Raw genomic sequence first — 144,179 nt, 5'->3', positions numbered from 1 at the left:
AATGCAGGTATCATTGTGACGACTTCTCTAGTTATTAGCCTATTTGTAGTTATTTGCCTGATCGGCTGATACTTGCATGAGAAATCCTATTTTTAGCTTAACTGATGGTAATGTTATCAGTGTCTACTGAACAATGCAATCACAGATTAGAGACTCAGATCCATCAATACCCCATTGTAGTAATTTAGTTCACAAGCAGACAACTGACTGACTCACCTGTGGCAGCTTTATATCATGTTGCAGGAAAGACAAGACACGTAAGACAAAAAGTTCAAGGGTTAGTGCTTCTTAGTAGACTTTCTTCTTAGTAAACACACAGCCAGGGCAACTAAGGAGTGGCTCCATAAGAAGCATCTCAAGGTCCTAGAGTGGCCTAGCCAGTCTCCAGACCTGAACCCAATAGAACATCACTTATGTTATTTTGAAAACAAAGTTCAATTAAATTTGTTATTGTAAATTTTACCTGGTACAATGCTGGCTGTAGTTAACATAAAAACCACACAGATTATATATGTGTTATTCTCTAGGGTAATCTATGTTGTTCATAATCATTGAATGGTTTGTCGAGGTTGTTATAAAAAACAAATGTGTTTACTTCCTCTGTTGAGTTGCTTCAGCTGCGCTTGGTCTGATTTTGCAAAGCCACATCCCATGACCCTGAAGTATGAGGTACAACTGAAAAATAAAGTAAAAAATTAGTTCATGACTTAGAAAATTGGCCTAACAAAATTGCTGTAATTAATTTACTGCATGGACAACAATGGGAGGACTTCACAAGTCAATTGCAGCCAGATGGTTTATGATCGGACACTGCTTTGCAATGAAGAGTGAAAATAAGGACAATTTATGTGAAAAAAAATATATACAAAGAAGGTCATGAATTTCTAACCAAAGACATGTTGGAAAGTATTCCAAAAAACTATTAATCTGCAATGTACATGTATTAATTAAATCTGAACAGTAACAAATAGATGTTATTTTCAGTGGACAAAAAAAATTATGTAAATGCATATATATGATTATTAAACATCATTGTTATACTATGAAACATTTCGCTAAGTAACATTTTAAAAATTGTCAACCAACCAGGCCAACAATATTTCCAAGAATCTCTACATCATGCTATCCAATCACCTCATTGAATTAGAAATTATTATATTTTATAGATTATTTTGTAGATATAGATTATATATTACCTGGGTAGGTTGCCTCTCCCCTCCACAATAAGGGTTATCCGTCAGTCTTTTAGCGCCTTAGCAGCTGAGAGTTTATTCCCCTGAATGTCTTCTGTTCTGTAAGCCTCAGGAAACTGTTGAAACAAGACCCACAGATGTTTGGAGGATGTTTCAGACATATTTGTTAGAACAGGAGACAGACTCTCAATTGCTTTCATTCAAGAGGCACCTCTCTGTTGGCACACACAAGGCTTCAGCCTTGGTCATACTTCATGTGTAATAGGGATCTAGTCCAGTATATAGGCGGTTTTCTTGGCCAAGCCCCGTGACCACTTAATCAAAACAAGTTTCAAGTGGATTAGGATTATGCCTCACAGTCATTATGGCTAGCCTTTATACAGAACATATGGGTGAACAATCCAATAAAGGGCAACAACTGGCAAGTGACAGATTAATAAACATATGGACTTTATATGGCTCAGTAATCCCCAAAAGGTCGAACTAAGTTTTTGCATATTTTCCTGTTACGTGGGTGTGTCCACAAGTTATTCATGGCTTTGCAATAAGGATTTGACAAAGAGTACATGGAAAAGTAAATGGAAGGTGACCAGATTAGTAAGCAAAATGATCTGAAACAGCAAATACAGTGGCAACTGAGCTTCCACCAAGAAATATAATTTTGAGTATTGAAACACTTTTACATTTGTAATTGGATTCATGTATAAATACTTTTAATTTGTTTTGTTGTTGCTTTGGTACTATTATCAATAGTATGTTGTGTTTTTTTAAAACTCTTAGTAGAAAACACCAGAAAACTGATAACACTTAATCAACCAATAATCAACCACTAAGTTTTGGGTGAAATATAATTAGTACGTTGGCGACATCATCAAAACAGCTATGTCATTTTAACAATTCGTTCGTCTAAGACCAAACAAGGTAAAACACGTGTTTCCCTTGTGCTAAAGTTTTACAAAATGTTTTTGGTTGCTTTAGTTACTATTATCAATTGTTAGGTACAGTGTTTCAAAACTCTTAATACAAAACTCCAAACTGATCATACTTGTAAAACATTAAATCTTGCATGTAAAACAATTGATTTTGCTTTAATTTCCTTTCGAAAAATCTTTCATCACAAACTCATGGATTCAGTCATCATATTGTTGGTGAAAAATAGCAAGTACATTGGTTAAGTCATCAAAACATACAGTTAGGTCTGAAAATGTTTGGACACTGACACAATTTTCATAATTTTGGCTCTGTACGCCACCACAATGGATTTAAAATGAAACAACCGAGATGCAATTGAAGTGCAGACTTTCAGCTTTAATTCAAGGGATTTAATCAAAATATCAGATGAAATGTTTAGGAATTGCAACCATTTTCATACACAATCCCCTTATTTCAGGGGCTCAAATATAATTGGGCAAATTAACACAATCATAAATAAAATAGCCATTTTTAATACTTTGTTGAAATCTGTAATGCATGGACATCACCAGATGCAGGGTTTCCTCCTTTGTGATGTTTTGCCAGGCCTTTACTGCAGCTGTGTTCAGGTGTTGTTTGTTTGTGTCTTTCTGCCTTATGTTTTGTCTTCAGCAAGTGAAATTCATGCTTAAATCGGGTTGAGATCAGGTGATTGACTCGGCCATTGTAGAATATTCCCCTTCTTTGCCTTAAAAAAACTCCTGGGTTGCTTTCACAGTATTGCTTTCACAATCAATCTACGTTCCTACTCTCACCTATGGTCATGAGCTTTGGGTCATGACCGAAAGGACAAGATCCCGGATACAGGCGGCCGAAATGAGTTTTCTCCGCAGGGTGGCTGGGCGATCCCTTAGAGATAGGGTGAGAAGCTCGGTCACCCGGGAGGAGCTCAGAGTAGAGCCGTTGCTCCTCCACATCGAGAGGGGTCAGCTGAGGTGGCTTGGGCATCTTTTTCGGATGCCTCCGGAACGCCTTCCTGGGAAGGTGTTCCGGTCCCATCCCACCGGGAGGAGACCCCGGGGAAGACCTAGGACACGCTGGAGGGACTATGTCTCCCGGCTGGCCTGGGAACGCCTCGGTGTCCCCCCGGAAGAGCTAGAGGAAGTGTCTGGGGAGAGGGAAGTCTGGGCATCCCTGCTTAGACTGCTGCCCCCGCGACCCGGCCCCGGATAAGCGGTAGAAGATGGATGGATGGATGGATGCTTTCACAGTATGTTTTGTGTCATTGTCCATCTGTGAAGTGAAGCACCGTCTAATCAACTTCGCTGAATTTGGCTGAATCTGAGCAGTCAATATAACCATATATACTTCTGTCACATCATCAGTAAACACTAGTGACCCAGTGCAATTGGAAGCCATTCATGCCCATGCCATCACACTGCCTCCACTGTGTTTTACAGATGATGTGATATGCTTCGTATCATGAGCTGTGACAAGCCTTCTCCATACTTTTTTCTTCCCATCATTCTGGTACAGGTTGATCTTAGTTTCATTTGTTCAAAGAATGCTATTCCAGAACTGGGCTGGCTTTTTCAGATGTGTTTTGACAAAGTCTATTCTGGCCTTCCTATTCTTGAGGTTTATCAATGGTGAACCCTCTGTATTTGCTCTTGTGAAGTCTTCTCTTTATGGTACACTTGGAAAATTATATGCCTACGTCCTGGAGAGTGTTCTTAATTCACTTGGCTGGATGTTGTGAAGGGGTTTTTCTTTACCATGGAAAGGATCCTACAATCATCCACCACTTGTTTTTTCCATGGATGTCCATGCCTTTTTGTGTTGCAGAGTTTACCAGTGCGTTATTATTTTTTCTCAGAATGTACCAAACTGTTGATTTGGCCACTCCTAGTATTCCTGCTATCTCTGATGGATTTCATTTTTTTGCAGCCTAAGGATGGTTAGTTTCACTTGTATTGAGAGGTCCTTTGACCACATGTTGTGGGTTCACAGCAACAGCTTCCAAATGTGAATGCCACACCTGGAATCAACTCCAGACCTTTTACCGACTTAACTTGAAACTGCTTTTGAGTCAACTGTCCAATTACTTTTGGTGCCTTGAAAAAGAGGGGCTACATATTAAAGAGCTGTCATTCCTAAATAGCCTAAAATTAAAGCTGAGAGACTGCATTTTAAGAACATGTTCAATAATTAACTGTAGCTTGAATATATTTAGGTTAACAGCCAAAATAAAATGGTGTCAGTGTCCAATTATTTCCAGACCTAACTGTAACATAATGCAATTTTCTCCATTTAATCATTGTAACAATCAGTTAGTCCAAGACCAAACAGTGTATGACCTGTTTCAAAATGACTTTGAAATGCTAAAGGTAATCTGTTACAGTTTATTTCACTGTTTTGACATTAGGCAAAACTCTAGGTGTACTGTATCCATCACAATTGGCTGAAACGAATTTCCATAATTTATATTCCATAATGTGACAACTGCGCCCTCTGCTGCTTCACGTCCCCCTGCAGCAGACAGACTCCAGCATTCGACGTCACCGGCCTTCTGACACCACCGTCCATCTCATTATGCATTTCACCTGTGTCTTGTTTAGCGCACCTGGTTCTCATCCTCATCATTCCCCCCAGTATATATGTTCCCTCTGCTCCCCCTGTCTTTGTGTGTTATTGTCTCACTGTTACAAAGAGCAGTGTTGCGCTTCGCATTTATGTTACTCACTTATTAAAAGATACACCAAAGTATTACGCCATTCTCCTGCTCCTCCTTTTTTCGCCCCGAAGACGTGACACATAACCAGAATTATGATCAATGAAAGCATCTTCTATAATCATTGATGCAAATATTTTACTTTTATTGCAACATGGGTTTTTGGTCTAATCAATTGCAACAAATACTATCAGAAAGAAATAAAATAATCATTACAGTGGGGAGAACAAGTATTTGATACACTGCAAATTTTGCAGGTTTTCCTACTTACAAAGCATGTAGAGGTCTGTAATTTGTATTATAGGTACACTTCAACTGTGAGAGACGGAATCTAAAACAAATATCCAGAAAATCACATTGTACGATTTTTTTAATAATGAATTTGCATTTTATTGCATGACATAAGTATTTGATCACCTACCAACCAGTAAGAATTCCGTCTCTCACAGACCTGTTAGTTTTTCATAAAGAAGCCCTCCTGTTCTCCACTCATTACCGGTATTAACTGCACCTGTTTGAACTTGTTACCTGTATAAAAGACACCTGTCCACAGACTCAATGAAACAGACTCCAACCTCTCCACAATGGCCAAGACCAAAGAGCTGTGTAAGGACATCAGGGATAAAATTGTAGACCTGCACAAGGCTGGGATAATAGGCAAGCAGCTTGGTGAGGAGGCAACAACTGTTGGCACAATTATTAGAAAATGGAAGAAGTTCAAGATGACGGTCAATCTGCGTCGGTCTGGGGCTTCATGCAAGATCTCACCTCGTGGGGCATCAATGATCATGAGGAAGGTGAGGGACCAGCCCAGAACTACATGGCAGGGCCTGGTCAATGACCTCAAAGAAAACCATTAGTAACACACTACGCCATCATGGATTAAAATCCTGCAGCGCACGCAAGGTCCCCCTGCTCAAGCCAGCGCATGTCCAGGCCCGTCTGAAGTAACAAAAATAGAGCTTTTTGGTCTAAACTCCACTTCCCGTGTTTGGAGGAAGAAGAAGGATGAATACAACTCCAAGAACACCATCCCAACCGTGAAGCATGGAGGTGGAAGCATCATTCTTTGGGGATCTCCCCACTGTAGTACACTATCACTACACTATTTTGTGTCAATTCTGTCCCTAGCATTCAGCCATGATATCTTCTCCATGTAACAAAGAATATATTCATTTTTCAACCTCTTTTGGCATAGTGAATCACATCTGAATGGTTGAACCAAACATTATCCCCTCAATGATCAACAGATATTTACTTGAGTTGTCATGGTGCGGTGAGCAGCAGCGCCACCGTGCCATAGTTCCTCAGTTCCCATTCCTCACAAACACATCCCGGACTGTCACATGTTTCCAATCTTCCACACCAGGTCCCAATTTGTATCATTTGTATGTGTATATATGTTTCCCCTCTGCTCCCCACATTGTGGATCATTGTTGCTGTCGCTGTCATTGTTGCTGTTTGTGCATTTAATCGGGGAGTGTTGTTGAATGTACTGTTTGAATGTTAATTGTTAAGACGCATGTTGCGCACTTTTATTTCATTCAGTCATTAGTATTGTTTTTCCGTTCGTGTTTGGTTTGTTTGTTGTTTTAATAAAACCCACGAACAAGAGTACTGCCTGCGCCTGGTTCCCTCCAACACTACACCTTGACAAGTTGTTACAGAATGATCCACCGCAACTGGAGCCAGCAGGCAGCCCCTCCAGAGAGGGTGTATACGTGGAGGGGCGATTGGGGGTCTGACTCCCTCTCATCGGACGATGATGAAGCGGTCTATGAGAGAGTGGAGGAGGATCCCCTTGGGGAGCAGTGCTGGGGGTTGCCCCAAGATGGGTTCGGGGTGCCGCTGTGGGGCATGGACCAGTATGGAGTGGTCAAGCCCCTCACCAAAGAACAAGGGGAGCTGGTGAAGGGTCTCCTGCAGGACATGCAGGAGGCAGGAGGGTCAGGACGTAGGCGAGGCCGGAGGAAGAAGAGGGCGAGGTGCCCAACGCTCGGTCCGAGGTCCCCCCAGGAAAATTTTAGGGGGGGGCTGAGTGGGTGCCCGGGGGAAGTCCCGACGACGCCCCCTCTATGTCCGGTGCCTCCTCGACCCCGTGCAGGCTGGCCAGGCTGTAGGCTGGCAATTAGGCGCACACCGCTTCCTGCTCCGCGGCCTTCCGCTGCCCCTGTCCCTGCGCCACGGCGCCGATTGCCCACTGCTGCATTGGAGCAGCAGCCAGTGCCTCCTTCCTGCCAGCGGCAGCAGCCTGCACCGCCTGAGGCCGAGGAGGAGTGGCCTGCACCGCCTGAGGCCGAGGAGGAGTGGCCTGCACCGCCTGAGGCCGAGGAGGAGTGGCCTGCACCGCCTGAGCTTGCCGGGGTTTGGCCGCCACCGCCCCTTCCTGTCCCGGCCGCCCCGGCGCCCCTTCCTGTCACGGCCGCCCCGGCGCCCCTTCCTGTCCCGGCCGCCCCGGCGCCCTTTCCTGTCCCGGCCGCCCCGGCGCCCCTTCCTGTCCCGGCCGCCCCGGCGCCCCTTCCTGTCCCGGCCGCCCCGGCGCCCCTTCCTGTCCCGGCCGCCCCGGCGCCCCTTCCTGTCCCGGCCGCCCCGGCGCCCCTTCCTGTCCCGGCCGCCCCGGCGCCCCTTCCTGTCCCGGCCGCCCCGGCCCCTCCTTCGGCTCTTCCGGCTACTGACCCTCCTTCGGCTCTTCCGGCTGCCGACCCTCATTCGGCTCTTCCGGCTGCCGACCCTCCTTCGGCTCTTCCGGCTGCCGACCCTCCTTCGGCTCTTCCGGCTGCCGACCCTCCTTCGGCTCTTCCGGCTACCGACCCACCGTCGGCTCTTCCGGCTACCGACCCACCGTCGGCTCTTCCGGCTACCGACCCACCGTCGGCTCTTCCGGCTACCGACCCACCGTCGGCTCTTCCGGCTACCGACCCCCCTTCGGCTCTTCCGGCTACCGACCCCCCTTCGGCTCTTCCGGCTACCGACCCCCCTTCGGCTCTTCCGGCTACCGACCCTCCTTCGGCTCTTCCGGCTACCGACCCTCCGTCGGCTCTCCCGGCCTCTGACCCTCCGCCGGCTTCCGACCCTCCGTCGGCTCTCCCGGCCTCTGACCCTCCGCCGGCTACCGACCCTCCGTCGGCTCTCCCGGCCTCTGACCCTCCGCCGGCTACCGACCCTCCGTCGGCTCTCCCGGCCTCTGACCCTCCGCTGGCTCCTGATCTTCAGCCGGTTCTGCCTCCCCGGCCTGTCCCGACGGCTCCGCCACCCTGGTTAGTCTCGGCTGTTCCGCCCCCTCGGCGGGTTTGTGCCGATGGGGGTACTGCGCTGCCCCGCCCCCCCTCCCTTGGGCTGGGGTTCGTCTTGGCCCGTCCGGTGGCCGGGCCTTTGGGGGGGGTACTGTCATGGTGCGGTGAGCAGCAGCGCCACCGTGCCATAGTTCCTCAGTTCCCATACCTCACAAACACATCCCGGACTGTCACATGTTTCCAATCTTCCACACCAGGTCCCAATTTGTATCATTTGTATGTGTATATATGTTTCCCCTCTGCTCCCCACATTGTGGATCATTGTTGCTGTCGCTGTCATTGTTGCTGTTTGTGCATTTAATCGGGGAGTGTTGTTGAATGTACTGTTTGAATGTTAATTGTTAAGATGCATGTTGCGCACTTTTATTTCATTCAGTCATTAGTATTGTTTTTCCGTTCGTGTTTGGTTTGTTTGTTGTTTTAATAAAACCCACGAACGAGAGTACTGCCTGCGCCTGGTTCCCTCCAACACTACACCTTGACAAGTTGTTACATGAGTTGGATCACAGCATCTCAGTTTGTAGTTTTAACCCTGCCAAGGGGCTCTGATATAATATAGTCCTCTTCCTTGCTGTCTATCCTGTTCCATTTTGAAAGACAGTGCCATAGTTCACTTGGTTTATATGGTCATTTGGTTACCATTTGTTGTTACTACTATGGACCGTAATCATGTGCTGTATTTGATGGCATTGTATTGTGCCTAGGCAATGCAGTGGTCTTTTGTGAATCACATAACCACCAACAAAGTTGTGTGTTTGAATCCCATTGAGGTCACATACAAATCTATGTCCTTAGGATGGTGATTCTGTACTTTTTAATCAGTGCATAGCAGGCAAAAAGATTGTAAAATACATACAGTATACAGTAATCACCAAATGGTTGAGTGATGATCAATTATGAACAATGAGCATAGTGATAGTAAAAGGTATACTAACAATAGAATATCTTAGCATTCATCAAGTTATGCATGTACTTCGTATGAACATAATGTATTTCAATGTGAAACATGTCTATCTAGATGTTTGTTATACTCAGTCGACCGACCGACTGAGAGAGAGCTCCAAACAAGAGCTTCCGTGTTTGAATCTTAGAAGGGTTTGGCTGCAGACGGGTACTGTCAGCAGGGGCCCTGTGGGCTGATGGGTGGGGCTTGGGAACAGAGGGCAGATGGGTGGGACTTGGGCTCTGTGGAGCTTTTGAATGGACTTCAACTGCTGTTGAATCATAGATTGTTTGCTACTGACTAACTTACACCGTTTTCAAGTTATTACTTTTATAAACATTAACCATATTTTGTTTAGCAAACAGTATATCTAAAAGTTATTACAAACTTTTGGTCTCTGACAAAATAACATACACGTGTTTATAAAGCAAAATCAAGAATCGTTTAATATCCATAAATTCTTATTCTATTTGCTTTTTGGTGTTCTGTATGGAAGCCTATTTCCGCCAGTGAAAAATAAAAAATTGGATGAAAACCTTGTCTTGATAATAAAAAGATATCCTTGGTAAGTCATAATAATGAGATAAAAAGTCAAAATTATAAGATTAAAAAGTCATAATAATGAGATAAAAAGTCATAATTATGAGATAAGATTTGCGCATGCGACAGTCTCACTGGCGCTGTCTTCAAACGGAGCCGGTTAGGTTTTTAAACAGGTCACTTCGATCCAGTGCTTCGGTCGTCTGTCCGTGGCTGGTCCCGGGCTTCACCTTTCTGGCCTGACCATTCAAACGACATGCTGCAATCCTAGCCTGTACATATAGTTCTTTAATCAAGAGGTGGTAAGTGTTATTACAGCTACAATATGCTAGCTAACTTAGCTACTAATTGACGATAGGCCAAGCTACATGTAACGTAACGTTAGTGCCGTAGCTAAAGACCTAGCTAACGTTATATTGATTTGAAAAGTTATGCCGACAACGTTAACGTGTCGTGCACTAAGTTGTCCTCTGTCGCTTTCCAGTTTAGCTAGCTTTTCTTAAGCACATGCTAATGCAATAACCTATTTTATACAGTAATGTTATATGTGCCATACATACCGTTATTTTCAGTTACAAGCGCCTCGTATGCGTATGCCAAGGTGGCACAGGTAGCACGGATAGTATTCATTATTGCATTGATATTTCGGCTAACATTAGCTACTTGCCGAGTCTAGAAGGAAGCGTAACGTTAATGTTACGCTGTGTTACCAAAAAACAACAACATAGACTGTGAATCTGTTACGTTAATTGGTCTCAAGACAGTTCGGATCGAACTCAATTAACTTTCAGCAACGTATAACATTTCCCTCTCCTATTCCTCACATTAGCACCAACTTACACTAATGTTACCATGTTTTGTACAGTAAATGACACTTTTTGGTCATGGCATACGTTATGTAAAACGGACAGTTAGACATCTAATCTCACTAATTAACACGCAAATCGCACTTAATAGTTAACTTTTGCCATTTAATTAGCATTGTATTGCTCTTATCATCATTGCAGTATTAATGTTATAAAAAAAATGTAATACTACACTTAAGAATTATAGCTCCTTTACATCTTGGGTGTTTGTTTCAGTCACTAGGTTGAGTTTTTAATAACACCAGTATACAAGTAAAGCTAATAATAGGTACCTACCTATTAACTTTACTTGTATACTGGTGAATGATAATGTGATGACAAAATATCTGATGTGAAAATGCTCAACTGTAAGTAACAACATGTTAAGTGTTGGAGATAAATCAACAAACAACAAATGTATTTCATGTAAAATCTTGAGTCAGTATTATAGCTAATTTTATCATAGAATATCAAAGCCAGGACAAATAACACTTTTGTACAAATCTCTTTTTGCTTCATAGTTCTGAAATAAATCCAGAGTATTTAGTACATAAACGCTTTAATTTCATTCAACATAGGTGCAGAGGATTTTTTAACTGTCACAAGATGGATGAGCTAAGTGACTACTTAAGGTCTCGGCATGTGCCTGAGGGAGACATTCAGCGAATGGAACAAGATAAGGTAGTTAATATAAGAAAAAGTTGACAAATCACACATAAGCATTAAGAATCAAAGTTTGTAAGAGATTTGTAAATAGCTGATGCTGTATATGCAGTTTATTTGTATTATTAATGCATGACCTTAGAATTTAATAAATATTTCTTCATTTTAGATTGATGCCAGTGTCATACACCTCATGACAGATAACCAGCTAAAAGAGTATCTTCCATCCTATGGTGATCGACTGGCTGTTTTTGGATACTGCAGACAGAAGGAAAAAGAACCTTGCAGTCGCAAGTCAAAGATCTTTGAGCGACTCAGAGGAAAGCTCTCGAGAAACGAATGTGATCATATGCCAGAGAGAGCGTACAACCCCTCCAAAGAATGCTCAAAAGAATCAGAGAAAAAATTTGATTTAACAACTAAGAAGAGAGACAATGAAAGTAACATAGATCTGGAGGAAGAGAATAGTGATGCAACGGCACAAGAAGGTAAAAAAGGCACATGACGGACCTGATATCTACCGCCACTTTCCAGACACTTCTGCAACCGACACGTTGGAGATAAATACTTTAGATGTCATTTTTGTTAGAAGCGATAACGTATTTGCAAATGCAGACAGTGAGAGTGTTCCACTTCTTTACACTACAGTCAACCCAACTGATGCATCTTTGCCAGAACATGAAACATAATTTCATGTAAATGCTTTAGAGGATAGTGGCATTGTGACTTTCCACACAGAAAGCATTTCTGGGATGGAGTACTCCAGTCTTGATGATACCTTGCCTTTGTCTCAGGAACTGTCTTTTAAACACCCCATGCCCCCGTGCCTCCTTCCAGGGATTTGTTACAGGAACAAGCCAGGAGTGAAGAAAATTGTTGTTGTTCATCGTGGACAGATTCTTAGAGTACTTATTCAAGTGTTTTCAGAGGAAATCATCATGGAGGACAACATTTACTTTCAAGTTATTCTTCCCGATGGAAAGCTTGAAAAGGCTGTGGATTATGGAGGTGTTTTGAGGGATGTACTGTCAGAATTTTGGAATGACTTTTATGAGCAGTGCACGATGGGAAATAGCTTCAAAGTACCATACCTACATCATGATTTTGGGAAACAAGAATGGGAAAGTGTAGGTCGAATAATCACACTTGGCTGGCAAAAAGAGAAGTACCTTCCTGTAAAACTGGCACCTGTACTTCTGGAGCAAGCTGTTTTGGGCTTTGTTGAGAGTGATCGTGTGGACAGCTTTTTCAAGTATATGTCAGATTCTGAGCGAGTGATCTTTGAATCTTGTCGTTCAGACTTTGAAGTTGTTGACCAAGAAGAATTGTTGGAAATCAAGGATAATCACAACTGCCGGAGGCTTCCAACAGCAAATAACATTGAGCAAATCTTGAAGGAGCTTGCTCACCAAAAACTGATTCAAGAGCCAGCTTTTGTGATTGAACAGTGGAGCAACACGCTTGCAGCAGTCTATGAAGAGCTACAACCAACATCACGAAAGATCATAAGATCAATTACTTACCCCAGTACCCAGAATGCCCAGGAGAAACAAATAGTCAAGTATGTAAGTACATACCTTAGAGAGTCAGACACTCAGCACCTCTCCTCTTTCCTCAGATTTTGCACTGGATCAGACTTGTTTACAGGAAAGAGCATCACTGTCAGCTTCACACAAATTCAGGGATTTCAGAGAAGACCTGTTGCTCATACGTGTGGCTGTTACCTGGAGTTGCCAGTCACTTATGACAACTACCCATTTATGGCTTTTGTGTGCAATCCTTTATCTCATAATGTGACAATTACCTGTATTGTTTGAAGAAAGCAAAACTGGATCAAGGACTTGTCCAAGAAGTTTTCTGAGAAATAGTCATCTTCTCTTAGTTTGTCAAATAGGTCCATCCAAAACTGGACACACTCACTTCGCAAGATCAACCACCATCGTTCAATCTGTTGGTTTCCAGTGCTTGGACCAAAGGTTACACTGTCTGTTTCAGCTTGGTTTTCGGAAAAGTGCAAAAACCTCTGCATTTCAGCCATATGGCCATTTTCTGTTCCTAAATCAAGTCTGAGTCTGGCAGGGCAACCACCAGCATTGATCACAGCATCCATAAATTAGCCAGCGATGATCTTTGGGTCATTGTTTGTTTTGTAAGCTTCAAGCCATATCATCTTTCTGGAAAACCCATCAATGCATCCACTGATTGCAATTCCAAATGGCTTAAGCGTGTCGTAACCGTCAATGTGCCAGACATAGTTTGGACCACAGCTGTGGTAAACACACCTTCGCAGTCAGTTTCTTGACCTCAGATCAACACCTTCACCATCCAATAACTGTAGCAGCATTCGTACTGTTTCTCTGTCAGTCACAATTCCATGTAACCAAAATTTTTGGTGCATCCATCTGTAACCATGACACTGACCAGATGTTTCACAGCAGTTTTATTCTTTCTTTGCCAGAGCTGCTTCTTGCTTAATATCCTTTCAAGACTGCGTTTGCTTTGTAAAATCCCATGTGAATCGGCAAGCAAATGCAGAATCTCATCTGTTGTAAAGCCACGTTTAAAGTAGTCCTCAATGTACTCACAATCCATTTCTGTCCTCTTCCAAATAGCTGTTTCTTCGACTGTTGATTGAGAGTTTCTCATAATTATGACTTTTTATCTCAATTATGACTTTTTTATCTCATAATTATGACTTACCAAGGATATGTTTTTATTATCAAGACAAGGTTTTCATAATTTTTTTTTATTTTTCACTTGTGGAAATAGGCTTCCATAGTTCTGTGTATTAATGAAATCCTACGGTATGAAATTAGCTTTATTCAATAGACTAGCTTAGTTTATAAATCAATGTATATAGATTGTTCATCTGTTGGCGATTGCAAACCTGTATTGACAATGACACTGAGGCCTGGTTTAGACACTGTGAGGTCTGGATGTGCACTGTGAAGCCTGGTTGGGCACTACGAAGTCTGGTTGGGCCCTCTGAAGCCGGTTGGGCACTATGAAGCCTGGTTGTGCTCTATGAAGCCTGATTGGGCCCTGTGAGGCCTGGTTTTAAACAATTTCTGGAAACGAAAAAAATTTGTCATGTCCTTAAGGGGCAATTTACACAACAGACAATCCACTTTTCAGCTTGATCATCATCACAGTATCATAAACAGTCTTGTACTTTTACTTTGAATTGAACAGTTACTAATTACTAAAACAGTTACTAAAACAGTTACATAACTTTGAACAACATGGCGTTTTTCCTGTGGATGTCTATGTGCTTCTGTGTTAGTCTTAATGAGATGGGTTTGACAGAGTGAGCAGTGATACACCTGACAATTGATGAACTGTAGCAGGTCATCTGCAACTAAAATTGACTGGTGCGTTGTGATGGCAATTCCATCGATCAACAACCTTAAAGGAGTAAGAACAGAGACAAAAATCTCTTGCACAATTTAATAGTTTTTTTTCAAATAGAGAGACGCGTCAAACGCTTACAAACATAATCGTCCGAGGAGTCTCTAACTTAATACATGAACAGTTCGTATTTATGGAGGAAAAAGGGTTGTGGTAAGATGCTGTCCTAACTCAACAGAACACATTCCCTTTGTTTTATTACTACCTAGGCTTCACACAAGGGGCAAGCTATCCTCCCCCACATGGGTAATCTCTTCAACTATAGGAGAAGACTCACAGCATCTAGACAAACAACAGAAAGACACTGATGGGTTATACAGATTTACCGATTTACGAGTAACCCTATAATCTGCGGATACCAGTCAATAATGACCCTTAACACCAAATCCCCCTCTCCTACATTCCATTTCTTATCTAAACATGGGGACTCAGTACCTTTAACTAGTAACCCATTCATACATGTATAGGACCAAGTAAAACTGACTGGTTCATTTCCACAATAATCCATCCTCTTGATACCAAATCAACCCTTGGTATCAATTCTTAAACAGGTTACTCATTAGGATGTAGACTGCAACAAAACAGTACTCTGTAACAACATGACCCTGTCGATATCATTACCCTAATAATTAGAGAAAGGAACAAATCTGAAATGTCTGGATCCTCATTCACATGCTTCTAGACCATTACCTTCGTATTAACTCCAAGATCACACATTTTCATTATACAGAATTATAACATAGCACAGCAAAACCTTTTAATGTTAAAATCATTGGTCAAAGGAAGTAATTTCAGGTGAAACATATACTGACAGTATGGGGTATGTAGCATCAAAACGTGGGTGTGTAAACACCTATCACTGAATACATCCTTCAATTTGTCACTGGTACAAAGTCCTCTCATTCCAATTATTAGATTCACTGAAAAGTCCTCTCATGGTTCCAATTAGATGTACTTCCAAAGTCATCACAAATGTTCTGCTCCTCCAAATGTCAGTCAGTCAGTTATAAACCATTTCTTGGCAGACCATTGTAACAGAACGTGAAAGTCAGATGTATATTCCAAGGTGTTGTCCTTCATAGCTCAAATGCAGGTTACCATGACACAACTCTAGTTGTCTCCATTCTAGCTGCTTTATCAGCCAGGTCAGGAGAATCTGTTTGCTCTCCTTTGTAAATGCCAAAATGACCAGTTTTATCTCAGGGCTCTATAGCTGCAGGCCGGGTCAGAAGTGATGGTTACCAGTACCAAAAAGCTCACTTTTCCCTCAGTGACTTCAATTCACTGTGCCTAATCTTTAAACACTGAAGCCCGCCTGTAGCATGTGTCGTCGTCCCCAGGTTCCTCTCTCAGCTACTTGATGAGATGTACCTGGTATGGACCCAACCAGCATGGCATGATGTCATGCAGTTGGTCTTTCCCCACTCCAGTAAACGAGCTTCCCTTCGCCTCCATTCTCAAAAAAGTGCACCCAGATCTTTCTCTATAGGCTTGGGCTGCCTTGGAAAATTCCACTCCCACCATATGACAAGGGACCCAGTCCACTACTTCACAGCACTACCACACACAGGGACCCAAGCTTTCCCATGTACTAAACACAGGTTTAGTGAGGGGGACATGGGGAGCCGACCCCTCCACTTCCAAAAAGCGAGACACCTCTCTCACACTTCGCAAAGACCATGCACAAAAACCCTCCGAAGACCAGTATACATATTCACCCGTCAAAAAATCACCATCTTCAAACCACACTTTCTCAAATCCAACATCCTGACTTTCTGAAACTTTCGACAAGCAACGCAAGTCACCCATATCCATAAACTGGGCCGAACGTGTTTCTACTCTATTCATCGCCTTATTTAACAACTCATGTGAAACAGCTCTAGGTCCTGTTCTTTCTAAATCCCATGAATAACAATAATCAACAGGCTGCCCACTGCTTGTAAAACAGTATGTTTAATTTGCATGCCTTTGTCTGAACATTCTAGCGTGATCCCTAACTGTGTCATCAAATCCCTAGCTAACAAATTAACTGGACAACAATTGGAAAACAGAAATTAATGTCTTGGGTAACGCTGGCCCTCATCGTCTACAACCGACAGAGGGGTAGTAAATCGCTCAGTGGTCTGTCCTCCACTAGCCCATACCTTAATTATGGTTCTACCACTCTCGCTCCAGAATCAACCAAAAATTTTATCTGTTCACCATTAATTGTAAGAAACATTGTGGGTTTAACTTGGTACTCTACGTGTTTTCTAAATGCTTGTACATTAAGTGTCTGCATAACATCAATATATGCGGGGTCATGTAATGGATTGATCTCACCAGTAGATGCTCTCTGGTCCGTCTCTTCTGACCATCAGCACCCCTCCTTCAGGCGGTTCAGCGTTCCTGCGTTTTCCCGTTGGATCGCTCAAGGCGAGGCCAAAGAGGCAGCCGGAACTGTCTCTATGCTTGCGGGACAATACATCTAAACAGCTGGTGTCTTGATTCCCATGGGTGTCTTCCCAAATCCAATGTCCAGTCGAATGTCTAGTGGTAGCTTCATAAATTTAAACGTAGCGGTTAGCATAGTTTCTCTCTCAACCCCGGGTCTGAAGTCATCTTCAGTCTTAGCCGTTGTAAATTCTGGCCGGGCCAAAAGAGTTTACGTATCTGGCGTGTCCTTCTCCCCCCTTATGGACCTCTCAAAAGGTCCAACCTTTGCTGCAGATCTAAAGAGGACCAACATTTTTTCGATAAGGTCCAACCTTAACTGCAGATTTTAAACTTGCAGACTAACTGCAACTGTATTCCGCTCTTACTTCCTCAGTTCTAAATTAAAGCCCGGGTACCTGTACTGATGAATCCCAAAAATCATATAAGCTGGGCGCTCTGACTCTCACCCCTTTCGCAGCCAGTCCACAGCGGGGGAGGATTTTAGGCTCCAGAGACCTAGTCTCCGGCCGTTCATGGTTGACCTGCTAGGATATGATTACGAGACACCAGGTTAAGTAACCAAGGACGAGCTCCCAAGCTAGCTTATATTGTAAGGCATCTGTAACATGTTAACTCATAAATAAAAAGAAACAGCAGCTGGGGGGTATGTGCACGGCGAGGACGGTTCGAAACAGGCTCCTATTGGCAGGACTGAAGTTGTGCAAAGCCAGAAAAAAGCCCTTCATCAATGAGAAGCAAAGAAGAGCCAGGGTGAAGTTTGCAAAAGACCATAAGGATTGGACCGTAGAGGAATGGAGTAAGGTCATCTTCTCTGACGAGTCACATTTTCAGCTTTGCCCAACACCTGGTCGTCTACTGGTTAGACAGAGACCTGGAGAGGCCTACAAGCCACAGTGTCTTGCACCCACTGTGAAATTTGGTGGAGGATCAGTGATGATCTGGGGATGCTTCAGCAAGGCTGGAATCGGGCAGATTTGTCTTTGTAAAGGATGCATGAATCAAGCCATGTACAAGGTTATCCTGGAAGAACACCTGCTTCCTTCTGCTCTGACAATGTTCCCCAACTCTGAGAACTGTTTATTTCTGGCACAACAATGCTCCATGCCACACAGCCAGGTCAGTCAAGGTGTGGATGGAGGACCACCAGAACAAGACCGTGTCATGGCCAGCCCAATCTCTAGACCTGAACCCCATTGAAAACATCTGGAATTTGATCAAGAGGAAGATGGATGGTCACACAAGCCATGAAACAAAGCCGAGCTACTTGAATTTTTGTGCCAGGAGTGGCATAAAGTCACCCAACAGCAAAGTGACAGACTGGTGGAGAGCCTGCCAAGACTCATGAAAGCTGTGATTAAAAATCAGGGTTATTCCACCAAATATTGATTTCTGAACTCTTCCATAAAATAAGTTAAAACATTTGTATTTTCTTTTGTTGAAAAATGTATATGTAATTGTTTTCTTTGCATTACTTGCATCTTTTTTTTGTTATTTTGTTCAGTTGTTTTCTACAAATAAATCTATATGAAAATACTTTTATTTGGAATTTGGGAGTAATGTTGTCAGTAGTTTATAGTGTTTGAGTAAAAAATTATTTTACTCAAACACATACCTATGAATAGTTAAACCCGAGAAACTGATAATTTTGCTGTGGTCTCTTAGTTTTTACCAGAGCGGTATGTACCATTTGTAAAAAAAGAAAATAATGAGTGAGCAGGCAAAACACGTCTTTTATTTCTTATTGGATTCACATTCAACTGTAGGCCATAACAGAGTGTCAGAATCATAAAACAAAACATGGCAACAAAGATTTTTATTTTACTGACCCCTGTTCAAAAGTCTGCATATCCTTAGTTTGTAATACTGTGTATTGCCTCCTTTAGCATTAATGAGTGTGCAGTCTTTTGTAACAGTTGTCTATGAGGCCCTGAATTCTTGCAGGTGGTATAGCTGAACATTTTACTTGGCAAAACCTCCAGGTTCAACTTGGCCTTGTGCTAGAAAGTCAAAGAGTGTCCCATGCGCAGCTTTCGTGAAGAAAAATGCTAATTGTCTTCCAGTATTTTCTGATAACATGCTGCTTTCATCTTGCCATCAATTTTCAAAAGATTCCCCATGCCTTTAGAGCTCACACCCTCAAAAATCAATAAGCCACCACCTTGCTTCAAAGTGGGGATGGTGTTCTGTTCACTATAGGCCTTGTTGACCCCTCTCCAAACATAGCGCTTATAGTTGTGTCCATAAAGCTCAACTTTGGTCTTGTCACTCCAAATGAGTGTGCCAGAAGCTGTGAGGCATGTCAATTTGTGGTCGGGAATATTGTAACCAGGCTTTTTTGTGTCATTGGCGCAGTAATGGCTTCTTTCTGGCAACTTGAACATGCAGCTAATTATTTTCAAATATCATTGTATTGTGCTCCTTGAAACAACCACACAGTGTTTTTCCAAAACCTGTGGTTTTTTCTTTGTATCCCGAACAATTCTTCAGCCAGTTTTGGCTGAAATCTTTCTTGGTCTACCTGACTGTGGCATGTTATCAAGAGATCCCAGAATTTTCCACTTCATAATAGGTGATTGGCATTGGCAAGGCTTTGGATATCTTTTTATATCCTTTTCCATCTTAATAAAGTTCAATTACCTTGTTATGCAGGCCTTTTTAGAGTTCTTCTTCTGCTCCCCATGGCTCAGTATCTAGCCTGCTCAGTGCATCCACGTGAGATCTAACAAACTCATTGACTATTTATACACAAATAATTATTGCAATTTAAAAAGCCACAGGTGTGTGTGCCACCTTAAGTGTCTGTAACAAGGCCAAACATTCAAGGGGAAACTTTTGATCAGGGCCACTTGGGTGATAATTTATAATTTAAAAAGGAGCCAAACAACAGTGATAATAAATGGCTTCATATTATCACTATCCTTAAGTTATGACCAATTTTTTGCATGATCAGTCATATTTTTAGAATCAATGCCAAAATGTCTGCCAGGGTATGCAAACTTACGAGCACAACTCAGTTATTGTATCAATGTCATTCACAAATGAAAGAAAAACAAGCGTTTTTGTGCCATGAAGTTAATCTTCTGTCTCACTAGCAATTGCTCAGTTCTTAAGACTACTCCAATTAGTAAGTTAGTAGATACTAGTAAGCCAATTACTGGCTAATAAGCTGTTAAAACAGCCAGCGACAAAAGCCATACAGTTTATAGGTGCTATTTGTGGTGGAGGTAAATTCGAGAAATTTTAGTGAGTTTAACACAATCCTCAATGGTGTCTAGCAAAATATTCAAACTCGGTGTGCTATTCATGCGTGACAACATAATCTAATGTCGAGATGCTATACCAACCATCAGCAAATGTACAGCTCTGTGGTGTGATGGTTAAAGACACAGCCCCTCATGTAGGAGACCCAGGTTCAAATCCATTGAGGGTAATAACTCTCGTCACTTTTAATTGCAGTCCAGCTAAACAATGCTTTCCAGGTTCCTTTTCTGATTTGATGATCTGTAGTGTTTTTTGTACTAAGAGTAGTGAAATATTACTACATACTTTTGGGAATAGAACAAAGTGTTTAAAATAAATGCAATCTGTGACAGTTTGTTTTCACATTAGGCAATCTTACTGCACTACCCCTCACAACTGGCTGAAAATTAGTCTAATCAATTGTAAGAAATACTATCAGAAATAAATAAAAGAAAGGTAAACGTTTTACACACATTACCTCTGATTTGGAAAAGATTACAATATAATTTTTAAATAAATGAATTGGTGACTCTAGAGCAATTGAAAAGGATGATATAGGAATATTTCCATGAAGACTGCATTTGTTTTTTTAAGCACACTTAATTCTCAACTCACCAGCGGTAACTAAAGGTTCCACAGAACATCCAGCCTCAAGAGTTTGACCCAAACGCAGACTCAGAATCAGGATGAAGCTGTATCAACAATGATTTATTGTTTAGAGGAAAGGCAGGGGAAGATCCTGGGCAGGTACACAACGGTGTAGAATGCAGGACAGGCAGATGGTGGGCAGGCACAATACGGTGTGGAATGCAGGACAGGCAGATGGTGGGCAGGCACAATACGGTGTGGAATGCAGGACAGGCAGATGGTGGGCAGGCACAATACGGTGTGGAATGCAGGACAGGCAGATGGTGGGCAGGCACAATACGGTGTGGAATGCAGGACAGGCAGATGGTGGGCAGGCACAATACGGTGTGGAATGCAGGACAGGCAGATGGTGGGCAGGCTTGTGGTTGTGGGCATGCAGGGGTTCGGTACGTGGCGTTGTGGATTGCAGGACAGGCAGACGATGGGCAAGTTCGTGGTCATGGACAGGCAGGGTTTCGGTACACTGGAGATCTAGGAATAATCACTGGGAGCATCCGCGATACAGGAAACCGCAAAGACCATTGACACCAGACACAAAACGAACTGGCACAGGAACAAGGGAAAGGGACAGGTGAAATACACAAGGAATGGGGAGTTGGGAGACACCTGGTGGGGAGAACCACAAAAACAACAAAGGTGGAAGAAATCAGGGCGTGAAACAGAAAAGCGTTACAGAATACTGAATTTGCCTCCAGTAATTAATTTGTAAACAATGTGGGAAGCACTTGTCTTGTCATTGTACATAATGATTGTTTTGATATTAATTCAATATGATCCATTACACTTCATGTCACAACAAGTTGTTTCCAAACAAGTAGCTTTTTTTCATATATATATATTTGCACTGAGGGGTCAAGCCATCTCATACACAATACTAAAAATCAAACCTCTCTCACAAACTACTGAAAGCCTCACACACACAAACTGCTGAAAAGTTAAACTCACATATACTACTAAGCCAATCTAAATGATCAGGAATTATAATTAATCATAATAAAAACCATTAAGGCATTAATGAAATAATTTACCAAAACATAAAATAAATCCTTTCAAACTTTGTGATTTGACTTTGTCTTTTAGAAAAAACAAGCATGCAAGCCTGGGGTCTGCTGCCAGACTGATCTCCAAATTTCAGTAGTGTGTGGGAGACAGTTTCAGTAGTGCGTGGGAGAGTTAATTTTCAGTAGTGCGTGGGAGACAGTTTCAATAGTTTGTGTGGGAGTACATTTTTAGTAGTGTATGGAGAGAATTTCAGTAGTATGTGTGAGAGGTTTGATTTTTAGTAGTGTGTATGAGGTCAGATTGAATTATGGCCTATACTGTCCCTCATAGTGCAGACTGCCCGCTCGCTCAAATCGCAAATCTCCGGTAGGACCAAACCTGCATAGAAATAAATGAATAAATAAATGTATCAACAAATATATTTACACATAAAAATATAATAATAAATGTATTAATCCCCATTTAATTCCATAATCTTATTTCTGTATATATTTCTGTATTTATCTCCATATTCTTTTATTTCTGTATTCATTTATTTCTGTATTTCCTTTCCTAAGCTAATGAGGGGGCAGGACTAACAGTTAGACTTACCAATCAAGCCCAGAGCAGCAGATAGAATCTGACTGTGAAGACGGTGAGTGCTGTTATAGATCCTTGGCGCATCCCCATGTTGCCAATCACTGACATAAGGTATCATAAAACCGAGAGGAGTTTTTGGAAAAACACATCGCAATTTTCGCGAATAGACTACAAGAGCGGTGTGTCTTTGCAGGTCTGTCCCAGGAGTCTGTGCATTGAAATTGGTTAATTTCAGTGCCAGCGCATAGGACCCGACTCATAATTTAATCATATTTTTCCAAACTCCTTTTGGTTTGGTTGTTTCAGTTTTGTAGCCTATTCACTTTTCAAAAACCCCTCTCGGCTACTCTATAGGCTAACAGGCATACATTTGCACTGGTCATATCCACTCTCAAATATCAACCATCCATCACACAACCTTGGGGAAGGTCTTATTCTACAAAAAAGTTGGGACACTGTACAATTGTGAATAAAAACAGAATGCAATGGTGTGGAAGTTTCAAATTTAATTAATGACACAGCCTTTCACGTGGGCGACCTGGGTTTGATTTTCGAGAGGGCACGATTAACACATTTTATTGCGGACCGGCTGAACTAGGCTTGCCTGGTTTCTGGTTTTTACAGTGTACTATTGTCTGATATTTAGAAAGTTAGATGAACATTTTTGTGATGCCTGTCCTTTCATACATGACATTAAAATATGACTAGATTATATATCAGACCAGAGTTCACTCTGTATGTCTAGGAGTCCTATTATGTTGAAAACAAAGTTGCTTTAATCTAAACCATGCCATGTTTGGATTCAAATAGAACATTATACCCTTATTATACACAATATAATACAAACCCGATTCCAAAAAAGTTGGGACACTGTACAATTGTGAATAAAAACAGAATGCAATGATGTGGAAGTTTCAAATTACAATATTTTATTCAGAATACAACATAGATGACATATCAAATGTTTAAACTGAGAAAATGTATCACTTTAAGGGAAAAATAAGTTGATTTAAAATGTCATGGCATCAACACATCTCAAAAAAGTTGGGACAAGGCCATGTTTACCACTGTGTGGCATCCCCTCTTCTTTTTATAACAGACTGTGAATGTCAGGGGACTGAGGTGACAAGTTTCTCAAGTTAATGAATAGGAATGTTGTCCCATTCTTGTCCAATACAGGCTTCTAGTTGGTCAACTGTCTTAGGTCTTCTTTGTCGCACCTTCCTCTTTATGATGCGCCAAATGTTTTCTATGGGTGAAAGATCTGGACTGCAGGCTGGCCATTTCAGTACCTGGATCCTTCTTCTATGCAGCCATGACATTGTAATTGATGCAGTATGTGGTCTGGCATTGTCATGTTGGAAAATGCAAGGTCTTCCCTGAAAGAGACGACGTCTGGATGGGAGCATATGTTGTTCTAGAACTTGGATATAACTGATTGATGGTGCCTTTCCAGATGTGTAGGCTGTCCATGCCACACGCACTCATGCAACCCCATACCATCAGAGATGCAGGCTTCTGAACTGAGCGCTGATAACAACTTGGGTTGTCCTTGTCCTCTTTAGTCGGGATGACATGGCGTCCCAGTTTTCCAAAATGAACTTAAAATTTTTATTTGTCAGACCACAGAACACTTTTCCACTTTGCCACAGTCCATTTTAAATTATCCTTGACCCAGAGAAAACGCCTGCGCTTCTGTATCCTGTTTAGATACTGCTTCTTTTTTGACCTATAGAGATTTAGATTTAGAATTATTACTACACACGCGTCAACCATCTATCCAAATAACAAGGACTTCTAGACTAATACCGAAGCATTGTACTAAAGAGTGGCCTATATTAGGACTTAACACGTGTCACTTACTACTCAGTCTAGTAACAAGGAAGCTTTAGTATCTTCTGTGGAATCTCTGGACATCTTTCAATGTCAACGTAAGTCTTGTGTGTCCTCACCACAGGTTTCCATTGCCTAAAAAGCATTTCATTTCTATCTCTCCGATAATTACAGAGTTAACACAGTGTTTTATGCCAGGATACATAGGAGGTAATCAGTGGTCATAACCAACCATTACACAGTCCAATACCCACCAATAAAAAAAGGTTTATCCTACAAAAGACCCTTGTTATGTATGTTCCAACCTATGGTCAATGGGCCTATCCATAGAGCCTATGACAGTCACATGGGCAAGTCCTAGCAGGAGGTATGGAAAGAATGTATGGACAGGATGTGTGGGGCCCATCAGTAACAGGCAACACATCCTATCTATGATCCTTTGTTCAGAGTTAGTCAGCACATCTGTGTTGTGTTAAGTTTCTCATGCTCATTTCCTATTAACAGGTAGGCCATAAAGGCCAAATGGATTGTTTAAAACGTTAATGAAACCATGAAAAAGTTTCCACCCAAAAAAACGTGACATGGTCTTCAGACTGTCTGTAGAAAAAGACGTCATGCTTTCAACTTAGCCAATATCCCACGTTAACTGAAGGTTCAGAGTTATTACCCTACACATCTAATATCGCTGCTGTTCGTAAAAAAAATTGCTTATCTTATCAACACAGTAACAGCAGGGAGAAAAAAACTCAAGAAAAGCCAAGTAAACAGAAAACAGATGCCTGATGTCACTAAAATCAAGGAGATATCAGGGAGAGATCCCCAGGATACTCCACCGAGACCTGTAAACACTGTTACAACAAAACCCTACTTGTGCATCAGACAATTTATCATTTCAGAATTTAAACTCCAATGACAAGTATCTGGCATAGGTTTTAATCAATCAATCAATCAATCACATTTATTTATAAAGCCCTTTTTACAACAGCAGTTGTCACAAAGTGCTTTTACAGAGACACCCGGCCTTAAACCCAAAGGAGCAAACAGTAGTGTTGAATTTCAGTGGCTAGGAAAAACTCCCTAAGAAGGCCGCATTTTAGGAAGAAACCTAGAGAGGACCCAGGCTCAGAGGGGTTTTAAAACACAAGTATTATCCCAGTTACCATTTTAAACAAAAACATTGTGAAACCAAATCATTTAACCAAACCCAAATCAACATTTAAAATAGGACACCTAATTTTATGGGCTTAGGCTATTAGGGGAATAAACGGGCTTTGGCTATTTTACCCTCTGTTGCAGGCTATGACAATATCGGATGCAAATCCAGTCTTCATGGCAAACAGCGTGTTTCCTTAACGTTAGAAACTATTGGCATGTGGTTCTGCATTCTCGTATCCAACATTTCCAAAATAGACCAGAGATGTACTGAACTTGCTTCCATCTTCTCTTTACATAAAGATCATGTGATTCAAACAATCTAGGTGGCAATGATGGTTTTCCTTTCAATAGTAGAATAGGGTTGGGAGTAAGTGGCTCAAGATCATGTGGATCATCTGACAGCCTGGTGATAGGCCGATCATTTAAAATGGCCTCAGCCTCACACATAACTGTATGAAGCCCATCATCTTCCAACGTCTGCTGTCGAAGAACGGAACTGAGGATTCTTCTTATCATGCGGATTACATGCTCCCATACACCCCCATGATGTGAGCCTGCAGGAGGATTATAACACCACCTGACTCCACGTTGCTGCAACATTCCTTGAATCTGTGCATGATTCAGAGTTGACAGAGCCTCCCTTAGCACTTTTTCCCCTCCTTTGAAGTTAGTTGCATTGTCAGATTGGATGTGAGCAACTTGACCTCTCCTTGCGATAAAACGATGCAAAGCATTAATACATGCATCTGTATCCAGAGAATTTGCCACTTCCAGATGTACTGGTCTGCTTGCCATACAAGTGAATATCACTCCATAGCGCTTAACTGTGCCTCGTCTTTTCCTCACCTCAATTGGTCCAAAATAGTCGATTCCAACATTAGTAAATGGGGGAAGATCAGGAAGAATCCTCTTCTTTGGCAAATCCGCCATCTTTTGCTCCAACTTTCTGCCATTGTATCTTCTACAGAAGGAACATTCAGTTATGATTTTCCTCACAGCTGAGTTAGCCCTTGTAACCCAGTACTTTCTCCTCAACGTGGACAGCGTATGGTTACGACCACTATGGGCAAGCTGTTGATGTATGTACCTGATGATTAGAGTGGCTATGTGTTGGTCCTTTGAGAGTATGATTGGATGTTTCACTTCCTCTGGTAAGGAGCCTTTTGTTAATCGTCCTCCAACTCTCAGAAGCCCATTATCCAAATATGGGTCCAACCTGTAGATAGCACTGTTAGAATCTGTCCAATGTTGATCCATGAACAAAATAAATGCAACCGGAAGTCAGGGGAGAGACATCTTTATTCTGCATGTGTCTATGATGTTGACCTTCCATTTCTCATTTCAATCTCTCTCCAATGATTACAAAGTGGACACAGTATTTATGCCCCAGCACATCCCCTCCAATATCTGTCTGTCTTCCAATCACATACGTGTATTCTACATCCTAACCTTACATGGCCTAATAGTGTCCCCTCTTAAGTTTCTTGGCTTCACAGCTTATCAGGTTGTGTGAGGCCCCTCAATAGTAGATACCAACTGCTTGTGATACGGTACCTCATATAGCACAAGATAACGAACCACTCCTCTAACAAGAGAATATAACTAAAATACATGCATATCATCAGGTATAGACAGGTTTCCTCACAATGGTATGTGCCAACCTACGGTCCATGGGTCTATTCATAGAGTCTATGACAGTCAGATGGAAAACTCCTATCAGGAGGTATGGACAGGATGTGTGGAAATCATCAGAAATGGGGCATCACATTTCCTACCTAGTGTCCTTCGTACAGAGATCATTAATACTCTCCTACATTGTGTAATTCAGCTACTTTTCATGCCCAATATCTATCAGCACTCTGCCTCATTGTGGGTTTCCCAGATGACAACATAGAAATCTCCTCTGCGAATCGTTGTTGCTGACAATATCGAATAATGGCATGCTCAGCCTCCAAAAGATCACCTATCGACAAAAGCTGCCCGTTTCTTTTGCTGATATTGCGTTATTGGCACACGCTTCCTGTGACTCATCTCCAAAATAGTCTTTTTGATCTTGAGGAACCAGGCCACTGCTACTTTTAGCTTCCTCCAATCTGTCGATTGGTGGCATCAGGTAAGTCGTCCACATTAACAACATTCACTATGGCTTCCTGCTTGACCTCCAAGTCATCTTCTCCTATTGCAGTTTCCACAACATTTGCCGGCCAGTCCTCTTCAAGTCCATGCAAAAACTCTGGTCCACCAACCCATCTATGACTGCATGAAATCTCCAACTCCTCTCGATGCATCATCTGCTGGGTTTTCCTTTGATCCAACATTGGTGGCTTCCCTGATTGTCGTGACCCTGTTAGCTACAAAGGTATGGAAATGTTTGTCCTCATTTTTTATGTACTTAAGCACAGATGTGCTATCAGTCCAAAAAACTGACTCTTGCAACTCAATTCACTTTTCAGCATCAGGTCAACACGAACAGCAAGGACAGCTACAGTCAGCTCTAGACAAGGAATGGTGATAGTCTTCAAAGGTGTTACTCTGGCCTTACCCATCAGGAATGCAAGATGGACGTTCCCTCTGTCATTCTGCATCCTAAGGTAAGTGACTATTCCATATCCTACTTCACTAGCATCCGAGAAATGATGAAACTGGGCCTTTTCGGATTTTCCAAAGCCGCTAGGTTTAATACACCTCTCAACCTTAAACTTGGACAACACATCCAAGTCCTTCAACCATTTACTCCACTGATGCAACATGTCCTGAGGTATGGGTTCATCCCATCCCAAATTTCTTCTGCAAAGCTCCTGCAAAATAATTCTGGCAAGCAACACCACTGGTGCAAGAAATCCGAGGGGATCATATACACAACTTGTCACTGACAAAATTCCACGTGTGGTAGAAAATCATTGAGGAAGCTCCATTTTGAACTTGAAAGAATCCGTCTCCGCACACCATTGCAAACCCAAAGCTCGCTCAACAGGAAGATGGTCTCTGTCAAGATTCAGTTCCCTCAGATCCTTTGCCCTATGTTCCTCAGGTATAGTTTGCAATATTGTGCGACTGTTACTCATCCATTTGGTCAGAATAAATCCTCCTTTCTGGCAAAGAGCAATTCGATTTTTGACCAAAGGAGTGGTTTCTTCGTCAGAGTCCATACTCTTCAAACAATCATCAACGTAGAAGTTCTCCTTAACAGTTTCAACAACTTCAGGTGGAAAGTCTGACTGATTGTCATCTGCTGTTTTCCTTAATGCGAAGCTGGCACAACTTGGAGAGGACATCGCGCCAAACAGATGGACAGTCATGCGGAACTCAGCCACCTCTTTGGCCAAATCTCCCTCTGGCCACAACAAAAACCGAAGGAAATCCCTGTCCTCCTCAACCACTTAAACCTGATGGAACATTGATTGTATATCACCCATGACAGCTACAGTGTCCTGTCTGAATCCGAGTAGGACTCCAAGCAATGTGCTAGTAAGGTTAGGACCTTGCAGGAGTTGATGGTTCAATGATGTTCCCTTTAATGATGCCCCACAGTCGAAAACAACCCTTAGCGTCCTCTTCTTTGGGTGATATACACCATGGTGAGGGATGTACCACATCTTGCCGCTGATATGATCTAGCTGCTGTGTAGGTACTCGCTCTGCGTAGCCTTTGATTATCATATCGTTAAAACATGTTGTGTACTCCTCATAAAACTGCTTGTTGCTCAGGAACTTCCTCTTCAGGCTAAATAGCCTTTGCTTTACTACAGAGAAGTTGTTGGGCAGAGAAACCTTTTCCTTTCTAAAGGGTTATTTCAAGCTGTAGTGACCCTCTACAAGTGTTGCAGAATTTTCCACAATTTCCATGAACCTGATGTCTTCTCTTGATGGACCTCTCTCTTCTGTAGGTCTCTCATTGAACTCATGATTATACTGCTGATTCAGCAATTCCCCCAATCTTGACACAGAAATCCTATTGACAACTGCTGAAGAAATGTTGCAGTTGTTACCTTTTAAAGGTCCATTAACAACCCAACCCAATGCTGTCTTTTAGCATATGGTCCGTCCCCCCGGTTGTTAATGATCTCCCAAGGCTCCAACATCTTGGGTGCATTGCTTCCAATCAACAGGTCCACATTAGCCTTAATGCTGGGGATTTTAACCTTTGACATATACGGCCATTTTGACAAATCTCCTTCGGTAACAGTGTTATCCGTACTGACAGGCATTTTCTCTTGGTTGAGGACTTCTGGTAGGTTATAGAAGAGGTTGCTCTCTAACCCAGACACATCCAAGTCAGAACATTCATATGCCGGCACAACCTTTTCCTGTCCCATGGTACCATACCATACCATCATCTTCCGCTTATCCGGGGCCGGGTCGCGGGGGCAGCAGTCTAAGCAGGGATGCCCAGACTTCCCTCTCCCCAGACACTTCCTCCAGCTCTTCCGGGGGGACACCGAGGCATTCCCAGGCCAGCCGGGAGACATAGTCCCTCCAGCGTGTCCTAGGTCTTCCCCGGGGTCTCCTCCCGGTGGGACGGGACCGGAACACCTTCCCAGGAAGGCGTTCCGGAGGCATCCGGAACAGATGCCCAAGCCACCTCAGCTGACCCCTCCGATGTGGAGGAGCAGCGGCTCTACTCTGAGCTCCTCCCGGGTGACCGAGCTTCTCACCCTATCTCTAAGGGATGGCCCAGCCACCCTGCGGAGAAAGCTCATTTCGGCCGCCTGTATCCGGGATCTTGTCCTTTCGGTCATGACCCAAAGCTCATGACCATAGGTGAGAGTAGGAACGTAGATTGACCGGTAAATCGAGAGCTTCGCCTTGCGGCTCAGCTCTTTCTTCACCACGACAGACCGATACATCGACTGCATTACTGCAGAAGCTGCACCGATCCGTCTGTCAATCTCCCGTTCCATCCTTCCCTCACTCGTGAACAGGACCCCTAGATACTTAAACTCCTCCACTTGAGGCAGGCACTCTCCACCAACCTGAAGTGGGCAAGCCACCCTTTTCCGACTGAGGACCATGGCCTCGGATTTGGAGGTACTGATTCTCATCCCCACCGCTGTCCCATGGTTTGCAGCAAAAAGTGTGTTCTTCTACCAGACAACTTAAGTCTTTTCATGAGATGCTCTGAACAGAAGGTGGCAGTACTGCCAGGGTCCAAAAATGCATAGATGTTAATTGTCCGGTCTCCTTTGATGGATTTGACTTGGACTGGCAAGATGGAAAGAAGGCAGCGACCCCCACCGGCCCCTGTATGACCACAGGTTTTATGAGATGCTGTCATGTTGTATTTGACCTTTTCTATGGGATGTTCTTTGTCTGTGTTGGCTCCATTTCTCCTGTCGATATGAAGCACACTTGGATGATTCTGACCACAACTCCTACAGGTCAGACGCTCACTGCAGTCACAACTCCTATGTCCTGCACATAAGCAACCGAAGCAGAGCTCTTTCTCCCTCAGAAAGTGTACTTTATCTCGATACTTCTTCCTTTCGAACCTTTGACAATCTGCCAAAGAGTGATCTTGAGAACAATACACACAAGTAGACTCAACTGTAGAGACATATGAGACCGCCTTTAAGTCTCTGTGGCTCTCCTTTGATGACACAGAGCTATTTCCTTTAACTCTTTCCCTGGTCTGTGTTTTTAATCTGTTAACAACTTTTAATCCTGAATTTCCTGATGACGTTTCATGTATGTCGCCAAATAAAGGGTCTGAGAGAACTTTGACAGGTTTTTCAATGAATGCAACCAAATCCTTAAACAGAGCTCTGCGGTTGGATTTTTACAGAATGTCATATGCAACAGTTCTCCATCGTTCTCTTAACCTAAATGGCAACTTGGACATCACTGCTCTCATGTTGCTTGTCATATCCAACTCTTCCATGTACTGCAACTTCTCCATGACATTACAACATAATTTTTTGATTCTGGTTTGTTCTGCTGAACCGGCTGGTACTCCTTTGCCATTATATTCAGCTCACTTGCTTCTTTTCTTTGTGCCTTTTTTAGGTAGGAATTCATTGCATTTGATGACGTCCTGGAAACGCTTTGCACATCTGAGGCCTGTAAAACTGCTAATTTAGCAGTGGATGCTTCTAGCAAAGCGTCGAGCTTCAGCTATTCCTTTTGCCTTTTTAGCTTTTGCTGTTGCACTTCCAAAGCCTGTATTTTCTTTAAAGCTTCCACACGAACGAGCAGTGCAGCTCTGTCTACCTCTTCCTTGACTCTGGCAGAAGAAGCAGTGCTTGATTTTCCACAGCACACACTCTTTTTACTTGTGTGTTTGCTTAAAACATTTGAAAGCTGTCCTCTGGATTTACTTCATCATCATCGTCATCATTGTCAACGTTATCTTCATGCTGTTCAGAACCTGATACCCACATTTCCACATTGGAAATAAGATCATTGTTACACAACATTTTTGCTTTGAACCATATGTTATGCTTTTCCCTTTCATAATCAGGTAGCAAACCCATTAAAGAACCATGAATAGCTTTTACTTCAATACACACATTTACCAGATCATCAAGAGCACACTTTAACTCTGTTTTATTATCACCTTTTTGTTTATGCTCATGTATCTTTTTCCTCAAATTACTAGACTAAATTAGCTTAGCTTTCCTGTCACTCTGTAACCTATCTAGCCTTTCAATATGTGCTTTAGCAGTTAATTTCACAACACACTTTTTCCTTTTGTCTTCTTGTGTATCACAGTCACTCTCGTTAATGTTCGTTTCTTCCGATTGCGCAATAGCCTCAGGCCTGTCCACGGTTTCACACGCATCCATTGTTTAGGTCAATTCAGTAGTTCAGTAGTTCACAAAGTCAATTATCATTTGCCTAATGCATTGGATTTCTGACTAGTGTGCACAAACATAAAATGGCCATTGATAGTGTAGCACTACTCATACCTCATGTTGGAGGCCTGCCAAACTCTGTGAACAATTCCGCTGTCCGAAGAAAAGAGCAGCTCCTTTCTTGGCGCAGTTGAATGGAATCTGGATCCGATGGATGTGACGTGGTTAACACAGCTACACCGTACGCCTCCCGCCGCCTGGCCTCTCGCTGATCAGCTGGAAGCTACAGCTGACTCGGTTAAAGATGTCCATTTCCAACAGCTGCCGACATCTTACGCCGCCGTGATCTAACTCCTCTGTTTGTGTAGCATAGTTTTTGACTTGTTATAATGGCTAAGCCTATAGCTTAAAGCCACTGAGGGGCTGCTATACGGACTTAAAACAAAACAATCAAACAACCAAACAAACAAACAGTCTATGGCTAGTAAACTAGCTAACACGCTCTCTTCTACCTAACATTGCTTAGTAACCTCCTGTTGTATTCACAGACTCCAACAGTCATCGTCGTTTATTGATCACAAGGTTCTTCATTTCAAAGCGCAAGAATCCATGTATCCATTAAGCTCCATCAACTAACATTTAATCATTCCCCTGAGCGTTGCGCCACTACGTAGCTTGGATGCGATCAAAAACTATTTGTGCTCCCCAATTAACAGCACCCCTATCACCTGTTGAAAGGTTCTTACCTAAATAGATGTCACTCATATGCACACTAGTGCCACCAGTGGACAATTGATGTCCTTAACACATAAAAAAAATTGCTCCACCAAGGAATACACAATGCAGCCAATTGGAACCCTCGTGCACAGGGAATACCAAAAGGGAAAATGCATTTACTAGGTTGACCATAACCAGATATTCACAAATGCCCGGGACTTGGGCCGCGATCTTATACAGATCAGGCACAATCGATGCACGCGCATATACTGCCTCGTCAACTTTAAGATCTTGAACAAATCGCCAAACCACAGGTTGTCCAACAACTTTGGCTTTCTTTACTGGGAAAATAGGAGTGCGACAGGGGCTGTTTGGACATGAAACAACTATGCCTTTCTCTAACAACGCTTTAAACACGGGAGCTATCTCTTCAATAGCCTCTGCTTACAGTGGGTATTGAGCCTGGAATGGTCTATGGGGTCCTCTAGGTGTAACTACTAGAGGCCGTGCATTGTTTATTAGCCCAACATCATAGTTATGCTGTGACCACAGGGAGAGTGGACTTCCGTTAACCTAGGATCTGTAGCAGCCACCTGGACTGCACAGATCTGACGAACCTAGTCGTCATGTGGCATAAGATGTACTTCCCGTTTACCCAAAACGGTGCACCCAAATCTTTCTCTATAGGCTAGGCAGCTATTGAAAATTCCACACCCACCATATGACAAGGGACCCAGTCCACTACTTAATTGCACCTCCTCTCCCAAGGACCCAAGCTTTCCTACGTACTAAACACAGGTTTAGCGAGGGAGACCTGGGGGTCCGACCGCTCCACTTCGATTTTTAACCTTGCGGTCCAACCGCAACTGTATTGTGCTCTTACCTCCTGAGTTAAACATTTCAGGCCGGGTACTTATACTGATGAATCCCGAAAACCATTTAAGCCGGGCGCCCTGATTCTCACCCCTTATGTAGCTAGTCCACGAGCGGGGAGGATTTTAGGCTCCGGGACCCAGTCTCTGGCCGTGCACGGTTGACCCACTAGGATATGATTTTGAGACACCAGGTTAAGTAACCAAGGGCTCCCAAAGTGTGAGGCTAATTCCATCGATCAGAACTTTTAAAGGATTAAGGACAGAGACAAAATTCTCTTGGCACAATTGATAGTTTATTTTCAAATAGAGAGACATGTCAAACGCTAACAGAATAATAATCTGAGGAGTCTAACTTAATACATGACAATCATCAGTACTTATAGGGGGAAAATATAGGGGTGTGGTAAGATGCTGTCTTATGTCACATAGGTTTTACCCAAAGGGTGGGCTGTCCCCCCACCTTATCCTTCCTACCATAATGTTTAATCAATCAATCAATCAATCAAATGTATTTATAAAGCCCTTTTTACAACAGCAGTTGTCACAAAGTGCTTTTACAGAGACACCCGGCCTTAAACCCCAAGGAGCAAACAACAGTAGTGTTGAATTTCAGTGGCTAGGAAAAACTCCTTAAGAAGGCCGAATTTTATGAAGAAACCTAGAGAGGACCCAGGCTCAGAGTGGTGACCAGTCCTCTTCTGGCTGTGCCAGGTGAGATATTAAGGGTCCAGTTGGAATAATTAATAAATGCATGTGGGCAAAATCCAGAGTCTATTTAAATTTAGACTAGGTCAGAAGTATGACCAGATGGACAGGGACAGGGACAGCAACGGGTCCCCAAACCAGGTACTCCGCAGGTGTGGACCAGGACCTCATGTCCCCCTAAAGTTTAAAACAGGAGGAGACTGGGGAAATTCAGAAAATTCATTCCTCATATCAACAACGATTTATAGTGCAGAAGGAGAACATAGTGGGGAAGGAGAACTGACCCAATCCCCCAGCACAACAGTATAGCAGCGTAAGACCTTGGAACTGAGTGTTTACCCAAAGAGGCCCAATTGACCCTATTTCCCCTCAAGGGCCACATTCCTAAGGAACAAAGGACTGATACCCTTCTTGGTTTAAGCAGATAAACATGTTCAGAGTACCTAATAATCCTCTGATATTATACAGACATGTGTGTCACAATCAAAATAAAGAGTTAGAGACCAGGTAATAGAAAGACAGATATTTCTCAAATGTAACTTAGTTCAACATTTTTCACAACAGTATACATTTAGATTCATTCCAACGTATATTGCTTGGTATTCATTAATATATATATATTTTTTTATCAAGGACAGGATTAGCCTAAATTGTCTTATATTGTTCCACAAACATTATACAAAATGTTTGTGGAAGTTCACATTCTGGATGGAAAAAACAGGTGTTAATAAGAAATATATCTGACCATATCAAGCTAACAAGGGGTAAGATAGGCACTGGCAATTTTGTATAAGGTTAGGCCTTAAAGGGGCCATCATTTATACAATGGGGCCTATATCTAGGGGGAGTCTAGGGCATGCTCCTGCGGGGAAAATGATGATTCCCATTGGCAATTAACCATCATATTTCTGATATTTTTTGTGAAGAAACTGAATATCTCCCGATCCCTGTCTTTTCATCAATGGCTGGGTGTCTCCTACAGTAAGATAACATAATTTGCAAGTGAACTGCTACGCTTTTCCTTAACTTGAAGATGGTTACATATCCATAACCAACATCCAATAGTATAATATCCATGCAGTAGGAGAAATCAAAACAAAATGATAAAATATATAATTAGAATAGAACATGCATATACTGCAACAAAATATAATACTAGTTTGCGTGTTAATGTCCTTCAAATAGTGACTCACTAGATATTTATGTTAGCTAGATAGCCTAGTGAAGGGACCAGCTAGTAGCTACAGTAGCAACCTCTTTATTTACAGACAGTTTAAGGACACAAGTATTTCAAAAAAATTTAAGCTGCCATAAAACACAGAGTTACCGACTTTACAAAAGTATTAGTCACTTTTCAGCCTTGTCAGTGAGCTAGATACAAACTAGATACCGATAGGCAATTAAACTGGTCAATAACATGATGACAACAACTGTTAGAAAACTGTGTTCATGTGTAACTCTAGTGAATTTACACCATTCAGCAAATTATCATAGACCTGATTCACTTACCATTAATTGTGTTTTGTAAATCCGTTGCGGGTCTCTCCAACTGCTAATCTTTTAGTTTGATGTATTTATTCCCCCCGGGGCAGTTTGAACTTCAAAGACAGCGTGCAGAACATAGCAAGCTGAGTTGACCTACGTAGGTTGCACGTCATTTTCAAGTGAGAACTTGGCCTTAAATCCCCAAATACAAAAACAACCCATAAACCCGTCTTTTGTTCTCCGTTGACATCCCAGAATTAGCTCAAAATGAGAATTCAGCAGGCGTAACATGATCCAGATAACAGCCATTAACCTACTAGTGGAGCGACCCAGTAACCCAGCAGCACACGTTGTAGTAGTAGTAGTAGTCTTCGTTTAAAGATGGTTGGCATCCAACCCTATTGGTGCATTACCGCCACCTACTGTAAAAGGAGTGTGAGCCATAGTCAGGGCGGACCTAAATCCTCCCTGCCAATCCAGTTTGGCCAAGGTACACAAACAGACACCTAACCACTGCAACTGAACACCCCCTATCCCAAATAGACACAAAACTCAGTACATGCACCCCCTCTGCCCTCAGACTCAGTTGCAACATATAGTACCTGCACTGCCTCAGGACATGATCTATCGTCTTCGCTTCCCATATCCGTGAATACAAATACAGTCACGCCGGATAAGGTGCGTAGCAACTGGTCGCCCTACCTCTCGTGCTATAAAATACACAGCCAGCTACACTTGCTCTTACTGATTTACCGCCTTTCACATCCTTCCGTGTTTGGCAAATCTGTTGTCTGTTTAATTGGCTTTTCTCTAGTGAGTTATTTCATACCTTTCTTGGGACACCTTGCTATCAGTTACTCTTTGCAATTTAGCAGTCCTTTTTTGTTGGGTCATATCCCCCCAGGTGTTATTGTACTGTAGGTAGTTTGTCACTGCAAGGTCATGTTCCATGGATAGTTGCAGTCAGTAGACTAGGCTATGCTTTTCTCGGCTGTGTGTTGGTGTTCCATCCCTTGTCCTTGTTTGTTCGGCTCTGCATTGAATGATTCCCTCAGGGCCTGCCTTTATGCTGAGCCCAGGTTTTTGCCTCTGTCTCATCCCATTCCTTTGACCTGTGGTCGAGGGATGGGAGTTTTTCCCCAGTGTGGGGCCTCTGTCTCTCAGTTTAGATGTTAGCCTGGTGGCTTTGAAAAAAGGTTGTTGGCATGCATGGTGCCTATGTGGATCCTTGCTCGGTGATGCACGTGTTTGGAGTGTCACATTTCGGTTTGTCTTTTGCGACCCCCACTTCATCCGTGAAGTGTTCTGTTGAGTGCAGTGATCACTTTGCAATGTCTGTGTTTGGAGGATAATGCATCTGTGTGTTGCAGTTTGTCCTCATGCATGACGTGTCTCAGGTTTTTTTTTTTTGTGGTCCTCCATTTTATGCTTTCTCCTTCTAATTGCTCCTTTTCCAGGGTGGTTGTGGGAGCTTAGCTCCACTGGAGCTTAGTGGTATCTGAGTGCTGGATTGTTTTGGCAATTGGTTGGTTGTGGCAGGGTCATGCTTGCAAGTGGCGGTGCTCTCTGCTTTGTTTCTCTCACTCCCAATGGTGGTATGCCTGAACCTGTCACACCACCTTCACCTGTCTTCTCTGGGAATTCCCCTTGCACCTGGGGTGCTGGCCCATGCAGTTCTTACTGCTGTTTTACAAGGGGCGTGTGAAACTGCTCAGTCAGGGTTTTGGCAGCGACAAAGTTCCTGTTGGGCCAGCATGTCTGATCAGGTCCAACGATGGGATAGCAGTCGTTTGTGTTGGCAATCATAGTGAGATGCTCTCCCCCTTTCTGTTGACGGTGGTACGCTCTTTGTGGGTTGGAGCACTTGTTGCCTTTTGTCACTGCATGCTGTTTGTCTCCTCTGGTTTCTTAAACTAGACTCTGATCTCCTCGAGGGGGGGCTCTTCCCCTTGGAATGGTGGCTTCTTGGGAACCACCATTCCAGGGAAATGTTTGGGAGAGGTTTGTCTGGGCCCCCATCAATCTCTTTGCCTCGCAAGGAAATCTCTGTGGGACCTCAACCTTCTACGAGGCCCTACTCCTTTTTTGCTCCCATTTTCAGCATCTCCGGACTGCTTGGGCTCCCTCTAGGTGGTCCCTTTACACGTGTGTGCATGCACGTGTATGTGGGTGTGGCTTGTCTTTGACACTTGGTGCCGGGGCAGGGGTGTTCTTGTGCTATCATAGATGTAGATGTGCTTTTTTTCCTGCAGGGGCTTTGGGGCAGGGTCATTCGCACTGTGTGATCTCAACCCAATCAAGCATGCATTTCACTTGCTGAAGACAAAACCTAAAGCAGAAAGACCGACAAACAACAACTGAAGACAGCTGCAGTAAAGGCCTGGCAAAGCATCACAAAGGAGGAAACCCACCATTTGGTGATGTCCATGCGTATTAAAAACAAACATTATATTTTGGATTGTGTTAATTCATCCAGTTACATTTAATTCATCCAGTTACATATAAGAATACACACACTCCTGATCCATAGTTTAGATCAACTTTTCCAGTTTTAATTTATATTCACATAGTTTAATGTTTTAATTAATTTTACTGCACCTTTTTCTTTCCTTTCCAAAAAAGTTGAAAAAGAAGGTTTTGAGTGAGGAATAGAAGGGTTGAAGAGACAACTGCAAATTAAACACTTCTGTTCCTCACGCAAAACCTTTTTGGAAATGAAAGAAAAAGGAAGCAGTGGTCTCTGAATTTTTTCTGGAGCTGTAGAACATATAAATTATTGGAGAGAACATTTTTATAATGGAATTGTTTTGTTTAACAAAATGTCATCCACATTTTTGACTCAAAGCTGCCACCTTTTGCAGACATAACAGCTGAACACACTTGTAGCTTTCTTTCTACAATTGAAATCAAATATTCTCTGGAAAGTTCTTCCCAACAATTGCTAAAGTTCCCACAAATCTGATGCAATTTTAGGTTACTTTGCTTTCCCCCTTCTGCCCAGTTCATCTCAAATCAGCTTGATGGGGTTTAAGTCTGGAGACTGTGCTGGCCATTCCATTATTTGCATAGTCTTTTCTTCTAATGTACTTCTGACATAGCCTGGAGATATGGTTTTCTTACTGCCACTAAATAATGGGTTTCTTACTGACACTCGACTTGTCAAACCTGCAGTTTGAAGTCTTTGCCAAGCATTTGAAATTGAGACTTACTTTGACCAATGTTAAGCATTGCTGGAAGCTGTTGTCCTGTGAGACACCTATCACGCAAGCTGTTGACTCAGAAACTTGTGTTCTGATTCTGTTGTAGCTTTGGGTCTGCCTGTCAGAGTTTCCTCCAGTTTGCAAGTGCGTTTTGTTGATGTCGGAAACTGTACTCACTGACATCTGCTTTCTTTGCAATTTCTCTAAAGAAAAGACTTACACGTTTGTAGTATTTGTGGAGATATAATAACACAAGCAGACACAGAGCCAAGGTGAGTGCCGTTTACTTCCCACCTCCGTTCCCATGCAGCCCAAACTCCCAAGGCCCAATGGCCCCTCCCATTACCATATTTACTCTAGTACTGATACCATCATGAACGTACCGTATAAACTACTACAACGTTAAGGGTTATAATGATCTGTCTGTCTTCCTTTGTTGATTGCCTTTTTCTCACCATTATGATATCAATATAAAACTTCCATGCAGTACAATACTCGGTTTATAAGTAATCAACAAAGGTTTGGACACCTGTAGGAATTATCAATGTTCAAGGCTTAATTTACTTCCATTGCTGCAGAACAGCTGTAAATTGTTTACCCATTACTTGTTCCCTAAAAAGCAAATTTTTCATAACTCAAAAATATATTACATTTTCACTGGATTTTCACTGCACCTCCGGAACTTGAAATGGGGGTGTTCTCACTTTTGACTGGCGATGTAAATACATGACTATGACCCCCAGACATATCACAATGTAATTGTTTCTCACCTGGATAAACTTATTAAGAATATGGACTGGCTAGGGGTCCCTGAAAGAGGTTTTAGAACCACTTATCTAAAATCAGGACCCTTATCTACCCAGCTTCTCAGAGTACAAAATCTAATCTAGGATAGGTTCCCATCTGTTCAGTCTTATGTTATTTTTTTATTTTAACACAATTTGGGTTTCAAAAGTAATGGCACTCCTAAAGAATATTTAAAATAAAACCCAAAAAAGCATTTCTTAAGACACCACTGTCTTATGAATTGCTTTTTAGTCTCCAAGAAATGTATTGATAACTTTTACCTGTTCCTGTGTTCCTGGGGTAAAACCATGATGTCACACACATGTAAAATCTGTTTGTCATGAATCACCATGGGTAAAATTAAAGAGCTGTCAGCTAAAAGAAGAACAATGATTATTAACTGTTACGAATCCTGTGGCTCTAGCAGTCTAGGGTGGATGGTACAGAGACCCGTAACTTAAAACTCATGCAAATCAGTGTAGTGTAAAGGCACAGTGAGAACAAACGACACAGACAATCAAAGCTACTGTCAAACATTCAATTTTTATTATAAACACACGGTAAAGGGGTTAGGGAAAAGGGGCTGAGCTGGACCCAAGAAATAATATAGTCCAAACACCCCTAAACTGAACTTGCCTGCCTCAAGAACCACTTAGCTGACTAAAAACCAATACAAAACTACAGTGGGTGGTCCGCTCAGTTCTAACTAGTGTTTTTAGACCAAGTTTTCCTACAGGTTGTGTATGCCCAAGGGCGACATGCTAAAAAAAACATGGACACAGGGAAAAACAAAAACACACAGGCTGAACATAGACTAAACAGCAAACAACTGACTAGACAACACCAAACAAATACATACACCACAACAATACATACTCACATTAAACATGACAAAGTGAGATGTATGTGCTAAACTAAATGATGTATGAATAAGCAAACTATGTCTATCAATAAGGGTATGTATTTCAAGACTCTCTATGTCCATGTGGGGTAAAGCAAAATAGTCTCTCTGGGGGGAACCAACTGACTGGGTTTTTAAACCAGGGATTTGTGATGTGAATGGGTAATAGAAAAAGGAACTGGTGGTGCAATTAGGATGGGTGTCCACCCACTGGTCCACCTCAGCAGCCAGGCGATGCACTCATGAATGCCAGGTGGGAAACACCAACGAGGGTCAGGAACATAAGGGACACCTGGGGAACCGGCAGGAGGGGAAAAACACTAACAGGGTACCTGCATGCGTAACATTAACACACACAGATCAGGTAAAGAAAATTATAAAAAAGATAAATAAAAACGATAAATAAACAGTTCAAAATACCACTTATGACACAGTAAGGGGAATGATCAGATCATTTTAGAAGTTGCAAATTTGCCAAGAAGAGGACACTTGCATTGTGCCCTCACATATGGTAAAGATGGTGAGGTAGGCAAAGCCCTGTTTCAGAAAGCAGGTTTAACAAATGTGGAGTTTAAACCTGAACCCTGGGTTAACTGACTCTGAGTTGTTAAACTCTGAGTTTTTAATTTCGGAACAGGGCCCTTTTTTAGAAAGCAGGTTTAGTGACAACTTTAGTTGAAAGAGACTCTGGGTTTTTGGTTTCACAAAGCCAGTTCAGCTTAACTCTGAGTTAGTTACTATGACAACATCCACTGTGAAGCTAACCTGCTCGCTGGCAGGTTTTCTTAAATTAACCCTGAGTTTCTCCTCTTTAGCTGAAGCCTGCAGACTGAAGGAGGTGTCAGACATGGCATGGCCTATTCCTGATGAGCCAGTTGATAATGAAGCAAAAATGCCTAAATCTCTGTGGGGAGAGTGAAATCAGACCCCACTTCGATGGTTACCTGTTTGAGCGTTTATTTTTCTGCACAATCGATAATTCATCTGAACAATATTCTCAGCCCTCATATTGTTCATATGACATCGTGGACACACTCTCATTCAGGAACAAAGTCTTGGTGTTGCAGTGTTTGGTTTTCTATAGAACATCAATGATGCTGAGCATATTTCCAAGGCAACCATCTGTCAGGCTGTCAGGAATTTGACTCTTGCACTGAAATGTTTACTGTACACTTTTGTAGTGTTCCCAAGTCACAGACCTACAAGAAGAATTCCACAGATTTGTAGGTATCAGTCTATGAAACTTTGAAATTTGATGCAAATCAGTTAATATTTTAGGATTTCCAGGTGTGATTGGCTGCATAGATAGCAGTCATATTCCCATCACAGTTCCTTCAGTAAATGGAGATTTGGTGACTAGGAAGTCTTCCACATCATTAATGTGCTGGTAGGCATAAATATCCTTTTAGCATTCCAAATGAAAGATACTTCACAAATACAGCTACTGCAGCTAATTAATGTTCTGCATTGTGAAGATCATATGTGCTGCAGCCCACATCATCAGCAATGGGGAAGCAAAATGGCCTGGGTCTGTGCATGACTAACACATTTTTCATGTGTGTACACAGCACTAGATTTGGCCGTGGGGAGTTTATACACCGATCAGCCATAACAATATGCCTAATATTGTGTAGTCCCCCTTTTGCTGCCAAAACAGCCCTGACCCGTCGAGGCATGAACTCCACTAGACCTCTGAAGGTGTGATATCTGGCAACAAGACCTTAGCAGCAGATCCTTTAAGTCCTATAAGTTGTGAAGGGGGGCCTCCATGGATTGGACCTATTTGTCCAGCACATCCCACAGATGTTCGATTGGATTGAGATCTTGGGAATTTGGAGGCCATGTGTTCTCCAGGTAAGTGACGCACACGCATCCGGCCATACATGTGATGTAAAAGAAAACATGATTCATCAGACCAGGCCACCTTCTTCCATTGCTCTGTGGTCCAGTTCTGATGCTCACATGTCCATTGTAGGCACATATGCCACAAACTGCGATCCACTGTGTGTTCTGACACCTTTTTATCAGTACTAGCATGAACTTTTTCAGCAATTCAAGCTACAGTAGGTTGTATGTTGGATTGGACCACAAGGGCCAGCCTTCGCTCCCCACGTGCATCAATGAGCCTTGGCCACCCATGACCCTGTCACCAGTTTACCGCTTTTCCTTCCTTAGATCCCTTGATAGGACTGACCACTGCAGACTGGGAACACCACAGAAGGGCTGCAGCTTTGGAGATATTCTGAACCAGTTTTCTAGCAATCATAATTTGGCTTTTGACAAAGTTGCTCAGATCCTTACGCTTGCCCATTTTTCCTGTTTCTAACACATCAACTTTGAAGACAGAATGTTCACTTGCTACCTAATATATCCCATCCACTGACAGGTGCAATGATAACGAGATTATCAGTGTTTTTCATTTCACCTGTCAGTGGTCATACTGTTATGGCTGGTTGATGTATATAGCTATATCCTATTATAATCAATATTTTGTTTCCTCTATCCTCGTATTATATGGGAGGGTTTGATGGTTACCTGTTCGGTGATAGGGGGTACCCCTGCCAGCCTTATTTACTGACCCCTTACCCTGATCCTGGCCCACAGTAACATTATAATTTGACTCACTGCAGGACACAAGCCAGGGTAGAGATGACCATTAGGATGCTCAAAGCCTGGTTTCAGTGCCTTCTTGGGCTCAGGGCATCCCAGAAAGGGCATGTGACATTATTGTGGCATTTTGCCACAATTAGAGAACAACATCCAACTCAACCAATGAACGAACCTGACCACCCCGCTGACGCCCAAGATGGAAGAGCAGTCAGAGACACACCTTCCCAGTGACGCTATGCCTTTTTATTAAGTTTTTATTCCCTGCAATAAATGCAGTCTGGTAGTTAAATTTTTTTTACTTCACCCACCTTTAATTGATGTTGTGAAAAGTGTGCATTGTTCCCCACCCTCCCCTGATCAAGAATAAATCATTTTCATAGTCATTGGATACTTTCTGTAAGAGCTATTGAAACTTTGAAGAAGATGTCTGCATTTGTATACAATTTAAACACTCCCACAATGAGCACTGACCTTGAGATTGCTTCCATTTCGGCTCCGATACACAGTTCTCTGTGGCTCGTTAATTTTATGCTCTATTAAAATATGGGTAAATAAGGACTGTGCAACATCATATACACCTTTGTAATCACAATGAAATCAATATTGGATTAAATGAATACTTAATTAAAGCGCTGAATGACTGTCGAATGTCCAATGTTGAACTAGTTTCGGAGTTATAGGCCTCTGGTTTAGATGCTCTAAATCAGGGGTATTCAAACCCTACAAGGTCCGGAGCCTACTGGTTTTCTGTTCTACCTCATCATTAATTGCTCCCACCTGGTGTCCAAGATGAAAATGAGTCCCTCACTGGGTTGCAATGAAAAAATGGAGTGGAGCAGGCTTCAAGGTCCAGATTTGAATACTGCTGCTCTAAATTACATATCTTGATGCTCTTGAACACGGCCTGCGTCTTGGCCAATTGATCAAAAGCAACACCCACTATAAAAACACATCACCTGATTGGGCTTGAACACAACAGCATCTGTTTCATAAGGGTGAGTAAGATGTTGTGTCTGGAGTGCAAACTGTATGCTATTTATTTATGTCAATTCAATGCCATTGCTGGTAAATCCCTAGTGAGAAACTATATCTGAAATTTATTCTGGTTTAATTCATTTTTCAGAAAGGACAACGCTATCTTTGGGAAAATGGTAAGAGATTTTTTCATGTTACTAATGTGTGAAACTTGTTTGGTTGATTGGTTTTCTTTGGTAAGAATTATACCTGCTATTCACTGGGCTAACAGTCCTTCAGTCATCCCTCATTAACCATCACAACTTTCCAACTGATTCTTGCTGAAGTAATGTGTTTCGACAGAGGGAGTGCATTTCCATCCATATTGGCCAAGCAGGAGTCCAAATGGGGAATGCATGCTGGGAGTTGTATTGCCTAGAACATGGTTTTCAGCCGGATGGGACCATTTATGAGTCTGCGTCTTCTTGCTTGACTGACTCATCGTTTGGCACCTTCTTCAGTGAAACTGGGGCTGGGAAATATGTTCCCAGGGCTGCCTTCATAGATCTGGAGCCTACAGTTGTGGGTGAGGATGTGAAAGACACTTGTATAGCCTGGTACTAGATTGGTTTGGTTTATCTTGCCAATACTTATAAGTCACTTAGTTGAAGCTGCTTGTATGGAGTTTTAAATATAATGTTGCCTTTTCTCTAACTTTCAGTTATGTCAATGATTTGTTACAGATGAGATCAGGAATGGCCCCTACCGTCAATTGTATCATCCTGAGCAACTAATCAGTGGCAAGGAGGATGCCGCCAATAACTATGCTCGTGGCCATTACACCATTGGCAAGGAGATTGTGGAGTCTGTCATGGAAAGGTTGCGTAAAATGGTGAGCGGACACAAGTTTAGACTCCCTGATGTTTAGCTATTGACACTTGTAAAGGTACAGACCTGTCATGGGGTGGTAGTAATTACACTTAGATGGCATGTCTTGTTTAACTTTCAGTCTGACCAGTGCTCTGGACTACAAGGATTCCTCATCTTTCGCAGCTTTGGAGGAGGGACTGGCTCTGGCTTTGCTTCCTTGTTGATGGAACGCCTGTCAGTGGATTATGGAAAGAAGTCCAAACTTGAGTTCTCAATCTACCCTGCTCCTCAGGTGTCCACAGCAGTGGTGGAGCCGTACAACTCCATCCTGACCACCCACACCACCTTGGAGCACTCGGACTGTGCTTTTATGGTAGACAACGAGGCCATCTTTGACCTCTGCAAGCGCAACCTGGGAGTGGAGCGACCATCTTATACTAACCTAAACCGCCTCATTGCCCAGGTAGTTTCCTCCATCACTGCTTCCCTGCGCTTTGATGGCGCTCTCAATGTGGACCTGACAGAGTTCCAGACTAACCTGGTACCTTACCCTCGCATTCATTTCCCTTTAGTCACCTATTCCCCCATCATCTCAGTAGAAAAGGCCTATCATGAGCAGCTTTCGGTTCCTGAGATTACAAATTCTTGTTTTGAGCCGGTCAACCAAATGGTAAAGTGTGATCCCAGATGTGGCAAATACATGGCCTGTTGCTTGCTATACCGTGGCGATGTAGTTCCCAAAGATGTCAATGCAGCCATCGCCAGCATCAAGACTCGGCGCAGCATCCAGTTTGTGGACTGGTGTCCCACTGGGTTCAAGGTAGGAATTAACTACCAGCCACCTACAGTTGTTCCTGGAGGAGACCTGGCCAAGGTCCAGAGGGCTGTGTGCATGCTGAGCAACACAACAGCCATTGCTGAGGCTTGGAGTCGTTTGGATCACAAGTTTGACCTGATGTATGCTAAGCGGGCATTTGTGCACTGGTATGTGGGTGAGGGCATGGAGGAAGGAGAGTTCTCTGAGGCCAGAGAGGACATGGCTGCCCTAGAAAAGGACTATGAGGAGGTTGGTGCAGACTCTGGAGATGCTAGTGAGGATGAATATTGAAACTGTTAATGCTTTTGTGTAAATTAGTTTTGTCAACAGCTTCCAATAAAGTCTTGTGTATTGTTCATTGGTATCAGTAACTTTTTTTAACACTTCCACTTTGCTTTGGAATTGAACTCCTGTTTGAGTTGCATGTGCCTGCACTGAGAATCACTCAATTATAAGGGTTATTCAGGACCTTTGAACTCTGTTTATCCATCCTCTGATCTCTTTATAAAGTTATTTTGAAAGCTCTTAGCAATCATAATTAGGGTTGGCCTTCCAATTCTCTGGAGGGAAACTACAGAAATGAAACTTATGGGAATCATGTGAATTGCTACAAATTAACTGCGGTCCTATTAGCTTGTGATTTTGTTGGTAATGTGACACCCAGTGCTTGGACTGCATAGAAGTGTTTCTTCACTGACCATTCCTCTTGTGTGGGTTAATGCTAATAGTGAAATACTTTATATCCCACTGTCCTGTCAAGACTCACTGAAAATCTAATTTTCTTGCTGAGGCCCAACTAATGCTCCAGATGCACAGGTTATATCACAATATCCTTGAAGGTGGAAAAGATTTAATTGTACCACAGCTGACCATCATTGAAGAAAGTCTTCAGAGTTGTGCAACTACTGTGAAGAACTCAACTATACATACCTGAACCTGTCTTCAAATACTTAATTACCATGAAGGTAATTTGGACATGTTCAAACCTAGCAAGCACTACTGTACTGGCTAAAAATGTAAAAGCACATGTCAGAAATTGTCAAATGTACTAGCCAGAGAGACTGCTGGCAAGTTTCAGCACAATGTAGTGATTCAATCCTGGGAAATATTGAGAGGATTTAGAAGCGTGACTCAGTGTATGAGCTTGTTTTTTTGTTGACTACAAAACCAAGTGGGTGGACCTATTCACCTTTCCGTAAGCATTAGCAAATGCTATATGCATTCTTCAAGTCCCAAAATCAAGGTTTTAATGATTTATACATTATCATTGAGGGTTCTCTTTTCCCTCAAATACCCTCAGATATGATGAAACTGTTTAAAGAGACAAATGTAGAAACATTGCTGAGTTGATTATGAAGCTGAAGGTTAACTTCTTTAAAGTTTTATAACATGAATTAGAAAAACAGCCCTTATGAAACAATCACAAAACTGTCTCGTCCTAGTCTTTTAGAAAAAGTATTCCAAAAGAGTTGTAAGTACCCTTTTGGGTTCCATGTAGAATCCTCCATGGACAGGGTGCTGTTATGGAAATTTTGAACTAAGGTACATTTGGGAAATGTTTGTCTTTCTATTGGCTGGTATGTAAATCTTTACTTTGATTGTGACATATGTCTGTATAATATCAGAGGATTATTAGGTACTTTGACCATGTTCTCCTGCCTAGCCCAAGAAGGGTGTCAGTCCTTTTGTTCCTTAGGAATATGGCCCTTGGGGGGGGGGGGGGGGGGGGTAAAAAAACAACAGTAAACATTATGTCAGGAAGGTTGGGGGGGGGGCAGCCCTCCCTTTAGGTAAAACCTATGTGACACAAGACAGATGGCCAGCAACTTACCACACCATTTTTTCCTCTATAAATATGAACTGTTCATGTATTAAGTTAGAAACTCCTTGCACAATTAATAAACTTAATTGTGCAATAGCAATTTGTCTCTGTCCTTGCTCCTTTAAAAGTTCTGATTGATGAAATTGCCATCACAGTTCCAACTGAAAAAAGTAATATTCTTTGGTTCTAGATTTTGTTTTTAGGGGGGAAAAAGGACTAAGTGAATTGTGTAGGCGTATTCTGAATTAACTAAAACTGCTTTCAACTACTATGCCCCCCACTCATGATTCAGATGAGTCTTGCAGATTGAGCCTTAAGTTAGAATCCCTATGGCAGTTCAAATATAGATAAATGCCTGTTTTACTGTCAATTGTGATTGCTTTTCTTGTGTTATTCATACCCATGCATGTTTTTTATTGTTGTAAGACAGGGCTCAACTGTAAAAGAAAAAAAGGTCTCAGTTTGATTCACTGTATAAGGTCAAATATTGTTTTGATTGTATTTTAAATTCATCCTTGTTTTTTGCCTCAACTCATCTATGTAAAATATTTCTATACCTTGCTTGAAATTATTCGGTTGATGGGCGGTTACCTAAGGTTGAAGAAAATTGTGGTCTCAAGGATTGCTAATTTTTGCTAAGCATTTTGTTTATTTTTGTTTCTAGTATTGTATATATCCTAAATTGAAACACAAAGATGTCAGTTTTATGCTCCTTGGAAGTATCAGTGTGAAAATATTGAGGCAAAAGTAAACAACTTCTAAAAATTGGGTTATACAAGTGCAATGAAATACCTTCAGCTAATTCTTCATTAGAAAACAACAGACAGAAATCATTTTTTATGTTGTATATGGCAATCAAAACAGAACAGCTTAATATGTAGAATGGTTTTCGTTTCATAATTTTTCCATAGCTCTACAATTATTCTGATAGTTATGATGATGCATCTTGTTTTCAATTACTTATACAATATAATTGCACCATAGTCTGAGGATACAACCTTCATGTTCTGTAATTAGAGTAATGATGGCCAAACAAGGCTTTATTAGCGTTATTTTAGTAGCAGGATATTATGCTGGCAGCACTCAGATTTTATTTATCACAATAGAAGCCATCATTGAAATGTATAAGCCCATATAGTTAACAATCTAGTCTGTAAAAAAGAACAGACAAGAACAACATTGGAACGGACATTAAACATGAAATGACAGACTAGATTGTTAACTATATTGCCTTATACATTTCAATGATGGCTTTTATTTTGAAAAATAATATCTGAGTTAGCGGTGGTAGCATAATATCCTGCTGCTAGAAGAACGGTAATGAAGCCTCGAATGGCCATCACTAAATTAAAGTACAAATGGTCGATATAGGTATACATGAATGCAAAAGACATTTGAAATGAATTCAAATTTTTCACATAATACATTTTGATAGATTTTCTATTACTAAATAGTATGTGAGTATGTAAATACATAACATTTCAAGAAAAACTAACAAAACAGCTAACAAATTCATGAATATAAGAAAGCAAACATTCTACAATATTTGTTTGGCATATTAGAAAACAATGACAATACTGCAATGTGGATACAATAGTTGAGTGAATTATAATACTTTCAAATTGAATTAATTTGCTTAAAGGCAATAAAATATGATTCAGACTAATATTCATAAATTGTCTCAATCTCAGATCAGTACCGGTATTTACAAATCATCTCAGAGTTAGTATCCCTGTGTCCATGTAGTCTTATTCATTATGTTCTAAATGGCTAATATAATTCGAAATCAGCACTCTTGTTAGCGGCATTGTGGATGCGCACCCAGGTTCCCCCTGCCCATGATTTATAATCTAAGAGGCAAAGCTGATCCTAAATAGCCTATCCTATTCTAGGACACCTTATGAATACAAACCCTGATCTGATGTCATGATTTCAAAACTTTAGTATCAGAGTAGCTTCATTCAGAGCCTGTGTAATCATGCCAACTCCTAATTAGTCCCTGTCATGCAATTGAGTTGGTAAGAGCACAAGCTGAGCTTGGATGATGGTCACCGCAATGGGCTAAAGCTTTGCTATTGGGCATGAAAAACATGTTACAAAATAAAATAATTGTTTAACATCACTGCAAAATATCCACAATTACAAGAAGATAGTTTTGACAACAATCAAAACAATACTTATGGGTTATGGTCATATCAGAAGCAATTGTATTGCAGAGTTAATGTATAGTAGAACCTTGTATTGAATTAAGCCAGCTTTTAGATCTGAATATTGCTAATTTCAGTTAGATAGCATTATTTAAATATTCTCCATGCAATGCATCAGACGGCATCACTCCTCCATAATGCTTGCCCTTCAGTATGCAAGGTGGAATCATCACACTGATCTGATGTGAGGCACTGCATGTAATTGTAATAAGGCGCTAACAAAATCACCATAGAATGTTGTAGTGTCATGTTACAGCACAGATGTTTTTAAATTGTAGTCTAATGACTAATTCTGTGTAAATGCATTACAATGTCAAAACCCCAGTTTGGGCAAGAGTGCCAAAACAATGCTTAAAACCCTCACTGACAAAGTCAGAGTGTGACAGACTCACTGACTTTCTGTATGATAGAAGTGGAAATTAGGACACACTTTTCTGTAGGCAAAACTAAAATACAATCAAACATTCTGGGGGACTTTTACTTCAGTTACACATGTTCATAAATTAGCCTCCATTCTATACTTTTAAAAGGGATCATTTGAAAAAATTATTACCCCACAATATATGGCAAACTGAGAACATTCTAAAGCATCTTACAATGATTCAGTCTACACCATGGTGTTGTTTTGTGCAATGCAGAAATGAAGACTGTAGCATGTTGACACCTTTTAGACACCACACTCACCTAAGCAATTAAGTCAAACTTGAAATGTCAGATATGTAACATTTAGAAATGCTCACTTACAACCATTTCACCACAATGTCATAATGATGGTGGCCTATGTAATAATAAAGATATTTTCTATAAAAAACATGTTAAAAATATTGTAGTTAAATGAATGGACAAATTTAAACATATTGAACTAAGTTTTAAAATCCATTATTATACGAGAAACTGATGGGCTGTAAAAAATTTACAATTAACTAGAATATAAATGTATAGTATGAATTTATTAACAGTGTGGCCTTTGTGCTCAGTAGAGCATTTTACCACTTCCATGACCTTCTTTTACTCTTAATAATAATAATTATCAACCCATCACATAACGCACCAGGTAAGTAGTTCCCAGCACACTTCCCCTGAGAATGGAATAATACCTGAATTAATTTGCAAATAGCTTATGTTGAAGTAGGGACATGAACTAGGGACGTTTTCCTGCACAAAGATTAAGCCAGGTAATGACCTAAAAGGCTATTTCAATGTCAATTCTCTATTGTTAACCACTAAGCATGAGGATCTTGCTCAATATGGAAACTGAATCATATTGTTCAGCTGGACTCCAAAACATAGTTCTTCACCTTCCCAATTATAATCATGCAATACAGTGAAAGGTTTGCCTAGCCCTCTATTGTATTATGTTCATCCATTCAGTCTATTGAAATTCACAGGGACCAATAAAGGACATTCGAAACGATACGTTGTTCTTACAGCATCCTTGTTTACATTATTACAATAAGATTTTAAATTCATAACTGGTATCAGGTGGGTTGTTTTTATGCATTGTTCTGTTCTTATAGAGATACCATTCTATATATATATATATTTTTTCAAACCCCAGTTATAACTAGGCAGTTCAGCTAATCAACTGAACACAGTATCACAGGTTTTTGTAAAGTTTACTTTTTTTTGTTGGAAGAAATAAATCAGATTGCTTAACTATAATTTTAAATAGGAAGAGGGCAGATCTTGCATTTAAAACTGACTAGAGAAGCCATTCATATCCAAAATCCTAACCATAACCCCTACTCTTAACCTAAACTTAACATAACACTTACCCAGCATATATTACTAATTGTTTTTTTGAGTGAAGATATGAAAAAATCGTGTCTACTTCCCTGAACACACATTTCATCCTTCAGGGCAGATCAGAAGCAAACAAACAATGAGGACATTTTAAAATAATAGTTAAACTAGAGTCACATTGATCACTAACAACAATCCAGCTCTGAACACCAACTCACAAAAAGTAGTTCTGTGAATCCCAAAGAAATACATTCAAATCCCTCAAGATTTCTCAATAATGGGAGTCATGCCAACGTAGGTGTCGCAATTTTTTTCATCACTCTCCTTGTTGCACACAGGAGAATAAGAGGTTTTCTCCTTTGTTGTCATCTATGTATGGAGAAGAAATTAGAGGGAGCGAGAGAAAAGTTATAGAAAGAGGGATAGAAAAGTACATTACTTACATCAAGACACATTGGTCTAAACAGATTTTCAGAATTGTTATTTTTCAGATACACAGCCATGCATAAATTACAGTCATGCATGACTTGGGTTGCACTTTATTTTGAGTCCTGATGTCCATAAATGCTTTGTAGGTATTTTGTTGTTAATATTACCATCTGTTGATATGAGACTGCTTGCTCAGTCAGGGTTAGGTCTAGAATAAGGTTTAGGGATCAAATTAGGGAACAGGTTAGGCTTAGAATAAGGGTTTAAGGATATTATATTACTTAGATAATGGTAGACAAATGGTGCTCTGCTGAGCATCTACAGGTGGACAGTCAGGACAGTCAGGACTCTCCTAATAAAGTGCATAATGAGCAACATGGCAAACATCATCCATCTTTTAGGTTTCATGATAATATGACATGCCTTCTATTTAATTAATTTAACCTTTGTAGGTTATAATTGGTTTATCTATTCTGGCTGCAGAATAAATTAAAAAGTTTCCCCTGTGGCATTTTCAGCCTTGTTAAAGTAGAGTTTTGGTCCAGGCCAAAACCTATTCTTGCTTATGTGATTTTGGCATAAATCTTGGTGCCCTAACTGCTGCATATTAAATAGAGAATTTGAACTCTGCCTTCCCACAGAAGCACAGGTCAGTGGTACCTTCTCTTTGCGTTCACGGATGATAAGGCCAATGAAGACAAGCAACAGGACGGCCCCCAGACCAACAATGATGAGAGGAAAGTTGGAAACCAATGTCACCATCAGCAAAAGCTTATGAAGCTTTGCAGCCGACACGTCATCAATCACAACTGTCTGAAAAAGGGGGAGCATGACATATCAGTATAAGAGTTAATTTAACGAAATCAATGGAAGTTTACTATCTGGGAGTGTCAACAGAATGGTCTTAACTTGAAAGAGTAAAAAGAAAAAGGAGACATTGCGCATTTGTTGTTAATGCTCAAAGTATTATTATTTTCTTTTTAATTTTACCCTAAAGTAATATGTTTTTGTGGAGGAGATGGGATCTTACCTCATTGATAAACATGACAGGAAAGATGGTCTCATTCAGGAATTTGGTTTTCCTTTTAAACAGAACAGATTGCAAGACAATTATTCAAAAAAAGAAAGGAAATAATATAGATAAATATAGATTGAGCCTAGCTAGTTCAACTTTGGTGGTGGTTGGAAACTGGGAATCACTTAACAATGGAAGGAAACCATGAATCATTTAGACATGTGGTTGTAACTGTGTAACACTCACGGGAAGCCAGGGATTCTGTTGATAATGATGTTGACCTGGGCCCTTTTACTGGCACGAACAGGAACACCAGTGGTCTGGAAGAATAGACCAGACACTTAAAGAGGCTCGTGAACAGCTCATGTTCACTGTATATGTACTCAAAACAATATTTATGTCTAGGTCTAGGTAATTCCCTCAGCAATTAGAGCCTGATAGATTGGGAATTTAATTTCATCCTTTACAACTGGTGTGATTTGCTAATCCACAGATGGAACACTGGGTGGTGCTACAATGCATAATAAAGTGAATGATCGTTTGTACAACATTGCAGCCCCATAGCATGAACATCAGAGGGCTCGGTATACCGGGTTCAGGTCCAGGTAGGTCTGGTGGTGTTCTCGCACAGGATTTAATCCTTCAATGGCATTAGAGTACTTCTTGTCTCCCAGGTAGAAATGAGGAAAGGAAGCAACCACAGGAGCACCTGGAAAGACAAGTTTTTTTTGTAGGGGAAAGTGGGGTAAGTTCAGCCAATTTTTTGTTGTCCCATAGAAAAGGGGAAAAAAGACAGAAACAAAACATCTCTTATTTCAGGATGTCCCCTGTCAAGTGAAATGACAAGAAACATTCCACCCCTATGACACAGGGCTATGAAAATACGATTGCTGACATAAAGTTCTGTTCTGTGGCTCAATTTGCCCCAGGGTCGCGGTAAGTTGAGCCATCTGGGAATAAATAGAACAATTATTTATTTATTTTTCAAATAAAAACCTGAACTAAATTTCATATCATTTATTCATTTTTCAAATAGGATTTTATAATGCATTCTCCCTTTCCAAACGGTCTTGTTTATTTTCTTAATGATTAAGCTTTAGCAATATACAAAAGTTATATATAAATATATAATGTTTTAATTCTCTGAATGTTTTAATGTGTGTTGGAGGTGAAGCAATGTAAAATATTTCAGTTAAATCAGGGTAATTATTCAATCTAAGTGACAGTGACCATAGTGTCAAGGATAAAACTACAGTAAAAACTCACATATCATATACTTCTGTATAATTGCAGATATTCAGTCACATTTCAATTGTTTTTGAAGAGAACAAAAAACTCCCACACATTGTTTACGTCACTTGCAATATCAAAAAGATTTAATAGAAACATTTCAGTATAAGGTCCTTGTACCGAAACATTGTTTCTATTAAACAGTGTGTGGGAATATTTTTGTTCTACTGTGGTTGGCCCTTGCTCTACTCCAAAGCACCGGTCGATCTGCAGGTGTGCAAAAGTTTTGGTTCTTTTCATTGAAGAAAAAGTTTACATTTAATCCCTCAGTTTCTTTTGAAATTTCAAACATTGTAATGAGGACAGTTAGGAAATTTGAATACTTGATGGACCTATGGTCCATTATAGAGGCAGGTGGGGCTGAACCGTGGTATATGAGAATTCTGCCTACCACATTATATAATGAAAATCAGCTAATCAACTGATATTATGCAGTATTCTTTAATATTTTATTATGATCTGCTCTATGCATTTAGACACACAGCTGTGGATTAAAAGAACAGACAAGGAACCAGACAAATTCAGCCGGCCTATGATTAGAAGGGATGAATGTTGTTGTCCCTGGCTGGTTTAGATTTGTGGTTTTCTATGGGGCAGACAGTGTCTTTAACCATTACACTTTTTAAAGAGCAGGAATGCAACTTTTACCTCAGCCATTACATTTTTGCTGAAATAACATGGACAACAGAAAGTCTATCAAGGGAAGGGTACTCTTGTACAAATATTAATGTAGATGGCTAGCTAATAGTTATACAGCCTACGTATAACACAAACTACGACTCCAATCACTCCATGGCTGCTTCGTTTCTTTAGAAAACAATAACAAAAAATCTGTCATGTAATCGGTCATGTAATGCAATTATCTACCTAAATACAGTTATGCTCAAAAGTTTACATACCCTTGGAGAATTGGTAATATATGTACCATTTGTAAAGAAAACATGTGTGAGCTGGCAAAACAGGTCTTTTATTTCTTATGGGATTCACATTCAACTGTAGTTCATAACAGAATGGCAGAATCATAAAACAAAACATGGCAACAAAGAACTGACCCCTGTTCAAAAGTCTGCATACCCTTAGTTCTTAATATTGTGTATTGCCCCCTTTAGCATCAATGACAGCGTGCAGGCTTTTGTAATAGTTGTCTATGAGGCCCTGAATTCTTGCAGGTGGTATAGCTGCCCATTGGCCTTGGCAAAATTCCTCCAGGTCATACAAAGTCTTTGGTCATCTTGCATGAACCGCACGTTTGAGATTTCCCCAGAGTGCGCTGCTTTTATGCAGAAGAACGCAAATTGTTGGCCAGTATTTTCTGATAACATGCTGCATTCATCTTGCCGTCAATTTTCACAAGATGCCCAGTGCCTTTAGAGCTCACACCCATCCAAAACATCAGTGAGCCACCACCATGCTTCACAGTGGGGATAGCATTCTATAGGCCTTGTTGACCCCTCTCCAAACATAGCACTTATGGTTGTGACCATAAAGCTCTATTTTGGTCTCGTCATTCCAAATTACAGTGTCCAAGAAGCTGTGAGGCATGTCAAGGTGTTGTCGGGCATATTGTAACCGGGCTATATTTTGGCATTGGCGCAGTAAAGGCTTCTTTCTGACAATTCAAACATGCAGCTAATTTTTTTTCAAGCATCATCATCATATTGTGCTCCTTGAAAAAAACTGTCTTTTTCCAGCCTGTATTTCTCCTGAAGTTACCTGTGGGTTTTTCTTTGTATCCTGAACAATTTTTCTGGCAGTTTTGGCTGAAATCTTTCTTTGTCTACCTGACCTTGGCTTGCTATCAAGAGACCCTCAATTGCAATTTAAAAAGCCACATGTGTGGAAAATGCATCTTTAATTGCCATTGCTGCCCCCGCGACCCGGCCCCGGATAAGCGGAAGAAGATGGTATGGTATGGTATGGCCATTTTCACCTGTGTGTCACCATGTGTGTCACCATGTGTGTCTGTAACAAGGCCAAACATTCAAGGGTATGTAAACTTTTGATCTGGGCCATTTGGGGGGATTTCTGTTATCATTATGATTTAAAAAGGAGCCAACCAACTGTGATATCAAATGGCTTCATATGATCACTACATTTAAATAAAATATTTTTTTGCATGATCAGCATTATTTTCAAAATATATGCCACATTTTCACAGTTTCTGCCAGGGTATACAAACTTATGAGCACAACTGTATATAAGACTCATTGTATTACAGAATGGATATGTATTGTTCTGCAGTGATATTTCTGAGACAAAACTTAAAATATCTGAGAGGGGAATTGAACTGGGGTCAAAATATTGAAGGTTGGGGATATTCCCAGTTTCTCTGGTTTTACTATTCATAGGTATGTTTAAAATTAACAGTTTTGTTTCATTCTATAAACTACTTACAACATTACCCCCAAATTCCAAATACAAATATTGTCATTTAGAGAGTATTTATTTGGTCAAAATAACCAGAAACATATGCATTGTTTTTAGACATCAAATAATGCATAGAAAACAAATTCATATTCATTTTTCAACCAAAAAATACTAATGTTTTTACTTAGGAAGAGTTCAGGAATCAATATTGGGTGCAATAACCCTGAATTTTAATCACAGCTTTCATGTGTCTTGGCATGCTCTCCACCGGTCTGTCACATTGCTGTTGTGTGTCTTTATGCCACTCCTGGCACAAAAATTCAAGTAGCTCTGTTTAGTTTGATGGCTTGTGACCATCCATCTTCCTCTTGATCAAATTCCAGAGGTTTTCAATGTGGTTCAGGTCTGGAGATTGGGCTGGCCATGACAGGGTCTTGATGTGGTGGTCCTCCACCCACACATTTATTGACCTGGCTGTGTGGTATGGAGCATTGTCCTGCTGGAAAAAACTATTATTTGAGTTGGGGAACATTGTCAGAGTAGAAGGAAGCAGGTGTTCTTCCAGGATAACCTTGTACTTGACATGATTCATGCGTCCTTCACAAAGACAAATCTGCCCCATTCCAGCCTTGCTGAAGCATCCCCAGATCATCACCGATCATCCACCAAATTTCACAGTGGGTGCGAGACACTGTGGCTTGTAGGAATCTCGAGGGCTCCGTCTAACCATTAGACGACAAGGTGTAGGGCAAAAATTTTACTCGTCAGAGAAAACGACCTTACTCCATTCCTCTAGGGTCCAATTGTTATGGTCTTTTGCAAACTTCAGCCTGGCTCTTCTTTGCTTTTCATTGATTACGGGCTTTTTTTCTAGCTTTGCACAACTTCAGCCCTGCCCCTAGGAGCCTTTACGAACCATCCTCGCCGTGCACTTCATCCCAGCTGCTGTTTGCCATACTTTTTGTAGGTCACTTGATGTCATCCTCCGGTTGCTGAGTGACATTTAAATGAGTTGGTCATCTTGGTCAGTGGACAGTCGTTTTTTCACCCTCTGCCAGTCTGTAGCTTTGTTGTCCCCAATGTCTGTTGCTTGACCTTGTTCTTATGAACAAGCCATCTTTGACATTTTCAGGCTGGAAGCAACCTGACACTCACTGTATCCCTTTGCCAGTAAAGCCAGAATTGAACCCTTCTTTTCCTCACTCAAAACTTTTGTTTTCAACTCTTTTGTCATGCTGAATACTTATTTTTTATTCAAATTACCTTTGAGGTACTACTTGCACTGTTTTTGCCATCCAGCTGGTCCTATTGCAAGAGGATAGTGATGACCACAGCAATGGTTTTTATACTTTTCCTTTAAAACTAGATTTGGTTCAGGTAATCACCTAATCAAGTACCACATTAAGTAAAATGAGGTGTGCCTGTGTTGGAATTTAACAGACACTAAAATGGAATGGTTGCCATACATGTAGAGATGCTGATATAAGAAAAATTAGGAGTGGTCCAGAGCTGTATTTGATTTAACAAGAAACGATTGTAAAGAAACAAATGTAAAGAAACGACTTTGACAGTCAAAAAAACAATGAATTGGGTAAAACAATCGCATTTTTTCTGTAATTAGGGGGCCAAGCAACGAAGTTGCTGGAACCCTCTTATGTTTGTATGTTTTATTATTATTATTATTATTAGGGGACCAAGTACCGTAGGTACGGTACCCTATTATTTTTGTTGCTTTTATTATTATTATTATTATTATTAAGGGACCAAGTACGGTAGGTACGGTAATGGTACCCTATTGTTTTTGTTGGTTTTATTATTATTATTATTATTATTATTATACTGCTTGCAGCTATATTTATTATTATTTTTCTCTGGGCCCATTTTCAGAGCCCCGTAACCCGGCCATATGTGGCTCAATTTGCATGAAACTTGCATGAAACTTGCATACTTGAAATTTGCATACTTGTTGCCATGAGAGGCCTGAAGGGCCTCAGCCATTAATATATCTATACACCCCATGGTGGCGCTGTAGCACTTAGTCAAATGTTGAAGGTTTGAGCATGCTTATCTCATGAACCAAATGTCGTAGAGTCATGCAGCGAAGTTCCATACATGCCCTCATGTTAACCAAATAAGTCTCTGGGGTCTTTCAAATTCGCCCCTTGGATTTTCCTCCATTTTGAATTTGGTGAAAACTTGTTAACGACATCTCCTCCGAGACCGCTGAACGGATTTGCATGCCGTTTGGTGTGAAGGACCTTTGAACCATTATCTTTAAAAGTTATATAAGGAAAGTTGATATCTCAAATAGTATGGCTGAAATCAGTGAATGAAATTGAGCTGGGTGGGTCTATGAATTTAGAAGTCCATTAATCCCAAATGGAACATCAAACAGCTATGAAATGAAACACACTCGTAAATGTGTCTGTCAGGAATGGACAGAAAAAGTCCCATACAGAAACACCTCTTGGGGGCGCTATAAACATCACCGATGTTTCTCACGATTTTGCCGTTAATAGAAACACACTTAAACGACATCTCCAACAAAACCACTGAACAGAGTTGGTTGACAATCAGTGTAAAGGACCACTGGACCCTTGTCTTTAAAAGTTGTATAAAAAAGTTGATATCTCAAACAATATGGCCTCCATTAAAATTTTTGTGAAAAACTTGTTAATGACATCTCCTCGGAAACCGCTGAATGGACCCTGGGACCAGTATCTTCAATTAAATTATTTGGAATCTCGCATAATAGGCTAATTACTTTTACATGGATGTGGCATTGTGTCAGGCTATATATCCTGTCAGGAATATCCAATACTTACATTCTTTAACATAGCACTAAACATCAGGTCCTGTCAGTACCTGTGCAGTATCAATAAAATAGACCATAAGGGGGCGCTACAACAACATTGAAAACTTTTAGCATTTATGAACCGTAAAATACACACTTTACACATCTCTTCGGTGACCACTGAACGGATTTGCAGGCCGTTTGCTGAGAAGGACCCTGGGCCAGTATCTTCAATTGAATAATTTGGAATTTTGATATCTCAAACGATTTGACCGCAATAAGTGAATTAAGTAAAATTACCTAAACACCATCTACTCTGATATCATGGAATGGATTGACATGCTGTCTGCTTGTGAAGGTTCTTTGGACAATGACATTTAAATGTTCTACATGAAAAATGTATATCTAAAACAACATGGCAGCATTCAGTCCCCAAATCTTGTGTTATTCTCTTTCTCTATTTTGGACTATTATTTTGAAGGAACTACTATTTTGAAGGAAGAACTGATGTAATGTGTGTGTGAATCTGCTAGAATGTTGAGTTGGAGTTGTTGGTTCTATCAGCAGTTACGGAGGGATATTTTTGAAGCTATGGGAGGAGCCATGGCAGTGCCTGTCAGTCAATGCGGAATGGGTGGGGTGTTGGGAGCATGACAGCATTCAGTCCTCGATGTTATCTTTTTGTTTATATTATTTATATTATTATTATTATTATTATTATTATTATTATTATTATATTATTATTATTTACTATTATTTTGAAGGAACTCTTATGTTAGTGCAAATGTTAATGGTTTGTAAATCTCCTTGAACAGTAAGTTGGTCTTGGCAGTTGAAATTGTTGCTGCCATAAGCTAGATTCCAGTGAAACCATCTTAATGTTTAGGCTATGGATGATAAATGCCTGTGTAAATTCTAACCCTATTGAAATTATTATTCAAAAGAAGTCAATTTTATCATTTTATTTTCCTCTTGAAAAGAAAACCTTAAATATTTTTTCAATTTATTTGTAAAAGAAACACTAATATTTGAGGGTATTCCGGGTAATACTAAAGCATGTGTTTCTATAGTATGTGTCCAATGAGGTTAGTTTCTTGTTAAAAGTTACACAAATCATATATTATTGTACACATAGATATATGTTTTTAAAAAATATTTTTTCTAATTATTATTAAGACTTTACTTTGCAGTCGGTCAGGTTTTTTGCCATGTGACTTCCTGTCAATTAATAATCAATGACCTTGTCACGTCCAATCCCATCGACAGCTTAAATTGTTCATTAGGTCACACCTGCTCCCTTTTACAAGGTGGTAGTATTTCGGACGAAAGTAGGCCTGTTGGGTTTGTGGGTAAGTTTCAAATGAAGCTAGGTATTGTAATGGGGATATTAGCCTATTTGGTAAATTGTTGTGGTATATTTTGGAAACCTTTATAGATATAATAGGCCTAATTGTTGCAACATTTCCTGTAAAATGTGATCTAATGTAGCCTTTACACTGGAAATGGAAACTGTTAAACAAGCTATTAGAAAGCCACATTTTGGAAAATGGTATCTTACGAAGGCGGACATTTCACTAGGGACTTTTCCACTCCCCATTTCGAAATTGCATTATTGTCCGCCTCTTCCGAATCAGGACAACGTGTTTCAGCACCTGGCAGTAATTTCAGAGTGGCAGCCAGGCTGAGGCAACAAAAAAATACTCTGGGCCAGTGGGTATCAAACTCTGACATCTCTGCTCTTTGTTTCATAATCGTTTCTGGTACTGATATGTGCAGCTAGACTTCTTTCCAACAGAAGCTGCTTGCGCGTGAGTTTTCCTGAAGCAAAGCATTATATCGCATGGTAGGGTGAGTTTGATTGAGCTAGTGTGGATATATTGACTGTATAAGCTGTTAAACTGTTGTGAGCATTGAAGCAGAATGTTGGATGTCTGCTGAAAGTTGCAAGTAGAAAAACAGGAAATCTTATTTAGGCGGTTGCTAGGAAGAGGAAGTTGATTTAGCTTGTGTGTCTCAGACACACAGGGAACAGGACACAGATTGACAATGCATAACATACTGAGGAACTTCAAGCTGAAGACATAAAGCCCAAATATGACGCTTGTGCTGCATGTACCCATATAAGGTATAGAACATAAATATGACCAATGGCACACTGCTTGGCTACCTTAACGCCCCCACTTTTTAGGCGTGTTTGAAGTATAAATAATGCTGTTATGACAGTTCATGTTTAGACATTGTGCGGCGACACTTGTCTCCAAAAGCTTTTGTAATAAACGGAATATGCGGTACGGTAATTGACCTGACTCCTGGTGTGATATTCTCCTTTCCAACAAACCAACTCGGGGAAGTGTTAGACTTCAACACTAGTTAGCAACCTAATTTCTCACAATGTTGTGCACAAGCAGGTAAAGCATGCATTGTCGCTCTCTCATTGATGTAGCGAGCTAGTTCCTGTTTCAAACAAGGTAGATGGCAGATAAAGACCAAATATCTTACAACTATTTTGTATGAGTTATTGTAGCTAGCTAATTTACTAATTGAGCTACATGACATTCGCTAGCTAGTTGATTAGTGTTGTGCTGGAGAGCTACGCTATAGACAGCTAACAAAGCTGTTTTAAGACCGGCTATAGATGATGAAATCTAAGAGATAGCCGACCGATATTAGGACGTTTAAGGAGAATTATCAGATGGTCTGTCCGTTATCTACAAAATTCATTAATATTAAACATTCTGTCATGCAGTAATGACGTTTTACATGTTTCACTGTCATGGTAATTCAGCCCACATGACTTGGTGCACCATGTCTCAGCAGGATATTCAAGTGTGTACAATTTAAGAATCCGGGAGCTTTACAAAAATGTTTCACCCTCACTTGAAAAAAACAAAAGTTCCAATCCTGTATTTTACTGACTTAAATGTCAAAGTTGCTTGGCTAGTTTTAAAATATTTAACATTATCTTTGCAATAGTGTTTTCCTTTGTCAGTGTGTACATTTGCTAGGTGAATTCTGAAAAACACTAAGGGACGTTTTTACAACACCTCATCTTTGAATAATTCTAAAATGCTTATTTGGTATTATAAAATATTTTTTGATTATATTAAACCCAGCTGAAACCTATTTGGTTTATTTAAATTAAACTTAACGTTGTCTGTGTTATTGAGCTGTCACAGTATGTAATGCACTGGCATGCGTTAAGGTAGGTTTTAGGTTACAAATAGCAGAAAGGAATTAAATGAAGATGTGGACGTGAGGCGACTATTTCTGAAATTAGACATTCTGATGTACTTATTCTTTTGTTTAGTTGTACATTTACTCCTTCCACATCTTTCATTCCTCAAAACATTGATTGATTGACTGGCTGGTTTCTACAGTGAGTGGTTTCTTTTTTGCACTTTTTGACCTAATATTGACCTCAACACATACCAGTCTACTGCAGACTGTGGCAACCCAAACTCAAAGACCATATAAAGCTTAATTTATCAAAGAAAATAGCTTTTAGCGGTTTGATATAATTAAGTGATGTTCTAATACCACATTAGCAATTTGGCATGATCACTCAAGGATAAGGTGTTGGCGTAATGTTTGTTGGAAATGAGGCATGTGTAGATTTAATCAAAAATAGTAATGTTTTTTGCATCATTAATGTCCTGACTATACTTTGATCAGTTGAATACCAAGTTGGTGAATGAAAGTAATAATGTCCTTTCAAAACAGCAACAGTTGTAAATTATTTCAAAGTTTTGGCCCGCAGTGTATAACTTTTATTTGTCTTGTTAGATTTCAGATCAATCCCATGGCTAAAATAAAGGTTTCCATAAAATGTATTTCAAATTGACTAACAATATTATTTGTTTTATAGATACTACACAAACCTGGATTTATGCAGAGTGTTTTGTGCATGTCTTTGGGTGTGGAGCCTGTCCTTGTGTGTTCAAGTGGCTTAATAGGTAATTACAAATTTCACTAAGTTCTGTTTGATTCCCAATTGAGCCAAATGTTATGTCCTAGGGCACGGCACTCCCCCCTAATTTGTTCCAGGAAAATGTACCTGTACTTATTGTAAGTTGCTCTGGATAAGAGCGTCTACTAAATGACTAAAATATATACTTGTACATATTTTTTATATTAATGCATTTGATTTGTGTGTAAACACACTGTTGTTTTTATTTACAATCTTCAAAGTGGAGTAAAACAAATGGAAATTGATTCCTTTATTAGAAACTTATTAAATTAGCAATAAAATGATTTGACATAACTACTCAATTCTGGTAATGGTGTGATTGTTATTAATGTACAGAAGTAACATCTCTAATTTATTACCTACATTATCTAGCTCAACTAGTCTTAATATTATTTTTAACCTTTCAAATGGTAATTTCCATTTTTAATGTGTAGCTTAGAAAAATTAAGCTTTTCACTATATAAGATTTCTGTGAGTGTGACATTCATCTACTATCTTTTATTACACTGATGCTGAGAATGTTTTGTTTTAATAATCTAAGCTGTTCCGCAAAAAAAGTCAATTGACAATGTGTGTCATTAGGGTTTCGACAGTATGCCAAAATCCTATTCGGTTTGTTCCAGTTCACAATTTTTCTTCTGGCAAAAAACTGTCCTTTTTCCAAAATCCTGTGAGTTAAAATGGTGTAAAGGTACTGGTGCAGTGGACATGCCAATCAGCCTCATGGTGGCACAAGCCTGTGAAGTTGGACTTTTTATAAAGGTCACCACACCCATCCCTGGTGACCTGGCCTTGGAAATCAGTCCACTATTAAACTTTTTGCCACCGAGACCCAAAAAATCGCAATCATGGATTTTCAGCCATCTTAGTTATTTTGAAAAACACTTAAAACACTACTCATATGGCAGCAAATGACCAATTTTGATGTAGTTTGACATTTGGTATCTATGTATGAATATTTTCAAGTGTTGTATAAACCAGACCAGTATGTAAAAAAACTACATGGGGTCACAATTGATCAGGAAAAAACATCCAACATTGACAATGTTTGTACACATGTGCAGTTTCTCTTACCCTGTATACCATATTGCAATTTTCATGCTAACTAAATGCTGAAACCAACTAAATGCTGCTTGCAACTTTAATTGAAGTTGCAAATGTAAAGACAATTGCTTAGTTACATTAACATATGTTCCAAGGGTCTTCAAAGTTTCCTTTTGTCATTACTTGGTCCCCTTAATTGCTGCTTGCAGCTATATTTATTATAATTATTTTCCAGGGCCATTTTCAGAGGTCCATAGCTCGGTCCCCTCTGGTTCAAAACGCTCCAAACTTTGCCGGATTGTAGACGGCCAATGTCCAAAGGACCTTGGCCATCACGGTACCCATACACTCAGACAAATATGGAAAAATTGAAGCTCAGATCTCATGAACCGAATGTTGTAGAGACATGCAACCAAGTTCCAGATATACCCCTTCTCATGCTGACCAAAAAAGTATCTGGGGTCTTTCAAATCCCCTTGGATTTTCCTTCATTTTGAATTTGGTGAAAAACACGTTAAGGACATCTCCTCCGAAACCGCTGAATGGATTTGCATGCCATTTGGTGTGAAGGACCTTTGAACCATTTTCTTTAAAAGTTACATAAGGAAAGTTGATATATCAAACAGTACGGCTGAAATCAGCGAATTAAATTGAGCTGGGCGGGTCTATGACTTTAGACGTCCATTAATCCCAAATGGAACATCAAACAGCTATGAAACGAAACATACACGTAAATGTGTCTGTCACTAATGGACAGAAAAAGTCCCATACAGAAATATATCTTGGGGGCGCCATAAACATCACAGATGTTTCTCATTATTTTGCCGTTAATAAAAACAAACTTAAACAACATCTCCTCTGAAACCACTGAACAGATTTGGTTGACAATTGGTGTAAAGGACCACTGGACCATTGTCTTTAAAATGTATATAAGAAAAGTTGATATCTTAAACAATATGGCCTCCATTTTGAATTTGGTGAAAAACTCGTTAACATCTCCTCTGAGACTGCTGAACGGATTTGCATGCCATTTGGTGTGAAGGACCTTTGAATCATTATCTTTAAATGTTATATAAGGAAAGTTGATATCTTAAACATTATGGCCGAAATCAGCGAATTAAATTGTGCTGGGCGGGTCTATGACTTTAGACGTCCATTAATCCCAAATGGAACATTAAACAGCTACGAAACAAAACATATTGTAAATGGGTCTGCTAGGAATGGACAGGAAAACTCCCATACAGAAATACTGCTTGGGGGCACTATAAACATAACAGATGTTTCTCAAGATTTTGCCGTTGATAAAAACACACTTAAACGACAACTCCTCCGAAACAGCTAAATGGATTTGTATGACAATTGGTGTGAAGGACGACTGGACCATTGTCTTTAAAAGTTATATAAGAAAAGTTGATATCTTAAACCATATGGCTTCCATTTGAACTTTTCTGAAAAACTTGTTAACGACATCTCCTCCGAGACAGCTGAATGGATTTACATGCCGTTTGGTGTGAAGGACCTTTGAACCGTTATCTTTTCAAGTTATATAAGGAAAGTTGATATCTCAAACAATATGGCTGAAATCAGCGAGTGAAATTGATGCGGGCAGGTCTATGAATATGTAAGGCCACAAATCCACATTGGGAATATGCGACAGCTACCAAATGAATCACGCCCATTAACATCTATGCCACAAATGGACAGCAGCGCTATAAACCTCACCAGTGTTTTGCGTTATTTTGACATCTTAAATGACATCTCAGAGACCGTTGAATGGATTGGCATTCTGTTTGCTATGAAGGATCTGTGGACCATTATCTCTAAAAGTCTGTAAAAAAGCTGATAACTCTAACGATGTGGCCGCAATCCGCAATTGAATTTGACATAGTTGTGGCAAATCTTATATAAGGCTATAAATCCTAAAAGGATTATCCAAAAAAGATGCTACTTGCTTTACAGATAAACACCAAGGCCAGGAATGAACCCTGAAAGGTATGAACAGCTAGCTCTCATGGTGGTGCTACAAACCCCACTGATTTTAAGAAATTCACAAAAAATCTGCGAAATATGTCAGAGACATAATCTTTCTGGAGATGTTAATCACTAAATGAAGTAACTGAGCCAAAAATTATTCAGCTAAACAAGCTAAACCCTTTCCCATTCAAAGTCAATGGTATTAGGAATTCAACCAGGGTGACATATTTTGGCCACTGCATGTGCATGTGACGAAGAGGATTTTAGCTGTCATTCAGCTGTGTGGCTAATTCAGGGTAGCTAACACAAGATGGCTAATATATGCACTCCTCCTTCCACACTATCACACACACATTATATTCTCTCTTCACACACAATCCACACTCTTCTCCCCCGACTCCTCACCAAGACACATTCTTTGCTCCACACACATATTCCTACCCTACCCTCTACTCCCTCCGTCCAAATACACTTTCTCTCGTCTCTCTTTACACACACTCTAATATGTCCACATAAAATGACACACATTCTCCTGTCACTTAGCATACTGACATTCCTATTTTCATCCAAGAAACCCAACTCCTCCCCCACAAGCACAATGTCCCATATCTCTACACATAACACATACAAATAATTCTCCACTCTATACACATGGTTTTTGCCTGACCGCGTAAGCAAAGCTGGCCAAGAAGAGCGAATGTCTGTTACTGAGTAAGTGAGGGAGTGATATGCTATCCTTTGTTAAAAAGCGTAGTGGTTAGAGACAGACTGCCATGCAGCTGACCACTATTCCAGGCTCGCTGCAGACAAAACAAAACACATATTAGGATTTGTTCAGAATAGATGAAAACTTAGCTGGCTGCAACCTTCAGTAGCTGTGTTATAGTATGCCTAAAACAAAACTGTTTATGGTTATATTATGTTTCTGGATTGATTTTCCATCCATGCATCTGTTTGCTATTTAGGGTATTACAGATCACAACCCGTTGAGACTATTCAGACTGCCAGCAGACCCTGTGGTGTAGTGGGAACATCCCATCCCTTCAATATTGTGACCCCAGTTCAATTCCCTTCTCAGACATTCCAAATTCTGTATCTCATGTCTATCTACTAGGTGCTTTTCAGCCTTCACACAACAATACACATTTCTAATACCATGATTTTCATATATTTGAGAGAAGAATTGTATTACTTGACCTTTTTATACTGTTATAGTTTTCCAAAGAAAGGAACCAGCCATGGAGTGATTGGAGTCATTGATTTCGTTCTAAGAAGGCTGTATAGTAATTAGCTAGCCATCTATAGTAACCTTTGTAAAACAGAACACTTTAGTTCTGTTAACAAATGTTTTGTTGCCCACTTTATCTCAGCAAAATTGTAAGGGCTGGGGTAAAATTTACATTTGGAGAGGATAGAGAGCTGTAGGGACAACCAGTAGCCCCTGTGGTGTGGTGGGGCCATCCCTATTCTTCAATATTCTGACCATGGTTCGATTCCCCTCTGAGATGTTCCAAATCTTGTATTTCAGAAATGTATATCCACTCTGTACTTTTCAGCCTTCACACAACAATACATCCCCTCTGTAATACCATGATTCTCATATATTTAGGAAAATAATAGTTTTATGTGACCCTTATATACTGTTATTATTTTCCAAAGAAACGAATCAGCCATGGAGTGATTGGAGTCATTGTTTTCGTTATAAGTAGGCAGTATAGCTTTATCTATAGTCTTTGTGCAAGACTACTCTTTAGTTCCGTTAATAAATGTTCTGTGGTCCACGTTATTTCAGCAAAAATGTAATGGCTGAGGTAAAAGTTGCATTCTGCTGTTTAAATAGCGTAATGATTAAAGACAGTCTGCCACATAGAAAACAAAGAATTGAAACCTACCAGCGACAACTGTCACTGTCATTTCACATCATCTGCCTCCAGAACACAGTGTACTTCCCGTTCTTCATGAACGCAGCTCACTCCCCGGTTCTCAATCACCTGAATATTAATCACCTGTTCACCCACCTGGTTCTCATTAATTGTTCCCTGTTTAGTTTGATGCTCCCTTTACTTTGTGAGATATTGTTTTGTATTCATACAAAATACTAAGCTTTTCTATAGAGTTTTCTTTACATATATGTTTTTCCTGTGTACTTAAACATCTTCCTGCCTGTTTATTTTTGACCCTGTTTTGAGCCTGCCTGATTTTGTATCTATGCCATTGTGGACCATTCTGCTCTGCTGTGTATTGATCATTGTCTGTCTGACTACTGCCTTTTGGATTTTTGAACTAAAACTATGCTCTATGTAGAGAACCACTCCACCATCTGGGTCTGTCATATTCTTACACAACATGTAAAAAAAGGAGTGGCTTTGATTGATAGATCACACTAGGCCGCAAGAGAGAAGTTAAGTTACTGGAGACATGATAAGAAGTGACTGAAACCCCGTAAAAATAAGTGATAGGGTCATCTTGTTTGCAGTATATAAGCTGAATATGTGGAAATTAAACAGGCAAAAAAAGAAACAATCCTTTGAGGTACAGCTAGCACACTACAGCAACTCCCAGATAACCTATGAGTTGCAAGACCAAGAAAGCGTCACCCTGAACAATGTTGTTTTTCTCAGCAGTTGGTAGAGGCCTATATATTTCCATTCACCAGATGTGTCCACAACAAACAAAAGGCTTAAGACAAAATACTAGGAAAATACTAACTTCCCACCCCTACTGAGAAGAGACCTAGATCCTTTAGAGTGCTGTGAGAGCCAACCCTCTCCCCTTAGAAGGAGGGCAAGTCTGTGTAGTCTCTGGAGACAAAGAATCCACATTGTGGGGCACCTGGCCTGTGTATCCCAAATGGCACCCTATTCCCTGTATAGTCAGTGCATTACTTTCAACCAGAAAGTAGTGCACTATTTAAGAAAGTGTTTGGGGCCCAGTCAAACGTTGTGCACAAAACAGGCATTAGAGAACTATTTGGAATGCTGCCCCAGTCATGACTTCGTTTCCAATTATCCGGTCATCTCAGCTTTACAAACATTGGTCACCGTAGCCAGAGTTATTCCCAATGGTATTCCCTCTGGACATACATTGTGATGTCCAGAGGGAATACCAAGAATACATTATAACATAAAAAAATGCTTCAAAATAGAAACAAAGTAACTGGCTACTACTAAAACAAGATAACAGGCAAGCTAAGTTCAGCCGGACCGCAATAAAAAGTGTTGATCGTTGTTGCCTTTGTGAGATTCAAACCCGGATCACACACGTGAGAGGCTATGCCTTTAACCACTACGTCACCAAGCTACAGAGGGAAGAACAAGTATTTGATACACTGCCGATTTTGCAGGTTTTCCCACTTACAAAGCATGTAGAAGTCTGTCATTTTTATCAAAGGTCCTCTTCAACTGTGAGTGACAGAATCTATAACAAAAATCCAGAAAATCCCATTGTATGATTTTTAAGTAATTAATTTGCATTTTATTGCATGACATAAGTATTTGTTGTCTGGCTGAAAGACACAGCCACGACCCATCTTCAATGCCCTTACTGAGGGAAGGATGTTGTTGGCCAAGATCTCGCGATACATGGCCCCATCCATCCTCCCCTCTATACAGTGCAGTCGTCCTGTCCCCTTTGCAGAAAAGCATCCCCAAAGAATGATGTTTCCACCTCCATGCTTCACGGTTGGGATGGTGTTTTTGTGGTTGTACTCATCCTTCTTCCTCCAAACACGACGAGTGGAGTTTAGACCAAAAAGCTACATTTTTGTCTCATCAGACCACATGACCTTCTCCCATTCCTCCTCTGGATCATCCAGATGTTCATTGGCAAACTTCAGACGGGCCTGTACATGTGCTTCTTGAGCACGGGTACCTTGTGGGCACTGCATGATTTCAGTCCTTCACAGCTTAGTGTGTTACCAATTGTTTTCTTGGTGACTATGGTCCCGGCTGCCTTGAGATCATTGACAAGGTCCTCCCGTGTAGTTCTGGGCTGATTACTCACCGTTACCATGATCATTGCAACTCCACGAGGTGAGATCTTGCATGTTTCTTCCATTTGCGAATAATCGCACCAACTGTTGTCACCTTGAAACTGTTTACTGTTATACTGCAACTATTTCTGGTGGATTTTCGAATTATGTTTCAGGATTTGTTCAGGACAGACAAAAACTTGACTACTCGATTCTCGTCTTTTCACTTGACGAAAAAGTTAGTTATCGTCATCTATATTGATACAGTACGTAGTTCTTGTATCAATGTGATTCACAAATGGCTAATAAGCTGTTGAAACAGCTAGTGGCAAAAGCCATACAGTTTATAGATGCTATTTGTGGTGGAGGAAAATGTAATAAGAAATGTTTCTCAGTTTAACACAATGGTTAATGGTGTCTAAAGAAATATGTTTAATGAGTGACAGAATTATATAATGTAAATAGGCTATACCGACTCCCTGCAAGTGTATACAGTGGGGAGAACAAGTATTTGATACACTACCGATTTTGCAAGTTTTCCTACTTACAAAGCATGTAGAAGTCTGTAATTTTTATCAAAGGTACACTTCAGCTGTGTGTGACAGAATCTAAAACAAAAATCCAGAAAATAACATTGTATGATTTTTCAATAATTAATTGCATTTTATTGCATGACATACGTATTTGATCACCCACCAACCAGATAGAATTCCGGCACTCACAGATGTGTTAGTTTTTCTTTAAGAAGCGCTCCTGTTCTCCACTCATTACCTGTATAAACTGCACATGTTTGAACTCGTTACCTGTATAAAAGACACCTGACCACACACATAATCAAACAGACTACAATGGCCAAGACCAGAGAGCTGTGTAAGGACATCAGGAATAAAATTGTAGACCTGCAAGGCTGGGATGGGCTACAGGACAATAGGCAAGCAGCTTGGTGAGAAAGCAACAACTGTTGGCGCAATTATTAGAAAATGGAAGAAGTTCAAGATGACGGTCAGTCTCCCTCGGTCTGGGACTCCATGCAAGATCTCACCTCGTGGGGCATCAATGATCACGAGGAAGGTGAGGGATCAGCCCAGAACTACACAGCAGGACCTGGTCAATGACCTGAAGAGAGCTGGGACCACAGCCTCAAAGAAAACCATTAGTAACACACTACGCCGTCATGGATTAAAATCCTGCAGCGCATGCAAGGTCCCCCTGCTCAAGCCAGCGCATGTCCAGGCCAGTCTGAAGTCTGCCAATGACCATCTGGATGATCCAGATGAGGAATGGGAGAAGGTCATGTGGTCTGATGAGACAAAAATTTAGCTTTTTGGTCTAAACTCCACTCGTCGTGTTTGGAGGAAGAAGGATGAGTACAACCCCAAAAACACCATCCCAACCGTGAAGCATGGAGGTGGAAGCATCATTCTTTGGGGATGCTTTTCTGCAAAGGGGACAGGACGACTGCACTGTATAGAGGGGAGGATGGATGGGGCCATGTATCGCGAGATCTTGGCCAACAACATCAGTAAGAGCATTGAAAATGGGTCGTGGCTGGGTCTTTCAGCCAGACAACGACCAAAAACACACAGCCAGGGCAACTAAGGAGTGGCTCCGTAAGAAGCATCTCAAGGTCCTGGAGTGGCCTAGCCAGTCTCCAGACCTGAAACCAATAGAAAATCTTTGGAGGGAGCTGAAAGTCCATATTGCCCAACCCCGAAACCTGAAGGATCTGGAGAAGGTCTGTATGGAGGAGTGGGCCAAAATCCCTGCTGCAGTGTGTGCAAACCATAGACTGTATATAAAATGGACGACGCCCTTTCGCTCTTTTCCATTGGTGAAAAATTAAGCCACCAGTGTCCCGATACGGCGCGGACATCTTGGACTTGCGTCTGCGCAGATAGCGATCTTGGGACCAGTTCTGCGCAGTAGTTATGCGCAGTAGCGAGCAGGAAGTAAAGCCGTAAAGCCGCGAAATCAACGGCCCCTCCCCTGTGCCCCGCCCTCACTCTCCCTCGCAGAATGCGCATACCGTAATCAATCGCAAGTCCAAGTACAGTACAACCTTTGCTTGTTAAACCTAGACGATATGTTATAGCCTAACTTACATCATGTTTAACCTTAATTTAGAATAGGCCTAATACAAAAATAATTGGTAACTTCTAGCTAACAATCCCCTGCTAGCTATTAACATGGCTATTAACGAGGCTTGTTGTCTTTTAGCTAACGTTAGCTAGCCCATTACATTTATTTACTAATTAAATAGCTTATACATTTAACTTACCGAAAAAAATTCAAAGATCGATTGGAAATGCCAGATCGGTTAGCACAATGTACTGCAGAACAACCCATTATGTCCGTGTGAAATTATATCAATTATAGAAATTTAGAGATTAAATGTAAAGCTCCAATCTCCTCAGTCCTCCGAAGGAGGATGGCGCTTCAGTGGCTCCTTGGCTCAGATAGCTGTCAATCAAAGCTGTGAATCACGATGTCACACCACCGTTTTTAGAGCATTAAATAACTAACTAAAAACCAACTTATTTTAAAAACAAACTCTTGAATTTACATTAGCGTGATACAAACTACAGTAAATGACAGAAACCAGCTTCGGAAAAAGGATAATTGAAGGGTAATTTAATTGTTTAGTTGGTCTCGCGTCCCATTGAATAACATGGGGAGGGCGGGGTTTATGACCTATACTGGGACCACTCACCAGGGGGCGATCGAGACGTTTTGGCTTCACTTTTCAGGGCTTGTGCGGCACGCTTGGTGCAAACCTGGTCAAGAACTACAGGAAAGTATGATCTCTGTAATTGCAAACAAAGGTTCCTGTACCAAATATTAAGTTCTGCTTTTCTGATGTATCAAATACTTATGTCATTCAATAAAATGGTAATTAATTACTTAAAAATCATACAATGTGATTTTCTTGATTTTTGTTTTAGATTCCATCACTCACAGTTGAAGAGGACCTATGATAAACATTACAGACTTCTACATGCTTTGTAAGTGGGAAAACCTGCAAAATCGGCAGTGTATCAAATACTTCTTCTCCCCACTGTAGAAGGACATAAACCCAGCAGCAGGACCGGTATCTATTCCTTTGAGGAAGAGGTAGAGCACTGCCGGAGCCCTAAAAAATGACCTTGAGAGGGTTACAGATGTGCATTTTTCTGACCAAACTATCAGAAACACCATGAGGGTGGAATGAGAGCCCGATGTCCTCTAGTGAGACCTGTGCTCAGAGCCCAGCACTGTGTTGCTTGATCGGCACTCCCCAGAGAACACCAGAATGGGCAGTTCTGCCATTGGTGCCTCGTTCTCTTCACAGATGAAAGCAGGGTCACACTGAGCATGTAACAGATGTGAAAGAGTCGAGATACAATGTGATTTTCTGGATTTTTGTTTAAGATTCCATCACTCACAGTTGAGGAGGACCTATGATAAAAATGACAGACTTCTACATGCTTTGTAAGTGGGAAAACCTGAAAAATCGACAGCGTATCAAACACTTGTTCTCCCCACTGTATAATTTTACAATTTGATGCATTTACCACCAAAATGTTAAAAAGAGCATGCTGTCTTTATGTAAACCACCTAAATGTATGTTTTATGATTCGAAATTCCCCATTCTGATTTACAGTGCACTACTTTTGACCAGCGCCCAATGGCACAAGTCAATATGACACCTTTTGAAGACTTTCCTAGTGTTAAAATTAAGTCATCAGTAGTAGATGGATCAATCAATCAATCAATCAAAATGTATTTATAAAGCGCTTTTTACAACAGCAGTTGTCACAAAGTGCTTTACAGAGACACCCGGCCTTAAACCCCAAGGAGCAAACAACAGCAGTGTTGAATTTCAGTGGCTAGGAAAAACTCCCTAAGAAGGTCGAATTTAGGAAGAAACCTAGAGAGGACCCAGGCTCAGAGGGGTGACCAGTCCTCTTCTGGCTGTGCCGGGTGAGATATTAAGAGTCCAATTGGAATAATAAATAATTTCTCTTGGCTAAATCCAGAGTATATTCGATTTTAGACTAGGTCAGAAGTATGACCAGGTGGACAAGGACAGGAACAGCAACGGTCCCCCCAAACCAGGTAATCCGCAGGTGTGGACCAGGACCTCATCTCCTTCTAAAATTTAAAATTGGAGGAAACTGAGAAAAGTTAGTAGTACATCCCTCATGTCCCCCAGCACAATAATATAGCAGCGTAACACCTTGGAAACTGAGACGGGGGGGGTCCGGTGACTCTGTGGCCCTACCCGGGGGAGGCCCCGGACAGGGCCCAACAGGCAGGAAATCAATCCAACCACATTGCCAGGCATCAACCAAAGGGACACCCACCAACCGCAACCCCCCTGAATGAGGGCCGAGTATTGCTAGCAGCGTACAGCCCAACTGCACAAGTGCGCAATAGAGAGTCAACAACAAGCCAGTGACTCTTCCCCGAAGGGCATTGGAGGGAGGGCATCCCAGTGGCGACGAGAGCCCACCTGGCAAGACAGCAAGGGTGGACAGTATCAAGCCTACTGGTCACCTTCACGGCCCGGGCCAGGCTACACCTAATTATAAACCGTGCTGTAGAGATGAGTTTTTTAGTAGACACTTGAAAGTTTGCACTGAGTTTGCATTTCTAACCTTAATTGGCAGATCATTCCACAGGAGTGGAGCTCTATGAGAAAAGGCCCTGCCGCCAACTGTTTGTTTAGAAATTCTAGGTACAATTAAAAGGCCTGCATCTTGCGATCTAAGGTTACGTGTAGGTATGTATGGCTGGATCATTTCAGCAAGGTAAGTAGGAGCAAGGTCCATGTATTGATTTATAGGTTAAGAGTAAAACCTTAAAATCAGCCCTAACCCTAACAGGCAGCCAATGTAAGGATGCCAGGACAGGAGTAATGTGTTCAAATTTTTTGTTCTAGTTAGGATTCTAGCAGCTGTGTGCAGCACTAATTGAAGTTTATTTATTAATTTGTCTGGATAACCAGAGAGAAGAGCATGGCAGTAATCTAATCTAGAAGTAACGAAAGCATGAATTAATTTTTCTGCATCAGTTTTTGATAGAAAGTTTCGAATTTTTGCGATGTTTCGAAGATGAAAATAAGCAACTCTTGAGACATATTTTATATGTTCTTCAAAAGAGAGGTCAGGGTCAAGGGTAACGCCAAGGTTTTTTACAGTTTTTTGGGATACGACCATGCAGCCGTCGAGGTTCACAGTGAGATCTGCTAACAACGCTCTTTGTTTTTTTGGGTCCTAAAAGGAGCATTTCTGTTTTATTTGAGTTTAAGAGCAAGAAATTCTCTGTCATCCACTTCCTAATATCTGAAACGCATGCTTCCAAAATAGCTAATTTAGGGGCTTCTCCATGCTTCATTGAAATATATAACTGTGTGTCATCAGCATAACAGTGAAAGTTAATATTGTGATTTCGGATTACATCGCCCAGAGGGAGCATGTATAGTGAGAAAAGTAATGGGCCCAGAACCGAGCCTTGAGGAACTCCAAAGCATACCTTTGACTTGTCAGAGGATATGCCATCCACACTAACGAACTGATATCTTTCAGATAAATAAGATTTAAACCAGGCTAGAACATGTCCACATAGCCCAATATTGGTTTCCAGTCTCTCTAAGAGAAGGGAGTGATCAATAGTGTCAAAAGCAGCACTAAGATCAAGAAGCAACAGGACGGATGCGGAACCTTTGTCTGAGGCCATTAGAAGGTCATTTGTTACCTTCACGAGTGCAGTCTCAGTACTATGATGAGATCTAAAACCAGACTGGAATATTTCATAAATGTTTTTTGTCTTTAGGAAGGCATTCAGTTGTTGGGAAACACATTTTTCTAAGATTTTTGAGAGGAACGGGAGGTTCGATATTGGCCTATAATTGTTTAATATGTCGGGATCTAGATTAGATTTTTTTAGAAGAGGCTTAATTTCCGCAATTTTTAATGAGTTTGGTACGCATCCGGAGGAAAGGGAGCAATTTATTATGTTCAGCATTGGCTGACCTAGCACAGGAAATAACTCCTTAAGTAATTTTGTAGGAATCGGGTCTAGCTGAGAGTTTGTGGGTTTAGAACTCATTACAAATTTTGTAAATGTGTCGAGCGATACAGTATCAAAAAACTCAAGTGTCCCCATAGACACCTGATCAGGGAGGTTCCGGAAATTTTTTGGACAACTGAGATTTTTAGGACCATAACTATTTAAGGATTCAGTTATTTGTTTTCTAATGGTGACGATCTTTTCATCAAAGTAGTTCATGTATTCATGGATAGGCCTGAGGAGTTGTTTTGTTTGTTACAGAGCATGTTGGGGAAGTAGATCAGATGTGATGATTTTCCTACTCTTTTGTGGTTTGTGTTAAGCCTCAGTCACAGGAGGGATAGGTCATTGGAATGACTACACCAAATATTTTATAACACAAGATATACGTCCCAAATAGGACCATAATCCCTATGTAGTACTTGACTTTTGACCCTATTCCCAATCTTATGCTGTACATAAATTGTACTATATCGGGTATAAGTTGTCATTTTGGACACATTTAAGGTCAAATAGCTATGCCCCCTCATTTCCCCTGTCCTGGCCTTGTCATCAGAATATGAACTAAAAGTAGGGGAAAGCTCACAGGTTTGTGGTGGATAGACCTGGGTTCAAATACTAGTTGATTTCTTTGAAATGGACCATTTGCTCTAGCCTGCCTGAGTTTTTTAAAACTATTTTACTGGGCCCATTCGGTATGGCAAGCTGAATCAAGCCCAGATAAAAGCAACAGTAATACATTTCAGTGATAATTTGTTACAGTAAACAACCAGTGATAAATCACACAGAGACACTAGTTGGGCTAACACAAGGGCTGTATCTAAAATCAAGTCCCCATATCGGGCCATTGTATAGCAAAACAGCCAAAATCTCTAGATAATGTACTTATTCAGCGTAGCCCACACAATTTCCAACATGGGGCACAACTTCTGTCCAGGGTCCCTTATACGTCTATTGAAACATTTGAAGTGTAGTGCACTATACTGGGAATAAGGTGCCATTTTGGATCAGCTGTCTGTTCCTTCCCAGATCAGGTGACAGGGCTTACTGCCTTCTGGGCCTGCCTAGTCCTTCAGTTGGCCAGGCCTGATCAGTGGTTTGTAATGGGGGGAAGCATTGGGCTGACAGTAGAACCAAGGGAGTTGGATCACATGGATGGTGTGTGTTCCTCAGTTTGGTCTGTGTGAGTGTATATACAATATTTAATTTGCTTTCCTGAAAAGACTTGATTGAAATGAATAGGCCTTAATACACCAGTCTGAAATAAAAAGACAGGAGAGGAAGAGAGAAAGTGAAGACACAGGTGGAGTTTAACAGTCTACCTTTTCTGCACATGCTGACTTTGAGTAATCCGGTACCCAAGCACTCCTTTGGGGAGACACAGAAGCCTTCGTTGTCTGGATTCTCATCCTTGCTTGCCAGCACATCACGAGGAGGGGTAAAACGATATGCCGGGAGCCCCTTCACCTCCACATCCTTCTCAAACTCCATGAAGATGGACCTGAGTATCACACAGACACCAAATGATAAGAGTCTAAACCTATTTCTGAAAAAAGATTCATATACCCCCCAAATTCATGAATAATTTATAGCACTAACTACAAACATAGCACAGCTCATACTATGTTGGGAAGTACCTTGTCCACAATTGGACTGTTATGAATGCACAGAGTTGTACCGACAAGGCTGGTCGTTTGATCATGTTGAGTGTTGCATTCCCTCTAGTGAAAATGTTTACATTCTGCTATTGAACTGCAGTAAACCAGACAATGGCATAGTGTTCTAGACATGATAATGTACACATGGCAATGGAATGTGGTGTTTAGAAAAGACAAAGGACACTACACAGTCCGATCTTAGAGTCTGGAAGGATGCTGAAATCAGACCTGGGTTCAAACTGGATTCAAAATCGTAGTTTTTCTGTTTGCTTTAGCCTGCTTGTAATGCCAGGTTACCAGGATTTTTGGTTTGGTGATGATTTTAATCGATTTACATATTAATTGTGATCATGTGGTCTGATGAGACAAAAATAGAGCTTTTTGGTCTGAACTCCACTCGCCGTGGGTGGAGGAAGAAGAAGGATGAGTACAACCCCAAGAACACCATCCCAAACGTGAAGCATGGAGGTGGAAACATCATTCATTAGGGATGCTTTTCTGCAAAGGGGACAGGACGACTGCACCGTATTGAGGGGAGGATGGATGGGGCCATGTATCGCGAGATCTTGGCCAACAACCTCCTTCCCTCAGTAAGAGCATTGAAGATGGGTCGTAGCTGGGTCTTCCAGCATGACAACGACACGAAACACACAACCAGGTCAACTAAGGAGTGGCTCCGTAAGCATTTCAAGGTCCTGGAGTGGCCTAGCCAGTCTCCAGACCTGAACCCAATAGAAAATCTTTGGAGGGAGCTGAAAGTCCATATTGCCCAGCCTGAAACCTGAAGGATCTGGAGAAGGTCTGTATGGAGGAGTGGGCCAAAATCCCTCCTGCAGTGTGTGCAAACCTGGTCAAGAACTACAGGAAACGTATGATTTCTGTAATTGCAAACAAAGGTTCCTGTACCAAATATTAAGTTCTGCTTTTCTGATGTATCAAATACTTATGTCATGCAATAAAAAGGTAATTAATTACTTAAAAATCATACAATGTGATTTTCTTGATTTTTGTTATAGATTCCGTCAATCACAGTTGAAGAGGACCTATGATAAAAATGACAGACTTCTACATGCTTTGTAAGTGGGAAAACCTGCAAAATCGGCAGTGTATCAAATACTTGTTCTCCCCACTGTAGAAGGAAATAAACCCAGCAGCAGGACCGGTATCTATTCCTTTGAGGAAGAGGTAGAGCACTGCCGGAGCCCTAAAAAATGACCTTGAGAGGGTTACAGATGTGCATTTTTCTGACCAAACTATCAGAAACACCATGAGGGTGGAATGAGAGCCCGATGTCCTCTAGTGAGACCTGTGCTCAGAGCCCAGCACTGTGTTGCTTGATCGGCACTCCCCAGAGAACACCAGAATTGGCAGTTCTGCCATTGGTGCCTCGTTCTCTTCACAGATGAAAGCAGGGTCACACTGAGCATGTCACAGATGTGAAAGAGTCGAGAGATGCCATGGTGAATGTTATGCTGCCTGCAACATCATCCAGCATGACCGGTTTGGAGGTGTGTCAGTGATGGTCTGGTGAGGCATATCCTATGAGGGTTGCACAGACCTCCAAGTGCTAGGATGAAATCCTCAGACCCATCGTCAGACCTTATGCTGGTGCAGTGGGCCCTGGATTCCTTATGGTGCAACTGAGAGGCCCCCCTCTTTTAGGAAATTCCACAACTAAATTGCATTCGTAAATAGAATGGATCCCAAAACTGTTAGCACATGTTGCCTTAATACATTGCACATTGCCAAAAAACATTTTGTGGGACATAGTGCATGACCTTTCATAATATAAAATAAGTTAATAAAGGTTGTGGGGCAAGACTTATGACTAAAACTACTTCCTATCACACGTGGAATAAAGGAACAGGAAGTTATCTGGGAGCCGCAAGCAGCTTTCAAAATGTAAACTTTAGTGCACTAAGCCAAATAGTGTTCAATTTGGGAATCATACATTTCAGAAGATTCTTTCCACATATTCTGAACAAATGGGGGAGGAAGCTCACATTGATTAAATCAACACTTTTTCTAGGTTAAAGGTACAGAGCTAAAATATACTTGTTTTTAATGTTGTTTTTGTTCTAATTTTGCTCTTCTGCTAAACTCCTTTGTTAAATTTCTCGCCTAAATTAAGGGTTAAGTAAAAAAGCAAGGAATCTAACCCACCCTCTGACCATGCCCATGCTATTATATAAGTTGTAGAATGGTTTAATGTCGCTCATAAGAAATATTTACACAAAACATTGACCCTTTCCAAACTGAACTAATCTGATTTGCCTCTACACCCATTCTGAAGTCAAAGAGAATTGATGTATTTCATCAAGGTCAAAAAGCACACTAGCCATGTTAATATCTAGGCAGCTGTAAAGATAGATGTATAGTGCTGGAGCAGTACTATGGAGAGATAAAGATAACAAGAGTGACCTGCCTATGACCCAGTTAAGTGATCAAGATGTTACGATGAAAACCATCTCATGAGATCCCAACCATGTGGACACATTATTCCCAGCCCCTAATGAAAGATTCACTTCCCACTCTGATAAGGCAATGCCGTAGAGCCCAGAATAAACTATTTCCCCAACGCAAATCCTAACTAGGTGAAAAGTCATGCATATTAATACAGTGAAAGTATGCTGTTGACTACTTGTGTTGAATACTCCTACAGGGTCTCGTCAGTGACCTTTCATATCCTGTTCAGCAAGGTTAGTTAGGGGCAATCACATTTTTACTCACAAACTAACAAATTGTACATGCTTTGAGTCACTTTTATTCAATATGAAAATGGAACTGACCAAAAAACCTGCTAAACTTTCCTAAAATAAAGGGGACATTTGTCATGAGGTCCAAAATAGATCTAGCTTCTGGATTTAACCCAAGTCTTCCAAATTGGAGAGGTGTGAGGAACTGCCAGAATTAGTGAACAGGGAGCAATGTGGGTTAACTGCTCTGCACAGAGACAGAACAGCTTGGTAATTCACAATTTTCTGTATTTTGTATCGGTCATGTACAGGGGTAAAGAAAACACCTCATGGAAAAGGACTGTTACTTTGAAGTGATTAAATAACAATTACAAACAACTGCAGAGGTAACATTAGGTTGATTGCCAATAAGTAGTACATACTGTATGTGTCAGTTATGAAAGTGGTTTGAATATTAGCACTTTCAACTTTTAGTTTTCAAAGCAAATATTTGGCAACTAACAGAGTTCCAAAACAGGCCAAATAGTTGGTGCCCCAATTGCAGGTGCATCTGTCACAAAAAGAGCACAATTATTTCTTAAAAATCATGACAGCATATGCCGAACATGGGCAAATTGCATCAGCAAAGAGGGACAGTGGTCGCAAGCTGAAGCTGACCGACAGGCATAGACGGAGACAACAGGATTGTGCTTTTGGGGCACTAAGAAACTGTCTTGAAAATACTGCAAACACTGTTCCCTATGTCCCAATATTCCATGATGTCAATGTCACACAAATTCTAGGGTGATTTTATGAACACCAGGATGACGTCAAATGCCGTCCATGGCCTCCATCAACCTTAATGGGATGTTCTGGAGTGCCCATTTCCATGCCCCTGTCATCCCGAAAAAACCTGGAAGCTTTTCGTCATGAAGAATGGTGCAATATCCCACTACACACAGTTCAGAACTTGTATGACAGCATTCCAAGAGGGATTGGAGCTGTTCTGGCAAAAGGTGGCCCTACTTCTTTTTTAGTCCCTGATATTAATTTTTTGTTGGTGCAAGTATTTTTTTTTTGTGGGCTTATAATGATTTCCCCAAAGTAAATCTGTACGTATTCAACATTGACCTTAGACATACCATTTAGCAGGATGAGAGTCAATTGCATTTCCTATTTTAGATGCAATCATTTAACTGACATCACTTTAAAAGGAACTCACTGTTTAAATGGTTCATCACCATTTAAATTGTTGTAGTGACTTTGAACATACAGTTTAGTTAGACATCAGTTCTGGTCTGAAAGATTTTCTGAAATATAGGTTACCTGCACAGGTCAGGACTGAAGATGTAAAGTCTCTCATTTTTGGACAGCAGAGGGTGGAAAGTACTGCCGTCAGTACCGTTAATCATGTTACTTTGCTCAGACTTCCACAGACTCAGCTTGCTGAAAAACAGGATTTTTAAATATAATTCAGTTACATAAAATATATGCATCTTTATGAGGTCAGTACGTAAAAACTAGGTAGAATCACTAACACACCACAGTTAGCCACAAAATTACCATTTCAACTTTAAAAGCAAGGGGCTTTGATAACATGGGGAAGATATTGGCACATACATGAATAACATTTTTAAAGGTAAATGTTTTTGCTCAAGGGCACTGCTTTTACAACTAATCCCAGAAATCGTCTTTAAAGAATGTTATTGAAAGTGTCACATCTAAGGGGGAATGAAAGGATGCAGCCTTAGGCATATTGGTCTGGAAAGAATGCTGATAAGAACACTTTCTTAAGATCATTCCAGTTAAACCAAGTGCAAAGGATGTACACAGCATGCACAGCTCTTTGCTGCATGTTTTTGGTTTTGGCTAAGGGTGTCTGGGGAATTCTGAGGCTTTGTTGTTACAGTCCAGTTTGAATCCCAAATGGCACTCTATCCCTGATATTGTGCATTTCATTCGACAGGTCAAAATCTGTGCAAACTATAAAGTAACACAATATAGATAATAGGATGTCATTTGGGTGGTAACCTCTGTTGAAATCTAAGTGATAAGAGATTCTTAGGAAACCAAAAGGGCTGTTTCTGTTTCACTCCTTTACAAAGGATTTAATCAAAGAGTATATATCTTCAAATGAAGATATACATCTTGGACATAATATGAACTGTGTGTTTGGGGGAGGTGATGTTTGTGTACAGTTAACCCTTTCTGCATTAAATTAACTGATATTTTACCTTTTTAGGATTTTATCTATACATTCTAAATGTACATTAATATCTACTGTACCTTGCTTCTGTATTTGCATAGACACGTTTTTTTATTTATCTTTCTCAGTACTCACTTGTTTTTTAATACTCCTATTATTTAATCTCTTAAGCACATTGCAATGCCATCGTTGTACGATTGCTTTATAAATAAAATGTGATTTGTTTAAAATATGTAGCTTTTTATGAAAGCAATGAGTCATATACACATTGTAGAAAAACCTTTCATTTTAACATGCAAGAGAAATTAAGATAAAACACATTGGGTACAACAAAGAAGCAAAACAACCTTCTCTACCCACAAGTGAGCATCACATTATTTCCAACAAAGAAATGTCTTGGTCTGGCCAAAACACTCTGTACCTTTCTCCTCTAAATGTGGCTATCCTGCCATAGTCCATGTAGTCTGCCTCCCCGGTATGGAAAACAAATTCACCATCATTGCTTCCATTTTTCTACAGATTGGGGAAGGGAAATCATTGAACAAGGACATTTATAGAAGATTATAATTACATTATTTTATTACCCACATACTTTAGTTTGTAGGGCTAGCCCCAGCAGTCACTACAGGTATGCCTTCCTATTCAGATATAGGACATACAGTTGTACTCATAAGTTTGCAATACCCTGGCAGAAATTGGGAAATTCTGACATTGATTTTGAAAATATGAATGATCATGCAAAAACATTATACCTTATTTAAGGATAGTGATCATATAAAGCCATTTGTTATCACAGTTGTTTGGCTCTTTTTTAAATCATAATAATAAATCACCTAAATGGCCGTGATAAAATGTTTTACATACCCTTGAGTGTTTATGACACAGAAGGTGACACAAACAGCTGAAAATGGCGATTAAAGGTGAATTTCCCACAACTGTGGCATTTTAAATTGCCCTTAGTGTGTGTATAAACAGTCAATGGGCATTTGCAAGGCTTTGGATATCTTTTTATATGCTTTTGCATCTTTATAAAGTTCCATTACCTTGTTATGCAGGTTTTTTTACAGTTATTTTCTGTTCCACATGGCTCAGTATCTAGCCTGCTCAGTGCATCCAGGTGAGAGCTAACAAACTCATTGACTATTTATACACAAACTATTTGCAATTTAAAAAGCCACAGGTGTGGGAAATTCACCTTTAATTGCCATTTTCACCTGTCTGTAACAAGGCCAAACATTCAAGGGTATGTAAACTTTAGATTTTGGGTGATTTCTGTTATCAGTTATGATTTAAAAAGGAGCCAAAGAATTATGTGATAATAAACAGCTTCATATGATCACTTTCCTTAAATAAAGGACAGTTTGTTTTTTCATGATAAGTCCTATTTTCAAAATCAATGCCAAAATCTCACAATTTCTGCCAAGGTATGCAAACCTATGAGCACAACGGTATATTACCAATTCACCTAGGGTATGCACCTAGGGTATGCACAACTCTATAGTCTATATTCTTCTTCATAGTATCCCAAAAATTATATTACAGATTTTGTATTCACTCCCTTTTGTCTTACTTTATACATGAGGCCAAAGTACTCATCAATGTCAGGGTTGGTAAGGTGGATGTGGGACAGCAGAGGGTCCTTGAAGCCCCACAGAAGCTCGTTGACTGAGTGTGTCATGATGATTCCCACCTTCATGGAATTCATCAAAATGGATAACATGGAACTCCTCCAGAAGCTATCCTTCACCTTGTTCATCACAGCCTAAAAAGAGAAGGAGGAGCAAGGGAAAAATAGATTGAGAGTAGACTTGAATTTAGCAGCACCGACTGTGCTACAACATGGACTAGGATTGTTTGCTATAAGAGGAAAAAATAAGAGCTCATAACAGTGTAACAATACACGAGCACACGTACAATTACTTACCACTGCTGGGATATTGATGGTTGTGATCATGTCCATGTCAGGATCACCAACTGACCGATCCGGCAGAAAGACAAAGGTCTTGGGTTGGTAGGCAGAGACCTTGGTCCCATTCTCTACAAAGCTCACATTTTCCTTGGGCCTGTACTCTCTGTGACAGAAGACACATGGCAAATGCAAATATTAGGGATTCAGATTAAGTTAAACAGTACGGTGAGGTTCAGCGCCACCGTGCCATGCATCCCCTTTTCCCGTCACTCACAAACACATCCCGGACTTGTTTCATGTCACATGTCTTCAATTAAAGTCAGCTCCTTTACTTTCTTACGTTTGTTGTTTGTACTCTGTATTTTTTGTTTTCTCATTAAAAAAAACTACTTCCTCTCCTCCGCCACCGTTACATTAAGTAACTTTTGGTTTGTGCATTTGGCAATATCAACAGAGAGAAAAGATATGTAATAAGCACTTTGAGACAACTACTGGTGTAAAAATATTTTTTTAATAGATGTGCTGGAGGTATGGGATCAACCTTGCTTTGTCAAGCAATATTTATCCATATGTACACTAATGTTCAAAAGTTTGGGGTTAAATTAAATGAGTTTGAATAGGAAATAGCTAAAATGTATTGCAAATACAGTCATTGACAAAGTTACAAATATAGATTTTTATAGAAATAATAATTGTTTCCTTCGAACTCTGATCCAAGAATTCTCCATGTTCAGCAATTACAGCCCTGCAGACCTTTGGCATTCTAGTTGTCTATTTGTTGTGGTAATCTGAAGATATTTCACCCCATGCTTCCTGAAACATCTCCTATAAGATGGATTGGCTTTGATGGGAACCTCTTATGTACCATACGGTTAAGCTGCTCCCACAACAGCTCATTAGTGATATCCGGTGACTGTGCTGGCCACGCCATTATAGACAGAATACCAGCTGGCTGCAGTCAGGAGAAGGGTACAACATTTCCAAAGCATTAGATATACCATGGAACATAGTGAAGATAGTCATCATTAAGTGGAGAAAATATGGCACAACAGAGACATTAGCAAGAACTGGACGTCCCTCCAAAATTGATGAAAACATGAGAAGAAAACTTGTCAGGGGGGCTTACAAGAGGCCTACAGCAACATTAAAGGAACTGCAGGAATTTCTGGCAAATACTGGCTGTGTGCTACATGTGATAATCTCCCGTATTCTTCATATGAATGGGCTATAGGGTAGGGTGGCAAGACGGAAATATTTTCTTACAAAGAAAAACATCCAAGCACGACTGAAGTTTGCAAAAACAAACATCAAGTCCCCCAAAAGCACATGGGAAAATCTGTTATGGTCTGACGAAACCAAGGTTGAACTTTCTGGCCATAATTCCAAAAGGTATGTTTGGCGCAAAAACAAAGAATACCATACCCACAGTGAAGCATGGTAGTGGCAGCATCATGCTTTGGGGCTGTTTTTCTTCAGTTGGAACTGGGGCCTTAGTCAGGGTGGAGGGAATTATGAACAGTTCCAAATACCAGGCAATTTTGGCACAAAACCGTCAGCTGTCCGTTAGAAAGCTGAAGATAAAGAGGAAGTTCACCTTCCAGCATGACAACGACCCAAAGCACACATCCAAATCCACAATAGCATTGCTTCACCAGAAGAAGAATGACATTTTGGAATGGCCCAGCCAGAACCAACTGAACATCTGTGGAGTGATCTGAAGAGGGCTGTGCACAGGAGATGTCCTTGCAATCTCACAGATTTGGAGTGCTTTGCCACGTCAGGATGTGCCATGCTAATAGACTCTTACCAAAAAAGACTGAGTGCTGTAATAAAATCAAAAGGTGCTTCAACAAAGTATAAGTTTAAGGGTGTGCACACTTATGCAACCAGGTTGTTGTGGGCTTTCTATATTTATTTATTTTTCTCAAAGATTTCAGTTTGTATTTCAATTGAATTGTTCACATTATATATATAGGTCACATTAAAAGGTGGAAAAAGTTCTGACATGATTTATCTTTGTCTCATTCTTTTACATCACAAGAACCTGGCATTTTAACAGGGGTGTGTAGACTTTATATCCAATGTAACTGAAAAAGGATTATCTAATGATCAATTAGCCTTTTAGAATGATAAACTTTAATAAGGAAACAACGTGCCAAATGGAACACAAAACTGATGGTTCCTGATAATGGGCTCGCGTAAGTAGATATTGATTAGAAATCTGCTGTTTCCAGCTAGAATAGTCATTTACAACATTAACAAATTCTACACTGTATATTTGATAAATGTTATTTTATTGGACAGAAAATTAGATTTTCTTTCAAAAGGAAATTCCTAAGTGGCCCTAAACTTTTGAACAGTACTGTATATGGTTTTTATTTAAGAGGTATTGGACTACACCAATCAATTTTCTGATTGCAATAAATTCTCAAAGACATTACACACGTACCCATGTACCTTCTTTTTTCTGCAATATGTTACCAAACCTGGCATTTAGGTTGAGTGGGACAGATTAACTTGACATAAATGAGCCAGTTGTAATACAGTGGTTTGTTTTTCTAGTCGTGGACCTTGATATTTGCTTTAAAGAGCTTCCCTGGGTTGCATTACCAGTGCATGATTCATTTAAATCACTTTTCATTAATGACAATGAAATGGCAACCTAGCATTCAAAATTACATCTACTGACAAACAATTAAACCAGTGAAAAAGACATTCAAATTGAACTTAGAAGTAGATATGGGATATTATATATTAGAGAGCATTCATGTGGTGTATTAACAGCCTATGAACTCATTGATTTAAATCATTGATTTAACCCTCTTCTGGTCTATTGAAACAAATCCTTCAAAAATGCAACCATGGGACTTTGGACGTGGACATGCCATGAGCTAACTTTTGACAACACCTGGTACTGTAGCAGCATCTGTGTTTAATACATACAGGTCTTAGGCACACAATTCTGAGTGCAAATTTATTTGTAAGAGCACCTGATCATGGTGATTTTCCACTGACTCCTTATTTTAGCTTTCGGTTGATAGCATGGCTTGTGGTCATCTTATAGCAAAATACATATACAGTGGATATGTTATTGTATTATTTTTCATTTTTCAAAATTTTGCAATTTAGTTTTCACATTAAGAGAGGAAAAAGCTCTGACATGATTTATCTTTATCTCATTCTTTTACATCACAAAAACCTGGCATTTTAACAGGGGTGTGTAGACTTTATATCCACTGTATTACCAATTCTCCAAGGGTATGCAAACTTTTGAGCACAATTGTACCTTGCCTCCCTTATGCCTTTGCCTATTTAAGCAACCTACCTAATTGTATTTAGTTGAATTGAGGAATCATTTAATAAACCTATACGCATTTGGTTGTGGCCAAACACCTATTAGAAAAGCAAATTGCTTCCAGGCCCCGACCTGAACCCCATTCTGACCACATTTTATCCTAAAACCCTTAGGCCAAAACCACAAAAAGCATAGGTGTGCTTCAGTGTTGATAACAAGCCTGCAGTTTTCCAGACAGGGCGGCTGATATGTGTTTTATGCAGAATCCAAAAACAGCCGTTACTGTACTTGGTGCCTTGATCAAGAGCACTATGGTAGGAGATGGTAGAACTATTGGAACAGAGACAAACAACTTTCTATTTCAGTTTACATGGGCTACAAAGGGATTCTGCCAGTCATTGTGGTAACTTCAGGGAGATTTTATGGGTCATGCCCTGCTCTAATGGACCAACTTGGAAAAACACAGCTCCTGCACTTATTTCATTTCAAATCAAGTACTGTCCATAGTTTACAAAAAAACATTATATGTGATTAACATAATGCACTGTTTTTTTTTTTTGCGATTAACTACAGAGGTTTTTGCGATTAATTGAAACTAATTATTTTAATCGTCTAACAGAAATAGTAAACATTTTAAATATGTTATAACAGAATTAGTAAAAACGTAAAATACGTTATCAAATCATAAAATCATAAACCCTACCTGTATGTGTAAGGGCCGACCTGAGAGACAACAGGCTTGCTTCCATCAAGGAACTCATCCGGGTTGCTGATGTTAAAGAAGAAGAACTGCATGAAGACAGGAGGAGGGGGGTTCTTCCATGTCTCAAACACACGGCTACCCTCAGTCAGAGTAATTTCCTAAAGACATAAAAACAGCAGTGATCAATCATATGTTTTTATGAAGCCTTCTTTATCAGTTGCCACAAAGAGCGTTATAGTAAAGGTCTAAACACATAAGAAAAAGCAATGATTAAGTACACATTTTGGTACACAGTGTGAGGCATTGAATGGAAATTAGAGTCAACCAGAGATCAGGCATTATTTACTGTGAATGTTGAGCCTTTAGGTGAAAGTGTCCAGATACCCTCGTAAGCTTGGGGATTCATACCTGCAACAATTCAATCAATGGCCCAATGTTGTAACCACTAGGCTACCATTCTTAATATCACTCAAAATGATGAAAAGATGGTGCATACATAAGTCTAATCTAATTTTAATAGTACACATTCTGTGTAATTCTCAAAACGACTATGAACGCTGATGCAAAGGATGAATATTCAGGATTGCATGAAATCAAGTAACATAACAGGAGCTCCACCGATATCAATTATGCTTAACCATGTAAATATTTGAATAACGCTGCCGGTGGCTTCACACCATAGGACACTTATGTCCTTCGCTTAAAGCTGTTGAACTCCTACAACAGCACCATTATTTTGTTAAAATACCCCCCAACTAAACTTTTCATTTTTCATAGCTGCACAAAAACAGGAGAACAAAAGCATGCCTGCTTTTGGAGTTGTGTGGGTGTAGAAGAAAAGGAGGGACGGAGGAGTAGAGGGTTACTGCAAGGCACACATGAATGAGAAATGCCCTCTTTGTGTATGGTAACCAATGGAAACCCTCTCACAAGCCAAGCAGACTGATCACACAGTATATTGAGACAATATGTATGAGTGTGAGTTGGGGGTGGTGGTGTTCAGACTGATCATGTGCCTACAGCTACCGTTAGGCATGGCAATGACCTTGATGATCAGAACACATTCTTCTGGGTTGAACACAAACATGCCCTCTAACATACATACAGCAATAGAGAGAAATAGAGAGAGATGGGCCTGTAGATGCTAAAGTTTCCTAATGGTACCAAAAGGGCCCAATTACCCCTGCGTGGGGACAAGGCCCAGAGACCCCAGATGGACATGCGGAAGGGATGACGTGTGAAGAGATTTTTGTGTTGACAAGCTAGGGATTAAGATCAAAGGCACCCATTCCCTGCTTCTACCCAGTTGTCACTACCGTGTTGGGGGGCATATCGTTCTATTTGGGGCTAAAGTCACCGCTCTAGTTTGCTGCTGTCAACTTTTTATAGCAATGACCAAGACAGAAGCTGTGAGTCTGCAAAACCCTTCAGGTCAGTGCCCCAAATGCCCAAATGGCACCCTATTCTATGTGACCTGCGGTACATTTAACTAAAGCTGATTAAAAGCCATGCACTAGATGGGGAATGAGGTGAAATGTGGAACACGGGCCAGCACTCGCTGTTACATAATAAGTATGCCTGCCATGCTTTGTGAAAGAGACTTACCGCACAAAGAGGCCCTACAGCTTAGTTCAGAAGGGTTTTAATGATTTGGGTTTGGAGCTCTGGTCTCTTCCAAATGGCACCCTTTTCACCATTTAGTGTACAAGGTTTCGTTGGGCTCCAGTGAAACGTAGTGCAGTACTGTATGTAGGCAACAGACATTGGGACACAGTCCTCTTTCCAGCCATAAGTTCACGTGAGGAGTGGTCTGTCTCCGTTATGAAGAAAAGTCCAAAGCAATGACAACTATGTGTTCGTGCCGGCACATAAATCTGTTGCACTTTTCCATTGTCATCACCCTTCACCATCACCAGTCATACATGCAAAGATGACGTAATGGAATTTAAAACCAAATTAACTTTCAACAAGCTGTAGTTCTCAACAAACTAATTGTAATGATGTTTTAAGTTCTTTTGATCACTGAGATTAGTCTTGTGTCACTATATATCAGACAAATTGAGATGTTACACTACTGAAAAACATACAATTAACTGTCCATTGCAACCAATGGCATTGTTAACTTCTAGCATGTTAGGTTATTGTACATTGACAGAAGGTTGTGAATGGGAACAACATAATTTAATAGACCATCAAAGTAATGATATTTGAGGTACAGTGGGTGGAACTGCTTTCTAACTTTAATGACAAGTTGACTCAATCTTTTATATGTTCCACCCTGCGTTAGGTTATAAACGCCAATCAATTGGACTAGGAGACCAGACAGTCACACATTGCACATTAGTTATGAAAAAAATCAGGCTACATCCCGAATGGTAATAAGGTTGTAGTGCACTTTTTATGGAAAATGGTGCCATTTCGGAAGCAACTCCTTTTAATAAGTAACCTAATTAAGCAAACACTAAAAACTGAACAAACATTTGTTGTTTCAACATCTACATTTTGTAAGATTCTCCCCGGAGATAATCATTCGCCACTGGGATTTGCATTGTCCACTCTTGGTTAGGTGGGTTACATCAGAACACTGAGTCAATTTATGATAGTGAGTGAAAGACCATTGTTTGCCTGGCTGGCCCAACATCAGGAAACCTCACGAATAAAGAGTTACTGTAAATAATTTGGTTTGGGGAGCAGACTAGCCCAATAACTGACAGAATTTACTAAACTGACATCCATTCTTAACTATAATTAAAAATGTATGTCACAACAGTTTCTTTTCAACAGAAAGTGTTGCAAATTGTCCCCATAGCCCACACCAAGATTGCCAATAAATGGTGCTGAAAATGTTTCAACATGCAGTTTAAGATGATCCCCCAATGCACTTCTACAGCACAGATGTTTCAGGAACTCTCCGCGGTCTTTCCCCACTGTCTTTAACAATAACAAAAATATATCAAAACCTGTTTTGACCAAAGCACAGGATCATTGAGACAGCATTATGTGTCATCCCACTCCTGCATTTTAGCTGATGTGGTGGGCCTTTGTGCACAAAAGGTTTACTTTCAATTGTTTTTAGTTTTCTTTTCACTCACACAAAGTTGGTTGGTTTAAGGCATTTTCTTTTTCTAACACTGGCAGGTTGGCCCCCTTAGTCCAGTAAATTGGGCTGCTTTGAAAACATTATCCACACTCTGGACCATCCTAAGAAATGCACCATTGTTTGCTTAAAAATGCTGTCTAATAATTGTTCATGTTTTCTATTTTTTTACTACAATATTGGGCTAGATGTGTAATAGATCTTGTATACTGTGCATGTGAAAGATAACACATTTGATACAGTAGAATCATTATCATTCTTCAGTTAGCCCTGAATTAACAAGTATGAAAGCAAGCCGTTTTGGTAACATGGGGAACATCTGCACATACATACTAGATACATTTTGAGGACCCATTTTGACTCAACAGCATCACTTTTACAACTAGTGTAAAAAAAACAATGCTTCTGTATAACCTAGTTGTCAGAGTGGTGCTCATGAGACAAAATGGATTCCTGTGTTTTGAGCCATGAACAAAACCATAAAACCAAATCAACAAAACCATAAAACACACAAGCAATGTCTGAAATCACCTGCCAAGCACCAAAAGCCATTAATTTTACATTTGGCTAATACATTTCAGAAGTCTATCCGACACAGTGGCGGGTAAATGTACCCAATGTTTCCTTCTTATTGTAATCAGAACGACACTGCTAAGTTGTAATGTGCCGCAACAGAAATGTTTTCATAACATATGCTATTTATTTTTTTAACCAAGCTGTAACGCATTTTCCATTGCACATAGTTTACAATCACACAGGCATCAGAGCAGAGCCACAACGTCTTGCACTGGATGTTCAGAGTATCAAGCAAGCGAGTGTGTTCAGAGAAAAGTAACTAGCTGTGTCTGTGCCCGCACATTTGTATTGAACAGTCAGCAAGTGGCTGATTTAAATTAGTTAACCATCGTCTGAGAGACCACCCAAGGTACAACTCTATAGCTACAGTGGATAAGCTTCATGCCTGGAAACATTAGAAATTCAGCATCAACCATAAGACTTCAGATTTTCGTATTTTACCTTCAAAATAAAAGTCTGCGATGTGTAGTGTAGTGTACAGTTTCAAAGTAAAAATATAAATGAAGCAAATTCAACAAATATTATAAGGTGGAACACTGAAAAATGGTTAGAGCTTCAATTATATTTGATTTTTGATTTTATTGTTAATTTGCTTTTGCTCATTAGATTTGGAGAGGGATTGTGTTATAAATCTGGGAGGTGGTTCAAGAACAGTTTTAGAGAATGGTTAATTCAGGGGGAGTACTTAGGGTATAAGGTGTTATGGAAATTTTGAACTAAGGAACATTTGAGAAATGTATGTCTTTCCATTGGCTGGTATGTAAATCTTTACTTTGATAGGGACACACGTCTGTATAATATCAGAGGATTATTAAGTACTTTGACCATGTTCTCCTGCCTAGACAAAGATGGGTGTCAGTCCTTTTGTTCCTTAGGAATGTGGTCCTTGGGGGAAGTAGGAGCAGTTGGCCCTTTTAGGTAAACACAACAGTAAACATTATGGCAGGAAAGATAAGGTGGGGGGACAACCCGCCCTTTAGGTAAAACCTTTGTTACACAAGACAGATGGGCAGCAACTTACCACACCCCTTTTCCTCTATAAATACGAACTGTTTATGTATTAAGTTAGAGACTCCTTGGATGAATTTGTTTGTAAGCGTTTGACACGTCTCTCTATTTGCAAATAAATTGTTAAATTGTGCCAGGAGAATTTTGTCTCTGTACTTCCTCCTTTAAGAGTTCTGATTGATGGAATTGCCATCACAAAGGGAATGATGTCAAGAAAGTATTGTCAAATAATGTTACGAAAGTTGACAAGGAAGAGTGACTGGTTTAAAGGGATGATGTTATTGCAATACATAAAAAACATTTGTAGCATCACACAGAAAAATAACATTTTATGATAAATTGAGGTTTGAGGATACATTTCTGCTGAAAAGTTTGCATACCCTTGGAGAATTGGTAATATATGTACAATTTTTAAAGAAAATATGAGTGAGCAGGCAAAACATGTTATTTCTTATGGGATTCACATTCAACTGTAGATCATGGCAGAATCATAAAACAAAACATGGAAAGAAAAAAATGAAATGACCCCTGTTCAAAAGTCTGCATACCCTTAGTTTTATATACTGTGTATTGCCCCTTTTAGCATCAATGACAGCAAGCAGTCTTTTGTAATAGTTGTCTATGAGGCCCTGAATTCTTGCATGTGGTATAGCTGCCCATTGGCCTTGGCAAAATTCCTCCAGGTCATGCAAAGTCTTTGGTCCTCTTGCCTGAACCGCACAATGATATTAAGGTCAGGAGACTTTCAAGGCCACTCCAGAACCTTTTTCTGCTATAAACACTGGAGGTTCAACTTGGCCTTGTGCTTAGAGTCATTGTTGTGCTGGAAAGTACAAGAGGGTCCCATGCACAGATTTCGTGCAGAAGAATGAAAATTGTCTGCCATTTTCTGGTAACATGCTGCATTCATCTTGCCGTCAGTTTTCACAAGATTCCCTGTGCCTTTAGACCTCACCTTTAGACCTCCCCGTGCCTTTAGACCTGCCTTTGTGACCATAAAGCTCTATTTTGGTCTTGTCATTCCAAATTACAGTGTGCCAGAAGCTGTAAGGCGTGTCAAGGTGTTGTTGGGCATATTGTAACTGGGCTATTTTCTGGCATTGGCGCAGTAAAGGCTTCTTTCCGGCAACTCGACCACGCAGCTAATTTTTGTTCAAGTATAATCATATTATGCTCCTTGAAACAACCACACCGTCTTTTTCCAGAGCAGCCTGTATTTCTCCTGAGGTTACCTGTGGGTTTTTCTTTGTATCTTGAACAAATCTTCTGGCGGTCTGGGCGGAAATCTTTCTTGGTCTAGCTTGCTATCAAGAGATCCTCAAATGCTTGCTCTGGAAGTGGCTCTCCAATTTGTACTCTATAAAAACTGTGACATTAGTTTTACATATTAAACAAGTTGCTATACCTGTGACATCTACAAATAAATATTTTTCAATAGCCAAATATAGCCAAAGACATTTTCAGATAACGCTTGCCATCAATTGCGTATTGTAAAAATGAATGATAATTAACGCGTGTGAATTGTTGTGCTGGTCCAATGTCATGTATCATAGCAGTGCAGAATGCTTGTTTCAACTTAAAAAGATTCTGAACAGACAGTATGATACTGCTGTACTTATTACTTGGAGTGCCTCTGGACTTTGAAATAAAATAAATAGGCAGCAGTAAATAAAGTAACAATCTGCAGAGCTCATCAAGTATTTTTATTTTATATTATTATTTATGCATTTTTAGATGCATAGCGGCCTGGATAGAATGACTCAAAGGGCCAGGTCCAGCCCTGAGGGCTTATCTTGCCCAGGACTGCAATACAACAATGATCAACAAGGAGAAAATGACTAAACTAAATACACAAACAAACAAGGAGAATATAGGTTTCTCCCCTAATAATAATAATAAAGTATTATTATTATTATTATTATTATTATTAGGGGTGCTTGCCAAAGGCAAAGCAAAACTATAGGTTTCTCCCACACTTCTTCATATTCCTCCAACTCTACAACCTAAACGGTAAAAGCTATAAACACGAAACGAACTCCAAAACATCCCATATGCTCGAACTCAGGTTGCTTGAGCAGATCTTTTTAATAGGTAATATAATTTTTATATCAATATTTTAATGTGCCACCAATGTATTTCAATGGGGAAAAAAAGTGTCCATAGACTTGAATGGAAAAAAAGTCAAAAATTCTAGACGCATCTCCTACATTTCTTTTAGCTATCAAGTCCAAACCAACGCCAAGATGTTAAGTCTGGCCCAAATCGAGTTGCTTGTATTCAGATTCTTAATACTATGTTAACTTTTGTCATAATTAACCTTAGAAATGTTGCATAAATTAGTGTTTCAATGAGAGCCAAAGTAATACAGAGGTTTCAATTCAAAATGTTCATGCTTTAGTGCTATCAACCTTTGATAACAACTTTAAAAGGTGTGAGGCTATTCTAAATAAGAATTCTATTACATGTTTATAAAAAATGTAATGTATAATTGCTAATTTACATCGTTAGGATATACAGTGGGGAGAAGTATTTGATACACTGCCAATTTTGCAGGTTTTCCCACTTACAAAGCATGTAGAAGTCTGTCATTTCTATCGTAGATATTCTTCAACGGAATCCCCAAAAGAAATCCAGAAAATCACAATGTATGATTTTTAAGTAATTAATTTGCATTTTATTGCATGACATAAGTATTTGATACATCAGAAAAGCAAAACTTTATATTTGGTACAGAAACCTTTGTTTGCTCATACGTTTCCTGTAGTTCTTGACCAGGTTTGCATACACGGCAGCAGGGATTTTGGACCACTCCTCCATACAGACCTTCTCCAGATCCTTCAGGTTTCAGGGCTGTCGCTGGGCAATACAGACTTTCAGCTCCCTCCAAAGATTTTCTATTTGGTTCAGGTCTGGACTGGCTAGGCCACTCCAGGACCTGGAGATGCTTCTTACGGAGCCACTCCTAAGTTGCCCTGGCTGTGTGTTTCGGGTTGTTGTCATGCTGGAATTCCCAGCCACGACCCATCTTCAATGCTCTTACTGAGGGAAGGAGGTTGTTGGCCAAGATCTTGCGATACATGGCCCCATCCATCCTCCCCTCAATATGGTGCAGTCGTCCTGTCCCCTTTGCAGAAAAGCATCCCCAAAAGAATGATGTTTCCACCTCCATGCTTCACGGTTGGGATGGTGTTCTTGGGGTTGTACTCATCCTTCTTCTTCCTCCAAACACGGTGAGTGGAGTTCAGACCAAAAAGCTCTATTTTTGTCTCATCAGACCACATAACCTTCTCCCATTCCTCCTCTGGATCATCCATATGGTCATTGGCAAACATCAGACGGGCCTGGACATGCCGATTAGCGTATTCAGCATTAATTCGTTTTTAGGCTGTATCCTACAGAAAAAAAAACGGACACTCATTCATAAGTTTACACTATCCAGAGGTCATAAAATGAAACCTTTATTGATTTTATGTATGCTGATTGGCGTATTTACCGTTAATGAACTATAAGGCTGTAGCTTTTGAACCATTTGAGCTACAGACATGAAACACTGTTTCAAACGTTTAGGCTATACCCACTACAATTTATGAAAATGTACTTGATTTTATGTATGCTAATTAGCGCTTATTAGCATAATTAGTGTTGATTGCATAATTTGCAATTAGCCTGTATTTTTTTAACTGTTCGAGCTACAGACACAAGAAACCAACTTTGTTTCACACATTTAGGCTTTCCACACTGCAAATTCTGAAATGGTAATTAATTTTACATATGCTAATTTGCGTAATTAGCATTTATTAGCTATTAGGCTGTTTCAGTTGAATGATTCGTGCTACAGACAAAACCAACTTAGCTTAAACGTGTGAAACAATCTCCACTGCAAATTAAGAAACGGTTATAAATGTTACATATGCTAATTAGTGTCAATTACAATATCTCTTGAGCCTTGAAAAATACTAGAAACCTTTTGATAGGTAAACATTATTTCAAACCATGCATACTTTTTAAACAGCTAGCATGCACACATTTTCTTCAGGAAATGTACTTCTTGAGTTATTACTATTGTTTTTATTATTTTTATTATTATTTATTTATATTATTTATTATTTTATTTATAATTTTTATTTATTATTTTTATTATAATATAACTAATAGTTTAATTGTTTGGACTAAAAACCTAAAACTGGAAGCCATAAAAGACCATGAATCGTCCAAATGCCACATCCAGGTAAAAAAGAAAGCACAGGGAAAAGCAGCCCCGGAGATTACGGCTGCCATGAAGGCACTTACCAGCCTGAAGACGGCCCAGTTGGATAAGATGAAAATACTGTTTAGGAACGCCCACTCAATCGCAAAAAAAGGAAGGCCATTTCAAGATTACGAATGGCAATGCAAGTAAGTGTTTCTGAAACTTCAGAATCTGATTCTGATGAGCAGGAGTAAATTGTACTGGGATTGGGGAGGATGGGTGGAGGAATGTTAGTTTTTTGTTTAATCTGCCCACTCATTTAATGAAATGTATATCAGTTCGTGGTTTGTGTATGTAAAAGAGAGAAAGAGTCAGTGTTTCAATGAGACTTGAGATTAAATAAACTGCTTAAGTATTGTAGATCTTGTAGTATTAATTTTCACATGGAGTTACATATTGTTGGTTAAAAACAAGAAAGTGGCTGGTAAAAACATTGAGTGGCTGGTAGGTTTTGAAATCCACCCGCCACAGGTGCCGGTGGACAAAAAATAGAATTTCCATCCCTGACACACACACACACACACACACACACACACACACACACACACACACACACACACACACACACACACACACACACACACACACACACACACACACACACACACACACACACACACACACACACACACACAAACACACACACACACACACGCAATAACATTATGACCACCTGTCTAATATTGTGTAGGTCCCCCTTTTGCTGTCAAAACAGCCCTGACCCATCAAGTCATGGACTCCACTAGACCTCTGAAGGTGTGCCATGTTATCTGGCACCAAGATATTAGCAGCAGATCCTTTAAGTCCTGTAAGTTGTGAGGTGGGGCCTCCATGGATCAGACTTGTTTGTCCAGCACATCCCACAGATGCTCGATTAGATTGAGATCTGGGGAATTTGGAAGTCAAGTCAACACCTTGAACTTGTTGATGTGTTCCTCAAACCGTTCCTGAACTATTGTACTTTGTGGCAGGGTGCTTTATCCTGCTAAAAGAGGCCATTGCCAACAGGGAATATTGTTGCCATGAAAGGGTGCACATTGTCTGCAACAATGCTTAGGTAGGTGGTACGTGTCAAACATCCACAGGAATGGCAGGACCTAAGGTTTCCCAGCAGAACACTGCCAAAACATCACACTGCCTCCGCCGGCATGCCTCCTTCTCATAGTGATCCTGGTGTCATGTGTTCTCAAGGTAAGTGACACACACGCACCTGGCCATCCATGTGATTTAAAAGGAAACGTGATTCATCAGACCACCTTCTTCCATTGCTCCGTAATCCAGCTCTGATTCTCATTGTAGACACTTTTGGAAGAGGACAAGGGTCAACATGGGCACCTCGACTGATCTGTTGCTACACAGCCCCATACGCAAAAAACTGCAATGCACTGTGTTCTGACACCTTTCTATCAATACCCGCATTCACATTTTCAGCAATTTGAGCTACAGAAGCTTGTCTATTGGATCGAACCCACGTGCATCAATGAGCCCTGGCCACCCATGACTCTGTCGCTGGTTCACCACTTTTCTTTGCTTGGACTACTTTTGATGGGTGCTGAACACCGCTTACTGGGAACACCCCAAAAGGGCTGCGATTTTGGAGATTCTCTGACCCAGTTGTATAGCCATCACAATTTGGCCCTTTTCAAAGTCAGTCAGATCCTTACGCTTGCCCATTATTCCTGGTTCTAACACATCAACTTTGAAGACAGAATGTGCACTTGCTGCCTAGTATATCACACCCACTGACAGGTGCCATGATAACGATATTATCATTGTTATTCACTTCACCTGTCAGTGGTCATAATATTATGGCTGATCAGTATATATATTTTCTTAGGATTGGACATTGGGGATTCTACATCGTTTCATATAACTTTAATGGGTTGAAATTACTTTCTGTGACAATAAGTAATGTGAATTACTTTCTGTGACAATAAGTAATGTACATATGGTTCTAACCATAATTTACATATAGCTATAACCCTGAATGAAAATTGACTGTAAAACATAGGCAATATTTAATTAATAAAGTAGTACAGTAATCTTATGGATGTTGGAACTCACAGAAGGGCAGAAGTATGGTAAACATAAGTGGGTGGGTAGTTTAGTATGGCTCTCATTAATAGACTCCCCTTGGACATTTCCACATATTATTGTTACAACATAAAATCAAAATGGATTTATTCAGTTTTTGCTACTAATGAACACAGTCCATGTAAAAATGTCCAAGTGAAAAATTCATTCTACACATTTCTCTTCATTAATTACAAATCTGTAAATAATTGATAGTATAAATATTCACCCCATTTAGACAATATTTGGTTAGAGGCACCTTTGTCAGCAATTACAGCCATGAGTTTATTTGGATCTGTACCAACTTTGCAAATCTGGAAACAAATACTTCTTTGCAAAATTGTTCAATCGTCATCAAGTTGTATGGGGACCTTTGGTGAACAATTATTTTCTAACTCTCTCCACAAAATCTTAATTGGCTTGAGGTCTGGGTTTTGTATGGGTAATTCCAATGTTGCTTTGGCTGTATTTTTGGTCTCTTTGTCCTGCTGGATGTCCTTGTAGAGTCCAGTAGGTTTTCTTACAGGATTTAAATGTACTTTCCTACATCCATTTGTTATTAATTTGCTTTTTTGTGTTGCCCCATTGTAATTTCATGTAACACAATAAAATGTGAACAACTCCATGGGGATTGAATACTTTTGAGAGCCACCCGATGTAGTCTGTCAGCAAGAGATAAGCTATATAAACAGTGCATTTTGAAAGTGCTTAGTCCCCTTCAACTTCTTCCTAGACCGTGTAAGCGGAGCCGGCCAAGCAGAGTGAATGTCTCTCACCGATCAACCGACAAACCAACGCGGACCAACAACCAATAGGTCCCGCGTTCGAATCTCGTCACAGTCAAAGCAAATTATGCATTAAGCTTTGTTCCGGATAGACAAAAACTTTGCTGGCTACAACCTTTAGTAGCTATGTTATAGTAAGCCTAAAATAAAACTTTATATTGCAAATATTTCTGACGAAAAGTCAGTTATCACCTGTATTGATAGTTATTGTATCAATGTTATTCACGAATGAATGAAGAAAAAATTATTGTGCACCATGAAATGGCTTTGGCTGTTCAAGTAGTAAGTTAGATACTAGTAAGCCTATTACTGGCTAATAAGCTGTTAAACGGCCTGTGGCAAAAGCCATGCATTTCATAGATGCTATTTGTGGTGGAGGTAAACTTAACAAGAAAATTATCTAATGTCAAGAGGCTATACAGACACTGGGCTCACATATAGCACTGTGATGTAATGGTTAAAGACGCAGGCACTCGTGTGGGAAATCTGGGTTTGAATCCAGTAAAGGTAACAACATTTACCACTTAATTGCAGGCAGGCTGAACTAGGCTTACCTTGTTCCTTTTCTGGTTTGAAAATTCTGATTTCTGGCACCCCAAAAATAGGTTTTAGTGAGTACCAAAGGAAAACCACAGTGCCAAAATGATAAGAAATTGCATTTCAAATCCTCTCCGAATATGTTTAATAACAATTTATCAAACAACTGTTCCACTAACCAACATAATTTTCACATGTCGGTTATTTCGTTTTTTTAAAATCCTGCTAATACTGTCCCCTTAAAAACATACTACCACGTGTGTAGTCACGTAACTCCACCCTGTCCTGGCAGCGGCATGGAAGCAACATGACCAGCGTGTCCCAAAGAAAAACGCAGTGTTCGTCATTTGGACACATTTAAAAACAACAAAATGAGATCAAATGTAAACACTGCAGAAAAACAGTTTCAGCGACCAAAGGTAATACCACCAATTTGTTTCAACACTTGGAGCCCAATCACGTTACCGAATATTAACAGAGCATGCCTCGAAAAAGAGATACTGACAAGCGCCCAGCAACAAGTGCCTCCACAAAGCAGGTGTCGATAACACAAGCATTTCCAAATGCTACACATTATGAAAATAGCTACAGTGGAGCGCAGTGGGTTTAAACACCTTGTTAAAACTTGGGCCATCACAACCATATTTTTCCTAAACTGCACTGCCCAACATGTACAAAACATGTCATAAAAAGTTAGCGACTGAACTGACTTGGCAGCCACATCTGATCTTTGGTCAAGTAGGACGATGGACCCTTACATGAGCCTTACTTTGCATTACATTAACGATTAATGTAAGCTGCTCAATAGATGCCTTTGAGACAGCATATTTTCTGGTCTATCACACGTCAGAGATGATTGCACAGGGCTTGAGAGAAATGCTTTCTACGTGGGAACTCACAGAAGAGAGCCTCGTGGCCATAACGAAAGACAACGGCGCTAATGTTGTCAAAGCTCAATTGATGGACATGGCTGCAGTGTTTTGGACACAGGCTGCACCTTGCAATCGGTAAGTGCAAATCAGCTTAACAGACAATGCTATAACATTCAATAATCTAATTGGAGATATCTGGGTGGTGACTGGCTGCTAAATTATTTCTGTGTTTGTTTCTATGTGTCATAAATGATAATGTCTATATGTTTTTATATTACTTTTTTATTCTCCTTTTCTTTGCAGTGCTAATGTTCTTGTTAAGCACTTTATGTGTTTAAAAAGGTGCTATATAAATAATATGTTACTTCAAACCACTAAATATATCCTCTGACAACAATAAAAAAGAAAAAACTGTTCATAGAGCACCTTTCTTAATGTTACAATGGGCTTGAAATTACAATGCTACAATGTAAACTTCACATTACAAAATAAAACAAATTATTAAAAAATTGTATTAATCGTAATCGAAGTAAAATGTTCAATTAATCGTAATTTTGATTTTAAGTCATATTGTCCAGTCCTATAGACTATCATGGCCTTGTCAGATCCTTTTATTTAATTAATAAAAATAGGGTGAAATGCTCTGAAGCAGGATGTGACCTCTGCAACTGACTGAGGTCACAAACTCACACCCCTCCCCCCTTCCAATGTTGTAATAAAATGGGGTTTTATTTATCCAAGCATGATATACATTTTTGTTTATCAAATAGTCAGAAATAACAAGAAAATTAATAGATTTCTGTCATAAGGTAACTCACTGTCTTTACTGTTTGCAGACCAATAATGACTATCATGCGTAGTCATTCTGAACCAGGAAAAGGCCCATTCTGAGCCAGGAAAAACCCTGTAAGTCTGTGAATGTCCTTGTGTGGACCAGGCAGAGCCCAGACTCAAACTCAGTGGAACATCTGGAACGTTTCTGGAAAGGCAGTGAAGTGATGTCGCCAATCCAACTGGACAGGTGTGATGGCAATACCATCGATCAGAACTCTTAAAGGAGGAAGTACAGAGACAACATTTTCTTGGCATAATTAAGTTTAATTATTTACAAATAGAGAGACACGTCAAATGCTTACAAACGTAATCATCCGAGGAGTCTCTAACTTAATACATGAACAGTTCATATTTATAGCTGAAAAAGGGGTGTGGTAAGTTGCTGCCCATCTGACTTGTCAATTAAAAAAAATCCCCTGTTCCATCACATATCCTGGGCTTCCAACAAAGGGACAGGCTGTCCTCCCTCACATGGGTAACCTTCTCAACTCCTGAGCAGTCACAATGTCTGGACAAACAACAGATAGACACTAAAGGGTTATACAGATTTACTGATTTACGAGTAACCCTCTAATCCACTGGTGCCAGTCAAGGATGCCCCCTAGGCAAATACCAGATCCCCCTCTACCACGTTCCTTTTCTTATCCAAATATAGGGGTTCGGCATCTTTAACTAGTAACCCATTTATACATGTATAGGACCAAGTATACATCAGTTCAAGAATTTCCACAACACAGGTCATGAGAAGATCTACAGAGAATAATGGGAGAAACTCCCCAAACAGAGGTGCGGCAAGGTCGTAGCATCATACCCAGACAGACTTAAGGCTTTAATTGCTGTCAAAGATTTTTTAACCAAGCACTGTATGAGGGGTTCTAAATACTTATGTGATATATAAGGATTGTGAGAGCGATGACATAAAATTTAACACACCTGCTCCCCATTCACACCTGAGACCTTGTAACATTAATGAGTCACATGACGCCGGGAAGGGAAAATAGCTAATTGGGCCCAATTTGGACATTTTCACCTGAGGGTGTACTCATTTTTGTTGCCAGCGGTTTAGACATTAATGGCTGTGTGTTGTGTTATTTTGAGGGAACAGCAAATTTACCCTGTTATACAAGCTGTCCACTCACTACTTTACATTGTTGCAAAGTGTCATTTCTTCAGTGTTGTCACATGAAAATATATAATTAAATATTTACAAAAATGTGAGGGGTGTACTCACTTTTGTAAGATACTGTATATATTTTTATATATAAAACCTTTCAAAAACCTTTCGAACTATTCGAACATCTGGTTGCGCATGCGCATTTTGTCAATAACGCGCATTATCCAGTAGAAGTAGACGAATATCTTCCAATCAGCTGCTGGTCATGGGCATGGAGCATCAACCATGGCTGTATGACGTTGCGACATCATGCTTCAGTTGTGTCGGACATATGGATCTGTACCATCAGGCGCGCTAGCGCGCCCACTCGCAAAGCAGACAGCCAGACAACCTCTGCTACCGCAAATGTTTTTTTCCAAAATTTTTACAAAAATTTGAATATTTATATTCACCTTTGAAATTCGTTTTTTAAAAACTATTTGAATATATATTCGAATTTAGAATATTCGTTGACAGCCCTAATGCTAACTGCATTTTGTTGTACTGAACTCGTACTGTTCAATGACAATAAAGTTCAATCAAATCTAATATATTGTATTCTGTGCCGTGTTAAAACATTTTATGAGTTTAGCGATGATACTGAGAGAAAGATTAGCCTTTTTAAAGCAGATTTCCTGCACTTCTAGTCATTCAGCCATTTGTTGAATATCTGTGTGGAGGCCTCATACCTCCCTGTCACAGTTAAGGGAAGGCAGGACACAGAGCGAGGGTAGGATAACATCATTTTAATTGTAACAATAAAACTATAAAAGACACACAAATGGCACAAACAATGATCAACAAAATGTGAAGAAACAACTGAACTTAAATAGGGTCCCCAATTAGAGGCATTGCAGCATAGAGGCATTGCAGCACAGATGCCTCTAATTGAGGACAACCAAAGAGATGCCTAGGGGCATTGCCACGGTCAGGCCCTGACACTCCCATCTAATATAAAGAGGGTTGGGCCCTGCGGTCCCTGGAAGTAGACTTTTTCTAAGCATAGTGACACATCGGGAGATCTGGGAAGGTTCAACACCAGACGGGCAGAGGCGCTGTAGATAAGTTGCTGTAACGGTTCAGTGGGACAAATATGATACCAAGCCAACAGAAAGATCCAGTATTCCAGAAGCGATATGATCTGATTAGAACCCAATCTTGTGTGAGGAATGGTCATACTCTATGGATATAATAACATGATTCTGCTTCAATCTGCTTTGATGTTAGCACAGAACGACAGGGTGCTGGTCCAGGGTCACACCAAGGATCTTTGCTCGCTGGCCCCACCCATACACACCCCAATCCCCACCAGCAAAACAAGGGAGGAGGTCTCAGTGGAATTTGTAACCAGATGTAGAAGATTCAGAAAACATCAGTTACACTATGAACACTCAAAGGATGTCCCAAAAGAAACCCTGTTCCCTACAGTGTCTTACTTTTGACCAGAAGTAGTGCATTAGATAATGAATAATGGGCCATTTGGGATTCAGGTCTAGTCTCATTCACTTTCCACACTCCCAGTAATAATTGCACTATATGTTTGGTCCAAACAACACTGAACTTATGGCTTGATTCAATACAACGGCTGCTGAACCCAAGGGTGTATTATTCCACCTCCTGCTGCCTTATGAATAGCCTCTGTCTATTCTTTCCTTGGGCAGTGTCCTAGCTTTGAGCTGGGCTTCAACAACAGAAATGCCTGCATGACCTGCTATATCTTTAGTTATTCTTAGCTGTAGAATCCCTCTTCTACAACTAATTGCGAGGAAACTCATTATTTAATGACACATGGTAAATGTTGAATAAACAGAGACATACATATCAGGAGTATGGAACTCAATTCTCCTTTTTGCCCGACCGCGTAAGCAGAGCCGCCCAAGAAGAGCGAATATTGACTGACTCACTCTTCTTAGATAGCGTAGTGGTTAAAGACGCATACTACAGAACAACAGGTCAAGCGTTCAACTTCCGTCACAGTCAAAACACATTATGCCTTAGGTTCATTTCACAACAGACAAAAACTTTGCTGGCTACAACCTTCTGTAGCTATGTTATAGGAAGCCTAAAATAAAACAGTTCTGGTCGATATTAGGATTTGTTCAGGATAGACAAACACTTCGCTGGCTACACAATTCTTTCGTCTTTTCACTTGACGAAAAAGTCAGTTATTGTCACCAATATTGATAGTTATTGTATCAATGTCATTCACGAATGGCTAATAAGCTGTTAAAACGGACAGTGGCAGAAGCCATACAGTTCATAGATGCTATTTGTGGTGGAGTTAAAATTACTAAGAAACGTTAGTCAGTTTAACACAATACTTAACATTATTGCTCTGTGGTGTAGTGGTTAAAAACACAGCCTCTGTGGGAGACCCCGGTTTGCCTCCAGGGAGGGCAACAACGGTCACCTCTTCTTGTTGAGGGCCGGCTGAACTAGGCTTGCCTGGTTTCTTGTTTTTAGACATTACTGCAAGCTTATTCTCAGTTATACAAAAATGTTTCAATGGATAGGAACATGATTACATCTATGTATATAACACTACAGTATCTATCCTCAGGTTATAAAGCCACTTCACGTAAGTTCCTTTCATACCAGAATAACATGCCTGATAAAAATACTGCACTTGCTCTGGGTAATAGGCTATAGCTAACAAAAATTAGTGTCCCTTTATGGGTTCCGTATCACATATTTTGCCCTATATTTTATGCAAAGATTTATTAGAATCAATATCAGGCTGCTTTGTATGATTGCCGTTAACGCAAACGTTAATAAAATAGTACAGATAAAGAATTACGTATTTTTTTTACCAGTTGTTTTCTACAAATAAATACACCAAATGACAAAAAAATGTAGTAGGAATTTAGGTGTAATGTTGTCAGAAATGTATAGAATAAAACAAATATGTTAATTTAACTAAAAAATACCTAAACCCAGAGAAACTGAATTTTGCAGTGGTCTCTTAATTTTTTCCAGAGCTGTACGCTAGCTATACAACCTTGGCAGGCCGCTTATACACTCACCTAAAGGATTATTAGGAACACCTGTTCAATTTCTCATGAATGCAATTATCTAATCAACCAATCACATGGCAGTTGCTTCAATGCATTTAGGGGTGTGGTCCTGGTCAAGACAATCTACTGAACTCCAAACCGAATGTCAGAATGGGAAAGAAAGGTGATTTAAGCAATTTTCAGCGTGGCATGGTTGTTGGTGCCAGACGGGCCGGTCTGAGTATTTCACAATCTGCTCAGTTACTGGGATTTTCACGCACAACCATTTCTAGGGTTTACAAAGAATGGTGTGAAAAGGGAAAAACATCCAGTATGCGGCAGTCCTGTGGGCGAAAATGCCTGGTTGATGCTAGAGGTCAGAGGAGAATGGGCCGACTGATTCAAGCTGATAGAAGAGCAACTTTGACTGAAATAACCACTCGTTACAACCGAGGTAAGCAGCAAAGCATTTGTGAAGCCACAACACGCACAAACTTGTGGCGGATGGGCTACAACAGCAGAAGACCCCACCGGGTAACACTCATCTCATACAAATAGGAAAAAGAGGCTACAATTTGCACGAGCTCACCAAAATTGGACAGTCAAACACAGTATTAGTATGGTGTTCCTAATAATCCTTTAAGTGAGTGTATATCTGGCTGTTGTCACAATCCAAAGGAATTCTATAATCTGAAATTTGATCTGCTAACGATAGGCAGTCAGATTCTGCAAATTAAATTAAATTTAATTGATATTAATCAATTCGATTTCAATGTTTCATTTTGGAAAAACAGACATTTTAAATAATTGAGCATGTCACAAAACAGTTGAAATCGCATAGATGCTATATAGAATGTTCCTCAGGAATCTATATAGAATGTTCCTTCACATAGCAATCAACACGATTGGTTAACTGGGATTATAAAGCATAGGAAATAGTTTGAAATAAAAACGTAATGCAAGAGAAAACAAGCATTTAGAGCTGAAGAAATCAATGTTCTTCTTGACGAGGCATCGGAACCGATCCCTCAGAGACAATAGCCTACCAGTAGAGGAGGATATATTTGCAGACTGTAGTGATGTGCAGTTCGCAAACGATTTGTACGTTTTGATTTAATTTTTTTAGTGACTCGGGACTCACAAGTCCTTTTTCTAGAGACTTGTTCAATTGTATCGTTCATTCGAACGTTTGACAGCGGATTTCTTCAACATGATCACTTCCATCATACCTGGTCCTCCAGCTCAGTTCACCGATCAATGTCTATGTACATTCACAGAGATGAAGAGATCAACGCAGGAATATGGAGGTACAGTGGGGCAAAAAAGCATTTAGTCAGGCACCAATTGAGCAAGTTCTTAAAAAGATGAGGCCTGTAATTTTCATCACAGGTACCCTTCAACTTTAAGAGATGTTAGAAATCTGCCGTTTCGTATAGTGGTTGTAATAATTAGCATACCCGTTTGTCAAGGGAGAGAGAAAGTATATTATTTATTGCAGCATTAGAAAGTCTTGTTCATGAGGTTACGGACCTGGTCTTCCTTACACAACCTCAATCTCATCTCAGTCAATCTCTTCTCACTGTAATGTTGGTTACCAGCTAGCCTATACATTAAGGGCGTTTCTAACTTTTTAGAAGTCAACCCCCATGCCATATGGCCATCGTAAACATTCCTGTCATTAGAGCGCTACCTACTGAGAGATAATCTAAACAGAGAGGTTTCTGTTGTTCTCATTATCTAGGCACATTCACTTCCAATGAAACGTACATTCATATTGTAATTGTTAATGCTCAGATTCTGCAGAGACAAAATTAGTGAGAAAAATCCAGAAGATCACATTGTAGGATTTTTTATGAATTTATTGTTAAATACCTCAGTAAAATAAGTAAGTATTTGGTCACCTACAAACAAGCAAGATTTCTGGCTCTCACAGAACTGTTTGAACTTGTTATCAGTATAAAAGACACCTGTCCACAACCTCAAACAGTCACACAACCACAAATTCCACTATGGCTAAGACCAAAGAGCTGTCAAAAGACACCAGAAACAATATTGTAGACCTGCACCAGGCTGGGAAGACTGAATCTGCAATAGGTAAGCAGCTTGGTGTGAGGAAATCAATAGTGGGAGCAATTATAAGAAAAAGGAAGACATACAAGACCACTGAACCTCCCTCCATCCGGGGCTCCACGCAAGATCTCACCCCAAAATGATCACAAGAACGGTGAGCAAAAATCCCAGAACCACACGGGGGGACCTAGTGAATGACCTGCAGAGAGCTGGGACCAAAGTAACAAAGGCTACCATCAGTAACACACTACGCCGCCAGAGACTCAAATCCCGCAGTGCCAGACGTGTCCCCCTGCTTAAGTCAGTACATGTCCAAGCCCGTCTGAGGTTTGCTATAGAGCATTTGGATGGTCCAGAAGAGGACTGGGAGAATGTCATATGGTCAGATGAAACCAAAATAGAACATTTTGGTAAAAACTCAACTTGTTGTGTTTGGAGGAAATCCAAAGAACACCATACCTACTGTGAAGCATGGGGGTGGAAACATCATGCTTTGGGGCTGTTTTTCTGCAAAGGGACCAGGACGACTGATCCATGTAAAGGAAAGAATGAATGGGGCCATGTATCGTGAGATTTTGAGTGAAAACCTCCATCCATCAGCAAGGGCATTGAAGATGAAACAAGGCTGGGTCTTTCAGCATGACAATGATCACAAACACACCCCCCGGGCAACGAAGGAGTGGCATTTCAAGGTCCTGGAGTTGCCTAGCCAGTCACCAGATCTCAACCTCATAGAAAATCTTTGGAGGGAGTTGAAAGTCTGTGTTGCCCAGCGACAGCCCCAAAACATCACTGCTCTAGAGGAGATCTGCATGGAGGAATGGGCCAAAATAGCCGCAACAGTGTGTGAAAACCTTGTGAAGACTTACCGAAAACATTTGACCTCTGTCATTGCCAACAAAGGGTATATAACAAAGTATTGAGATGAACTTTTGTTATTGACCAAATACTTATTTTCCACCATAATTTACCAAAAAAATCATAAAAAATCCTACAATGTGATTTTCAGGATTTGTTCTCTCTCATTTTGTCTCTCATAGTTGAAGTGTACCTATGATTAAAATTACAGGCCTCTCATCTTTTTTAATGGGAGAACTTGCACAATTGGTGGCTGACTAAATACTTTTTTGCCCCACTGTACGTGTTTTTTTGTTGAGCAAAACAATTTTATTTTTAATAAAAAATAATTGTTCCAAAAGTAAAAATGAGGCTTCGAAGTAAAAAAATTAATCGCAATAAAATATGTAGTAGTAGAGGACAAAAAAATGCAAGTACCCTATGTACGTCTACTTAGTGGGTGATGAAGTACCTACTGTTTAGTAAACTAGTATGCCAGTACATGGACGAATTGGAAAGTATTACCTCGTCATGAAATTGCGTCTCAAAATATAATTTTGTCTTGCATTTCTAGTTCAAAATATTTATGCGTTACATTTTGCACTATATAACAGAATATTCGATTGCATTTTTTTTTTACTCAGAACCACTGTTTTTGATTGAAAATAGTTTTGCTCTAGACAAAAAGACCCAAATGTACCTTCATACAGGAACATCATGAAATCATGTTTATAAGTGATAATTGAACGCAGACTATAATAATTAATATAGTTTGTTGATTACTGATGTCAAGAAAAAAAGACAAAATATAGTTGCAAGCAACAATGGGACAGGGTTCTCCTATAGGGTTAGATGGCCCCGTCCATCGTCCCTTTGATGCGGTGAAGTTGTCCTGTCCCCTTAGCAGAAAAACATCCCCAAAGCATAATGTTTCCACCTCCATGTTTGACGGTGGGGATGGTGTTCTTGGGATCATAGTCAGCATTCCTCATCCTACAAACACGGTGAGTTGAGTTGATGCCAAAGAGATCGATTTTGGTCTCATCTGACCACAACACTTTCACCCATTTCTCCTCTGAATCATTCAGATGTTCATTGGCAAGCTTCAGACAGGCCTGTACATGTGCTTTCTTGAGCAGGGGGACCTTGCGGGCGCTGCAGGATTTCAGTCATTCACAGCGTAAGGTGTTACCAATTGTTAGAGTAAGCATAAAGGGTTATCTTCAGGGTGAAATTGGCATAATTGTGGAAAAAATGCAATAAGATGTGGCCTGTGGCGCCCCTTGTGGAAGAAACGGGTCGGCTGTGTGTGTGAATATTATCCCTGGTCTGTATTGTCATTGTGCCATAATGTAATGCACACATGAAGTGTTGCGTCCATATGTTTTACACTGGTCAGCCATTTTGTCCACCATCTTGTAATATATATCTTATTCCTTACAACCCTATAGGGAGGCACAAATGTGACACCTGTACACCAACAGTCAGGTCAACCAGATTACCGGTTGATTTTAACGTAATTTTTATAGTTGTCATTAGAGTTAAGGGCTAACTTTGTGAAGTCATAGTTCAGTCGACATTTAACATAAAAACTAGATTCATTATTAGCATGGCCTAACGTCTGGAAATGTAAAGGTTAGTAAATCTGATGTACAGTTAGGGAGAAGAGTTTAAGGCATTTATTAGAATTAGCTTGTGTTGAAAATTTCTGGCAGCTGCTGTTTTGCTGTCCTTTTAGAAATTAGCAAACAAATGCATATGTTATATGGGGTAGTGTCAGGAGGCACAATGAATATGAAGTGTACAGGTTATTGTTCCATAAAGCAATGCAGACATGAATTTTGTGCATACATACAGCTCTGGAAAAAGTCCACTGCACCTTTTTCTTTCCTTTCTAAAATGTTTTAAAGGAAAGTTTTCAGAAGCGTTACATTTGCAGTGGTCTCTTAATCTCAACCCTCCTGTTCCTCACTCAAAACCTTCCTTTTCGACTTTTTTGGAAAGGTGCTGTATACTTATTTTTTTCTGGAGCTGTATATTGTACAGAAATCAGCCATTTTATCCGCCATCTTGCATGATATCTCTTATTCCTGAAATCAAGGAGGAATGTATGAGAGACCTGTATGATAAATGGGATGTGAATCCAACTTACTTTGTAAAAGCTGAAATATTTAGTAGGTATTGGAAGAATTCAAGATGGTGGATTTTATGGGTTCTTAAGTCTTTTTTTTTCCCTCATGAGAAATGAGGCCTGTGCAGTTCCAAGGGAAAACATTTATAAATAAAATAACAGTAATAATAACTAGAGAAGTACATTTCCTAAAGAAAATGTGATGTGCCTGCTAGCTGTTTAAAAAGTATTTATGGTTTGAAATAGTGTTTACATAACAAAATGTTTGGAGTCTTTTTTAAGGTTCAAGAGATACTGTTGGTGAGGATATTTAGCATAACATACATGACATAGTTAAAGCTCATAAAAGTATTACCAATGACAGCTTTCTTGTCTGTAGCTCAAACAGTTCAAAATATACAGCCTAGTAGTTAATTAACACTAATTATGCTAATTCGCATACTTAAATTCAATAACCGTTTCATAATTTGCAGTGGGGATATCTAAACTGGTGCAACAAAGTTGGTTTCATGTGTTAAACAAAGTAGATTTTGTGTCTGTAGCACAAATGGTTCAAAAGATACAGCATAATATCAAATTTAAGCTAATTATGCTAATTGACATACGTAAAATGTATTATGTCATTCGATGAACAGGGGATACGTAAACTGGTGCAACAAAGTTGGTTTAATGTCTGTAGCTTGAACGATTTCAAAGATACAGTATAACAGTTAATTAACGCTAATTATGCTAAATAGCATATGTAATATCAAATGTTTCATAATTTGAAGTCGGGATAGCTAAACTGGTGAAGGAAAGTGGGCTTCATGTCTGTAGCTCGAACAGCCTAATAGTGAATTAATGCTATTCATGCTAATTAGCGTACGTAAAATCAGAAAACATTTCCTAATTTGAAGGAAGGACAACCTAAACTGGTAAAACAAAGGTTGTTTCATGTCTGTTACTTGAACGGTTCAAAAGATACAGCGTAATAGTAAATTCACCCTAATTACGCTAATTAGCATATGTAAAATCAATTACCGTTTCCTAATTTGCAGTGGATAGCTTAAACATGTGAATCAAAGTTGGTTTCGTTTCTGTAGCTCAAAAAGTTCAAAAGATTGTCTAATAGTTCATTAACGCTAATTACGCTAATTAGCGTAATCAATAAACATGTCATTATATGAAATGGGAAAGGTCTAAACTTTTGAATGAGAATCAGTTTCGTGTGTCTGTAGCTTGAACGGTTCGAAAGATACAGATAAATGGCTAATTAATGCTAGTTACGCTAATCAGCATAGGTTAAGACACAGCCTAAAAGCTTGTCAACACTAATTACGTTAATTATGCTAATTAGCATCTGTAAAATGTATAAACGTTTCATCATATGAAGTGGGCATAGGCTAAACGTGTGAAACAAAATTGGTTTTGTGTATGTAGCACAAACTGTTCCAAGAGTCATTCTTAATTATATCCTAACAATGTAAATTAGCAATTATACAGTCAATTGTTTATAAACGTGTAATAAAAATCTTATTTAGGATAGCCTCAAACCTTTAAAGTTGTTATCAAAGGTTGATTGGCCCTAAAGCATGAACATTTTGAATTGAAACCTCTGTATTACTTTGGCTCTCACTGAAATTTCTGTTAATTTATGCAATATTTGAATGTTTTTTAATTACTAAAGTAAACATAGTCTCAAAGATCTTAATACAAGAAATTCAAGTTGGGCCAGACTGAAGATCTTGTTATTGGTTTGAACTTGATAGCTTAAAAATTGTAGGAGATGCGTCTAGACTTTTTGACTTTTTTACCATTCAAGTCTATGGACACTTTTTCCCATTGAAATCCTTTGGTGGCTCATTTAAATATTGATATAGTTTAAAAAGTATAATGGCTATCAAAAAGATCTGCTCTGTTTTGGAGTTGGTTTTGTGTTCATAGCCTTTATCGTTTAGGCTGTAGAGCTGAAGGAATAATAAGTAGTATGGGAGAAACCTATAGTTGTGTTTTGCCTTTGGCAAGCACACCTAATAATAATACTGACAATAAGAATAGGGTTTCTCCTACCGGAGAACCCCTAACAAGCATGGAGTCGCTGCCTTGTGAACGACTCGGTCAGTTTTATTGCTCAATTGAATGGTTGTTTCATTACTTTGAACATCTGCCAGCGGAGTCCTACCCTGACCGCTGGATTCCAGCTGAGCAGCCTACTCCCCATCCAACAGCTGTTAGTTTGATGTTCTCAAAGAAAAAGTTGATCAATAAAGTTGCATTGTAAATAAGTTTGTAACAGATAATTGGAAGTATGGCCTACAGTAATTAATGTAGTGTTAGATTTTTGATTGTAATGATGAACAGCTGTAATCATAGAGTAAAACTAGCATTTGCTTAATAGAAAATACTGTAGGCATTACTGACGCAAATGAACGAAATGACTTGATAGATTCAAACTCTGGAATGGACATAGTCATTTTTTCCAACCATCCATTATTAAGCTGTGTCCCCAACTGTAATTAGCATTCTTAGCATCGTCCAAATTAATGAATGGAAACTGTGCGTCCCACTACAGCAAAGCTGCATTGCAAGCAGAAAACGACTCCAAAACACTTCAAACTACATTTAATCTGTCCCAGTAGCATATATTTTTTTAAACTGTACAGTGACCAAACAACCGGCGGAATCTGGTCAATCCAAACAGCATTAGCAAACTATTTTGCCACCATTTTCGCTATTCACACAGCTTGTGTGCTTCGGTGATGACATCATTGGGGTGGGAGTGAACTTTAACCGCCAGAAGCAAAGCGAGGTGAGAGTTTCTCTAGCTGGCCCATTATCGTGAATATCGCTGATGGACTTCAGTTTTATTTCTATCATTGTGGAAAATGCCGCGATCGTGTTTTGTTTGCAAAATGATACGAGGGACCTGGGAGAGGAGACATGGTGTTTCACTCATTGACATATCTTAATCCAAGACTTAAGACTTAATTCTACCATTGACATACGATTTAGTTTGATATACAGGTATATTGACTGCTGTAAAAGCTACTTAAAGGTGCCTTATGCAGTATTTAACATTTAAAATATCCGATAACTGTTACATCCCATCAGTTAACGTTAGAAAACAGTCTCTGGCAGAGTGTCAGGACTGACACTATCCCCAGTGCCATGGTTGCACATAAAACGTAGAAGGCTGGGATGTTTGTAGGCATGTAATTCCTTGAAGGTGTGTGTGGCGAAGGCCATCTTCTATGTGACTGTTGTGATCTTTCATTTCATTAGCCAAGCTGCTTTGTTGACCTTTGGAATGCTGTTGCCTGGGTAAATGCCAACATGGGCCTCTTCTGAGACCAGATACAAGTCCTCACCTCTGAATGATGAGGAAATGGAGGGTGCTGTGTAGATGCACAAATAGGCCTCAACTCTTGAGGCAAAACTAAAAACTCTCTCCCCTTTCACGTTTCTGTTTAATCATTTTGAAGACCCTGTAACATTCATGGATGAAATTGCTAAAAGAGGACTTAGTTTTGAGCTTCACTGTTAATTATTTTTGTTGAAGAGGATACCTATTAGCGGTCTTTAAGCAATCAGCTAATGCTGGTTTCCACACAACAAAAATTCCATGATCCAGAAAACACTATAGTTTGATGAGACAAAGAGACAAGAAACATCAGTTGTTTAGCAAGAGTAAACAAGAAAGTGTTTTGGTAGTGTTCACCTGGGTATACAACTTGATAGGATAAAATCTAAGTCTACAGAATCTGGGCAAATCTGAGTAGACAGTACATGGAGAAACATTTTAGTTTAGTCAGTGTTCGAATATAAAGTTTTTAATATTTGATGGAGTGATTAAATGTTTAATTGTCTAACTGGCAAATCATTTAACTGTGTATTTCTTTTCGATTATGCCATTAACTTTAAGCTTTTGGACTACATTAATTGACTTTCAATAATGTATGTTGTGCTCTTTGGACCTGTTCTACTAGTAATTTATGCTATTGAATCAACGTTTAGGATAAGGGTTAAATTAGACATTAGATAAGCAATCCCAACCATGTTTTAAGTCCATAACCACGTCATTACTCTAGAATTATAAAATGTACTTCTTTCAGGCCCCCCCAGATAAATTAATATGTCTGTAAATAGATGTTGACCTGACCTCTACATGTTGCAAAGAGAAACTTGCTACCTTTCTGCAACAGATTATAGAAAATTCAACACTTCTAGTAACGAATTTCAACTTTGAAAAACATTGCTGTTAAATTTTACAGTGCAAGTCAAAGGAACGAGAAAATATCACACTGATTTGCATGAAAACTGATCAGATCAACACACCAGAACCCACAGGTCTCGGCAAAGGACCTTCAGTTTAGCTGACACTGAAGTAGTTGTCCACCGCACAATGTACCATACACAGCATGTTCATATTAGTGTAATATGCTGAACCTATCGAAAATGCATGAATGGTAATCCTGCATAAACTTGTGCAAAATGGTGTCCTGTTTCACCTTGTAACAGGTAGAGCTCAGATCAACTATATTGTAATTTCAATCAGCAGCATTCTCAAACATCAACCTCCTAATGATGGCCCTCTATCACATATAACCAAGCAACGGATACTCAAATAAAAAATTACCATGGCAGGCATAGTGAGTATGACTGTGCATGTATGTATATGCAGGTGTATTAAAACTGCACACTGCAGCTTTCGAAACCACCAGTGTCTTATTCATGACCATAACAAAAACATTTAAAACTATTTGTAGAGGCACTTCAGTCTTGAAATTAATATACAATTGTGCTCATAAGTTTGCATACCCTGGCAGAAATAGTTTGGCATTGATTTTGAAAATATGAGTGTTCATGCAAAGAAACTGTCTATTTAAGGATAGTGATCATATGAAGCCATTTATCACATAGTTGTTTGGCTCCTTTTTAAATCATAATCATAACAGAAATCATCCAAATGGCCCTGATCAAATGTTTACATGCCCTTGAATGTTTGGCCATGTTACAAACACACAAGGTGACACACACAGGTGAAAATGGCAATTACAGGTGAATTTCCCACACCTGTGGCTTTTTAAATTGCAATTAGTGTCTGTATGAATAGTCAATGAGTTTGTTAACTCTCACATGGATGCACTGAGCAGACTAGAAACTGAGCCATGAGGAGCAGAAAATAACTGCTAAAAGACAAGGTAATGGAACTTTATAAAGATGGAAAAGGATATAATAAGATATCCAAAGCCTTGCAAATGCCAGTCAGTACTGTTCGGTCACTTATCTCGATACCAGGGCAATGTCAGGTAGAACAGGAATGATTTCAGCCAATACTGCCAGAAGAATTGCTTGGGATACAAAGACAAACCCACAGATAACCTCAGGAGAAATACAGGCTGGTCTGGAAGAAAACAGTGTGGTTGTTTCAAGGAGCACAATACGACTATACTTGAACAAAAAGTAGCTGCGTGGTCGAGTTGCCAGATAGAAGCCTTTACTGCGCCAATGCCACAAAAAAGCCCAGTTACAATATGCCTAACAACACCTTGACACGCCTTACAGCTTCTGGCACACTGTAATTTGGAGTGACAAGACCAAAATAGAGCTTTATGGTCACAACCATAAGCGCTGTGTTTGGAGAGGGGTCAACAAGGCCTATAGTGAACAGAATATCATCCTGACTGTGAAGCAAGGTGGTGGCTCACTGATGTTTTGGGGGTGTGTGAGCTCTTAAGGCACAGGGAATCTTGAAAATGATGTGATGGCAAGATGAATGTAGCATGTTATCAGAAAATACTGGCAGACAAATAATTATTTGGCACGAAATCGGCGCATGGGACGCTCTTGGACTTTCCAGCATGACAATGACTAAGCACAAGGCCAAGTTGACCCTTAAGTGGGTTTACAGCAGAAAAAGATGAAGATTCTGGAATGGCCATCAGAGCCTCCTGACCTTAATATCATCAAGCCAATCTAGGGAGATCTCAAACGTGTGGTTTGTTATGTAAATTTTGAACCAAGGTGCATTTGAGAAATGTCTGTCTTTCTATTGGCTGATATGTAAATCTGTACTTTGATTGGGACACACATGTCTGTATAATATCAGAGGATTATTAGGTATTTCTGCCTAGAAGAAGGATGTATTCTTTGTCGTCATATACATGTATGAATGAGTTACTAGTTAAAGATACCGAGAGGGGTCTGGTGTTTGAATAGGAGACATCCTTGACCGGCATGTGTGGATTAGAGGGGTACTCGTAAATCTGTATAACCGTGCACGGCCAGAGATAGCTCTGGAATTCTAGTATCGTCCAGAAGAGGCTTATCCTTTGACGGGCTGAGAAAGAGTGCCTGACTGGAGCTGGGACTCGTGCCTGATCAGTACAGGTATACCCAGGCTTAAATTTCGAACTCGGGAGTTAAGGGCACTTTAGTTTGCGTTTTGGGCGCATTTATATGGGGGTTAGGGCTCCTTTTTGCATTAGGACGCAAGTACGTGTGTTAGGGCACATTTGAATTCTGCAGACAAGGCTAGGGCCTTGAACATCTCACTTACGGGCCGAGGGGTCTATCGACGATGTTAAGGGCACGTTGATTGAGATGAAAGCGTTAGGGCGCTGGTATATTTGTTGGGGCACATTGGGTTTGAATGGTTATGAGATTTGTTAATAAAATAGTGTTTGTTTCGCCGCGTTTGTTTTTTGCTGCGTTTGATGTTGTGTAAGCTTTGTGGTAAGTTTTTGGCAACGGTGTTTATGTTTATGGTACATGTACATGTGAACGGATGTTTCTTGGAGTGTTATTAGGTTTTCAGACGACTGGCGTTTTCGTTCGGTGACGGATGTGTGGCCTGCTGGGCTGATTGGAGCTAGATGGACGTGGTAACGTATGGGAGTTGCAGGTGGCATGATGTGAAGTTGTTTGGAAGGCGTAGGCTACGTGTAGACGGTGTAGAGTGATGGAAGCTTTGGGAAAGTTTGTGTGGAGTATATTGATCTGTGTTGTAGTTTTTTTTTGCTCAGGTTCGATGGCTCGTTCTCCTCTGATCGCCCGTCAACCCACCCCGCGGAGTTCAGCTGGACCGATACATGGTCCCATCCTGCTCGGGACTCAGCATTGTTGGAGTCGTACAGTCGACATAGCCAATCTATATGGACCCTTTTCGTTGTTTGAGTCAAGAAAAGTTCCATAAGTGGGGTGTTGTACACACCAGGTGTACACATCCGTAATCTCCGGTGTTTGCGGCTGAGACCAAAGAAGACTACAGACCCGGGGTTGAGGAAGAGACTTTGCTAACTGCTACTTTTAAATTTATGAAGCTACCGCTAGACATTCGACTGGAAATTGGATTTGGGAAGATGCCTGTGCGAATCAAGACAACGACTGTACAGATGTATTGTTCCCGCAAGAATAGAGAACAGTTTCGGCTTCTCTTTGGCCTCGCCATGAGCGATCCAACGGGAACACGCAGGAACGCTGAACCGCCTGAGGGAGGTGTGCGGACGGTCAGACAGGAGACGGACGGAGGGTGCATCAACCGGTGAGATTGTTCCTTTATACAGTTTTAATTTGCTTGAGTAAACAATGTGGTTGGTTATTGTCAGATTTGTTGGTTTTGTGGAAGTTGATAGATGGATTTGAGAAAGTATGGTAACTAGAAGTTATTTTTGAGGTGTTTTGGTTAATAGCGAATGTAATTAGAAACATGTCGTTTCTGTTTTGTCCTGACACCCATTCCTGTGCAGCTAACCTTTTTGCGTTGCTATTAGTGCTGAATTATAAGCAGTTGGATTGCTTGAAAATTTGCAATTTAGGTCGGACTTAAATATGCATTTGAGATTGGATCTCATACTTTCAGGGCCTGTAGAAGGGAGTAGGGATTGCTCCAGTAAATTGCCACTATTGTTGGTCAGCATATGGTTTGGATCAGTGGTTATGCTACAGAAGTTGTGCATGCGCGCACCACTTCTGTGTGTGGTTGTGGCCCGAGTCACGGGCATTTGTCATTATCTGTTTGTGGTCATCATCTAGTAAATGCATTTGTCCATTTTTGTAATCCCTGTGCACGGGGATTCCGATTGGCTGCATTGTGTGTTCCTTGGTGGGATAATGTGTATGTGTTCAAGGTTGGTGTTAACTTGGAAGTTTTGAAATCGCAAGGTTTTGCGTTGTTTGGGGTGCGTTTGGGTGAACGCTTACACTGCGTTGTTAATATGGTTATTATGCGAGGCCTACTCTTTCGGCTTTTGCCTTTGTGCTGAAATTGCCAAATTGAATTTGCCTTCTAGTGTTGTGCTGATGGCTGGCACACGTGGGAGTGTTAGCCTGATAACTTCGGTTTGAATATGGAAATAATGTCCTAAATGTAATTAGAGAGATAGATTGGAAATTGGTATAATGATGCTTCTCTGATTTGGTAAACTATGGTCTCGTGGTTTCGTAATGAGGGGTTAAAATATTGTTTTCTCTCTCCTTGTATGGAGTGGGATGCAGACCATAGCGAAAGTTTTAATTTTAAGATAACTTGCTGTTTCCAATGAAGACTGGATTCAGCAAATATAGTCATAGCCTGCAAAAGAGGGTAAAATGACTACGGCTTGTTTATTCCCCAAATAACCAAAGCCTGTTTATTCCCAGAATAAATAACCCATAGGATTAGATGTTCTATTTTAAACGTTCAAATGGATTTGGTTCATTATTTACTTTCGCTTAGTTTGTATTTACCAACGTTAACTGGGATACTACTTGTGTTTTTAAAACCTACGCCTGATGCTCGTTGCTGGCGTTTAAATTCTATCCTGGGGTTCGCTCACTGATTGTTCCTTGATTTTAGTGAAGTCATACGTCTGTTTTCTGTTGACTTGTGTAGATATTGATAAGCAGATGTATTTTTTATTTTTAATGAAATGCGATACTATAGGATGGGTTGGACACCACATCTGAATCTTCAGTTAACAAACGATGTAGGCTAAATTGATAGGATAGTCTGGGGACCATAAACGAACATTTGGCCTTTTTAATGGCCTACCATAAATGGGTGGAGCTCAGAGTAGCAACCTTTCCCATTACATCAGGGGTGTCAAACCGGTTCCACGGAGGGCCGAGTGTCTGCAGGTCTTTGGGTTTTCCTTTAAATTGGTTCCCAGGTCAGACCTGAACAACCAGGTGGGGGTAGAAATTAACCAATTAGTGAACTCATCAATCAATCAGGTACAAGGTGAGAGCGAAAACCTGCAGACACTCGGCCCTCCGTGGAACCGGTTTGACACCTGTGCATTACATCTAGGTAGCATATTACTAAGGGTTAAATTCGAGTGTTCACCCTGTTCTCACACGTGGTAATTTTACCAACACAAGCATGTTCAGTTTTGTGATGATAAAACATTTAGTGAAAGCTGAATAAGTTTTTCTTTTGGTTGCTTTAATGTTTACATTTATGATTTCGAATCAAATTGTAGTAAGGGTGGAGACCTTAAGTCATCCAACATAATTAATTGCTAGTACAAATTTGATGTCTTTGCATGAGATATCCATGGAAGTAGCGATTTTGGCAGTCCGCCACTATTTTGAGTAACATAGACATACATCTAAAGTTGAGTATATTCCCTAGACTTTAGGAGGTAAATTGAGTCATGATGTTTGTTGGTCTCAACTTAGTTTGGCCGTTGCCTGTGGAAATGCTAATTTTGATATGCTAATTTGGGAGATGTTTCAATATGCTTCCCTCACACGAGCGACCCGTGTGGTGTAATCATTTTTTTATTTTCGCATTTGTTTTTCTTGGATTTTCAGTTTGCGACTTTTTATTGAATGCATGTTAGAATTTTCTTTTCATTTTTGGTCATGTAATGGTTCTGCTTTCAAGCTTGGAGTAATTTTTCGTTGACTCTGTCGTGAAAGCAGGGGGGATTGTATGAAATGATTATCTATGATGATAAAGAGTTGAACTTAGAGTTCAAAGTGAATTAAATAGGTATTTAGAGAGTTACATGAAGAATTTTAGTTTTTCTGTTTCCAAAAGTTATTGCAGAAAATCGGCATCTGTTAAAATCAACATCCCTTTACAGTGTTTGTCTAATTAGGTTTTTGAGAAGTTTGTTTTATACAAAATCTAACATGGTTATGGTTGAGTGGAATACATCTTACCATTTTGAAATGGTTTAGCTAAGAAATAACTAATTTGATGGGAGTGTTACTGTTCAGTTAGTTTGATATTTGATTAAGAAGTAATCATTTTGATCTCATGCATTATGGAATAAGTGGGTAAAAAACATGCAGGGAGCACATTTTGTTATTCCTTACATGTTTACAAAATTTTGCCATGTTTTAATTGATACTGAGGAAGTAATTCTGCATCGGGTAATGTTTTTAGAAAACCTAGTTGAGAGGTCTTACATAGTCTAAATTGTATATAGAGGTACAGACCCCCTGGAGCGCTCAACTCACTGACGAAAAAACCAGTGAGTTGGGGGGAGCTGTTTGAGATAGGTTTTTTAACTTGTTTTAACTCTTTTAGAAGAGAAACAGACTTATTGGTGACATTATCAAAATTGGGTATTCTAATATAATTTCTGTCATAGTAGACAATCATTGGAATGTTGATGGTTAACAGATGTTTCTGTGCGGTGAATAATGAGACAACATTTTTTGTTTACTATTGTCTGGCCTCAAGATAACACTACTCTGTCCTATGAGATTGGAATTATCCTTAGGTTAGTAGACCACCCCCCACTCCAGGGAGAGCTCTGGAGAGATGGGGGGGTCATGATTTATGACAGGATTACAGAAGTGTCTTTTAGGTGCTAGGATTATAGGAGACATTCACACTGAGTTTCATCTTGTAGAGAAATTTGGCTAAATAACAGATATGTAAGCGGACCTTCAAGATGGTGTGAAATGTTTTGATTTGCAATAAGGTATTTGATCCTTTATGTGAAACAATGGTGAATTTGATTGTAGTTCTGATACAACACAATCAGATGTAATTTATATAGCAACTGTGATCTGGTTAAATGAACTGAGAATTGTCCATGAACTACTCTTTGAGAATGGTACTTCAATGTAAGCAAACTATCTTAACTGATGAGTTATTGGAACAGTAATGGGGAATTGTGTTCTTCTGTTCTTTGTGTTGGTTGTTAAACCAACTATAGAAAATAGTGGAATTGTTATTTTGCTACACTAACAGAACAGAAGCACCAGAGATGTTAATGTTTTAATGATACTGTTACTGATTACAACTGTTCTAATCTATTTGGACAAAAGAAGTAGAGAGATATTGGAAATATAGGGTTTAGTATTTGATAGTGTTTGATTCTAATGTATCAGCGAGATGCAACAAGCTAACGTAATGGACATATGTGATGGTGTACTGTGCAGTTGCAATTAATCTTCTCAAGGATAATTCACACTTCAGATACAGGACTCTTGAAAGCGATTCAGCAATAGAGGACTTGTTGGAGCCCAGAGAGAGACTGAGCTTGGCTTACAAGGACAACTGTGAGGTGGCTGAGGTGAGATGGATCTCACAGACACACAGACAGACTGTCCTACAGCTGAGATAGGAGTCTACTCTGGGGCGCTGCACGTCTAGGTGCCGCACGTCTACATGATGCTGGTTTCCTGTGAGCTGGACTGATTCGAGTCCTGATGATTCTGCAATGTGATGGAGAATGTAACCTCCGGTCGAGAGGATGGAGACACTGCTGAGAGAGGAACCTGGGGTCGACGACACACGCAACAGGAGTGTGAAAGCTGTCTACCAACTCCCATTGAAGGCCTGCTGTACGACATCAATGCCTGGAGACTGGGTAGTCATCAAGGACTGCAAGAGAAAGCACTGGAGCAAGCCACGCTGGTTGGGTCCATACCAAGTTCAACTGGTCACTCAGTCTGCGGTCAAAGTTGCTGAACACCACACACTGTAAGAAGGCTCCATGATTAGAAGATACGACGAAAGAATAGGTAAATTGAAGTTACCTAAGGGTGGCGTGGGTTGTGGTGCTAGTAACCAACAACTCCAACACAGCCTGCGACCATGGAGCCAGAGAGACAAGGACCATGGAACTCCTTCAGGAGGTCCGGAGGAATGAGATGCACCATCGGGTGCCTGCTGATTTTAAGTATTATCATCGTCATACCGATAGTGTGGATTTCCAAACCGCACTGTGATGATCATGGACAGATTGTAAATATGACACCTAATGATGCAAGGAAAGAGACATTTGTACACCATGAGAAGAGGCCCAAACCACAGATACAGACAGGGTCTGATTTTGAACAGACTTTGTTAATCTCTTGTGACATGATGAGCTGCCCCCCGGATGGGGATTGCTATGTGCTGACAAGCCCAGTATTGAAGGATAATGAGTGGTATTGGACTCACCTGAATACAGGAGGGAACTCTATGTTCCCCTCACACCATTTTTCCAACCATGTGAATAGGTGGAGATGTTATGATATGTTTATTGTACTGTTAACATTTCCAAACCACTAGGAGTAATCCAGGATTACTGATGTTTCGGTACCAATGGGGGTACCACCCCTTGCAGATCACCCGACTTCCCTAAAGGTAGACCCGCTATGATATGTCCCTTAACAGTTGCACGTACTACTGTAGCTCCTACTCCTGCACCACGTTGTTCTGAACCAGGTAGAGTAAGGAGAGCACTGTTAGAGCCAGACAACATAGCCCTTAGGATAAAGGTTGACTATGCAAAACACAAGAACATGACTAATTGTTGGATTTGCCAACACATACCAACATCTTCACGTTCTCCAATGTTAACCCCTATCCCATTTTCAGTAGCAGACTGGCAGGCATATGGTTGGGCGGATGTGGCAGCACAAATGATGCCGCCAGATAAGGACTGTTATTTCCGCTCTGACAGGGAGAGCGGAATGGCTGTCTATATGGTAATGGTCCAGGAGCAGAACATTTGTGAAGACTATGGAAGTACATCTAATTGGCATGAGTGGACTTTGTAACAGTGATAAATTGTAGGATGCATTCAGTAATGTGTTTACACTCTCACGTGTCGATGCTGCATATCCCATACTGTCAATGTCACCTGAAATAATTTCCTTTGACCTATGATTTTAACATAAAAGGTTTTGTTGTACTATGTCATTATACTGAATTATAACAATGTGTGATCTTGGAGTTTATACGAAGGTAATCGACTAGAAGAATGTAAATGAGGATCCAGACATTTCAGATTCGTTCCGTTCTATAATCATTAAGGGTAATGAAATTGACTGGGTCATGTTGTTAAAGAGTACTGTTTTGTTGCATTCTACATCCTAATGAGTGAACTGTTTAAGGTTTGATACCAAGGTTTGACATGGTATCAAAGAGGATGGAGTGTTATGGAAATTTTGAACCAAGGTGCATTTGAGAAATGTCTGTCTTTCTATTGGCTGATATGTAAATCTGTACTTTGATTGGGACACACATGTCTGTATAATATCAGAGGATTATTAGGTATTTCTGCCTAGAAGAAGGATGTATTCTTTGTCGTCATATACATGTATGAATGAGTTACTAGTTAAAGATACCGAGAGGGGTCTGGTGTATAACCCTTTAATGTCTCTGTTGACTATCCAGACATTGTGTCTCCTCAGGAGTTGAGAAGGATAAGGTGGGGGGACAGCCCGCCCTTTGGGTAAACTCTTGTGACAAGACCGATGGCAGCATCTTACCACACCCCTTTTTCTATGTAATAAATACGGATTGTTCATGTATGGAGTTAGAGACACCTCAGACGATTATGTGTGTGTAAGCGGTTGACGTGTCTCTCATAATAGTCTCTGTGCATAATAGTTAATAAAACGGTTATAATGTACAAAGATAATTTTGTCTCTGTGTCCCTTACTCCGAGGGTCGATACATTGGAATTTCCATCACAGGTTCATTCAAGACAACCAAAGACTTTGCACGACCTGGAGGCATTTTGCCAAGACGAATGGGTAGCTATACCACCTGACTCATAGACTGCTACAAAAGACTGCATGCTTTCATTGATGTTAAAGGGGTCAATACACAGTATTAAGAACTAAGGTTATGCAAGCTTTGGAACAGGGGGCAGTTCATTTTTTCCTTTATTGTCATGTTTTGCTTTATGATTGTGCCATTCTGTTATGACCTACAGTTGAATGTGAATCCCATAAGAGATAAAATATGTGTTTTCCCTGCTCACTCATGTTATCTTTACAAATGGTACATACATTACCAATTCTCCAAGGGTATGCAAACTTTTGAGCACATCTGTATTTCTGTTTTATGTTCTCAAACAATGTTCTCAAACAATGTACTTTTACATAATTGGTCGAAGCATAATCAGACTTGAGCACTTTTTCAGCATGTAGTCAAAGCAAAAACACTTTGGTTTCAATATATATGCTTGAACAGCTTAAACTTAGTCTTATCTTGACAATAGATAAAATGAAGTCACACGGACTCTGAGAAAAAGTTTGAACGTTAGAGAGAGAGAGACAGAGAGAGACAGAGAGAGACAGAGAGAGACAGAGAGATTTACTACTTTCACATGTACAAACCTAAATTAGGAATGCAACCAAAGCTCAGACCCAAAGTGCCTACAGGGCCATACGTGAAAAGCAATGAGCTCAACACCACTGAAGGCCACAACGAAGCGGAAAGACAACTTTTTAGGGATACAGATCCATTCTGTGACAACAACCATAATAGATAAGCATGGACACACTGACATTCGTCACCATCTATATCAATCAAAAATATGACTAATGCATGGACCAGCACCACAAAGCAGGATCATAAAATACGCTACGAAGTTGCTGCAAGGTCAGGTTCAGCTGGTGAGCATAGCAGTGAACAAACTGGGGATGTGGGTATGTCTCTTTCATTAGCGTCTGTACCCCTCCACTCATTAAAGCGGCACCATCATAAGTCTGAGTGATCAGCTTTTCTCACAGCTTCAGTGGTTACAGCACACCCTTGATTCTATTAGAAAGGCCGAGTCCAGTTTTATCTTTGACTTCCATCTCCTCCCTGTACACTTCATACATACAGTCTAACAGTTCGTTTTGTACAGTGCTAGATGTCCCTTTGAAGATGGGCTGAGCATCATAGTGTCTCTGAAGTCTTGAATCGCCCTCACACACAGTTTCAAATGAATCTGAATATTCCAGGATTCATGGAGTCCACTGACTCGTCATGCCCCCGCAGTGCGGTTTCACATTTTCCACACAGTTTAATACATGTTATGATCCGACTGAGAACGTACCTGCTTTCCTCCACCTGTTTGTTATGCTGTTCAATGGAGAACCTGTATGCACTGTCAACTTGGGCTGTGACACTTACCCTTCCAAGTAAGCCCAATTTCACAGCATTGTCCAGATGGCTCTCATGTTTTGCAATTCTCTCAGAATGATGTTAAAAATCTTTGTAACCGTCCTTAACAAAGTACCATCTCCACCAAATAGCAGACATGGAAAACAGAAGAGTGCATTCTTTTGTATTCTAACCGTTAGCTACTTTTCCTTCAAAAACCACTCCACGTTAAACCTGCGGTTACTTTTAACAGCAGTTTGAGTGATGACAATATCCCGTGAAGGGCACCAAGTCGTTTTACTTCAAGGTTCTCCTCCAATTTAAGGGTTTCAAACCGGTGCTCGAGTATGAAATCCTCTTTATTCATTTTCTCAAGTTATCTGGCGTTTGTGAAGCTAACAAGCTAGCTAAGACAATCTACCCTCCATGCTCTTCTTGCCGACTAATGTTGGCGCCAGACAGACAGCCAATCAGGTCTGAAGTACGAAATGAGGCTGTAGTGGGGCTACCGGCTGTCAGCCCCACTTGGCATCAAATTTGTGTGATCTACATTGATCACACTATCATTCTGAGCATGCATATTCAAATTTTCACACGTACAATGTACATTGCATTGTGAGAGAGGAGCTAGTCCAACATTCACGCTTAGGATATGGCCTACTACTGCAAACTCAAATCGTCAGCATGCAGTCTGAAATAGCAAGGCAGGGACCAATGAACATGAAATTAAATCCTAACACAAATTATATGCAATTTAGGAAGATGCTATATTCATAGGTTATAAATAATAGGAAGTAATCTTCGAGAAATAAAAATAAATGTTGTTGCAATTCTTTCTGTTGACAACAGGTGGGGCTGTGCCCCACCTGCCCCTAATGACCAGTCACCCCTGCCAATGTGGTCCATTAACACTGTGCTGTAATTTTTCTCATTGGTGCAGCCCTCCTACATAGGCAAACAATCAAAATATAATTCCAGAGCCGCTACTCATAGATAGGTAACTGAAACACATGTTTTTAATCATATATTTCTGAAGAGTAAAATCTAAACACATTTACCACAATTTCCTCAGAATTTGCATTTTGTAAAAACTAATTCAGAGCTAAACACGAAAATAAGAAAGGCTCTAAACCATTACAGATAATGCTTTGTCAAGAGATCACAAATTCAACCCATGTTTAAAATGACTATAATATGCCCTATAAACTCAGCAAATACAACTTGCATTATGGATATCAACAAGTTAAGGAAGGGTGTTGCTGCGACTCATGATCTGAGTATTTCTATAGTTCTATAGAAATACTGAGATCAATGTGTTACTGCCATAACCATGATTTCCAAACAATACATTTAAGTAGCCATTTATGAAATAAACATTAAACTAGTAGATTGCTTTTTTTTTGGAAATATTTAAATTGGCTTACAGCTCATTCTCTAGAACTAAATGTTGACTATAGCCTACTTACAGTCTCCCCTTATGGGTTTTATTTTCAAAGAGAGCTGCATAAAGCTCAATACACTTTTGAAATATGATCTCCGCTGTTTAATGTCAGAATGGACTTCATTGGTCTGATGATCATTTTTAATGAGTATTTATAATTTAAGTTTAGTTTAAAAAAAAAACGGATTTCGGATTTGATATATAAGATAAATTATTATTTAGGCCTGGCCTATCGTGCATAATTAAACATCAGTTCCCAATTTGCATAGTTTCGTCCAGCCCATAGGTCTCGGTGAACTGTGTGCATTGATTCTAAGAAATTATCAGTGGAATATTGTTGGAATAATTTACATGGGGGTGCGCTTAGTAGACTAGGCTACTTTGCTTTCCCAAGAAGAACGTAATTCTGACGTATTTGCAATGATGAATTGCTGTCTATACACATTTGACAGATTTCCCATAAAACTGTATGAATGTCACGTGTCATTGTAACACTGTAACAGCTATTTTAATTGATACCTGTGACAATGCGATAAACCAAAATATTAAATGAAGGTTATAAAAACGAAATTTTCATATTATCTTACCTTTTTTAACCGATTATGGATTAACGTTTGAAATACTTGGGCCACAACCAAGCCAATCCCGATTATCAGCAGATGAGCGCAGACAATTCCGACTCCATAAATAGCACAAGATCTTCGCGTCATGGTGCAGGCACCTCCAGGAAAACAATGTCCAACAGTTGAAATACCGCGTAGAAGCAGACGATGTATGCAGTTGAAATGTGGCTACAGAGCCTGCTTCACATTTAGCTTCAAGACGATTCACTCCACAATGCATGAAAAACTACTTTTAACAAACTTTTTAATGTACGTTTTCATCCGTTACTTTTCGTACGGGAAAATCTTCAGTTTTCTGATAAAGTCAAACTAAAACTTGATTACTGTAATCGCTACCGATTGAATAAATCCTAGCAGCCTAGTAACGGTAATCTCTTATTTATTCTTTTTAGTTTAATGCTTTGGAAAAACGGGACGCTATTTAATCGTATATTCCGTTAATAATGAACAAGGTTGCATGCAATCCGGGGTGGTAAAGGTGTAACCCAGTAGCTAAAACTCTTTGAGGCATGTCTGAGGGTATTTGTAGCGGGCTAGAAGGTCACACTTGTGACCTCCGTGCGCTAAACTAATTTTGATTGGTCACAACTCGAAGTCTGCTGGTCTCCTCATGTGTCAATATGGTTGGATCAAACTGTTTCCGCCTGAGAAAAGTATCAGGGCTATGTTCATTACTTCATATTGTAGCAAAAAGTTTTTCTGAGGCAACTGGATACATTAAAGATAGCCCCTCCGAATCCGTTCGGTTTCTAGTGAATACATTATGTATGGAGTTAGTTGTGTCTCAATATTCGTAAATACATCTAGAAAACCCGTGCGTATTATTCATCACAACTCACAAATAAAAGTAGTATTTGTAAATGTGAAAAAATATTTTTTAAATGAAAACATTCTGTAAATATGTAAACATGTTTCACAAATATATATCAAATGTGTGAATAAGTAAACACATATTTCACAAATAAAACACAGATCTGTAAAACATTTACAACTGTTGCTTAACATTTACAAGTATTGACTACATTTACAAGTTTATACACATTTTTTAGACAGCGGAAAGCAAATACTCTGCATGCATGGCTTGCTGAGGCTATATACTATAAAAGTACACAATCAAATCTGTCAATCAAATTTGAAAACTGCAGTAACTTTGTAGCTTAGTGATCACATAACGTAAATCAAAGAATAAAATGGAAAACAATTAAGTCAACTAAAATTATGTAAAATCAAATCAAAGGAATACAATAACAAGTTAAGAGAAATCGAATGAAACCAACAACAGTTTAAAACACAGTAAGAGGACGTTAAAAATAAGTAAAGAGTGGACTTGATAAAAACCAAGGGACAGCGTCAGACTGAACTATAAGCAAGAGAAAAAAGGTGTCTTTAAATTTGATTTAAAATTGTCAATGGTGGAACGGGACTTAATGTGGCATGGAAAACTATTCCAGAACATGGGATCAGCAACAGACAAAACTAGGCTACATCATCCTTCCTAGAGGGTGGGTCCTTGCTTCTTCTAAATATTCTAAATTGTTTATTTTGAAAGACCAAACATCTTGCCCATGTATGTGATCTGATGTTTTAATCCTTAATATAATTGATGCAAATGTTCTTTACTCTTATTTACTCTATTTCCATTATATTCAAGTTCACGGTAGCAGAGGACTTTGAAAATGATGCATAAAAGAACAAATTCACCCGAATGCAGGGAATGTAGCATCTGACACTCTCATTGGGGAGGACCCCCAGGGCCGCTTCATTTGTGTCCCCCAGGTTTGGGACCGCTGGCAAGGTGTCCCTTATTTTTCTTTGAAGGTGGCAACCCTAATCTAACCCCACGGCGCGATTGACTAGATAACAATATTGAGTTGACTTTTTCAGCTGCATTTGATTCATTCAGTAAGAGTGATGCACATCTAGCTAGTGTTAGTGGTTATACAATTGTGCTCATAACTTTGCATACCTGGCAGAAATTGTGAAATTTTGGCATTGATTTTGAAAAAATGACTGATAAAAAAAAAAAAACGCAATCTAAAACAAAAATCCAGAAAATCACATTGTCTCATCTCATCTTCATCCGCTTATCCGGTATCGGGTCGCGGGGGCAGCAGCTCCAGCAGGGGACCCCAAACTTCCCTTTCCCGAGCCACATTTGCCAGCTCTGACTGGGGGATCCCAAAGCATTCCCAGGCTAGTGTCGAAATACCATCTCTCAACCTAGTCCTGGGCCAACCCCGAGGTCTCCTCCCAGCTGGACGTGCCTAGAACACCTCCCTAGGGAGACATCCTAGGGGCATCCTTACCAGATGCCGAACCACCTCAGCTGGCTCCTTTCAATGCAAAGGAGCAGCGGCTCTACTCAGAGTTCCTCACGGATGGCTGAGCTTCTCACCCTATCCTTAAGGGAGAAGCCAGCCACCCTTCTGAGAAAACCCATTTCAGCCGCTTGTACTCGCGATCTTACCATAGGTGAGGGTAGGAAGGAAAATTGACCGGTATATCGAGAGCTTTGCCTTCCGGCTCAGCTCTCTTTTCGTCACAACCGTGTGGTAAAGCAAATGCAATACCGCCCCTGCTGCTCCGATTCTCCGGCCAATCTCCCGCTCCATTGTCCCCTCACTCTCAAACAAGACCCAGAGATACTTGAACTCCTTTACTTGGGGTAACGCCTCATTCCCTACCCGGAGGAGGCACTCCATCGGTTTCCTGCTGACAACCATGGCCTCAGATTTAGAAGTGCTAATCCTCATCCCAACCGCTTCGCACTCGGCTGCCAACCGGTCCAGTGAGTGCTGAAGGTCACAGACCGTTGATGCCATCAGGACCACATCATCCGCAAAAAGCAGCGATGAGATCTCACATTGTATGATTTTTAAATAATTAATTTGCATTTTATTGCATGACGTAAGTATTTGATCACCTACCAACCAGTAAGAATTCTGGCTCTCACAGACCTGTTAGTTTTTCTTTAAGAAGCCCTCCTGTTCTCCACTCAGTAACTGCTCGTTACTTGTATAAAAGACACCTGCCCACACATTCAATCAAACAGACTCCAACCTCTCCACAATGGCCAAGACCAGAGAGCTGTGTAAAGAAGGTGAGGGATCAGCCCAGAACTACACAGAAGGACCTAGTCAATGACCTGAAGAGAGCGGGGACCACAGTCTCAAAGAAAACCATTAGTAACACACTACGCCGTCATGGATTTAAATCCTGCAGCGCACGCAAGGTCCCCCTGCTCAAGCCAGCTCATGTCCAGGCCCGTCTTAAGTTTGCCAATGACCATCGGGATGATCCAAAGGAGGACAGGACGACTGCACCGTATTGAGGCCTTTTAATTGTACCTAGAATTTCTAAACAAACAGTTGGCGGCAGGGCCTTTTCTCATAGAGCTCCACTACTGTGGAATGATCTGCCAATTAAGGTTAGAAATGCAAACTCAGTGCAAACTTTCAAGTGTCTACTAAAAACTCATCTCTACAGCACGGTTTATAATTAGGTGTAGCCTGGCCCGGGGGCGTGAAGGTGACCAGTAGGCTTGATACTGTCCACCCTTGCTGTCTTGCCAGGTGGGCTCTCGTCGCCACTGGGATGCCCCCCCTCCAATGCCTTTCGGGGGAAGAGTCACTGGCTTGTTGTTGACTCTCTGTTGCGCACTCCCCCGGCTAGGGCCACAGTGTCACCGGACCCCCCCATCTCAGTTCCAAGGTGTTACGCTGCTTTATTATTGTGCTGGGGGATATGAGGGATGTACTACTAACTTTTCTCAGTTTCCTCCAGATTTAAATTTTAGAAGGAGATGAGGTCCTGGTCCACACCTGCGGATTACCTGGTTTGGGGGGCCCGTTGCTGTCCCTGTCCTTGTCCACCTGGTCATACTTCTGACCTAGTCTAAATTCAAATAGACTCTGGATTTAGCCCAGAGAAATTTATTTATTATTCCAATTGGACTCTTAATATCTCACCCGGCACAGCCAGAAGAGGACTGGTCACCCCTCTGAGCCTGGGTCCTCTCTAGGTTTCTTCCTAAAATTCGACCTTAGGGAGTTTTTCCTAGCCACTGAAATTCAACACTACTGTTGTTTGCTCCTTGGGGTTTAAGGCCGGGTGTCTCTGTAAAGCACTTTGTGACAACTGCTGTTGTAAAAAGGGCTTTATAAATACATTTGATTGATTGATTGATTGATTGATTGAGGGAAGGATGGATGGGGCCATGTATCGCAAGATCTTGGCCAACAACCTCCTTCCCTCAGTAAGAGCATTGAAAATGGGCCGTGGCTGGGTCTTCCAGCATGACAACGACCCGAAACCCACAGCCAGGGCAACTAAGGAGCGGCTCCGTAAGAAGCGTCTCAAGGTCCTGGAGTGGCCTAGCCAGTCTCCAGACCTGAACCCAATAGAAAATCTTTGGAGGGAGCTGAAAGACCGTATTGCCCAGTGACAGCCCCGAAACCTGAAGGATCTGGAGAAGGTCTGTATGGAGGAGTGGGCCAAAATCCCTGCTGCAGTGTGTTCAAACCTGGTCAAGAACTACAGGAAACGTATGATCTCTGTAATTGCAAACAAAGGTTTCTGTACCAAATATTAAGTTCTGCTATTGTCTTATTTCATCCAATAAAATGCAAATGTTTTAAGGCTGCTGCCAGTTATAATTGGCGACAGAGTGCAGGATCTTACAGATGATGTTTGGCAATTAGCACTACAGCTTAAAGACATTGTTGACATGGTCTGTGCTCAGACAATATTTTGCTTATTTGGATGTTCTTATCCAATAATATTTTGAGTAAAGAAAAGCACTCTACAGAAAGCTATCTGAAACCAAAACATCATTATCTGCGACACAATGCAGGACTGATACTGAAATTTGGTCTATCGATCAGATTGTGCAGAATGATATTTGGAAAGTATACATAGTTACTTCAAAAGATGTACAAGGCATTTGAAGAATTTTAAGAACTTATGCCACACCCTTTCTGAAAGGCATCAGACATTTCAGGCTTATTTGTCAGCTGAGTCTGTGTGTCCCCCAGGCTTGCGAATGAAAGACGTCTCTCCATTTTATTTTGAGCTTTACAGTGAAACTGTTAAGGATGCAGTCACCCATTTTGGCTTAAATGATACAAAGGTTTTCTGCTGAAATACATTTTCAGCCCAAAAAAAAAAAGTCCAACTTCTGAGCATGCATATTCAAATTTTCACACGTACAATGTACATTGCATTGTGAGAGAGGAGCTAGCCCCACATTCACGCTTAGCCTATAGCCTACTACTGCGAACTCAAATCGTCAGCATGCAGTCTGAAATAGCAAGGCAGGGACCAATGAACATGAAATTAAATCCTAACACAAATTATATGCAATTTAGGAAGATGCTATATTCATAGATAATATATTATATTTTTCTTTGGGGCTGTGCCCCACCTGCCCCTAATGACCAGTCACCCCTGCCAATGTGGTCCATTAATACTGTGCTGTAATTTCTCTCATTGATGCAGCCCTCCTAAATAGGCAAATAATCAAAATATAATTCCAGAGCCGCTACTCATAGATAGGTAACTGAAACACATGTTTTTAATCATATATTTCTGAAGAGTAAAGTGTAAACAAATTTACCACAATTTCCTCAGAATTAGTATTTTGTAATTCAGTAATATAAGAAAATACATTTGTATAAAAAACTAATTCAGAACTAAACACTAAAATAAGAAAGGCTCTAAAGCATTACAGATAATGCTTTGTCAAGAGATCACAAATTCCACCCATGTTTAAAATGACTATAACATGCACTCTAAACTCAGCAAATACAACTTGCATTATGGATATCAACAAGTTAAGGAGGGGTGTTGCTGCGACTCATGATCTGAGTATTTCTATAGTTCTATAGAAATACTGAGGTCAATGTGTCACTGTCACAACCATCCATCCATCCATCCATCTTCTCCCGCTTATCCGGGGCCGGGTCGCGGGGGCAGCAGTCTAAGCAGGGATGCCCAGACTTCCCTCTCCCCAGACACTTCCTCTAGCTCTTCCGGGGGGACACCGAGGCGTTCCCAGGCCAGCCGGGAGACATAGTCCCTCCAGCGTGTCCTAGGTCTTCCCCGGGGTCTCCTCCCGGTGGGACGGGACCGGAACACCTTCCCAGGAAGGCGTTCCGGAGGCATCCGAAAAAGATGCCCAAGCCACCTCAGCTGACCCCTCTCGATGTGGAGGAGCAGTGGCTCTACTCTGAGCTCCTCCCGGGTGACCGAGCTTCTCACCCTATCTCTAAGGGATCGCCCAGCCACCCTGCGGAGAAAACTCATTTCGGCCGCCTGTATCCGGGATCTTGTCCTTTCGGTCATGACCCAAAGCTCATGACCATAGGTGAGAGTAGGAACGTAGATTGACTGGTAAATCGAGAGCTTCGCCTTGCGGCTCAGCTCTTTCTTCACCACGACAGACCGATACATCGACTGCATTACTGCAGAAGCTGCACCGATCCGTCTGTCAATCTCCCGTTCCATCCTTCCCTCACTCGTGAACAAGACCCCTAGATACTTAAACTCCTCCACTTGAGGCAGGCACTCTCCACCAACCTGAAGTGGGCAAGCCACCTTTTTCCGACTGAGGACCATGGCCTCGGATTTGGAGGTACTGATTTTCATCCCCACCGCTTCACACTCGGCTGCAAACCGTCCCAGTGCATGCTGAAGGTCCTGGTTAGAAGGGGCCAACACGACAACATCATCTGCAAAGAGCAGAGACGAAATCGTGTGGTCCCCAAACCTGACACCCTCCGGCCCCTGGCTGCGCCTAGAAATTCTGTCCATAAAAATTACAAACAGAACCGGTGACAAAGGGCAGCCCTGCCGGAGTCCAACATGCACTGGGAACAAGTCTGACTTACTGCCGGCAATGCGGACCAAGCTCCTGCTTCGGTTGTATAGGGACCTGACAGCCCTTAGCAAAGGACCCAGGACCCCATATTCCCCAAGCACCCTCCACAAGATGCCGCGAGGGACACAGTCGAATGCCTTCTCCAAATCCACAAAACACATGTGGATTGGTTGGGCAAACTCCCATGAACCCTCCAACACCCCGTAGAGGGTATAGAGCTGGTCCAGTGTTCCACGGCCCGGACGAAAACCACACTGTTCCTCCTGAATCCGAGGTTCTACTATCGGCCGTATTCTCCTCTCCAGAACCCTGGCATAGACTTTCCCGGGCAGGCTGAGAAGTGTGATCCCCCTGTAGTTGGAACACACCCTCCGGTCCCCCTTCTTAAAAAGAGGGACCACCACCCCGGTCTGCCATCCCAGAGGCACTGTCCCCGACCGCCACGCGATGTTGCACAGGCGTGTCAACCAAGACAGCCCCACAACATCCAGAGACTTGAGGTACTCAGGGCGGATCTCATCCACCCCCGGTGCCTTGCCACCGAGGAGTTTCTTGACCACCTCTGTGACTTCAGCCCGGGTGATGGACGAGTTCACCTCTGAGCCCTCATCCTCTGCTTCCTCAATGGAAGACATGTCAGCGGGATTGAGGAGATCCTCGAAGTACTCCTTCCACCGCCCGACGACATCCTCACTTGAGGTCAACAGCTGCCCACCTCTACTGTAAACAGCGGTGGTAGGGCACTGTTTCCCTCTCCTGAGGCGCCGGATGGTTTGCCAGAATCTCTTCGAGGCCAGCCGAAAGTCCTTCTCCATGGCCTCACCGAACTCCTCCCAGGCCCGAGTTTTTGCCTCCACAACCACCCGGGCTGCAGCCCGCTTGGCCTGTCGGTACCCGTCAGCTGCCTCAGGAGTCCCACAAGCCAACCAGGCCTGATAGGACTCCTTCTTCAGCTTGACGGCATCCCTTACTTCCGGTGTCCACCACCGGGTTCGGGGATTGCCGCCTCGACAGGCACCGGAGACCTTACGGCCACAGCTCCGAGCGGCCGCTTCGACAATGGCGGTGGAGAACATGGTCCACTCGGACTCAATATCTCCAACCTCCCTCGGGATCCAGTCGAAGCTCTGCCGGAGGTGGGAGTTAAAGATCTCTCTGACAGGAGACTCGGCCAGACGTTCCCAGCAGACCCTTACAGTACGCTTGGGCCTGCCGAGTCTGTCCAGCTTCCTCCCCCGCCATCGGATCCAACTCACCACCAGGTGGTGATCAGTTGACAGCTCCGCCCCTCTCTTCACCCGAGTGTCCAAGACATACGGCCGCAGGTCAGATGAGACGACAACGAAGTCGATCATCGACCTGCGGCCTAGGGTGTCCTGGTGCCATGTGCACTGATGGACACCCTTATGTTTGAACATGGTGTTCGTTATGGACAAACTGTGACTAGCACAGAAGTCCAATAACTGAACACCACTCGGGTTCAGATCAGGGGGGCCGTTCCTCCCAATCACGCCCCTCCAGGTGTCACTGTCGTTGCCCACGTGGGCGTTGAAGTCCCCCAGTAGAACAATAGAGTCCCCAGTCGGAGCACTTTCCAGCACCCCTCCCAGAGACTCCAAGAAGGTCGGGTACTCTGCACTGCCGTTAGGCCCGTAGGCACAAACAACAGTGAGAGACCTATCCCCGACCCGTAGGCGCAGGGAAACGACCCTCTCGTTCACCGGGGTAAACTCCAACACATGGCGGCAGAGCTGGGGAGCTATGAGCAAACCCACACCAGCCCGCCGCCTCTCACCATGGGCAACTCCAGAGTGGTGAAGAGTCCATCCTCTCTCAAGGAGTGTGGTTCCAGAGCCCAAGCCGTGCGTAGAGGTGATCCCGACTACCTCTAATCGGAACCTCTCAACCTCACGCACTAACTCAGGCTCCTTCCCCGCCAGCGAGGTGACATTCCACGTCCCTAGAGCCAGTTTCCGTGTCCAGAGATCGGGTTGTCTAGGCCCCTGCCTTCGACTGCCGCCCGATCCTCTTTGCACCGGCCCCTTATGGTCCCTCCTGTGGGTGGTGAGCCCACGGGAGGGCGGCCCCACGTCACCCGTTCGGGCTGAGCCCGGCCGTGCCCCATGGGGGAAGGCCCGGCCACCAGGCGCTCGCATTCGAGCCCCAACCCCGGGCCTGGCTCCGGGGTGGGGCCCCGGCTGCGCCATACCGGGCGACGTCACGGTACTCAAAATTGAATTCTTCATTAAGGGGTTTTGAACCGCTCTTAGTCTGACCCGTCGCCTAAGACCTGTTTGCCTTGGGAGACCCTACCAGGGGCATATAGCCCCAGACAACATAGCTCCTAGGGTCACTCGGGTACTCAAACCCCTCCACCACGTTAAGGTGGCAGTTCTTGGAGGGGCTGTCACAACCATGATTTCCAAACAATACATTTAAGTAGCCATTTCTGAAATAAACATTAAACTAGTAGATTGCTTTTATTTTGGGCAATATTTAAATTGGCTTACAGCTCATTCTCTAGAACTAAATGTTGACTATAGCCTACTTACCATCTCCCCTTATTGGTTTTATTTTCAAAGAGAGCTGCATTAAGTTCAATACACTTTTGAAATATGATCTCCGCTGTTTAATGTCAGACTTACGGAGCCCCTAAGGGGACATGAGCAAAAAAAAAAAAAGTTTAGCTTCATGTGCTCACGTGAAACTTTCCTGTGCTCACGTGAAACTTTCCTGTGCTCACGTGAAACTTTCATGTGCGCACGCAAAACCTTTTCATGTGCGCACATGAAAGTTTCAGCAAAGAACTACGGTTAGATGGCGGCTAAAGATCAGTTGGAAACGTTCCTTAAAAGCCGAAATATACCAGACAATATCATAATTAAACTGAAAGATGATAAGGTAAGTTATCTAGCTGTAAATTCATTGTATGCTATTGTTCAATGTTAACTTTTGACTATTGCCAGTACTTCGTCTACTGTTAAATTTAGACTGTTAAGTGTTAGCAATACTAACCAGAATACTTTTGCTAGCTCTCCCTGGTAATGTTAAGATAATGTTAGTCTGTGCTGACTTAATTTTTTGAATCTTTTTGCCTTTTTCCATGAATTTTTCAGATCGACGTGAATGTCATAGCTTTAATGGCAGATGAAGAGCTGGTTCAATATATCAATAGATATGGAGACCGACTTGCTGTTCGAGCATTTTGTCGGCAAAGAACTTGGACGAACAACAGTGAGACAGTGAAGTCAGCTCTGATGCACAGGGTTTGAGAAAAATGAAGGAAGAACATCCGCCAAAAGCGACACAGCTGTATGTAGACCTGTCGGCAATAGATATGCAGTGAAAGACAAACGGCGGGTCGAAATGGGATGGCTTAACTTTCAGAAGGGCGAGTATCACCAGGTCCGAACAAAAGGTGGAGGTGGACATGGCACCAGTCTGTGCAGAAAACTGTAACCGTGGGTGAGCTGCTATATAGGCAAAGATTTATTCTTCCCAGATGGACACTCTGCCAAAGGACCTATTGGGAAGTTCAATTTTGACATTCGTGATTTCAGTCAGAATTCGCTACCTCATGATTGCACCGTAGACCAGCTGTATGAGAGGACCAAGCTGCGAATGCTGTGCATTTACACGTGCTCCCATTAATCATTCTCTCGGATGCATCCTCAGACTTTGAGCCCAACGATGAGAGGCCAGTGAAGGTAGGCACATTTCTCTTCAACCACATTCTGTTTTAAAGCATATTATGTCTGTGTACTGGGTATGTCTGTGTTTATGCATTAGATAACTACATGTAGGCAGTGTATGCCAAGCTGTCTGACCGTCCACCCATCCATCTATCCGCTATTGTAATGCCAACTCCCAATGAGGTTAGAGTGTGCCATGGTCGTACAAGCCCATCATTTGCTGATCTGCTGATTTCTGCAGAACAAAACCAGGAGACATCATCACAAGAGGACTGAATCTACCAAAGAGGATCACCCAGAGAAATGTTCTGATTTAGATGAGGCACCTACTGACTCAGTGCAAGAAACTCATGAAAGAGTAAGCTCCAGTAGATATTAGCCTACTACATTTTTACTGACCCAATCTGAGATGTTGTGCTGCCCCAATCACATTCTGTGTCAGTGATGGAACTTTCCCCCCCCATAAAGACATTATGTTATGGTAGACATGAAAGCTTAAGTAAGTAAGCTTAGGTAATAATTCTGTGTTTGTTCTGTTTAATTTTTCTGCTTGATTATCATCACACAGGGCGACGAGCCAGGCAATCAAGATCAGCCCCTCGTGAGATGAGTGAAATAGAATTCCTGCCTTCACTTGCTGATGATTGTTTAATGCTTGCGTCAAATGAACATGCAGACCAGTGCAGTTATGAGGTGGAATCCCAAATTGCCCTTGCCATCCATGCGTCTCTCAAAGACTTTGAAGTACAGTTTGGAGGAATTTGTTCTGGTGATGATGGTTGTGAAGACTCCACTCTTCCTTGGAATCCTTGTTACCTCAACAATATGCAGGTATAGTGTTAAACAAAGTTATTGCTGATAGTGATTAAACATTTTAATTGTCCCTATTGAGTAATTTAAATAGAATGTCTTCTGTAAGGGATAATGTCCACCGGACAGTCAATACATTATCCCGTTATTATATGGCTACTTACCAAAAGTAATTGTATGATAAGCGCTGCGCGTCAGGGAGTTCTTTGCCTCCCCCTCGTCCATTAATTCCGTTTAACAGGACACCTTAGCAGCCGTTATCCCTTACTTAATAGCCTACCCACCTGCCAATAAGAAAATAGTATTTCTTCTCTCGTCATCATTTTTGCTGTATGATAAACTGAATGTCAACATGGATTGTCAGTCATTAATTAATTTTCTGTCAACAACCTAACTTATTTAATCAATCAATAATCTCACCTAATTGTTTATTATTTTTTATTTTATTTATTGCAGCATTCTACAATGAACGATTGACCTGCATCATCAAACAGTCTTACAGCATCACCAGATCAGTCTGAAAAAGAAGTCCTGTATGAGGAATTAAGGCGAGTTAACATAGTTCATGATGTCCTTAATGTCTTCATGGAACCAAGAGTACTGAATGTTAATCTGAAAATGGAGTTTATGAATGAGAAAGCTGTGGACACTGATGGTGTGTCAAGAGAGGTGTATTCTGCCTTCTGGGAACACTTCTTGGAACAGTGTGAGAGGGAAGAAGAGAGAGTTCCCAGACTACGACCAGACTATTCTGAGAAGGAATGGAAAGCAGTTGGAAGAGTGGTTGAAAGGATACTTGGACTACGGCATCATGCCTATCAGACTGTTAATAGCTTTTGTGCTTGCCTGCTGCCAAGGAGTCAGCTCAGTGGATGAAGAACTCTTGATGACGTCCTTTGCCAGATTCCTGTCAGTGACTGAGAGACAATCCATTGAAAAAGCAATGCAAGGCAGCATGGATGAGAGTGATGAGGAGGAATTACTCGACCTCTTTTCACGAATGGGCGCACACTGCCTGCCCTGTAAAGAAAACCTAAGGGCTACCATTGTAACAATGGCACACAAAGCTTATTATTGACTGTTTCCAGTCCAGTATTCACACTGCTTTGCCAACTCCCATAACCAAAGGGTGCCTAATGGATCTCTATGAATCTAAGAGACCAACCAACAGCAAAGTGGCACAGATGATTAAACCGTCAAATGAAAGCTTAAGTACACAGGAGCAGGCAGCCCTCAACCACCTACTACGATATGTCAGAAGCATTGACCAAAATAAGCTAGAAACCTTTTTGCGCTTCTGCACAGGGTCCACTGTGCTGTGCAAAGACAAAATTGAAGTAACTTTTAATAAACTGTGTGGTTTAAGTCGCAGGCCTGTTGCACACACTTGTAGAGCAGTACTTGAGTTACTATGCACCTACAGCACATACCCTGAATTTCGAACAGAATTTGACTGTTTACTGTCTGGTGATTGTTTCACAATGGATATTGTGTAGACAGAGTTACACTTTTCACTTTTGTGTGGAAAAAAAGTTAATCCTAAAAAGGAGTTAAAACATGAGATAGCTATTGACAATCAATGCTTGTTGTTATAATGGATGTAAGAAATGTAACACTTTTACTTATTTGTTATTAACCATCAATGTTTGGGTGTCAGTTGAATCAATAATAGGCTTAATGATGACAACAGCTGAGTGAGCTTTTCAAAGAGGTGGTAACTCATCAACACTCCACTTGCATTTACTTCCATGAATACGAATGTCAGTGTTGTCGTGGAATTATGAGGCTCCATCTGTGTTCAGTGAAGTTTGGAGATACTGAGCATTAATAGTTTTCACATCTCGCACACAAACTGTAATGCATCCCGTTTAATTTACATATTTAAGATGCAGCGGTAAACAACACAGTAGCTCACTTGTAATCAGAAGGTATAAATGGTACCTTGTTTTTCCAAAGTGATATTGTCAAATGTAATAACAAACAAATGAAACAAATGGAGAGTTTATGATAAAAAGCTACTGTGAGGGTGAAAATTTCATCGTCACAGATAAATGAATGCACTTTATAAAAAAAAATGTGAAAACATCTAGTGCTAAAACAATTAGTTGATTAATTGATCTATCTTTAAATTGTTTGGGTTGTATATCCAGCCAAAACATTCATTGCTTTCAGTTTTTCTAAAGCGAAGATTTGCTGTTTTTTTCTGTTTGATATTACTGTAAATTCACTCCTTTGAGTTTTGGGTGAGATGGTCGGTCAAAACAAGACATTTGAAGGAGGCTCCGAGTGGTCGTGATGGGCATTTGGTAATGCTAATTTCTGAGCATGTTTGCTCAAATGAACTTTTAATTTGGTACTAATTGTAGGGAAAATATAAGTGTCCTTACAAGAAAAGTTCCATCAAAACCAAGTACATCATTTATTTGTTGTTGGAAACTTTAATATCTAATTTGTTGAGTTATTTTTGTACGTTCAGGTAACCTGCTCCAGAATTGTCTGTTGTCCTGTTGGGTTGTTATAGAATAATACAAAGAATAATAGATGTAAGAAAAGTAAAACTTGTACTTATTTTTTTATGAAGCATAAATGTTTATGTAAAGTACTGACACATGAGTTTTTGCAGATTTCCATTTAGCAGTTAAATACACTACATACTTGCAGTTCATGAGAACGTTTGGACAGTGATGGTGTCCAGAAAGGTCTGCTGTCCTGTGTAGTTGTTGTAATAGGTGTAAGAAAAGTAAAACTTTTACTTACTTGTTATTAAGCATAAATGTTTGTTAGGTTTTATTTATTTTATGCCTTTTCAGGAGAGAAATTATTACTGTACAATACTGCAGAATATCGCATTTCACACGTTCACTTGTTTTACATTTTGGCAAATGGCAAATACCAATGGCTGTTTTTGTTGAAGCCTCACATGGTAAACATACTCAAAATGTCCAAGATACTGTTAAATTAAAATTACAACTTTCTCAT

At 40.6% G+C, this 144,179-nt stretch overlaps 3 protein-coding genes and 1 long non-coding RNA gene across 7 annotated transcripts in view; 2 read left to right on the top strand and 2 right to left on the bottom strand.

Annotated features, from left to right (window-relative positions):
• The window catches only part of LOC105009331 (serine/threonine-protein phosphatase with EF-hands 2), a 46,966-nt gene extending 45,321 nt beyond the window's left edge, over window positions 1-1,645 (bottom strand). The window contains exons 1-5 of one of the 3 annotated variants that reach the window (XM_034296919.1): window positions 1,405-1,645; window positions 1,197-1,309; window positions 596-675; window positions 464-478; window positions 217-225 (exon numbers count right to left, since the gene is read on the bottom strand). In XM_034296919.1, coding sequence (XP_034152810.1) covers window positions 217-225; window positions 464-478; window positions 596-653 — 82 coding nt within the window. In that variant the 5' untranslated portion in view covers window positions 654-675; window positions 1,197-1,309; window positions 1,405-1,645. Of the gene's footprint in view, window positions 1-216; window positions 226-463; window positions 479-595; window positions 676-1,196 lie in introns of all 3 variants that reach the window. The other 2 variants (XM_020045261.3, XM_034296920.1) reach the window with 2 other exon arrangements.
• A 42,813-nt stretch (window positions 1,646-44,458) lies between these two features.
• On the top strand, window positions 44,459-46,489 carry LOC105008555 (tubulin alpha-8 chain). 2 transcript variants are annotated; one of them, XM_010867879.3, is made up of 5 exons: window positions 44,459-44,485; window positions 44,614-44,641; window positions 44,808-45,030; window positions 45,188-45,336; window positions 45,454-46,489. In XM_010867879.3, exons 2-5 carry the CDS (start codon window positions 44,639-44,641, stop codon window positions 46,420-46,422), a joined length of 1,344 nt encoding a protein of 447 aa, XP_010866181.2. In that variant the 5' UTR covers window positions 44,459-44,485; window positions 44,614-44,638; the 3' UTR covers window positions 46,423-46,489. The 2 variants fall into 2 exon arrangements, with proteins under 2 accessions (XP_010866181.2, XP_019900824.2); XM_020045265.2 differs by lacking the exon at window positions 44,459-44,485 and having other exon boundaries at window positions 44,624-44,641; window positions 44,792-45,030.
• Window positions 46,490-50,067: 3,578 nt separating this feature from the next.
• LOC105009609 (lysosome membrane protein 2) lies at window positions 50,068-130,335 on the bottom strand. Its single transcript, XM_029125088.2, has 12 exons — window positions 129,786-130,335; window positions 89,251-89,408; window positions 85,268-85,415; window positions 84,914-85,105; window positions 83,765-83,856; window positions 82,464-82,583; window positions 78,127-78,305; window positions 53,938-54,056; window positions 53,594-53,667; window positions 53,363-53,414; window positions 52,993-53,145; window positions 50,068-52,272 (listed from the first exon to the last, which is right to left on the bottom strand). The coding sequence occupies exons 1-12, from the start codon at window positions 129,906-129,908 to the stop codon at window positions 52,165-52,167; spliced, it is 1,518 nt and encodes a 505-aa protein (XP_028980921.1). The 5' UTR covers window positions 129,909-130,335; the 3' UTR covers window positions 50,068-52,164.
• A 9,490-nt stretch (window positions 130,336-139,825) lies between these two features.
• Window positions 139,826-142,621, top strand: LOC117595553. Its single transcript, XR_004576781.1, has 4 exons — window positions 139,826-140,405; window positions 140,632-140,748; window positions 140,959-141,221; window positions 141,657-142,621. It is a non-coding gene; the product is annotated as an uncharacterized LOC117595553 (long non-coding RNA).
• Window positions 142,622-144,179: the final 1,558 nt, after the last annotated feature.

This window comes from Esox lucius, chromosome 14 (assembly GCF_011004845.1).
Source record: "Esox lucius isolate fEsoLuc1 chromosome 14, fEsoLuc1.pri, whole genome shotgun sequence".
Lineage (NCBI taxonomy): Eukaryota > Metazoa > Chordata > Actinopteri > Esociformes > Esocidae > Esox > Esox lucius.
This window is presented reverse-complemented; position numbering and strand designations above follow the sequence as displayed.

What these genes read in the sequence shown, in the direction of transcription:
- LOC105008555 (XM_010867879.3), top strand. An exon ending in TCTGGAGCCTACAGTTGTGG is followed by an intron (nt 45,031 to 45,187) that starts GTGAGGATGTGA and finishes GATTTGTTACAG; the next exon opens with ATGAGATCAGGAATGGCCCC. An exon ending in TGGAAAGGTTGCGTAAAATG is followed by an intron (nt 45,337 to 45,453) that starts GTGAGCGGACAC and finishes TTTAACTTTCAG; the next exon opens with TCTGACCAGTGCTCTGGACT.
- LOC105009609 (XM_029125088.2), bottom strand. Translation starts at nt 129,908, where the DNA reads ATGACGCGAAGATCTTGTGCTATTTATGGAGTCGGAATTGTCTGCGCT. An exon ending in TTCAGTCCTGACCTGTGCAG is followed by an intron (nt 78,306 to 82,463) that starts GTAACCTATATT and finishes TGTGATACTCAG; the next exon opens with GTCCATCTTCATGGAGTTTG. An exon ending in TCCGTGAACGCAAAGAGAAG is followed by an intron (nt 52,273 to 52,992) that starts GTACCACTGACC and finishes CTCCATACATAG; the next exon opens with ATGACAACAAAGGAGAAAAC.